Here is a 144,179-nt window from a genome sequence, read left to right on the forward strand (position 1 = left end):
TGGTCCATCTGTTTTATTTTGCCCCCTAAACCTATCTGAACTACTGCAAGGACTGGTTCTGAGACTAGGAGCTGCTTTTGTGTTGAAATGGGTTTGTAGTGATGGTGACAGTCATGTGCATGAAGGGTGAGGCCACCCTGAGCAGGGGGAAAGCCTGGGACCCTGATTGTGCACCTATGTTCCATGTTATCATGTAAAAAAAAGCAGTTTACAGAGCATTACAATACAGTCTGATCTCTTCTTAAAAAGAAAAAAAAAATTAGGAAAAAGATCAAAATGCTAAGCACCAACTCCTTATGTCTAAGGAGTGTGATGATGGGTATTTTTCATTTTCTTTCTTTTGTTAACTATAATTTCTAATTTCTAAAAACAATGTCCATGTGGTAAAAAACACATGAGAAAAATTTCCAGTAACAGTGAAGAAAGACTGAGCAAGCAAAATAATATGAGGAACAAACGAAAGGGTCACCACAACAAACTTTCCTGTGATGCAAAAATGTGAGCAACACCAGGCGTTTATTTAGAGAAAGCTAGTGTGATTTGGAAGGTAGTAAACGTGGTTTGTGAAGTCATTATCTCTGGGGCCTCATTAGGCTCTTTCTGGTTTTAAGAGACAAATAGAATTAAGACAGGATCATTTAGCCTAACAGAAACTATGGCTTAATTGTCTATAAGTAAAGAGATTTTAGATTGATGACACTGACCATTTTCACAGAGCAGAGAATAAGTAGATTTGGGCCTAAATTGATTGAGAGAGCTTGAAGAAGAGATCCGTGCCAGGGAGACTGAGACCCTGGCATGGGCGGGAAGTGGGCTCTCTCAGTCCTGGGAAGACTAAATATAAGAAACACCATCTGTCACAGAAGAGTGAGGGGAGACTTTCTTGAGGCAGGCTGCTCAGAAGATTCCTTGAAGTCCAATCCTATGGTGTCTTGATGAAAGCTTAAACTCACCTCATCTATTCGTGAACAACTGTCCTGGAACTCAAGAAGTGTTTGTATTCTTCGCCAGGACTGGTTTGGGGAGAGCTGGTGGCCATCTGTGTGATTGGAAGGTTGCCAGAATACCATTCCTACTGCTGAGCCATGCTGTCTGATATCCTACCAGGTACCAATCATCTTTTGGTCCTCAGGAGCCCAATGGGGTGTGAGTGATACATTTACGATTTTCTTTTTTTCTCTTTTCAAGTTCAAGAAGCAATAAGTTTGGGGATTCTGAGATAACTAGTTTAGAATTTTCTCTGTTGAGAGATTAAGAAAAATTATCCGAAACTCAGAAATAAGGCAAATGGGCATGTTCTTTCAATGTCATACTGGGGCATTGTCTGACAGGCTCACCCCAGGATTATTTCCTTCTTGAGGAGAATATACCTGTGTTTGACTTTACTATTCACTAATTGATAAGCCCAGACATAGTAAAGTTCATGTTAACTTGTCTATTTCTGTCCCTTAGAAAAGATAACCACAAATGTTATGGTCTTACTCCTGTGTAGGGCATTGACCAGTTTTGCATCTAACCTAGCAGTCTTTCTAACCTTGTTTTGTTCTTAAATGCCTAAGTTTCACAAATGCTCTTTGAGCCATCTTTACTATCCTACTGGTTTGCTCATTAATGAGTTAAAAGTTCATTGTATATTTGCATGAAAGTGATGTGTTTAACTTTTGAAACAATGCTTTGACAGGAGGAGAGGAGACATTTTAAGAACATGACATTGATTCTGTATAAGATGATTATATATATGGTCATTCCTAGAAGAGGGGGGATGTGTCCATTCTCAGGTAATCTGTGATTAGCCAGCCCCTTGGTGAGCAAGAGGTAATTGGATTTTTCCCAACTTAACAGCAAGCTGAGAGCAAGGTCTGCATGGGGCTGTGGGTTTGGCCAATGCTTCCAGAATAGAAAGACGGAACTCTGAGATAATGATTAGGATTCTGAAATGAGAATCCTGGTGGATCGCAATGTCAAACTGGGGAGTAAGATCTCAGAAGCAGAGGAATTCAGGGGAAGACAGGTGGTGGTGCTGTTGTGGGAGAAGGTGGCTGAAGTGGGCACGAAGCTCACTGGAGCAGAGGGTTTAAGGCAGGGAGCGGCAGGGAGCTGAAAGAACCACCTGTGGGGTTGAACTCCTCCCTGACAGTGACAGGCCCTGGGCTGGTAACAGGAGCACCTGTCCCTGGGATGCCTGGAGAGAAGTGGTGTGCTTGGAGGAGAGCCAGGTCTCAGCCGTGGCCAGAAGGTGGAGGGACTCTGGAGGGCAGAGGATGACAGGAACTATCTTGTTTAAAAGGCGATGGGGCCAAGGGGTGAGAGGGGAGATGTGGCAGAACTGTAAGGGGCACTGAGGATCCAGGTGAGAATTGGTGATGGGAGGGCCAATATTTTGGATCACGCCCAGAGATTTCTAGGATGAGAGGCACGAATGGAGGAAGTTGGCCATGAGAGGTCCAACCACCATAAAAATTATTTGGGTGATACAGCCAGAGGGTCTGTGTGTCAATGGGTCACTGCCTACCCTGCCCCAAGGCACAGAGGCACAGGTGCACCTCAGACACCAATTCGTATGGTGTAACAGCTCATTCTAAGGCTTTCCCAGGAAATGGCATCCTGTGTCTCATGGGAGTCCACAGATGGGGAAAGCTGAGGAGGAATCAACCTTCTCAAGCCATAGAAAGCAACACACAGTGCATGAAGCCTGTGGTCCTGTGGGGCGATGTTGTATGGATGGCAATCTGCAGATTGGTCAACTCCACTCCTCTCGCCTACCTGGGTTGCTAACCTGGCCCCTGTCCAAAGCTCAGGGGCCACACAGCGCTGCAGAGTCCTGACTGCTGGTCCCACTGTGGAGTGTTTGGGTCTCTGGCTCAAGGGACCTGAGCTTCTCATAGGCATCTCCTGAGTAAAACGAATCACCACGCTACTCTGCACTCTGTTTGGGGGCTGCTTCAGCCCATGTGTCTTTCGGCCACAGCTGCAAATTCCAGTTTTATCTCATGTTTTTGAGCCTGTTTGCCTTTGATTATGGTTTGGTTTTGGAAGGGAAGAGGCATACACTATCCAGCTCCCTTTTTTTCTTTCTCAGATGAAGTAATAAAAGCTTATTTATAGTGGAATTGTTTTTTTCCATTATGGCACATTTAATTTTATTATTCTTCCACCCTGCATTTTGAATTGCATAGGGGAAGAAACACATAAAAGAATACTTCCCACTCCCCCTTGTAGTTGATTGTGGGAAAAAAAAAATGTAGCATACTATTAGTCATTCTGCACCATGATGATTTTTTTGACTGTGACCAACAGAATTACATTTTGCATTCAAATGAACTTTCTGTATGAACCCTGTCAGCTCAAGTGGACATAAGATTCCAGGTATGGCCAACTGCAGGCATCACACCCAAAGTCCACTTCTTCCATTGTTGATTGTTCTCCCCTGGGCTTCAGAATGCTGCCAAGCGTAATTGTTTGGGTTTCTGAAAAGAATTTTGCTTTTATGCCTTCCTATTCAAACCAGCTGCAAACATTGTTTAACTCCAGGTATTTTGGTCCAGCTTTTGGCTACAGCCATTTTGGCTTCCCAGGTTCCTTCTTCATCACCTTGTATGATGCATAATTGTGTTCATTAAGTCAATCAACATACATCTCCAATGTGTGTCAGGTGCTGAATTAGGGTGCAGAGATATAAAGGTAAACAGAATAGATGAGGTTGCTGTCCAGTTGGAAATTACACATTCTAGACAGTGAGATGGAGCAATAAGTTAAAAGCAAATAAAGCAATAAAGCAACACAGTTTGCAGCACATGCTATGAAGAAAGCAAGCAGGGGCAGTAATGAGATATGGCTAGGGAACCTCCTAGGAATGGGGGGGAGTGCTTTGCTCTCTTAGGCCTGGAAAGAGGACAAGGAAACCCTCTCTCTTTGGAATCAAGGAGGGACCTTAATTGCTCAATCAGGCTTGCAAAAGATCTGGTTGCATTTCATAGGAAGCTTTGTTACATGTTCTAAATCCTTAGGTTTAAATTCACATGCCTTACCATTTTCCACTGTTTATTCTTACAGTGTTTTCTACAGGTTGGGCTTAATAGGTATTTAAATAAATGGTTTATGCCTCTATCTTCATTTCTAGGGGAGAAAATGGACTCACAGGTAGGGCGTTGCCTGAAATCCCTACAAGTTAGGGGAAGGGCTTTGATTAGCCCCCATTGCTTCTGTTTCCATTTGTAGAAATAAAAGGGAAGAAGGTATTTACCAAGCTTTAATGCTCTCCAGGAAAAAGGTGGAGATGCTGAATACCCCATTTTTCTGTAGTTCAATTGCTCACCAGTTGCTTTAAAAAGCATCCTACGAATGTGGAGAAATCAGAACCCTCGTACACTGTTAATGGGAATATAAAATGGTACAGCTGCTCTGGAGAACACTCTGGCATTTCTTCAAAAAAGTTAAATAGTGTTACCATATAACTCAGCAGTTTCACTCCTAGGTTTATATTGCAGGAGAATTGAAAAACATGTCCACACAAAGTTCTGTACACAAATGTCCAACCAGCATTATTCATAATAGCCTAAAGGTAGAAACAACCCAAATGTCTCCCAACTGACAAGTAGGTAAATGATCTGTTCATACAATGGAATATTATTTGGTAATAAATAGGAGTGCAGTACTGATACATGCTACAACATGGATAAACCTTGAAAACATCATGCTAGGTGAAAGAAGACAGTCCCCAAAGCCCACACACATATTGTATGATTCTATTTGTATGAAATCTGTCAAAGAGGCCAATCCATAGACAGAAAGTAGATTAGTGCAGGGAAATTGGGGAAGGAATGAAGAGTGAGAGCTAATGGCTATGGGTTTCCTTTCTGGGGTGATAAAATGTTCTAAAATTGACTGTGGTGATGGTTGCACATGTCTGTAACTATATTAAAGCCATTCAATTATACACTGTAAATGGATGAACTGTATGGCCTGTGAATTATATCTCAATAGAGCTGTTATTAAAAAAGAAAGGGTCCTGAAGCTTATGATGCCAACTTGGGAGGTGACAGAGGAAGTGGATGCTGTCCCAGCTTGTCGTCAGGACTTTGGAATTTAGCTTTACCAGGGGATGCAGCCTATGGGGGCTGAGTCAAGTTGGGGCATCTGTGTGCAGAGGGGATCATGGGAAGAGGACACGGACACGTCAGGTTTCCACGCAGGCTGCACCCTGGCTGTCTCTATGTGTTTATAGACACAGGCGTGGTGGAGTAGGCCTATGTGTTGCCTCATAGAATCCCCCACTCAAGTAGCCACAAGGCTGTAGCATTAAAGGCCACCGGAGACACTTCCCTCATTCAGGCAGGCATCATCAGCTACTTTTTAAATTCCAAGGTACTGATCTTTTGTCTACAAATCATAGATCTTTTCAGGAACTCTAGAAAGATATTTAAACCAAAAATAAAAAATAAACCACTGGGGCATTTTTTTCTTCAAATCAAGGAACCAATTTAAATCTAAACATGTAATAAATAATAATACTCATTTGTTTGTTATAGTTACTTTTCTATAAAGTGCATGATAACCTCCCAAAATAGTTGTTACTCCCATTTTCAGATGAAGAAAATGACATTCATAGAATTGCAGTGCTTTTTGAAAAATCCTCCAGCTCTCCTTTCTCTAAAGCCTGGCCTTCTTACAGTTTTCGAAATGTGCAAGGCCTGTCACATAGCTGGTGCCACAGTGGCATTTTCAGAAGTGTGCCATTGCCCGCAGGATGCACTTGACCTTGGGCCAGCAGAGCAGGGTGGGGAAATGGTGAAAAGAGTCAGCTGCAGTGTAGTTTCGTGAGCAGGGTGTGCAGACACATGCCGTTGTCTGCAGTTCTTACTGATACGGTTCTGCTTGGTAATTATGTAAAAGATTCGGGCAGAAGTGGTTTTGTACCTGCACCTCAGTGATGAATGTGGGGGCAGTTCTGAATTTGTAGTATATTCATAAATTCTGATTGCTCATGGGTAATTCTTTTTCCATCCACAGCTCAGTCTGGGTCTGAGGCAACCTGGGTCCATGGGTAGAGTTCTTCTAGTTCGGTTTCAGGAGCCACGTCGTTCTTGGTAACTCCTGTTTTCATGCTCTTCTCAGTTCCCAGCCTGGGCTGCTCTTCCTGTGTGGACCCAGAACCCCAGCCCAGATGTCTAGACCTATATTTGACCTTGCTGGGCCTTGGATTGTTTCTGAGACATTAGTTGCTCACTGCTTTGTGTTGCCCCTTTGCTTCTGGGCTCTCTGTTTGGTTTTGAACTCAGCTATTTAAGAAAATTCTTATTGTATTTTGTTTTTATTTTCTGGTAGTGAAGTTTGAAGTTCATAATCTGAATTTCATCAGATTATGTCTAAGTGAGATTCTCTTCCTACTTTTCAAAATATTGTTATTAATCTTGTTTGTTAGTTACATTCTGGTCCAAAAATTGGTCTTTCTTCAGTTAAAAAGCATTTTCTTCTATTTGTTTTTCAAGTTTGCTTCCCCCTTTTCCCTTTTTCTCAGGAACTCCTAATATTCAATATTCAATAGCCAGTTTCTCCTAGTATCCGATATTCTTGAATCTGTATTCCCTGGCTCTAATAGTTTTATTCATGATTTTTATTTCACTGAATTTTTGCTCCATGTTCTGAGATAATTTCTTTTTTTGATCATTGGGATCTTGAGAAAGTTCAAGGCTGAGGGATGGATATAAACTGTTGGTGTTAGTTGTTTCGAGATGGTTTACACCCGGAAGGCAACAGACTCCCAAACCTCTTGATGGAGAAACTACCTTGGTACGAGGGCACCTTTAGACTACAAGGCTGACCCCAGATGGCGTTTTCAGTCTGACCAATCCCAAGATGAATCTGGCTTCTAGGGGAAGTAGCAGTGTTGATGGTTTTGAAGTTGATTTTATCCTTTGACCCTCTTGTTTATTTCCCAGAATCACTTCTCTTTTTTCTTTGTGCTCTGCTTATAGGCCCCAAGCTTGCTTATCATCCTGCCACCTGTTCTGGTAATGTTACCATTTGTCCCAAGCCTATGGGCTCTGTCCACCTTTGCACCTATTTTAGTCTGCTCGGGCTGCCATAACAAGATACCACAGACTAGGTGGCTTAAACAATAGAAATTCAGACTTGGCTTCTTTTAAATCAAAGTATTTCTCTTGTGCAGATGAATGCAAATCAAAGACTTGAACAGGCATTCTAAATTTGAGGATTTTTAGTTTCTAATGCTGTCTTTTTTGCTTAATATTAAATATTTGTTGCCTAAATGTCTCCCAGATTGTGTGGCAGAGTCTCTCTACATGTTTCCTCTTTTAAAGTTTCATTATTAAAAAATGGTTAAGCATACAAAGCTATTTTGTTTGCTATCTTGAGTTTTGTGACTGAGTTTAAATGAAATCTGTTAAATGTTTTGGAGTTAACATACTTTTTTTGGTAATTGGAATAAAGTTGTTTTTTAAGCCTTAAAAAAAACAAAACAAAACAAAAAAAAACAATAGAAATTTATTTTCTAACAGTCCTGGGGGCTGGAAGTCCAAGATCGAGGTGTAGTCAGGTTTGTTTTCTTCTGAGGCCTCTCTCCTTGGCTTGCAGAAAGCCACCTTATTGCTGTGTCCTCATGTGGTCTTTCTACCCCTCGTGTCCTTCAGTGTCTCGGTTTCCTCTTCTTTTGATACCAGTCAGATTGGATTAGGGCCCACTCTGATGACCTCGTTTAACCTTAATTACCTCTGTAAAGGCCCTGTCTCTGCATATGGTCACATTCTGAAGTACTGGGAGTTAGGGCTTCAACACTTGAACTTTGGAGGGACACAATTTAGTCTGTAACACACCCCTAGAGCTTAGTGCAGGTGTGGCTTATGGTTGATGCTCAGTAAAGGTTAGTTGAGTGCCTGAATGAAGCTTTTCCCATTTATTCTCTTTCCCCATTTTGATTTTCAAGCAAAATGTGTTGCCTGGGATGGCACCAAGTTCTTTTTTCAGATAAACTGAAGAACTTTTTCTTTATTGTCTGTTTTTATTTCATCCTTAGCCAGTCATATTTTTTGTAAACAACTCTATAGCAGGGTGAATACATGGCCTCCCCCATCCCTCCGGCCAAAATATCCTTTTATTGCATGGTGAGGAAATAAGTTCCATGCCCGAGGTCAGACTCTGCTCATAGTCTCTGTGGCAAAGCCACTGGATTTTCACAACAGGGTTTTGAGTTTTTGTCTATGGGGATTTGAATCATATTATTGCACGCTGGATTTACCTTCCTTGGGAATTTAGTTCCTTTTTTATTTCTAAACACATTTTGTCTGTTTCATCATATTTATTTCTGTGTTTTGCCTCAAGCTCTGAAAAATCTGAATTTCTCAAAAAGCACAAAGAAGTGCATCATACCAATTATATCAGTAATATGCAGTGGTTCTTCTAGTTTATAATAATGAAAAGATGGAATTAAAAATATTTTCCTTTGCCAATTTTTTCTTTTGCATTCTTCATTTTTATATTTTGCTTTTAGTTTCCTCATTGAATTTTTGATCTCTGAAACAGCAATTTAAAATAGCTGTCCAATGTCAAGCACAGAAAATGAATGGATTCCTTATTTAAATGTTAAATGCCTATATAGCAAAGTCTATGTATAGAACTGAGACAGAGATCTGGAGTTGGATTCTACGATGAATCTCATGAAGATGACACTTCCAGTAGATTTAGAATGTTACTGAATTTGAATTCACCAATGCTATTTAATAAAAAATGTGCTTCTCTTCTCTGCATGGTCTGAAGAGCTCATAGAAGTTCACATCCTGGCTATTCTGAACTACTTGCTATGACCCACACTTTCCATGCTCAGGTTCTTTTCCGGCTCATGAGCATGCCTTTCTGTCTGCCAACAACACTTTTCTCCTCTGCTCACTGGGAAGCTTTCCTGAGCCCAGACTAGCCTAGGTGCTCTCCAAGATCCTAACTGCTCTTCTTGAGCATGTACAATACTGGTTTGCAAATGATTGTTGATGTGTCTGTCTTTCCCTTTTGTTTAAGTGTCCTTTCTGTGCCACGGATCTGTGGGCAACTGATGAGGCCTATGGGTCTTATGTCAGAATCTGTTTTTTTAATGAATAGAAATAAAACACAATGGGTTCTGATTGTGGGCAAGATGGAGTAGATACACTCCACCCTTTCTCCAATGAATGCTGCGACAAAACTCATACAGAAAGAATGGACTAGCTACTTGAAGACTCTGAGAAGCAGATGATAATCAGCAGATTGGTAAAGGAAACAGAATCGCAAGTTCTATAGAACTGATGGTGGGCTACCATTTTTCTTCTTCTGGAAATCACCTAGCCTGGATTCAGCACAGCCTGGAAACCAGAAGTGGGCAGTGGTGCAGAAGGCGAGCCCCAGAGGAAGCCCACTAATCTGGCTTGAGGGAGCAGGAAGGAGGTCTCCTAATACTTAGAAGGACTGAAGAAATCCCTGTTTTGTTTTTCTGTCTTCTCCATTCTCTTATGCCCCAGCCACCAAGCAATCCTGTGGTGGCAGGGGCACAAGAGCCTAAATCTCTGAGGCAGGAGAATCTTCCCTGTGATCAGAGGAGCTGTAGTCCCAAGAGAGTGGGGGGATCCCCAATGCTTTGTTTTCTCTCTGTCCTCCCACCACTTGTCCCTGGATACAGATACAGTTGTGGGACGTGCATAGCAGAACAGGCTAAGTAAAGCCCCAGCTTTCTGGCCAGAGGACCAAAAGGTTGAGCTCCTGGGAACTGGAAAGTACCAGAGAGAGGGAACAGCTAAGGAGAGCAACTCTGTAAAGTTGTTTATGAATTTCTGGGCACACCCACGAGATGCACAAGAATAGACCTGACCCTAAATAACATACCATAGACTTTGAGAACCAAACTACAAAATAAACCATTGCTCAGGTCCTAGACTGGCCACTGGATAGTGTACATGTACACAGGAACAGATCTGAAATCTTGGAAAACAGAACTGATATTGGAAGCACAACCTCGTAAACAGAAAATGAGCAAAAGTATAATATAGAAAACTGAACGGCACTATAAACAACTGGTTCTAATTGACATTTATAGAACACTCCACTCAACAACCGCAGATACACATTCTTCTTAAGTCCATATGGAATTTTCATCAAAATAGACCATATCTTGGGTCATAAAACAAATTTTTAACAAATTTAAAGAATTGAAATTAAGGGTCGGTCCATGGCTCACTCGGGAGAGTGTGGTGTTGATAACACCAAGGCCACGGGTTTGGATCCCTATATAGGGATGGCTGGTTAGCTCACTTGGGAGAGCGTGGTGCTGACAACACCAAGTCAAGGGTTAAGATCCCCTTACTGGTCATCTTTAAAAAATAAAATAAAATAAAATAAAGAATTGAAATTATACAAAGTATGTTCTCTGACAATAATGGAATTAGACTAGAAATCAAAACCAAAATGATAAGGGCTGGCTGGTTAGCTCAGTTGGTTAGAGTAGTTTGATAACACCAAGGTCAAGATTCAGATCCCCTTACCAGCCAGCTGCCAAAAAAACCCAAACAAACGAAAAAAACAAAAAATCCAGAATGATAAGAAAATTTTCAAACCCTTGGAAATTAAACAATATACTTTTTAAGTAATCCACAGGTTAAAGAGGAAGTCTTAGGGAAATTAGAAAATATTTTGAACTGAATGAATATGAAAATATATCAAATTAGTAAGATGCAGCTAAAGCAGTGCTTAGAGGGAAATTTATATCATTAAAATTCTCATAAAAGAGAAAGGTATCAAACCAAAAATCTAAGCTACTACATTAAGAAATTAGAAAAAGAAGAGAAAAATAAACCCAAAAGAAGCAAAGGAAAAGGAATAGTAAAAATAAGAGCATAAATCAGTGAAATTGAAAACAATTTCAAAAACAACAGAGAAAAAAGAATGAAACCAAAACTTGGTTCTTTGAGGAGTTCAATAAAATTGATAAAACTCTAGTGAGATAGGTAGAAAGATGGAGAGAATACAAATTACCACTATTAGGAATGAAAGAGGGGTTATTACTACAGATTCTGCTCATAAATTTGTCAGTTTAGAGAAAATGGACAAATTCTGCAGTAAACACAAGTTGCCGAAACTTACCCAAGATTACATGTAGATAACTTGAATAGCCCTATGAAGATTTTAAAAATTAAATTTGTAGTTAAAAACGTGTAAAAGGAATCTCCAGGCCCAGATCCTAGCACAGAGCATATGGCTAAAGCTATGAAATATTTAAAAAATTAGAACAATGAGGGGTAGTGCTGAGGGCCTCAGCCATGCCCCTCTGACCTCTACATCCAGCCCAGCAACAACCCAGCTGCCACCAGACAACTCTGGGGCACCTGAGCCAGGGTGTTGGGTCCAAGGGCCTCAGCCACACCCCACGATATCCATGTCCAGCCGAGTGTGGACCCAGCCACAGCCAGAAGCCCTCCAGGCTCCCAAGCCTGAATGGGGGGGTGGGGTGCCATGGGCCTTGGCCACGCTCCCCTTCCCTCTACATACAGGCCAGCAAAGGAGCCACCCTTGGCCAGCCCCTCCCTGCCTTCCCTCTCTCCTCCCCACTTCTTTCCCCCTCCCTCTCCCCTCAACTGCTCCACGACATCTTAGAATGTAAAATAATAATAATAATAATAAATAAAACAAACAAAAAAATACAATGAACTCACTAGCAGATTCTACCAAATATTTGAAAAAAGAGTACAATGAATTCTACACAATCACTTCCACAAAATAGAGGGACCACTTCTCAGTTCATTTTATAAGGCCAGCATTACCCTGATACTAAATCCAGACAAAGATGGTATCGTAGAAGAAAAGTACGGAACAGTATCTCTTGTGAACACATATGCAAGAATCCTCAATAAAATATTAGCAAAATATTAGCAAATATCCAGCAATACATAAGCTTACAAAGAGATGCTCAACACCATTGACCATTAGGGAAATGCAAATTAAAACCCTGATGAGATAAAACTACACTCCTATTAGGATGGCGAAAATAAAAAATACTGACAATACTAAGGACTCATGATAATGCAAAGCAATTAGAACTCTCATGCACTGTCAATGGGAATGCAAAATTGCACAGCCACTCTGGAAAAACACTTGGCAGGTCTTATAAAGCTAAACACACACTTAACATATGACCTAGCAATCCCAAGTGAACTGAAAACTTATGTTCACACAAAAACCTGTGCATGTATGTTTATAGCAGCTCTCTTCATTATCACTGATATCAGGAAACAACCTAAATGTCCCCCAGTGGGTGAATGGGTAAATAAACTGTGGCACATTCCTGCAATGGAATACTGCTCAATTTAGCAATAAAAAGAAATAAACTATTGGCACATAACAACTTGGGTGGATCTCAAAGGTACTATGTTGAATGAAAGAAGCCAATCTGCAAAGTTTTACATGCTGTATGATTCCGTTTATATGAAATTCTCGAAAAGATAATAGAGGCAGAGAACAAATCAGTGATTTCCAAGGGTGAGAGGTTAGGGAAGACAATGTTGTAAATTTTTTTCCATCCCAATTCGTGGACCCCTGAGTTCTAATTATGAACAGCTTGGGGGGAGGGTCTGTGGGCTCCAGGTTAAAAACCCTGCTGTATGCTTTATGCTATGTAGGAATTGTATCTTTTTTGTTTATCCTTCTCTGCCCCATGTCAAGTAGAGTGGACTGGCATATAGTAGGAGCTCAATTATTTGGCAAATAAAAGAATAAGTGAATGAACAAACTATGAAATGGTTTGAACATATAACAACTCATTGAGAGATTCCAAAGACTTGGAGAAAAATTCAACACATTATATTTAAGTCCACATGTGATTACTGTTGATAATTATGAGCTGGACTCTGTCTAATTACTCTCCTAACTGTACTTTTCTTTGGGGGCCACTGACCAAGCCTTGTCTCTTGTGTGGTACCTGTGCTGTTTCTGGGCATTTCTCCTGCTTCCTTCTTGTAGAGGGAATGCAATTACATGCACAAATCCTTTCTCAGAATTATGCAATTATTGTCACCACAGATGGTAGATTATTGTCAATGAAGTACACAATAGAAAGAGATTTATCAGGCTTTGTATGACAGGACTTGGTATGGGTGGTGCTGAGATAATAATGACATCCTGAAGATGGGCTCATTCAGGCTCAGCAGGGGGTCTGGGGCCAGGGGCAGAATTGGGCGAGCTCAGCAAGGTACTTTGGATGAGAGGGCACCAATGGGAAATGTAGAGGGACCTGATAACTAAAGAAGGCCTTGCTCATCCCCAGCCAGGAATAGGGGCCAGTAGAGAACTCAATCACCAGAAGGTTCTGGAAAAGTTGTACAGACTGAATGAGTTGCTGCCACACGTTACTTAGGTCCTGTCATGGACCAGATCTCTCTCTGATAGTCTCTAGGAAGGCTGTTTCATAGACCTGCATGATTGAAAAAGGATAATACTTTATTTCATCCAGTCAAGTCTAGGATGCCCTTAATGGTAAGACCAGCCATTATTTTATACACCAATAAGAAAGGAAAATCACTGCCAACACACTGTGATGGATTCCTTTAATGATGGCCCTGAATGACATATGAATCAATCACATCAGATTACTTTTAAATTAATCTTCCTCTCTTCTGAGGGATTTGGTAATGAAACAAATATCTCTGCAATAGGAAGTAACACAGCTTGCTCAACTTGTGGGTATCTTCTTTTCTGAAGTTTCCGATGCACTTGGTTGTTCCTTCGCAAGAAGATGTGGACTGATGATCATTCCTTCTGTGACAAATATTGTTCACTAATATCGCAGTTACATCCTATTGCTTGGCTTCCGTTCTTTTCTGAGTACAAAATAACTTGTTATTTCAATGCTGAATCATAGTGAAATCTTTTTGAGGACATTTCTAAATGGCAGTTAAACTCTTACCTTAAACTAACAAATGCAAGTACATCAATGGAAGCGATGACACTGTGAGCAGCCATGACTGAGTGGAAGTACATGCCAAAGCAACGGCAGTGATGTCATGACTGCCACTTGGCTGATGGCTTTTGTAAGGCACATTGATTAAGAAGCATCCGGATTTCAGAGATGCTACACCATGAAAAACTGCATCCTAGGATCAGTGGAATTCAGTAATTCTGTCAGATTCTGTAATTTGGGAGCAAGCTCTGCACTTAAGACATGTTTCTCGAACATTGTTTGCTGGGGAATGTTCTAGGATTACAGTGGGAAACAAGCTAGATGACTCCTCGGCCCACATAGAGCTCAACTTAGTAGGGAGAACAGGCAATAAATGAATAATCAGAAAAACGATCATGTTATTTTAAGTGCAATGAAGGAAATAAACAGGAGGCCGAGATGGCGCCTCACAGTGGGGTGGGTACAGGGTGTATGTGCACATTTGTCTTGAGCCTCTCGAATCTTGCTGATTTCCTACTAAGTCAGCATTTGGATTTTGGTCTCTGAGAGTCATGGACAGCCTACAAGGTGATAACTATCCCAAGGTCCTTGTAGTTTAATAGTTTTACTACTAGTTCCACGTCTAATGAGGTTTGATACTAAGCCTACAACTATGACTTTTCTTTCACTTCGGTCTCTCTTATTTCTATAAAAAGGTTAATTTGATAGATATGACTAAAATTTTATAATTCCTAAATACATTCAATCATTCAACAACACCGATTAAGCTCCTACTTCAAGTCCTTCAGGGGTGACAATGGGAGGTCAAGATCGCTACTACGGGTGCCAAGACCTGTCCACATACAGCTGGAAGATTATGGTGGCAGTGTATGGGAGTGGACACCAACGGCCTATTGAGAGAAGGTGGGCAGCTAACAAAACAGAGACGAGGGCGGAGAAAGCTGCCTTTTTTTTTTTGTAGTTTTATTTTACTGTGGATGAACAATGCAAACCAAAGGCTGCGAAGAAGAGTAATTTTCTTTGCCTTTGAAATGACTTAAGAGCAAAAACAACTCTATCCTTTCATGTTAGGAATCATTTTGGCAAAATAATGTGGCTTTCTGTTTTTTTAACTAAAAAACAAGCTGAACTCTGGATTGCAAATGTTTTTGTCGCTATTAGAAATGTAGGGATTTTTTCTCTTTAAGATAATGAAATGCTTTTTTTTTTTTTTTTTTTGGTGGCTGGTGGGTATGGAGATCTGAACCCTTGACCTTGGAAATGCACAATCTTGACTTCCCTTTCAAGCAAGGAGCCGCCATGTGAAGTCATTTTCGAGAGTGTATGTAAATGTGGTGATTAGTTGCCAGTGATATTACAATACTTATTAGTTTTCACAGGGCCTCAGCAAACTTCATGTTTGACCCCTGCCTTCAGTCTCAGGGTTGTGTGTTACGACTCACACACACACCATATTTTCCACAACTACTGTGATTCCTTTCCTTTCCCTCACCCATTTGCTTTTTGTTTTTCTCTCACGACTCATGAACACAAATTCCTTCTTCAGTGATTAATTGTATTGAATGTCATGGCCAGTCTTAGAAATGCTGTAATCTGAATGAAGTGATCAAACTTTCCACTTGATCACTCCTATTTGTTTTTTTTAAAGATGGAAGTTGTCATTTGGAAATGGGGGCACTAATTCCTTAACCTGTTCCAAAACTTTAGCTCATATGCACCAAGGAAATAGAAAGTGAGCCTATGTGTGTGCTTGGAGCAGTAGAATAGAAGGGGACCAAAACTCTTAAAGTTAAGTAAAATCTGGAATCAACATTTAAATTAGATATGCTTTATGGGCTGATGTTATTTGAAACTGAATAGCTGACGTCAAAAATAGATTTTCCTTTCTTTCCAAGGTGTGGACAGGGTCCAGAAAGCGGCAAAAATAACCACATGCCTTTCTTGGACTCCTGACTCTCACCCCAAAGGGTTTTCTTGTGTAGGAACCAACAATTCCTTGGATGGAAACACTGGATAGGCCAGTCATTATTTTCAGATTTAGGGGACTGCAGATTCTTGGCAGACCTCCGTTGTTTTTCTAGAGTAGTAGGCAAGCAGCTGGACAAAAAGCAAGAAGCTGATCCATGCTGCTGGCTTTGGGTTTTTTGTGCACAAATGGGCACGGTGAGTGGTTGCTCTGCTCACCTCCCTGTTTTGTGGGAAAACGTTCTGGTGACTGCCATCCTGGTGTCAATCTTGGTCTCTTGGAAAACAACAGGCTCTTTTCCCTTTGCCTCTGGGCTTGCCCGTCCCTGTAGGAAGACCTCAGCAATGTCTGCGTGTTGCCAGCACAGCCCATTGAGGGGTTAGAAATGGTAGGATTGCTTGTAGAGAGAGAACAATCACTCGATTGTCCGGTTTTTTTTTTTTTTTTTTTTTCACTTTTCATCCAAACATGCGGTGGCTTTGTCGCACAGCTGGAGATACTGTGTTGAGGAGCCTTTGCTCATGGCAACGATTCCTCCGTTCACTTTCTGCCGATTCTTGCACTGGAAAATTCCATCCTTTAACACCGGGATTATATGTCACCGTCGCTGAAATCATAGACAGAGCCCACTTAATTTGCTGCAAGCATGAGAAACAGCCAGAGAGAATGATAGAAGCATAGCATTCCCTTGTATAAAAAGAGGATTGAACAAGGTCAGTGAACCAAAGAACCAGCAGGTCACACCCTCCGGGGGTCATGAAACTCTTCCTGGGTTTCCTGTCTTTAGGAGCAAAAATGATGCCTGTTTAAAAAGGAAATTAAAAAGTATTTAAGATTGGCCATGATAATTGTTTGAGCTGAGTGAGGTATTTGAGGGCTCATTATCCCAGTTTCTGTACTTTTGCATATTTTTGAAAGTTTCAATAATAAAACATTTTTAGGAAATATTTGAATATATACCTTGCCGTTTCATCTCAGACCAATCCCAGAGCCCCAGAGTGGGTTTCATGCACGCATGCGTGGCAGGGAGGGCTGCTGCACCGAGCATGCTCGTGACTTGGCCTCTGTCAATCGACTGTGAGCAGAGCCCCCCGAAGAGTCTAACCGTTGTACAGTTTCAAATGGCCTTTATTCTTAGCCATATGTTCTTCAGTCCATATCCTGAATGGATTATTTGTTAAACACAAGAAGCATTAGCAACATAGATGTTGAAATTCACATTAATGACTCAGTAAATTGCCTCATGATAATCCTCATTTTATCTGAAGATGGCATTTCTTTCATCAGTCTGTCCCTTTGAAGATGCACCTGGACCTCAGAAACCCAGTGTTACAGAAAGAAAAGATACTGACAATTCTGTCTAATTTTGGTTTTCATTTATAGAGAACAAATGGTTGTACAGAAGTGATTACCAATGGCAGCTAGTTGATTTTTAAGCAACAAAATGTAAGAATTTCAGACATGAGGCCATGAAAGTAATTTTTGGTGCTCCAACTCCTGGTTAACTTCGTCCTATATTTTAATCCAAGCACCAAACATCTGACACAAAATAACATTTTTATTGACTTCTTCCTTGTATCTGGTGGCCTTGAAATGGTTTTCATTTTGTCACTGTTTCCTAGATCTTGTGGACACAGAAATGGTAGAAGTTTCTAGAAATGGGGCATGTAGGTACATTGTAAAGTTTATGGATTTTAGACACACACTTGTGAAACTCAATGTTAATCCTCACATTTGATTACATTTTAAAGTATATTAACTTCTAAAAATTGTAGCTAACATGAAATTTATAGTATATATATGCTGATAAAATGTTTACTCCTGGTTTCTTCTTTTTATAATTCGCCATACTGGATATCTTGTGTGTGTCTCCCATCTTCTGGCCCACCTTTGACACCAGCCATTGCCGGGACAACCCTTTTATGCAGGTGTAACCAGACAGTCCTTATTGCGGCTGCACCATGTGTCTCCCTTTCTGCTCTGGGCTTCTCTGAGTATCCTGGCATTCATGTATGTGCAACCTGGAAGCAAGAGGGAGGAAACAGTCCATGGGGCAACCCTTGACCAAAAGGGGATGAGAGTCTATAGGTTAATGCTCTTCTTTTCCTTTCCTTTGGCTGAGAATTCTGAGGTACATTCCATACAGCTTCTTAGACAGTCCTCACAAGAGAGCACCTTCTCTCCCTCCTTCCCTGCTTCTCTCTCTCCAGTCCCTGACTACCGTCTGCTGAGATCACTCTCCAAGAAAACCTTCCTTTACAAAAGCTCTTGTTGCAGGCTCTGCCTTCTGAGGGGAACCCAGGCTGAGACACTCAAATGATACACTATCATGAAGACATGAATACAAATTGCTGAAAGATTGGTTGGATTGTATACCTCTGTGAATGAGATTCAAAGAGAAGTTTGGGAAATGCTGGACCAGATGACCATTGGAATCACAGTGTTTGGAATTAGAATCATCAGGTCCCCATCCAGCTCTAACTGGCTTATGAGTATATGAGTTTTCCATGAAGAGAAAATCCCCAAGCCTTGTCAAGCCCATGGAACATATTCGAGTGTGTGTGACATCCACAAGAAACAGAAAACAAACAAAACAAAACATTTTCACAAACATTCAGAAATCTCCAAATCTTAGGAGTTATCTGCACTATTTCTAGATCTAATTGTAATACTGCAAGTGATGCCGGTCTACTCCAAGGAGATTGTTAATCTCACTGTAGGGCATGGTCTATGCCTATAGGTAGAGGGAGGCCTGCTTTGCTTCTGTCGTGATACATCCCAGGGAAGGGTGGGCCAGGTCATTAGGCTGGATGCTCAGGATTCTGAAAATCTAGTTGCCTTCTTGTATCTCTTTGTATCAGACGATCTAGGCCAGTGGTTCTCCCCTGGACAGGACTATCTTCTTCTGAAGGCAAATTTTTCACAAGGAGGGAGGTTAGAAATGCTAATTCTTGGGTCCCACCCCAGATATTCAGCAATCTTTTTTGATAGGCCTTCCAGGTGACTCTGATACTGGCCTGAGTTTGATAACCACTGCCTTTGGTCTTTCCTTCTCACCCTGGCTTGCAGGTTTTGGGGCTTGATATGGATTGAATTGTGTCCCCCAAATTTAAAGTCATTGACGCTTAATCCCCATTGTAACTATTGATGGTGGGAAATGCTATTATGGTAATTGAAAGGTGGGGCCTTGAAGAGGTGATTAGATTCTGAGGACCATGCCTAGTGAATGGATTAATAATGATGGTATGGGCGTGATTCTGAGGGCTTTAAAAGGAGAGCACATGAGTCTCTCCCTCTCTGCTTCTGCCATCTCACAAGTGATATCCTGTGTCACTGAAGCCACCACCAAGGAACACCCTCACCAGATGTGTTCCTTGGACTTTGGACTTCCCAGCCTTTGAAACTGTAAGCAGTAAATATTGTTTGTTTGTAAATTACCCAGTTCCAGGTATTTTGTTGTAAGCAACAGAAATGGACTAATACAGGGCCCTTCACTACTGATTCATGCTCCCATCCAGAGAATGGTCCCAGGAAACAAAAGGTTACTTGATTATCTGGGAGGTGAGAAAAAAGAGGCTGGAACTGTGTTGGCTGCCACTAGCTTACAAGCAGATTATGTTCTGGGCTTTGGAAGTCAGCTGTTTGGAATGTGAGCTGTTTTCCTGGGAATGGTAGATAAATTCCCACGCCAGCACACGAGGACATACTTAATTCTGAATCTAGCTGAAATACTGCTGTCACAATGAAAAAGAGCAGATCACAATACTCCTGAAGTATTAGTAGCTAATCAAAGAAGAATAAAACAGTAAGTGAAACACAGATAGTGTTTTACTTATGCTAATGTTGGTGGTCAAAAGAAAGGTGGATTTGGAGGCAGATGAAGAGGTAAATGGGGATTTGTGGAGATATTGAAGGAGTTTCTGGCCTTTCTCTTTAGAATGTCATGATACTAATTCCTTTAGGCAGGCTTTTCTTACCCGTAGTTCTGGACTGTTACCTACCTTTTTTCTGAAGGCAAATTTCCCACTAAGAGGGAAGTAAAGAATTCTGAGACAAGTTGGCAAGAGTTAAAAAGGAGAGCACAAAGAATAAGAGAATCAAAGAGAATGTGAGTGTATTTATTAGCATGAGCATCGACGGAGACAATTAATTTGAGTTATAAGCAGTAGAGACGGATGGGCACAGACAAGGTCAGGATTCTCCACTGACGTTGCCAAAAGAGAAGAAAGAACGCAGACAGATGCTGACCACTGACAGACATGCTGTCCTGGGAACACTTCCTCTCATTGTATGTGCCCATTTATGGTCCTTTGTCCCATTTCATGTCACCTGACTCCATACCCTCTCCCTGGCCTTAGATGGGCAGCTGACCAGAGGACTTGCCAATGACCACTGGTGGGTTGTAAGAAGACGAGCTGGAGCAACCTCCTTTTTCTTCCTGGAGATCTGAACTGAGGAATACCCAGAGCTTTTCCGTGATGGGAAGAGGTACGCGGCTCGCCATGAGCTTCACACGTTCACAAATCAAATGCTTCTAGCCGGGTTTCCTGTGGTGGCTAAAATGCTTTCTTTTTGGTTTTCTTTTTGGTTTCACGATTCTATTTTTGTATCATACAAATTATCAGAGCTGATAGTTGAATGGCTGGATTTGGGAAAGTGAGGTAGCCTTAATGGAATTAATTAATTGAATAAGATTGCCTGGCAAATGGCTGCATTATACCAAAGAAGGCCTGAGACTTAATTACTGATGGCATTTGTCTTTCTTTTCACACCCCAACAATAAGCAACTCATTTCTCATTAATGTTGGGGCATCTTCCAAAGGGAAGAAAAGAGGCCAAAATATCAGGAAGGGAAAAAAAAGCTGATGTCTTTGTTCCCCAACTCATTATTCTGATAAATCATAACTGCCTCTGTTAATTAGATGGGCAGCCTTAACTGGCTGACTCCTGTCTAACAATTACCTCGGAAAGCACCACCATTGGGAACATTTCCTTCCCTTGGGAGCAGATGAAAGGAAGCCTGTAATGAAAAAGGGGATCATTTCCTCAGCCATGCTGGGGAGATCACAGTTGTCAAGACAAATTTCTAGACAGAAAGGCTGGAGCTGTCTCAGGAACACTGCCTGTGCATTGTGGTGATGGACGAGGGTCTAACACAGCCTCCTAATCTAAGGCTGAGGTAATGGTCCTCGGTGCCTCAAGTTCCCTCCAGGGAGATTAGGACCTAATTAAGTAGGGGAACAAGTGTAAAGTGGACCAGATTTGATCTGGCCAATTTAATTGCTGAGATTGGGCTTGCATTTGGCAATGGAAACAGTGAATTAACTACAGCCGGAATACAGCTAATCCCTCAGTCTTGCTGAGACTGTGTATAAAACAGACTGGACTTGCTGGGGAACACAAACAAAGAGGGATTTGCAGTGAAGGTAGAAACATACCCTTGCATGGGAAAGGTTGGGGAATGAAACTGGCCACAGAGGAAGGCCAGATGTTCTGGATTGCCTGCCTTGGGTCCCTGCAACATTATTTTAGTAATCCCTTGCATTCTCGAAAAAGTCGCAGTTTGGACAATAAATTAGATGGTTACTGTATTTCAATGTCAATTTTAAGCTGCCTTTTTTTTTCTTTACCAGAAGAGTAGTATTACAGGTTGAATTGTGCTCCCCAAAAGATGTTGATGTCATAACCCCTAGTACCTGTGAATGTGACCTTAATTGGACATAGGGTCTTTGCAGATGATAAAGTTAAGAGGTCATTAGAGTGAGCTTCTAATCCAATGTGACCGGTAGGTAGCCTTATAAAAAGGGGACATTTGGACACAGAGAAGCACACAGGGAGAATGCCATGTGAAGTTGAAGACAGAGATGGGGATGATGCGTCTACAAGCCAAGGAAGACCAAAGATTGCCAGCAACCACCAGAAGCTGGGGGAGAGGCCTGGAACAGACTCTTCCCTCACAGCCTCAGAAGGAACCAGTCCTGCCAACACCTTGATCTTGGACTTTTGGCCTTCAGAACCGAGACAATAAATTTCTGTTGTTTAAGCCACCCAGTCTGTGGTACAGTCAGCCCTTCCAATCTGCAGTTCCTACAGCCACGGATTCAACTAACTGCAGATTGAAACTATTCAGAAAACAAAACAAAACAACGATAAAAAGATAATACAAATAAAAAACAATATAGTATAACAACTATTTACATAACATTTGCATTGTATTAAGTATTATAAGTAATGTAGAGATGATTTAAAGTATATGGGAGGATATGCATAGGTTATATGCAAATACTACATCATTTTTATATCAGGGACTTGAGCATGCACCAATTTTGGTATCCACAGGGTGCGGGGTGGTGGTGGGGTGTCCTGGAACAATCCCCTCTGGATACCAAGGGATGACTGCACTTTGTTCAGGCAGCGGGCAGCGCTAGGAAACTTACTCAAGTGGGTACTGGTTTCAAAGTGTCTGATAATGCCCTGAGGACTTTCAGTCATACAGTACAGAGAACTGAGCCATGTGGTGGCAAAGGCTGGCTGCAGGGCAAGGGCGAGAAGCTGGACAGTGAACCAATATGAGTTTCTTACCTCTGTGCCAGCCTCTGGGAAGAGGGTGCTGGAGACACCTGGTTCTTGCCCTGAAGGAGTCAGCAGTCAGGTGGGAAAGCAGGCTGTGCAGGTGACCTTGTACTTAATTAGTTAAATGTGAATATGTATTGGTGTACCCTGGAGGAAGGGAAACACACCCGGAGGGGAGCCCAAGCTGGGCTGAAAAGAAACAGCCTCCCCAGGAAGGGACATCCCAACTGAGACCTGATACACAAGGGCCACATGGATTTTAAAAGGCAGGAAGGGGAAGTGGGACAGAGAGACAAATGTGAAGGTTTGAGGGGAGCAGGAGGTGTGCAGCTTATCTGCAGAAATGCAACAGCGAGGGCGGCTGGGGGAAGCCGCTGTGTTCTCCAGTTCTTTTTCTCACTCATCAAACGTCTGAAGCAGACTCACCGTGCTCCAGAGCCCAAGCTGGGCTGGTGGAGACCAACATGTAAACTGCCAGTCACGCAGTGATGGCCTGGAGCTGCGAAAAGAGGAGGGAGCAACCTCTGAGAATAAAGTCACCTCTTCTGTGGGGAGACTGAGAGCAGGAGGAGGGACCTTGAAGTGAGTCACCAGGAAGAGCCATATGCAGAGCCTAAGGTGTGGAGAGGGATGGGAGAAACCAAAAAGGTTAACCCCTAGTTCAGAAAAGAGGGACCCTTTGGTCCCCCATCTCTCTGGCCAATAATTTCATGTGGCTGGGCTTGGAGAGGCCATGTCACTTCCAAAAGTGCTCATGATTTCCAAGTGTATAATGTGATTCTATTTCCCTGAAGCACAATTTGGGTTGCCGCTTGTGTAAATTTCATTCAGAGACATGGCAGGACATTTCAGAACATTCTACAGAAAACCTTTGTGATGGTCTCTTGCCCTTGAGGATCCGGGCCCCATATCCTTGGACCTTGGACCTCATCCAGGACTTAACACTCTCTTGGATTAGGTCCCCCGCACCCCGCTTGGCCAGAGTCTGAGGAAATAATGAAATCTGTAGACCCAATCAATATAGTGTTTCCGTTTTTGAATGCTAGCTTTGGCATCTCTTAGGTGCAGCTCAATCAAAAGGCATTATGAACAGTGCTGTTTTCAAGATGGATTTCTAGGTTGGATGTTAAAGTCAGTGTTTCTCCCCTCTAGTTGACTTCTATGATTTGTCTCTGGTGGGCCCAGGACAAAAAGTCTTGGTAAGGCAAACCTGGCTTCTTGTTTTGTAGGCATGGCATGTATTTTGTAAGTTTACAGGTCTGCATTTCAACGTGAACAATAACAATAATTAAAGTTTCTTTAGGCTCCTCGTGTCCAAACCACTCTTGCAAAACCACCTTTGGATGAGCTTTAAGTGTCAGCAAATCAGAAACATGTGGATTTAATTTCCTTTGAAATGCACCAGGGGGAGAGGGACCAGTGGGATTTGGCAGCCAGCTTCTTAGGGTTTGCCAAGCCCCAAATATCGCACACTCTGTGAGAGCCATTCTGCTGGCCCCCAGCAGTTCATCTGGCCAGTCCACCACTGTGTCTCTTGCTGTGCCATTTAGGATTTTTTCTAGCCATCATGCTGTTTTTAGGGTCCATTTAGCTGCCAGAAGGACACTGTTAACACCACCCATATGCTGTAACAGGACTTTGGAAGAGGGACCAATACTGCAAGGAGGTGTCAGGTTGGCTCACATCTTATCTGGACCAACGGGCCATCTTTTCAGCCATGACTGTGCCTTTAAAACCCAAAACAGCTATGAGAGAAGTTTTTCAATTTGATTTCTAGATGGGAAAATATTTTGCTTTTTTGGCTGATGTTGGTGTCAGGTCCCAAATGTATTAGGTTTTATTATCATCCAACATTCATGCATATAATGTGAAACATACCCATACTCTGCAAAGACCACAGCCACCCACCATTAGGCTCCAAGGTAAATATGGGGCCACAAGTACCCTGGGAAAATAAAGTAATTTCACTCAGAGGGGCTGAGACACTCAGTTTAGTAGTTCTGATGTCTCTCCGAGACCCACAGATCCCAGCCAACTAAATTAAGAGTAAGGTTGTGTTAACAAAGTCTTCATCACTCTCTGGTCCATTATTTTTCTTTGTTCATAGTAATGCCTCTCTTTTTCCTCCTATATTTTCTATATCCAAGAGCCCCTTTGCCTAAAATAATAATGCGCATTAAATGCAAAAGGAAAATCGAACCTTTAAAGTACTTTTTGTATCCAAAACAACTAGCACTTTGGTGCCCAGTATGTGTCATATGCTGCCTCTTTTGCTATCCTCATCTTACAAAAGAGGCAACTGAGACAGCTGCAGAGAGACTGAGTAACCTACAAGTCACACAGCTTGTAAGTAAAAGAGCTAGAACTTGACCTTGGGCTGTCAGGCTCTAGAAATGGTGTTCTTTCCAGTATCACTGCTGCTTCCTACCTCATTGTGATTGTTAAATTTTAATGCATCAACTGGATTGTACCCACGGATGCCCAGATATTTGATCTAACATTATTCTGGGTGTTTCTGTGAGAGTGTTTTAGGATGAGATTAACATTTAAATCAGTAGACTGAGTAAAGCATATTGCCCTCCCTCATGTGGCTGGGCTTCATCCAATCCACCGAAGGCCTGAATAGAACAGAAAAGCTGACCCCCTGCTACCACCACCACTGTCCCCGAGTAGGAAGGAAGTTCTGCTTGCCTGCCTTCAGACTGGGAAATCAGCTTTTTTCTGCCTTTGGACTCAAACTGAAACATCAACTCTTCTTGGGTCCGAGCCTACCGGCCTTCAAACTGAAACTTACACTGTCAACTCGTTTGGTTCTCAGGCTTTCAGACTCAGACTGGAACTAAACTCTGAGCTCTCCTGGGTCTCCAGCTTTCCAGCTCACCCTGCAGATCCTAGGACTTAGCTTCCATTATTGCATGCACCAATTCCTTATAATAAATCTCTTTATATAAATACACAAAGCTTGTTGACTCTGTTTCTCAGAGGAACCCTGATTAATACAGCCATTTCTTATTTGATCTACCAGGCAATCTTGTGAAGTAAATAGGTCAGGTGATATATTGCTATTTGACAGATGAGGGAAAACAAGAACTGGAAAGTGAACATGCATGTGTGCCCATGCACATATACCCACACATGTGCACGCACGCACACACACACACACACACACACACATGTACACACACTTCAGGACTAAGATCAGAATCCAGGTCCACTCATTCCTTTTTCAGTACTCTTCCCCAGGGCACCTGTGGTGCAGCCACAGATGGCAATTCTAGGTCACATTTAAAGTGTCTTTTATGTCCACCCATAACAGCAAGTCCTCATTCATGAAGAATCTGCCTCTGAGTATCCGGGCATACAGAGGAGCCACTACTGTTTGTTTTTCAAATTCCAGACTAAGTTTCAGCTACAGAAAACAGTGCAGCAAGAAAGGAATCAAACCTAGCAAGTTCTCACTTGGAGACGGTGAATACAGGGAAAGGATCATTGAGGGGAAAATTACCCTCCAAACAATTGGATGCTGAGCAGACAAGGATATCTGGCTAGCAGAATTTCTGTGTAAGCAAGGGCAGACATCTCATTATGTTTGTTGGCTGATGTAGAATCCAAGGCCATGCGATGTGCTAAGATTATTGTCACTTATTCTTGTGATTACTCAGTCGTTTAGTTCCAAGGCTTTCTGTTTTGCAAAGCCACCCCCACCTTAGGATTCAGAGAAAATATGGTATTCTTCCCCAGCCCCTCTTGCCTTCGCAGTGTCCACTCTGGCAGGCCAGGGATGAAGTTGAGCTGTTAAACGTTAAAGATGTGTCTTGACTGTATTTAAATAGTTTTGTTCAATCCCAATAATCCGTTGAACTTTCAAAAGGAGAGAACAGAACTGAGGTTACCAGAAGCAGGAAAGGGGAAGGGTCAGGGAGGAATTGGTAAAGGACCATGAAAAACATTACATTCTATAATGTTGAACTTTAAAATAAAAAGTATTTATAAAAAAATAGTTTTTTTCATTGGAAGTGAGTGGAAGATTGGCAGCAATGTTTATACCTCCTCAACTGCTCTTATCGAGCAGCCAGGAGTTCAGGAGGAGGAGCTATGGCCTCTACTGCCATTTATCAGCATGTGGCCTTCTGCTGCTATTTATCAGCAGCAGGGTGGGGCAATACGAGGGTACTTCAGAAAGTTCACGGAAAGATTCATGTTATCTTTTAATTTTATTTTTTCCACGAATTTTTTGAAGTACCCTTGATACTGGGTTTCAGCAGCCGCAATATGCTTGTGTAATCCTCTGATCCTCCCCCATTCTCCAGCCTCTGATTCCAAGCATTTTGGTGTTGAGATGTCTGCGGTAAATGGATGCAGGAATGATGCATTTGCCTTCGGGTAGTTTTCTCCACTTGAGGCACCACCACCTCACTCACACACCTGCCTCTGGTTCTGCAGAAGCCATGAGCTAGTGGTGGAAGAGGACGGGCTGGGCTGATACTGCCAAGATGGGGCAGTGGCTGGAAACCTTGGTTTTAATGGATGAGGTCTATCAAATTTCCATCTGGAGACAGTGAATTCAGGAAGACAATCTTGGATTGGACAAGTGGATGGAAAAAAGTTCTCATCCTTTGAATAGAAACCTCTGTCGCGGCCAACCTCCTAGTCCTAGAACAATGTCGTTTTCAAAAGATCTAGTTTTGTGGCTTCAGACCATGAACTAGCCACTGTGAGCAGCAAAGAAAAGAGCGTTTTCCATTTAAAAAGTGAGACTCAAACTCACTAGATCTGCCTGAAGCCAGAAGCTTCTGACCTCCACCGGCACCTCTCTAATAGATAACGAATGGGTAGTTTTTCATACTTTGAAAAGCACTGGTTTTTGTCTCTGCTGGCTGAGTAAGCTTTTGCAAGCAGGGTTGAACAGGAAATGCCATTTCTCATGGAAATGATTTTATTTCCATTGTATCCACATTCGGGCCTGTTCTCACAGAGTGGCTCAACATGCTGCACAATGTACTCTGAATTAAGGAGGAAAATGGAGATTATGGAAACATTTGCTTTGGGGGAAGAAATCGAGCAAAGAGACCTATTCATTCGCATTGACCTTGGAGCTAGATATCAAGTAATGTGGCAGTTCATGCTTAATTATTTGCTCAGGGGCAAGCAAGGCTCATGTTCGCTGTTCTGTAGCTGTGGTCCTCTCCCTCCCAGGGTCTAAGGATCAGCAGCGTTAGATGCCGTTCCCAAGCAGGCAGGTGCCTTTGATGGGTCCTGATACTGCCTGGTCACATTCCATCTCATCAGAGTTATCCTTTGCAGCCAGCCAGCCCCAGTGTCATTAGTCATCCCACAGAATAACACAGTCCTGACTGTGTAAAACAGGTGGCTTTCTACTCGGTTCCCTGCTGGGATATTTCCATCCTACAAAGGGGTCTGATTGTACATTCAGCAGGCAGTCTTTAAAAATATTGATTCAAATTGAAATCACCGTTAAAATATGAATATCTAATCCCCCAGCCCCTGCCCCCAGATCAAGAAAATAGAATTATCTGGGGATAGGGCCTCGGCATTAGCATTTTAAAATCTTCCCAGGGAGGTGCTTCTAAGGTACAGCCAGGTTGAAAATTACTAAACTGGAGAAATGAAAGCTATTTTCTTGGCTATGTTTGCAGGGATTTCTGAGTCTCTGTCTCTCAATGTAGGTGGTGCTGTGACATTTGTAGGTATGAAGTAAGGGCCACAGGAATGTTCCTGTACCTGGGAGTGGGCTTCATTGTTGTTGGCTCTGCTGTTAGGGAAACAGGCATTTCACAGGCCAAGTCCACCTGGCAGGTGAACACACACATGTGCACACGTGCATTGTTAAACCTTCTTCCTGGGTTGACATCTGGTCATCTGGCTGAGCATGCAGAGTATCCAGTAGCCACAGGAGTTGAGATCCCCATGACCTCAACTTCTAATCTGAAAGAAAGTGAGCTGAAATGCCGGGTACCGGTCAAGCTTTATTAAAGGAAAAGAATCTGCTGGGCTGCACTCAAAATGGAGAGCAGCAACCATTGTTGGGGTTGGAGAGCTTATATGAGCTGTAAGGCGGATGTAATCAGGGAGAGGTTTGGTGCTGGTGTGGAAGATAAGGCTGGCTGATGCAATCAGGTGGAAGGTTGCACCCATGCAGAAATAGAGGAGTTTCTATTTCTCAGAAATCATGAGGTTTCTTGTAAGGGAAAGGCTGGTGGCCATTTTGTGCTCAGTATGTGTAAAATGGTGCCGGTCACATACAAGATCCATCATTCCCACCTTTTAAGCATGGGGAGAAGGGAAAAGGGGCGAAGGTCTCACTCTTCTGAAGCTACTTCCTGCTGGAGATGGGCAAAGATACGAAAAAAAATAAAAGATATATGTTGGCAGGTAAAACAATTAGGTAGCAGGGTATTGGTTTCATGTGGGGAGGCTGTATTCTTCTGGGGAAGGGTTGACAGTTCTCAGGGGTGGGTATCCTCCTCCCAGGAACAATTCAGTGACCTTTTGGTTGGTGAAAGCCTGCATATGTTCCTGTAAGAAATTAGAGAAACACTGAAAGACGCAGGGACCAAGAAGAAGGATAAGTCCCATCACGGTCAGGGGTCTGACATGTTTTGTCCTGAAGTCCTCCCCTGTTACTATAGCCTAGGTGAGCGGTTTGGGTGAAGCAGAAATGTTTTTGTCGGGGGTGGGGGTGGGGGCACTGGACTCCAGCAGAATCCCCTTTGGAAAGAGCTATCCAGTAGTTTTTACCCTCATACAAACATGATGGAGCAATTGTCTGGTCATAGAATGTTGTGGGAACGTATGTCAGGGATGTGAATGTGTCCTGTAAGGTTCCCCTGAAGATTCTAGGTGGCAGACCTGGGGGCTGGAAAGTGTCCTTCCACCCACCAAGACCTTGGTTATACATTGTGAACAGGGTGTGCATATGTCTGTGTTAGGAAAAGAAGCAAGAGGAAGAGAAAAGGCAAGCATTCAGGGGCTGAGAGGTTGAGAGGGTGCATAGTAGGAGAAAGGAGTAGAGGGTAACCTCATCAGGGGTGTAATCACAGAGGGCGCCCTGCCAGGCTAATTCAGTTACCTACTCAAGGATGTCTTCAACACTGGAGGTGGCAGGTCGGGACCAGTCTTGGAGAAGCTCCTTTGTGAAGGACGTGAAGCAGGCCTGCAGGAATGAAAGGATAATCACCAGGGGAAAGATCATTCTTCTTCTGGGATTGGGGGAAGAGTGGAGGTCCTGGAGATTTTCAGTTTTATGAGTCCTAAAATGGACAAAGTGTAAGGTGATGTTGGGTTGGGGGTTGAGCAGAGGGACCCCTCTGGCATGGTGTTAACAGATTCTTTGGGAAGTCTCAGGAGCTAGTTTTACCAAGGATAAGTGATACCAAGGGGCCTTTCCTAGTAACTTTACTGCCGTGGGGGTGGTGAAAAGTACTGTATAAGGCCCTTCTCAATATGGTGAGAGGGGCTTTGGGATTCAGGTTTTAATATACACTTGCTGTCCTGGGCTCAGTTTAAAATTTGAGGGGATGGTGGGGAAAGGATGAGGTAATAGAAGGTTGACCTGTTCCCAAAGAAGATCCCTAATGAGTGAAAGAGTAGGGAGATACTGGCCTAAAGGCAATGAGCTGGAAAGGAGAGGTGTGGGAGTGAAGGATCTACCATACATAAGTCGAAGGGGCTGAGGCCAGTGGGTTTGCGGGGGACAGAGGGAGAATTTGGGTCCAAGGGAGGTGAAGTTCCATGGACAGCTTGGTGAGGTGTATTTTTATGAGGTGATTGGCCTTTTCTACTTTGCCTGATGATTGAGGCCAATATGGTATATGTAAGTCCCATTTGATATGTAATGCCTGTGCTGTGAGTTGTGTAATCTGGGAAATGAATGCCGGGCTGTAATCAGACTGGAGGCTAGTGGGCAAGCCAAAATGAGGGATGATTTCTGATGTGAGGGCATGCATTACTGCTGTAGCATCCTCTGAAGTGCAGGAAAAAGACTCAACCCAACCCAAAAAGGTATCTACTAAGGTTAGAAGATAGTGTGTCCTTTTGTGGGGAGGCATATGAGTAAAGTCAATTTGCCAATCCTGGCCAGGAGTGTATCCTCTGGCCTGGTGGGTGGCAAAGGACCGAACTTGGAGGCCACCTTGATTGGAGCAACGAGTACACAAAAGACAATTTTGAGTGATTTGTTTAAGTAACTTGGCCATGTGGGGAGAGTAATATAAGGGCTGAAGGGGTTCATAGCCTATATGAACTGAATTATGGAAATCTAAAAGGATTTGCTCAGCTTGTGTGGCAGGGAGGACATAGTGACCGGAGAGAGTATATCAGTTGTCCTTCCTCTGTGCTCCCAACAGTTGGAGGTGTTGTATTTCTTGAGGTATGTATTGGGATGAGGGCATGGGGGCCATGAGAAGGACCTGAGCAGGAGAGGAAGAGTGGAGGCCTGGTGATTGAGCAGCCTGTTTTGTGGTTAGATCCGCCAGTTTGTTTCTCTGGGCTGTGGGGTCATTAGAGGTTTGGTGTCCTCTGCAGTGTATAACCCCAACCTCCTTTGGGAGTTGTGCAGCCTCAAGAAGTATCTTGATAAGATGTCCATTTTTTCTGGGCCCTCCCTGAGTGGTCGTGTATCCTCTCTCCTTCCATATGGCTGTGCAGGAGTGTAGGATGTGGTGAGCATACTTAGGGTCAGTGTATATATTGACTCATTTGTTACTTGCCAGAGTGAGAGCGTGGATGAGGGCAATGAGTTCTGCCTGTTGGGAAGTGGTGTTAGGGGGAGGTGGGCAGCCTCAATAGTTTGTGTTAGAATTACTATGGCATAACCCTCCTGGGGGGCAGGCGTGGAGGTGGCACTTCCATCTATGAACCATGTATGTTGGAACTGCATAATGGGATGCAGGGAGATGTGTGGAAAGGAATTGAGAAAGAGGTCTAAAGCCTCGATGCAATTATGTTCTAAGGGTCGTGAGTGTTTTGGGATGAGAGTGGCTGGATTTAAGGGATGGCAAGGTTTAATGGAGAACTGGGAATTTTCAATGAAGGTAAGGTGGATAAGTTGCAGGTGGGAAGGGGAGAGAATTGACATGGCCTTATGGCTGAGAAGGTCTTGAAGATGATGGGGGGAACAAATGCCTGTTTGTTGTCCAAAAGTTAGTTTAGAGCTTTCTTGTGCTAAAAGGGCAGCTGCCACCAAGGCCCATAAACAGGGAGCCCATCCTTGAGCTGTGGTGTCTAGTTGTTCAGAGAGGTATGCAACCAGGGAGCAAATATCTCCTGCCTCTTGTCCCCAAACCCCGACTGCCAATCCTTGGGTTTTGGTGATGTATAGGATAAAAGGATGAGATAGTTTTGGGAGGGGTAGAGCTGGGGCTGTGAGGAGAGCAGCTTTTAATCACTGGAAGGGAGAATGAATGGGCTTTGTGGGATCTAAGGGAATGGCAGGATCCCCTTTGGCGGCCCCATAAAGTGGCTTTGCTAGCACGCCAAAGTTAGGAGTCTATAGGTGAAGATACCCTGCAAGCCCCAAGAAAGAAAGGATTTCACCCATTGTGGTAAGAGTAAGGAGTTCAGAAATTAGACTCTTGTGATCCACCATTATTTCTCTGGTGTTGGGGGTGAGGTGGACTCCCAAATAGGTGACTGAAGGAGAAGAAATTTGGGTCTTGCTGGGGGACATTTGATATCCCCTGGATGCCAGGAAATTAAGGAGAGCAACAGTGTGGGCCTGTGAATTCTCACAGGAGGAGCTACAAAGGAGGAGGTCATCCACATATTGTATTAAAGTGCTAGAGGTTGGGGGAAGTTCAGATAAGTCTTGAGCTAAGGCCTGGCTGAAGAAGAGGGGGTTATCCTGAAACCCCTGAGGTAGTGCTGTCCAGGTGAGTTCTTGGGAATGATGCATATCAGGATCAGTCCAAGTGAAGGTGAACAGATTTTGACAGGAAGGGTGTAAGGGGATAGAAAAAAAGGCATCTTTGAGGTCAAGTACAGAGAAGAAATGGGTTGTTGTTGGGATAGAAGAGTATAGGGGTTAGAAACAATTGGGGTTATGGGTAAAATGGCCACATTAATGACCCTGAGGTCTTGAACTAAATGGTATGAGCCATTAGGCTTTATAACTGGAAGGATGGGTGTATTAAAAGGCGAGTGGGTAGGCCGTGAGAGATGAGAAGAAAGGAGTTTGTGTATGATGGGTTTTAAGCCTATTAGGTGTTTGTTAGCAATGGGGTACTGTCGGACATTAGGGAACAAAGAGGGGTTCCACAACTTAACAAGGATAGGAGAATGGTGCGTAGGAATGGAGGAGAGGAAGTGTCCCATACTATGGGATTAACCTTGTCCAAGGGGAAGGGGAAGGTGGAAGCTTCAGGGGCCAGGTCTGCGGCTGCCTGTAACAGGAGTATTGTAGCTGGAGTTAAAGTGTTTTGGATAAGGGTAGCTTTGAATTTGGAAAGGATGTCCTGTCCCAGTAAGGGGGCTGGGCACTGAGACATTATTAAAAATTTGTGTATGAATTAGGTGTGATGTAGAATGCAGGAAAGGGGTTGAGTGATCCATTGGTGGTATTCTGATCCTGTGACCCCTACTATTGTGATAGAGGATGTGGTTGTTGGTTCTGCATATTCAGGAAGGGTAGAGTAAGTGGCTCCTGTATTGATGACAAAAGAGATCAGCTTACCTGCTACGAGACAGTTACCCTGGGTTCACACGTGGTGATCTCCGTGGGGGCCTTGGGCCCTGGGCATCAGTCCGCCTCTTGGGCAAATCCAAGAAGTTCTGGTAAGGATGGCCATGAAGCCAAAGGCTGTGGGTTGGGGACTGGGCCACTCCCTCTCTGGCAAGTGGAACCCCCCAATGATCTGGCTGTTTGTAGTGAGGACAGGACCCAGGAGGGAGCCTGGGGTTAGGACAGGCCTGTATCCAGTGTCCTGGTTGACCACATTTGAAGCAGTTCCCAGGTGGCTTGCCCCTAGAGGCAGCTGGCTTTGGAGTGTGTGATCCCCAGATAGCATTAGCCAGGAGCTGATATTTGGCCTGATCTCTTTTAAAAAGAGCCTTCTTTTCTCCTCCTCCTCCCTATTGTTAAAAACCTTGAAAGCTGCATTGAAGAGGTCTCGTTGGGTCATATTTGGGCCATCCTTAAGTTTTTTTAGTTTTTTTCAAATGTCAGAGGCTGATTGGGTAATGAAATGAGAGTGTAAGAGAGCCATGCCTGCAGGGTAGTTTGGGTCTATATGTGTGTATTTATGTAAAGTCTCAGAGAGGTGGGTTAGGAACTCACTGGGATTTTGGGTGGATCTTTGTGTGATTTCTCTAAGCTTGTCATAATTGACCAACTTGTGAGTAGCCTTTTGGAGGTCATGAAGTAGGTGTGTGATCATATTATCCCGGAGATCCCAGTCCACATGGCTGGCCTGGTAGTCCCAATTTGGGTCCATGTGAGGGATGGCGATGGCTCTCATGGGCCATCTGTTATTTTGAGCATGTACCTTGTCTGCCTGTTGTTGGGCAGTTACCAGACCTGCTTCCTGTCCTTGGGGGACAAAGTAGTAGTGAGTATTATGAAAATATCATGCCAGGTGAGATCATAAGACTGGATGAGATATCTGAATTCCTTGAGGTATGTATGTGGGTCAGACTAGAAGGACCCTAGTCATTTTTCTATTTGGGAAAAGTCCGAAAGAGAAAAGGGGATATGGACCTGGACAATTCCTTCCATCCCTGCCACTTTATGGAGGGAGATATAAAGGAGCCAAAACTGAGGCAGGGTTGTCACCTGACGAAGGGGAAGAAGGAGAGGGGTTGGGAGGCTGAGGACAAAGAGAGGGAAAAGGTGAAGGGGCTGGTGGAGGATCTGGAGCATAAGAAGTTGGTTGGGGAGCAGAGTGGTCTGACAGATCAAAAGATTGATCTGAGTCCAGAAGGGGAGGTTGGGCATGAGCTAGGAGAATTTGAGACATAGGACAGTTTTGACAGAGAGAAGGATGTGATAGGAGATAGAAGAAGGCTTGAACATAAGGAATCTTTCTGGCTTTGCCACTTCAGTGACAAAAATTGTCTAGTTCTCTGAGAATGCCCAAATCGAAAGTGCAATTTTCTGGTCACTGGGATCCATTTTCTAGTTTGTATTTAGGCCAAATACTCTTCCTGGGTTTCGGCACCAAAATGAAAGATAGTGAGCCAAAATGCCAGTATCGACTAAGCTTTACTAAAGGAAGAGAATCTGCCGGGCTGCACTCAAAATGGAGAGCAGCAGCTAGGGCTGCCCTCAAAGTGGAGAGCAGCAACTGTCATTGGGGTGGGAGAGCTTATATGGGCTGTAAGGAAGACTAACGTAATTAGGGAGGGGTTTGGTGCTGGTGTGGAAGATAAGGCTGGCTGATGCAATCAGGTGGAAGGTTGCACCCATGCAGAAGTAGAGGAGTTTCTGTTTCTCAGAAACCATGAGGTTTCTTGTAAGGGAAAGCCTGGTGGCCATTTTGTGCTCAGTGTGTGTAAAATGGTGCTGTCACATACAAGATCCATCATAATCTGTTCTCTAATCTTTTCTCACCTGTATTCTGGTTTCCCATTGATTAAAAAGGTACTTAATTTATGTCCGTGATGTTAAAAACTCTTTCATCTTATGACCTTTGGTGACCTTCTAAGCACTGTAAATATCACATGTCTCTTCCACCAGACAAAGTCCTAATTTATTTGTAACCCAGTCCAATTATGACAAAAAATGTACAGGAAACACAGACAGGCTAAAAGGAAAAGGATGGAAAAAGATATACTCTGCAAACTCTAAGCATAGAAAAGTGGTGTGGCTATGTTAGAATCAGATAAAGTAGGCTTAAGGTAAGAAATATAAATGCAGGAGATCCCTCAGATGCCCCTTACCGTTCCCCACTCCTGCAGAGCCTCAGCACTCGCTCCTTCAGTCCCTGCGGTTGGGCTGTATCCATGGGGACAGGAAACTCAGGACAGGATACCTGGGTTGGGGTGCCCAGGTCCCCCCTCCGTGGGAGCTCCATAGACCCTCTAAGGTCCCCACAGCTCCTTCTTACACTGCCCTGCTCTGGATCCTCCTTTCCCCCCTCTTTTCCCCTTCTCCTTTTCTCATCTTCCAGGACTTTGGCGTAATCTCATCCAGGGATTTAGATTTTACAAAAGCCAGGAAGAATCTTTTCTTTGTTAAACTTAATTAATTAAAAAAATTTTTTTTGAAGTATAATTGATTGTACATATCTGTGTGGTACAGTACTGAATATCAATACCTGTGTGCAATATATGATGCTCAAATCATGATAATTAGTATATTCAACATTACACAATGGAATCATTTTTTGTAGACCTTTACCAATTCCTCCCTTACCCACTCAAGCCCCCTTTCCCACCTCTTGTGGCCTTAGTTCTCTCCTTTTGAAAGTTCGATAAATTATTGTGATTGTTGTATCTCTCTCTCTCTCACACACACACACACACACACACACACACTTATGAGTGAGGACATGCAGTATTTCTCTTTCTGTGCCTGGCTTATTTCACTTAACATAATCTCTAAGTCCGTCCATGTTGCTGCAAATGGCAGAATTTCTTCCATTGGCCCAAATCCCTGAGGCAAGGAAATGTAAAGCTTGACTACCAGCCAGAAACTGGTCTAGGTGGGGGATAAAGGGAACCAAGCCCAACTTAGTATTTGAACAGTTGATCCCGCCATTGCACCTGGATGCTTTCCCAAGTGCCCACGATGGTGCTCCTTGCACTCCTCCTGTCTCTTGTCTCTGTTTGGATCATGGCTTAGGAGGTGTTTGACTTTCTTAACCTCCACCCCTCCTAACTTTAACCTGTTTAAGGCTGTCCTCACATTTTGCAGGGCCTCCCAGCTCACTCAGAGATCTTGTTGAATAGAGTAGAACTAAGTTACTCCCTCTGTAGCAGCATATGGGTGGAGGTTGGGCTTACAGGACCGCATCACCACCAGGGATGTTTGCTAACCTGACCCTCTGCTAGGTGCAGGTCAGGCCTAGTCAGGAAAGCAAGCAGTTCTCACTCAACAATCCAGGCGTACCCTGTCTTATAGTGAAATTGCTCTGGTGGGGTGCCAAGAATTTACTACCAAAATGTGGTCTGGGGACCAATAGCACCTGCATCATCTAGGAGCTTGTGAGACATGCAGATTCTCAGCCGACCCCAGAGCTGGTGCATCAGAACCTACATTTTAATAAGAACCCAGTTTACTCGTGTACCCTTTAAAATTTAAAAAGCTCTGCTCTAGGGTGTATGCATCCCACTAACATGAATCAAAACAAGGCTAATCTGCATTTAAAAATATTTTTTAAACAAGAAAAAAAATCATGAAAAATTTATTAAATTAGCAAAGCTTAAAAATAAAAAGATTATACCAGTATTTTTGTTAAATAGATACTTTTTTATTAGACACTGCAGGTGCAAATGTAAATTAGTGCAATGTTTCTAAAGGGCAAATTGTTTGAGAATTCTTAGAATAACCCACAGCTGTTTAAAGCAACAATTTTATTTCTATGACTTGATCTTAAGGAAAAGTTTAAGATGTGAAGTCACTTCAAGGATATGGTGAAAAGGATTTTCATGACAATGGTTTAGTTGTTTTTCTAATCCTTTCTTCTTCACAATCAGAACTCTAGTTCTGTAGAGGGGAGGGGGTTAAAAACATGTTCTGGACTCTTTTAAGGTAGCCCATGGGATGTAAGGAGAAGTCATGGGGAGCCGTCTCCAGGACAATGCTTTATGAGGGGAATGGTCTCAGTCACTAGCACCCTCCAACCTATGACTCTGCCCCTTCTCCTTATCCTGCCTGGAACGCTGATGGGCTGTTGGAGATCACCATTACCCACTAAACCAACATCAGTGCAGCCTCCTTCCAGACTTTTGATTATGTGAGTAAAATAAAATCCCAGTTTGTGTAAGTCACTGTCTTTCAGGAGTTTGATATTTGCAGCAGACACAACTCCTAACTTACACACAACCTAAATGGCCAACAATAGGGGCTTGATTAATAAATTATAACATCCCCACAATGAAACTCTATACAGCATTAAAAAATCATGTAGAAGTATGGTTTCAAATTATTTCTAGTGGAGGACACCTCCCCTTTTCTATATTCAGTCTTTCATAGAATCCCAGTGTATAGAACTGTTAAACGTTCTATTTAAAGACTGCTGTTCTAGGGAGGCTGGAGGGTGGGGACTCATAACCTTCTCCTTCCACCCGCAGTATCTACTCTCCCCTCTGTGGGGCTCCTGAAACCTCTTCATAGGTCTCCAGAGTTTGGTAGAAATATAGAACATAGTCTGAACACCACTGTTGTAGTTATCTCTCTGTCTACATGAAGAAAAGCTCATGAAATCTTGTTAAACAAAGAAAACAGCTCACTAATTGAATTATGGTATGATCCAATTTTATATTTAAAAAAATGTATAATTACTCATCTTCTCAGGCTTCACCAATCTCTGGAAAAAGTGAAGTCACTTAAATTCCCCTGGCTGGTGGCCTTCATTTGTGGAACACCAGCATCTCCCTCCTCGGTCTCCCTAGTTATCTCTGCAGGACCTAGGGGTGTTTCCCACCTGTCCGGAGCACAAACTATCCCATTCTCTCTCTGGCCTCACAATTTTCATCATTTGCAGAAGTGTCTGAGGACAATCCCAGCCCCTGCTCCTGGTGCCAGTGCCCTTGAATGGGAAACCATCTGTTCAGCATGCCCACCTTGTGCTCACTGGGCTGCAAAGACCTGTCCTGCATGCTGGGTGGAGCCGTGCTGCTCTCCAGAAAGAACCAGGAGGATGAAGAGCCTTCCATGGCGCTGAGCTGTGGCTCACGGCAGGTTGGGGACCAGAGGCCATGCCCACAGTCCTGTTGCCTCTCCACTTTCTAGTCTTACCTGGCCCCATGCATACATGCATCTAGCATCAACCTCCCTGGCTCCCTACACCCCTAAGTGACCTTGGGAGCAGGGAGCAGGGTTTCAAGTTCATCAGTCTCAGTTACTCTCCCCCCATTCTGTGTGTGTGTGTGTGTGTGTATGTGTGTGTTTATTAAAGCCATGTAAATTGGAATTTAATTTCTGAATGGCAAGATTGGGGTGCTTAAAATGTTTTAATTATTTTTCTTGTTTAATTGTATTTTTTAAAGATTTCTACAATAAACATGTATTATTTGTATTAAAAAAAAAAATTAGGATGCACCCGACATCAGTTCTGACCCTGATCACTGAATACACTTAACTTAATTGCTCAGTACATTTAACTGTGAGTTTCCTGCCACCCAAGGTAAAGTATTTTACTTGTGTCAATGTTGGATTGGTGGAGGTGGGACTGGGGAGGGGACAGTCAGTGTAGGGGGCAGGGAAATACCATAGACATAAACAAATCATGTAGAACTGTTTCAAATGATTTCCAGTAGAGGACACCTCTCCTTTCGTATATCCAGTCTTTCATAAAGTCCCAGTATCTATATACTGTTACCAGTTAACAGTATGTGTACAGGGAAGATTGAAGACAGTCTGAAGACAATACATTCCAACAAAGCCCAGCCCTCCTTTCCTCCTGGGACTTGGTGACATGTTCTATCTGGAGTGCTAGTTCACTGTGTTCCTTGCTCTGAGGCTGGTGGCAACTGGACTTTGGGGACACAGGCTGACCATGCAGGGAGCTGTATCACAGACCCTCCCTTTGGGGCACCCCCTCGGTTCTCATACTGGCACATCACAAACAGGCAAAGGTCACTGGGGAGCGGGGTGGGGGCTTCAGTTACGGTGAGGGTAGTGTGATGGTGAGGACAATGGTTGATATGACAAAGGACGAGTATGGTTTTCACCACAGAAAACCATAAAAATGTCCTAATTCCCATTGAATCCCACCCCCTGCAGCCCTGGCTTTTGCTGCTAGAGGCTGTCGACCTCAGGCTGATTTGCAGAAAGGTTCACTTACGTGATGGGACTCTCAACTCAGGTGGGAACTAGACAGCGGCTCGGGGACGACTGTACGGAGGGTCTCTATTGAGTTTCATTCATTAACAATGTTCCTCTGAGGGAGCCATTTGGCCATGTGGATTCTGCTTTCAGAGTGGACTTTCTAGGTGCCCTGTGGTAGGGGACACCATTTCAAAGCCCCCTTCTCACTGTTACAACAAAGGGTGGCCCTTCCTGTGCCTTGTGGGGACTCCCGAATGTCTCTGTCATCCCACATCTGAGCCTCTCCTGATATCTGACAGCTACTGCTTGCTTTATTCTCAGAACATCCCTTTTGACCTTCTCTCTTCCTTCTTGTCATTGACCTCTGACCCAGAATTTTCCTTATCCCCATCCCACCCTGTAGTGCACGACATTGCTTTAAATGACATCAAAGTACCCCCTTTTTTGCTTTAAATGCTCTAAGTGGCCCCCATCTTCCTCACCCCTCCACTCCTCAACAGAGTGCCAGCCACCCAGTGTTTCTTTCCCTTGTCTACCTTTTCCTTAGGAATACCAGCTAACGTTGGTAGAGCACATGCATTAGTTAGCTTAGTCCTGACGGCAGCCCTGTGGCATAGGGACTACAGAACCCCCCTGTTTGGTAGATAAGAAAATGGACTCTTGGCAAGAGCCTTGGCCCGAGGTCCCCCAAGTGGAAGGTGGCAGAACTGGGACAGATTCCAGCCTGGGCAGCCTAGCTCCCGCCTGAGCTGCCCACCACAGCCCTGGTTTAGTGGTTCTTTCCTCTGAGGAGCCTGCATTGAAATTTTTAAACACCCAATTCTGCCATTCAGAGTTTTCAGTGGTTTTCATGGTGCCATAAGGCCCGTCAGCCTGCAGGACAGACCCTTCCAGAGCCTCTGGCCCGGGTGTTTAGATCAGCAGAATGAAGCCTCCTGTTCTCACAGATCCACATGACTGCAGCCTCCTGGCCAAGGAACCTCAGGACTATATGACGGTCCTGCTCCTGGTGCATGTGACAGTTGGCGCTTGCCTGTATTTGAGCTGAAAGTTTTAAAAAGAGATATGTAATTATCCACTCTAGGGAATAAGGTAGGTAGAATCAGAAAATAGGGTTTATAACTTGCTCAAACATCTCTACCTAGATGATCACATTTAATCCTCATACAGGTATTTTTATTATTAGCCCCATTAAACATTTTTTTCAGGGCCGACCCCGTGGCTCACTCGGGCGAGTGCGGCGCTGGGAGCGCAGCGGTGCTGGGAGCGCCGAGGCCGCAGGTTCAGATCCTATATAGGGATGGCCAGTACGCTCACTAGCTGAGCGTGGTGCGGGCAACACCAAGCCAAGGGTTACTATCCCCTTACCGGTCACAAAAAAAACAAAAAACCCCCCATTTTTTTCATTGAAGAGAAATTTATATAACATAAAATTAACGATTTTAAAGGTTACAATCCAGTGGCACTTAATACATTCACAATGTTGTGCACACACCAGCTCTATCTAGTTCCGAAACATTTTCATCCCCGCAAAAGAAAACTCACTCAAGAGCCATTCCCTATTTCTCCCCCTGTACCCCCCTCCCCCCAGCTACTGGCAACCACTGACAGTGTCTGTCTCTAAGGATTTACCTATTCTGGTTATGTCATATAAATAAATCATGCACTATATGACTATGTGGCCTTTTGTGTCTGGCCTTTTCCACTTAACATGTTTTTGAGGTTCATCCCTTTGTAGCATGTGTCACAATTTCCTTTTTATGACTAATATCCCATTGCATAAATAGACCACATTTTGTTTATGCATCCATTTGTTGATGGACACTTGAGTTGTTTCCACTTTTTGATTATTGTGGATAGTGCTGCCTTGAACATTTGTGTACAAGTATCTGTTTGGGGTACTTATTTTCAATTATTTTGGGTATATACCTTAGGAGTGCAATTGCTGGGTTACAGGATAATTCTCCATTTAACTTTTTGAGGAAACTATTAAGCTCATTTAAAAGGAGGGCTTAAAGAAATTATGTGTTGTCCAAAGTCACATGACAAGTAAATGACAGAACCAGCATCAGAAGCCAGAGCTTATACTGCTGTCATTCTGAGGACCCTGATCACAGCGAACATCATTCATTCACTCACCCAACATCTAGTGAGGGCTGGAGCTAGCTAGCCTTTGTGACAGATTTAATGATAACTCTCAGAAAGGAGCTTTCTAATTGCAGAAACTTCAGGAGAATACAAAACAAGGGGTCTATTTTTAATCATAAATCAACATGACTGGTTCACAGATACATTCCATTAATTCAACACTCTGTTTGAACACCCCGTTGGACACCCTGTCTCCTGTCTTACTGCAGATTTTAATGTCAGTGTGGGGATTTCACACTGATTCTCCAAAGGACAAAAAGGTCCACTCTCCCTAGTTCTAATTGTCTTTCACTGTCAGCATTTCTTGATTGACCCTGGGAGATGAGGGGTTGAGGGAACCTATTTGGTTCTGAAGTTGTGATTGGATTCTGTGAAAGTCACTGACTACAGGGAATCTGTCGATGGCAGTGCATGCTTAAAGGGTTAAATGCCACGGCCAGGGAGAAACAGTGTGGGCCTGGATTCAGCTAAGGTCTACTTGGCGGGTGGGGGAGAGTTACAGGAGATGGGGGACGGGCAGCACTGGGAATCCTATTTTTCAGTGGTTTCTGGGGAATTTTACTATGAAGAGGTAAATTCTTAGGTCTGCCTTCTACTTCTCCCTGCTTACTGGAGCATTTTCGGCACCGAGAGGTGACATCAGAGGTTTAGCCAAGGCTAGAAAACAGACGTGGGCTCCACCCGGCTCCCACCCGCCCTCCACTCCCCTGCCTGGCCCCGCTGACCTGCTTAATCAGAACCCCGCGAAGCCCACGGAGGAGGGCGCCCTGGCGAGCGTCATCTACGCAGCCGCGCGGGGACAGACGCCCCGGCTCGGCCAATGAGATGCGATCCTGCGAGCTCGCCCGGGCGCTGGAAAATTCCGTGCGGCGCCCCTGGCGGGACCGTGCGCTCAGAATTCCGCAGCCCCGGTCCGCCAAGCCGGGGCCAGCTCGCTGAAGAGTGGCAGTCAAAACAGCCCTGGGGTCTGGGTGCTTTTCCACGAGTCACCGAGTCACCGTGCGACAAGCTGTTTCCCTTGTTCTCCCCACCTCTCTGTGAGAGAAGCTCTTAGAAGCAGATCAAGGAGAAGCAGGCGATGCCTGTATCATTGCGAGGGTGGGGTGGGGGGACAAATGGTGGCATTATTTTTCCCCCTTGGTGGGGGGAGGGGGTGGGAGAGAGAGAGAGACTGATTGGGAATGAGAATGAAACAGGATCAACGCCGTGATTCAGAGACACGCCGAAAATTCCAGGGCCACCGAGCGGGGACACGTTGCTCAGCCCGCCCGTGCGTGGGAGGAGGGGAGCGGAGATGCAGAAAAGAGGTTAGGCCGCCGTCCTGGGGGAGGGGCGGGAGCCTGCGTGCCAGTCCCCGGAGTGAGGGCCACCGGCAGGTCGCTGCGTTTCCACCTGATCCCTATCTTCCTTAACTCCACGTGAATTATGGTGATAAATCCCTGCTATTTCAGGAGACCCAGGCCTGTTTCTGCTTCTTGCAATGTTTAGGAACTTAGTGAACACCGTGCAAAATTTACAATGCAACCTTGTCCAACAGCGCTTCTGCCCAAAGAGAATTGCAATGGCTTCTTCTGGGATTGGAAGGGGACAAGGGCGGGGACAGCGGACCCAAGCTATCTGGAAGTGGGGAGAGAGAAGGAAAGAGAAAAACAGAGGTGTTTCTTCTTAAAGTAGGAAGCTTCGGGAAGAATCCATGGAGCGGAATGGGAAGGAGGGACCATCAGTAGTCCCAAAGCCCTGAGGTAGGTGATGGAAGCCCGGCCTGGGGCCGGGAAGCCTGGATGCTCCAGTTCTGCTAGTGGCCAGTGGAAGGTCCTGCGAGGATCTCCTCACTCCTGTAAGCCTCAGTTTTCACCTCTGTAAAATCAGCTACACAACAATTCCTGCTCTATTTACCCAATAAGGTCATCTGTGGGACTAAAATAAAATGAAACTATGTCTATGAAACTCTGAAGAAATATATGGAAGGGCATTTTATCCCATCCATTTACAATATATAATCTATGTTGTTTTAGATGCATTGACTTGTGACAAAGATCCACAGCTAAATCAATCAATACATTTATTGATATATTTAGTAAATCTTTATTGAGCACCTACTATGTGCCAGGCAGTGTTCAATGCCTGAGATTCAGCACTGAACAAACCGGGAAAAGCCCTGCTCTTGGGAAGCTCACACTGAGGGAGATGGGATAGAATAAGAAAACTACAGAGTTTTTAGGTAGTAAAAAGTGATGTGGAGAAAAGAGCAGGAAAGAGGGGCTGGAGGGTGGGGGAGCGATTTTGAATCGGGTGATGAGGAGGCCCCATGGAGAAGGTGGACTTGGAGCAGAAGCCTGAACAGGAGGTGCGGGGTGAGCCCCATAGATTTTGCGGAGAACATTTCAGGTGGGGGGTGCTGGCCAGTGGAATGGGTCTGAGGGGACCGTGGCCCCTCCTATTGGAGGAACAGGAAGGCAGCCACTGTTTCTGGAGAGCCGTGAGTGATGGGATCAGGGGTTGTTGGGTTGGAGGTGGGGTACAGGGCTGGGTACAGCATGTAGGGCCTTGAAGGTGACCTTCAGGACTAGCTTTTACGGTCAGTGTTCTTCACAGTTGGAGGGCACACACAGCTGTGGCTCCGCCTTGGGTCTTACCTGACAGAAATGCAATTCATATTTAGCTTGGATACTGGCAAGCACCCAGTAAGCATTTATGCCAAGGCCTGCTATGTGCTCTTTGCTGTGCCGGGGGCTCTGAGAGCATCAGGAGGTATAACACAGATCCATGGCTCCGAGGAGGCGGCAAGCTTTTCAGTATAATGTAGCTGCCCAAATACTAGGCAGTTTCTATCACTTGCTGTGCTGGGTGGAGGGGCCCTAAAGGCAGGAGGAATTTGGAGTTTTGGGAACCAGGGGTACCCGGGGATTGGGCTGGGATCACAGTAGGTGCTCAGTGGTTGTTTGTGGACAGACGAGTGACTCAAGTTGGATAAGCAGGGAGCAGTTTGCAGCTAATGTCCTCCTGCCCGGGCCCAGGGTGGCCGGCATTCCTGGGCAGCAGCCACTCACATGCCGTCAGTGTTGCCAGCACACAGCAGTGCTGCTGTGGCCGCTCCTCCAGCCACAGGGTGGTCAAAGGCCTCATGAGGAAGTAAATGGCCATGCCAGTCGCTGTGTGGAATGTTTCCCCTGGGGAAATTTAAAAATGGAATCTGGCGTCCAGGCCTCAGCCTCACGTCTTTAATAGGCCAGTCACGATCCTGGGGCCAGGGCCTCAGGGCAGCTGCTTCCTGCCCGAGGCCAGTTTCCTTTCCAGGCCTCTGACTCTCCTGTGTTTGGTAATCCTGCGAGACCTCTCCACTCTCACCAGGCGAGGAGGGTGATCTGGGCTAGAGAAATCATATGAGGTCAGTTCAGAAAGTCCCGCACCACCTTGCCATTGTCCTTTGCAGAGCTGACCACTGGGCCGGGCTCCCTATCAGCAGCTCGGGAATGCAGCAGTGGAGGTCCCTGCCCCTGGCACCTGCGTCCTCAGCTGGGGGATCCGAGGCTCCCTCCCAGCCCTGGACTCCCAGCTATAGAATTGCTCTTGACCTCCCTGGACAGGCCTGAGCTAGTCCTATAACCTTCAGGGACTCAGCTACACCCACCCCAGGCTCTGTGAAACCAAGACAACCTCACGTGCTCATTCCTCAGTGCAGTGGCAACCAGGCGGCTCAGGGCAAGAGAGGGAGGGGAGGGGACAGTGTCCTATACTTCCTTCACGTAGCTGAATGTCTTATTTAACTTTTTGAATAAATAATGTACCATATGGTTCAAGAAATCAACAAGTATAAAATGTTACACAGTGAAAAATATCCTTTCGCATCTGCCCAATTCTTATCCCCCACCCCAGAGAATTAGCCACTGTTTTGTTGTGTATCCTGGAGATTTTTTTTTTCTTGGCACATGCAAGCAAATAGAATAATGTATTCTTCCCCCACTCCCATCTCCTTTTCTTCTTGATTGGTATTTGATTGGTCGTACACAATACAGTGTTCTGTACCTTGCTGTTTTCAGTTAACAGCGTATCTTAGAGATCTTTTCATCATGGTACGTAAAGTATTTCCTCATTCTTCTTTACTGATGTTTACTATCCAAAATGTGCCCAAACAATTCCTTATACATGGACATTTCAATTGTTGGCAGTCTTTTGCTTTCAAACAATGCCGTCATGGATCAGTTCTCAGTTTAGCACATGATTATGTTTATGCATAAGGTAAATTCCTAGAAGTGGAACTGCTGAGTCAGAGGATAAATGCATCTCTAATGGGGACAGATGTTGCCAAATTACCCTCTGCAGAGGGTATGCCAGTTTATGCTCGCAGTAGCAGTGTGAGAGGGTGCCTGTTTCAGAGCTTACCAACAAAAGTTGATTTCCATACTTTAAATATTTGCCATTTCTGATAAATTTTTAAAAAATCAGTATGGTTTTAATTTGTATATTTCTTATTATGATGGAGATTGGTTATATTTTCATATGTTTAAGAATCATGTATATTTCCTATAAACTGTCCATATCTTTGCCCATTTTTCTATTGTTTTGTTAGTCCTTAGTCTCATCAATTGGCAGGAGCTCTTTATATATGTATAGTACTTCAGAAAATTTGTGGAAAAATAGAATTAAAAGATAAAATGAATATTTCCATGAACTTTTGAAGTAACTTCATACTAGGAAAATTAACCCTTTGTTTGTGATATGACTTACACATATTTCTCATTTTGTCATTTACTTACTGATTTTTCTTAGAATGCTTTTTTCAAAAAAAATGTTTTTGGCCATGCAGAACTTGTTGATTTTAATGTAGTTGAAATTGTCAACCATTTATTTTGTTGCTTTTAGATTTTGAGAGAACAAATGGGACAAATAAAAAATAAATACCAACATGGTGGAATTTATTACACTTATATTAGTAATTACTTGAAGTGTGAATATAGAATACTCCAATTAAAAGGTTTTCAGACTAAAAAAAAAAAATAATGGTGACCCAAGTGTGTACTGTTTACTGTCAACACATTAAATATAAGGACAAAGTTAAGATGAAAGTAAAAGGATGAAAAAAGTTATGTTGTGCTGTACTAACCAAAAGAAATTTGGTGTGGCTATATTAATGCCAAAGAACTACACTTTAAGGGAGGAAATTACTTGAGAGAAAAGAAGGTGTTTTACTATGAAAAAAGGATTAATTCAATAAGAAAACCCAAGAATCTGAAATCTGACAATATCATTTCAAAACATAAATCATCTTAAGTAAAGGAAGAAAGAAGAAATCATCAATCATGTTTGAGAATTAATCATGTATTTTCTTATATTCTATTTTCTCATTTATTAGCTTTTTAATTATATTTTTTGTGTGATTACCCCAAAGATTTTATTATGTATCCCTGACTTAACTTTTATCTCTTAATTGATTATGCAATAACTTTCTGACAGTTTTAAGTCCATTTCCTTCCACACTTTGGGGTATTGCTATAGTATAATTTTATTTCTATGTGTGTCATAAAGCTCACATTATTATTTTTTCTGCTTCAAACAGAAAATATTCTTTTCTCTTTTCCCACATATTTATTCTTTCCAGTGCTCTTTGTTCCTTCCTGAAGTTCTGTGCTTCTATCTGGAAACATTTTTCTTTAGCTTGAAAAAATGTCCCATAGTATTTCATGTAGTGCTTCTCCATTGGGGATGAATGACCTCAGCTTTTTTTTTTTTTGATTGTTTGAATATATGCTAATTTGCCTTCATATTTAAAGGAAATTTTGCTGGATATAGCATTCTGGTTTGATAGTTTTTGTTTGTTTGTTCGTTCTCTTTCATTGCTTTATATATAACATTTCATTGTCTTCTGGCTTTCATGGTTTCTTTTGAAAAGGTCAACAATCAGTCCTACTATTGCTCCCTTGAAGCTTAAGTGCATTTTTTCCCCCTTGCTGTCTTTAAGATTTTCTCTTTGTCTTTGATCTTCAACAGTTCTACTCAGATGAGCCTTGTTGTGGTTTTTTTTTTTTTTTTTTATTTGCCTTCCTCAGGGTTCACTGAGATTCTGAATCATTGAGTTGATATCTTTCATCAGTGTTAGGAAATTCTTGGCCATTATCTCTTCAAATATTGCTTCTTTCCTTATCTCTCTGTCCTTGCTTTCTTGACTCCAATTATACATAAGTCAGATCTTTTGACTGTGTCCCATATATTACTTATGTTCTGTTCTGTCCTTTCCATTCATATTTCTCTCTGTGCTTTATATTATTTTTCAATTGATCTGTTTTTGAGTTTACTAATCCTTTGATTTTTAAGTTTATGGTTTTCTGCTGTATACAGTCTTCTTTCAAAACCGACAAGTTCTTAATTTCAGCTATTGTATTTTCAGTTGTAGAATGTCCACTTGATGACCTTCGTGGATTCCAATTATTTTCTTTAACACGTTTATGACACTTTTTCAGAATAATAGTCTCCAGATGATATCTTCCACCAGTGAGGGTTGTCCTTTCCTTCTATTAGGTGAAGAGAGAATTGTTTCAATCTAATTAGGAACTGAGTGGAGTTGAGGCTGGATCCTACTTTAGTACAATGCATTCCACTTCTGGTTTGTCCTGAATGTCCTGCCTTGTGGAGGTTTTGAGCTAAGCAACCATTCCAAGCAGGTTAAAATTTGGTAAATGTCTTGAGGGGAAGACTGATCATGTGTTTTGTAGGTTTTCCCACTAATGAGATATTACCTCCTAAGCGCCTACAAGGCTAGAAATTTCTCTCTGTCTTTCTGACCCTGCCCCCTTCTGGGTGACCCAGAACTTAGATTTGCTCTCCTGGGGAAAATTAGCCTTGTGTTTTGAGCTCTTCTAATTTCCAATTCATTGTACTAACCCAAAGCTTCGCTGGTTTCTCTTCCCATGTACAGTCCTTCTGTTTGAGAAAAGCGAGTTATAGCCCACATCCAGCTGGTGATTGTCAGCTCATTTAGGACAAGCTCTTCGCCTCTGGAATTTTTATCTAGTTCTTGTTATTTCCATGGTTCTCCACTGTCTTTAAAATGTGACCTTGTCTCATTTATCTGGTTATAGCTGTTGTTACAGAGAGAGTGTTGATTTTTCTGACCTACCATATTCTACCCGGAAGCCCAAGTACCCTGTTTATCAATCTTTTATTTAGTTTTTGTTGTTGTTGTTTGTTTATTTTCTCAATATGCATAAGTTAAGTTAATTTATGAGATTTTTGTGTACAGTCCTTGCCAGGTTTTGGTATTATGCTTATTTCATGAAGAGGGTTTGAACAGTTTTCTCTTAAAAATGCTCTGGCACAGTTTAAATACCAGTGGAATAACTGCTCTTTAATGGGAAGTAAACTTGGTTTGGAGTTTTTATTGGCAGAGGATGACATGGAGAAACTTTTGGGCAAATTTCTTTGTTTCTCTACAGGTAATAGTTTATTAGATCTTCTCTCTCTTTTGGAGTCAGTTTTAACAAATTATATTTTCATCTACAGTACTGTCCAGTATAAATATAATACAAGTTACATGTATAATTTAAAATTTTTCTAGTAGCTATATTTAAAAAGTAAAAAAAGCAGATAAAATTCTTTTTAATAATATTTTATTTAACCAAATATATTTATCATTTCAACATGCAAACAATTAAAAATTATTAATGAAATATTCTCTTTTTGCTTTATAGGTGTTTAAAATCCAGTGTGCATTTTACAGTTATAACACATTTCAGTTTAGACTAGTTGCATTTTAAGTGCTCAATTCACTGTGCTGGGCAGCTCTGCCCTTATGACTTAATCATCTCTTATTAAGCCTCTACCTCCCAACACTGTTACATTGGGGATTAAGTTTCCAATTCATGAAATTTGGGGGACATATTCAAACCATAGCAAAGATATTCTCTGTTTTTCTTATTTATCATGTAACTTAGTTCTCCTTATCCTTGTTAATTTTTTTCCCACTCACCTTGTAAAGTTTTGAAGATTTATTTTTCTCTTGTCTTTGGTATTCTGCAGTTTCCCTATGATGTATCTAGTTATGCATTTATTTTAATCATCCTTCTTAGGTTTTGGTATACTTCTTTTACTGAGGGTTTACATTTTACTTCAACATTGCAGAATTCTTGCCATTATCTCTTTGAATGTTGTCCAATTCTTTTCTTTTTTTATTGGGACTCCACTTAGATTTATGTTGGTTCTTTTCATTCAACTGTACATGTTTCTTAACTTCTTTCTTATATTTTCCATCTCTTTATTTTTTTAAGGTATGTTGGGTAATTTTCTCAAATCTTCCAGTTCTCTTGTCTAATATTCTCCTTGTCTATGGCAAATGTACTATTCAATACATGAATTGCATTATTCTGTAGAACACTTACATGTTTTCTTTCTCAAAGTTCTGTTTGGCTTTTTGATAATATCCCTATTCTATTTTTATTCAGTTCTTACAATTTATGTTTCTTCCTTTATATTTTTAAAAATATTAAATATCTCTTTTTATATCATCCTGTTATCTTTAGCTCTTGATACGCAGTTTTTCCCATTTACTGCATCTGTGGATTTTTCCTCATGGTGATCCATTTCCTTATGTAGTTTGTTATTTCTGCTTGTCTTTAGTGTGGCTTGTATTTTTATGGTAAGTCCCAATTTCCAGGGTTTGGGGACCACCTCTGCTGAATAGATTTGTGTTTTCCTCTACCATGGCCCTTGTGGATTTCTGGAGTCCTGAACTACTTTTTATGTTGATTTGTGGCTTAAGGCCGCTGGGCTAGGCAGGTAGTGTGAATTCACACTCCCTGATTCTGCTGCCCTGGGTTCTGATTTTTAGTATTTTTTCTCCTTTTCTTCTTTAAAGTTCAAGTGGATGGCATGCTTCCTTGTAATTTCTCAGACTGGTAGGGAGAATTTTTCTAATCCATGTTTCTTATTTCAAGTCAGGAGCAGCATTTCATGACTCCCAACCCTATATTTTATCTTATCTGTTACTGTGAGGGAACTAGATTCTGGCCCAAACTCTTTTTTCCAGAATTTTTATCTAGAATTTTAATCTGTTTGAAGTTGGAGTGAGATAGGGTGACCCCCACTTTCATAACGTATGAAATTCGCTTCTGTGAAACTGCTTGCTGTGTGACAAGGTAGATTAATGAGGTTTAAATAGTGTTTGAATTGCTTAGAAAATGTTGTTGTTTGAAAATCTCCCTCAACTCTTTAGCCCCCTTGGATAGAAGTTAAAAGCTAAATATGAGCCTGCACTTAGAGAAGTTTGGATTATGTTTGCTGTTCCCCACCCAAGCTGCCCCTGAGCGATTAACTGGCTTGTTTCAGCTTCTGTTATCAGCTTGTGCTAGGCCTCCCCAAACCCCCTCCTCACGCCAGGAGGTTGTGTGTGTATGTGTGTGACTATATGATAACTGTAAGTGTGTGACTATTTGATAATTTTAACTGTATAACTAATGTAAAAATGTGCCTTTTTAAAAATTCTCTAAACTTCAAGTCAGAGCTGTTCTCTTCTGAGACTTTTTTGGAGGGACAGTCACTGCCTGGCCAATAAAGACCCCCTTTTAAATTCTCAATTGGGTGTTCTGGTTCCTTTTCCATGTGGCAGTCTCTCAACAGGAGTAAGGGATTTACCAATATAATGACCAAAAGTCCATAAATAAGGTTTGAAGAAAAAATTATTTTTTTATAATAAATTAAATACAACTCTATTATGGAGTAGAATTCAAAATTTGCCTGAATTTTTAAGATAGTCTGGACACTAAAGAAATTTTGATTGAGTTAGAGATTTGGGCCAATTTCCTTCATCCCCTGAGGTTACATGTTTGTTTTGTTTTGTTTTGTCATCGGGGGTACTTCTGTGGAAAAGATTGAGAGGCACTGCCCTGAGGTGACCTTGACTGCTAAGATGGAAATCACTCCGTGGGCAAGTCCCCTGACACATAAATTATCCACTCAAAGCTGGAGAGCACTTGCCTGGCTCAGTGGTCTGTGGCTGTTGTTTTGCCTAGGCCTGGCCTAAAATGTCAGGAATCAGCTCTTTAAAAATTATTGTTACTCATGACTAAAGTTAAAACACTACAAAACGTTGTAAAATGGAAAGAAAAGTATCCCCAACCAGTCACCCCTTCACTTCCCCTCCTACTCCCTTAAGTCCCCACTGCTAACAGCTTCTTGTGGACCTTTCCAGAAGTGTTGTATGTGTAGATAAAGATTTAAAACAAAACAAAATAAACAAATAGGTCATGCTATACGTGTTTCTTAAGATTTTTGTTTTTTTATTTATCAGTCATTTTGGATATCTTTTTTATATCAGCACATGTAGCTTTACCTCATGTTTTTGGCAGCCAGAGTGGATTTCCCATACATTAATTGTTCTTTATTAATAGACATTGGGTTTATTTTTCTTATTTTTGCTATTTACAAGAACACTTTAAGGAATGTACTTGTGCAGACATCTTTTTGTAAATGTGTGAGCAGGGCCAGTGATTTGTGCATTTAAACTTTTGATAGACAGGGTTGAACTTCTCTCCAAAATGCGGCAGCAATTTATACTCTCAGCAACAATGAAGAACCACCCAGTAAGCAGTACTTTAAGAAGCTTCTGAATTTGTCCCTTCTGCCTGCATCACATCCCCAGAGCATCCAAGGAAATTGCTGTCTAACACCCTTCCTCCTGACGTGGCACTAGGTGTCAGGGACTAAAATCTGGTCATTGATATCAAGATCAGATGTTGCTTTGCTTTTGAAAAATGTGGTTGCTTGAGTGGCTTTCGGGATTCCAGATGGAGACCAGGCATGGGTCAGAGGCCGGGGAGGGGGAGAATAAAGGACAGTGGGTGAAAAAAATACCTGTACCATGAAACGCTTTCTTAATTTAGTGTGTATTGTTTTTTTGATAAGTAAGTAATACGTTCTTACTGTAAAAAAAAAGAGGAAAATATGAAACACACCTATCAGTTAATAAGGCTACTAATGTGTGGGTAAGTAAATAATGCTAGCCAAAATAAAACGACTTTGTGTGGGGGCAATTGACACACCAAGTAGTGAATAAAAATAATTTCAATACTGAGACAAGCACTGTATTTGCAGACATGACCTTTCATTCCTCTTGTTCTGGGTGCATGTGCAGGTGTGTATACACTACACACAGGAGTGATATTCAAAGCATTTAATAACTGGTTTGGCATGGACACTGCCCAGTCAGAATGGATAGCAGTCTGGATGGCTGGTTTCTGCTGTACTGGCCTTAACTCTTTAGTTTCTGGATCATGGGAAGGTCTGGGAAGTCGTGGGGAGGGGTTGGGTGGCTGGGGCAGTAGGAGGGCTGGGGAGTGGCTCAGGGGAGTGACTATTTACCATTCAGTATGAAATGTTTTAAATATTTTAAAATCCTCTCTGACCATACTGGTGTATACTGGCTGAAAAATCAGCTTTAAGTATGCATTCCAGTTGTGTATTTTTTTAATAATTAAAACCGTATATTGCACCATTTGCTGCTTCTAAGAGATATTCTTTAAAGATAAGGACACAGAGAGTTTGAAAGTAATGAGAACAAAAATATATGCCATGCAAATAGTTACCAAAATGTGCTCTAACTATAATGATTCGTAAATTTCTCTTTGAACTTAACATTGTCCCTACGAGGAAAAGTTCTTTTGCATTATCTTTTGATGACTGTATATTATGTTATGGATTGGATGTACCATCATCCATTTAGCTAATCAAAATATTGTTAGACATTTTGGTAATTACCAACATTTTAATGTCAAAAGCAATGCTAGGTTGGATATTCTTGAGTATATGGTACTGCTTTGAGCACTTCTCCAGTTCTTTCCTCAGGATACGTTTTTGAATGTAGAAGCACTGCTTTAAAGTTTATGTACATTTTTAAGTCTTTTCACTCTATTTTGCTAAATTGACCTATAGAAAAGTTGCATGAATTTATATTGCCATTAGCAGTGCATAGTCGTCCCAATGCCACATCCCTGTTGCGATGTGGTATTTCTTCACCATTTTTTAAAGAAACAAACAAAATGGAAAAAGAAAAAAGAAGAAAAATGCATCTAGTTTATAAATTTTACTTTTTTATTTTTCCTCTGTGGTAGCATTTTTATGTTTTTATATGTTATATGTTTTAATATGCTTTATATGTATGTTCATCTTTTAAAAATTGATCTGTAAGAGTTCATGATAAAATAAAGATATCAAACCTCTGTCGTATATGTAGCAAATATTTTTCTCAGTTTTCCTGGTAATTTCTTGATATTTTTTTGAAAAGGAGTTTTGTCATGTGGTCTATCTTATTCTTTTCCACATATGAGCCAGCTACTGGTTAGCAGTTGCCTTTCATCTGGGGGAGGGTGCCCTCGAGTCCTAAGCCTAGAGGCTGAGAAATGCTGGTGATGTCTCCTTGATAGAGGCAACCTCAGCTGAGTATGTAAGGACTCCAGCAAGGCTTTCTTCACTGCTGCCTGGTTTGCTTCTAAAGCTTCTTGCTGTAGAATCCCCCTCTGGTGTGGCCAGTTGCCTAGTGATTTGAGATAGAAGCTGTCTTGAAACTCCTTGGGGTGTTTCCAAATCGCAAGGAGGCCACTAAGATATGGGGCCTTCCTCTTTGCTGCTGGTGACTTCTGAGCAAGCAGCCTGTATTTTCATAGTCTATAAAATGTCTCTTCAGAACTTGATGTGACTTTGGGTAGTGGGACCTTGGATTTTGTTCTCATTCGAAGCCCATGCATCCTTTAGTCAGCAGTACTTGAGTGGCACAGAATGCAAAGCCAGCTGTTTTCTTGGTGGGGATCATTATTAAAATACTTAGAATTCCTGCAGCGGTCTTGATACCAGACAGACAACGAAGCCCACACCAGAAGCAGAGATGGAAAAAGCCAGGTCCTTGTTTACATCCTTGAACCATTTAATCAACCATTCCCAAAGCTTCCCTAGGGAATTTGTATTACATAAAATAATACACTCCCTTATTGATTATGCTGGTTCTGTTACTTTTGGCCAAACCTCCCAGTGGATAGAAGAGTTATATTGCCAAAGCCCTATAAAGCCCCATAGCTGCTTAGTAGGCCCAGGTACAACATCTTAAAATGCACAGAACCACTGAGCTTTTGCACCTCTCTGAGTTGAAATTTCCTTTTTGCTCTCTTCTAGAGAGACTGTCCTCCCTCCTCTGCTGAGGTTTTCATTCCTGTTGGCTCCCACTCTTCTGGGAAAGACCAGAAATACCTCCCCCCTGTACATGTCTCCCCTTCAGCCTCCTGTGTGAGGGAAGGACGGCTCACTGCGGGGGGTGGAAGGGAAAGCTCACTAGTTAGGAGGGGGAGCACTAATGGAGAGGGCATCTCAGGAGCAGGGAGGATGGCTCACTAGTCGGGGAAGGGCTCATTACTGGGGAAGCAAAGAAGATTTCCAGCCAGGGAGGATTTGGAGAAGACAGGTCATGCTGAGTATGTTTGGTTTGCAGTATCTTTCTGTCTGGGAACTTTAAGCAGCCTGGTGTACTGCTCTTGGGGGAGACCGAGAAGCTCAGAGATTGTGGGCTTTGGGGTTGGCTGAATGGTTATTTAACCCAGTGGCGTTGTCTCTTTCCTTCTCTTTGCTCTATTATCCTTGGGATTGGCCTCATCCTCTGGCTGGTTTCAAGATGGCAGCATCAACTTGAGTAATGACATCCCAAGGAATGAGGGGGGCTCTTCCTGTGGCTTTCTCTCAGGAGAGAAGACGTTCCTGTCCCTCACTGTACCCCCATCTGCACATTCTATTCACGTCTTATTGGCCATCATTGTGTGTCAAGCTCATTTTGAGGAAACCATTGGCCACCGGGAATGGTGGACTCTTGGACCCTTTCAGTTCCCTCTCCAAGGCCCTGCCTGGGCACACAGCTGCGTGGGAGTAGAGCAGATATCTGAACAAAACGGCATTTCACCATGTTCCAGAACTTGATCTACGATGTTTTCAACAACCTCCTCAACCCCAACAATGAGGTTGTATTATCTCACTTTTACCGAGGAGTAGACTGTGCTTAGAGATTAAGATATTTTGATATTGTAAAATGAACCTTTTAAGAAAAATACCGTGGTAATAGACTTTGCAAGTGGGCAGCTCAGGGATATGATTTCCGGTTGGTGGGTGGAGTTCAGCCAAGTGCAATGTGATACCCTCCCACCTTTGATTGGGGCCAGCAGCTCCTCAGACACAGGCTCTCCTGGGATGCTCCTTTCCTCTCACCATAGAAAAACCACTGTCAGCAAAACCAGCCCTGCTCTTAATAATGGGAAAGCTTGCCGGGCATCAGACAAAGTTACACTGGAGGCCAAGGTCAGGCACAAACCTTTATAGATTCACATGTCTTCCCACCCCCGCCGCAGCCTACTTGGGGCCACCCAACAAATGATGCCCTGGAGCCTTGGCATGCAATTAAAAGTGAAGAAATGCTTAATCAAATCATGCCTCTTGCAGTGAGCTGGGCTGGAATGAGAAAGTTGTGCAGGACTGCCCACAATGGAAATTTACCAGGCCAAAGTGGACACCAAATACTCCCAGGTTGTTTTGAAATAGATACTGTCGTGTTCTGTAAAGTTCTGAGATCCCTTTCCAAATATTTAAAAATGTTTCCTTTAACTAGGATTGCTTTAGAAGCACACACACACACACACACACACACACACACACACACACACACACACACACACACACACACACACACACACTCCCCCTGCCCCAGAGGCTTATACTATGTGCATGGGAGAAACAGAAACCCACAGCAGACCTTCCATGCACACAAGTCTCTCTTCAAACTGGCCCAGACCTGTGTATCCCCTGTGTCATTTGTTGAGACAGTTCTCATTTAAAAAGTTTATTTACATTTTCCCTTCTCAAAAATGCCATGACTAACTTTCCATTCATTATCAAAATATTCTTTTGCCACTAATTTCCTTTCTTGGTTAAAATAAACAAAGCAGAGCAAATGCTGTTGGCATTGCATCTAGGATGCACTCTGCTGTAAACAAGAGAACATTTTCTGAACGGATCTTGAAGAGTCCTCCCCTGAGAATTTCCTGTGCAGCTCCTCTCTGTTTATTAACAACATTTGGCATGGAGGGCAGAGACTGAGAAGCCCAGGGCAAGGGGAAGCTCCTTGAGCATGCCAGGACCAAGGCCAGGCTTGTTTCTCAGGCCAGGCCCCTGCAGGTACAACCTAGACCCTCTGGTGGGCTACTGTGTGGCCTTGGGTGGCCATTTGACCTCTCTGGGCCTCAGTTTCCTCAGGTATAGCATGAAGCCCTTGGATCTTATGATCTCTAAGCCCCCTCCTGCACTGAAATTCTAGAATTCAAATCCAGCAATGTCTAAATGGAAAACAAAAAGGGCGGGAGGAGGATTCTTGAAAAAAAAAATCTTAGATTTTAGGATTCAGGAATATGTAGTGAAGGGCTCTATGTGTGAGCGAAACACTTCATTTTCAAAAGACAGAACACAGGAAAAGTAGGTCAGAAAACCAGTTCATCAAAGGCTTCCATTCTGACAACACAGCTGAGAGCTTGCCTTGATCCCCCAGAATATACCCTGCAAGTGGAGGGGAAGAAAGGGGGTGCATAACACCCCTCCTCCACTGCCCCGAGCCAGGTGAGAGTTCCCAGCCCTTTAGCTTCTCTTCTGGCCCACAGCCTAATTTGTATGACTGCCAGAGGGACTATGGGGCATTGGAGCAGACCAGCAGTCTTTTTTGCATTAGGCCCCCAGGCCTCCTAGAGAAATGGGGTGTGGCTGGGGTGGGGGATGGCTGTTCTGAGCAAAGAGAGGACCAAAGGTGTTAGGAGGGACTCACCTTAAAGTAAACCAGAGACAAAATGCTGCATCCTCCCGTGATCGATGTGGCCATTGATAGGGCACTGCCCATGTTTCTCCAGGCTCCTGAGGACCTGTTCTCCACAGCAGGGCTGAGGGCAGAAAGAGGGACTGCTGTTGACAAAGGTGTGATGAGCTTTCAAGGTTGGCCAAAAGGAGCCATCATCGTCTCTGCTGGGGACACTGCCCTGTCTGGAGCACCCTCAGGATGTGGCTATGTGGCTGAACTTTCTGCAGAGTCCTGATACACGTAAGGGCTTGCAATGCGATGGGATGGCAGCCCCGGCAGTGAGCCTCAGCTGCACAGGACCTAGGTCCTCCTGGGCATCTGGAAATGGGAAGGAAGTTGAGAGGCTGGAGGCTTGGATTTCCATGTTAGTACTAGGTGGAGGCTGGGTATGGAATGACACTGGGAGCCAGTATAGTGGCCACCTAAATCAGAGTGGCTTAGGGAAGTCAAGATGACCCTGACCACACTCTAACAGCCACCCTGCAGTTGTGGCTCCCAATTCAGGTCAGGAGACTTTGCTGCTGTGCCAGTTTCAAGATGAGGCTGATACAGGGCTTTCTTACATAAATTTAAATTGATTTAATTTAGAAGACTGTTCTCTATTTTGAGAGTATGTCCTCTCCAGTTTTGGAATTTAAAATGTCCTTTCTTTTATGAAATGATGGCAACAGGTGATAGGGCTAAAAAAATTTTTAACAAAATAAAAAGTTGACACATCTTACTGATCCCTGTGGCTGACTCTGCTAGTTTTCTCTCCAGTTTGGTTTCCCCTTCTCTCATACTAAGAGAAGTTTAAAGGGGCATGTGACACCCAGAATAAAGCTTCCAGTTCCCAGTCTTTCTTGGAGCTCAATGTGCCCATTTGTCCAAGTTCTGGTCGGTGGGAAGAAGAGAGACACGCAACTTCTGGGTTGTGTCCTCCAAGGAATGGGGCTGTCTGCTCCCTGCCACTTTATATCTTCCCAAAGGCTGGAATATAGACATGGTGGCAAGTTATCTTCGACTGTGCAGATAAAGCAACATCGTAGGGTTGGCAGTGCAGCGAGACAGAGGAGCCTGGGGTCCCAAACCACTGGGTCAGCCTGCGATGCTATGTCATATGAGAGAAATAACCATTGATATTTCACAGCTGGAGATCCAATGAGTCTGCATTTACATGTTATGTACAGAGTGGAAATAGAGGAGATGATCCAGGAACAGAGAGAGGGAGGAAAGAAGAGGGCCTAGGATATCTGTAGAGAACTCCAACATGTAATAGTTATGCAGAGGAGGGAGAGCCCAGGAGGGGCCTGAGGAAGGGAAGCCAGAGAAACAGGAAAGGAAACAGCATGAAGGAGCCACTGGGAGAGAGAATTTGAGGACAGAGGGAGTGTCAGCCGCTTCCACTGATGCCGAGGGTCCAGTAAGAGGAGGCCCCATGTGGCCATTCTCTTTAAAATGCAGGTGAGTGGTGACCTTATCAAGAATTGTTTCATTGATGTGGTGGAGTGAAAGCCAGTGGCGGTGGCGTGAGGAGTGAATGGGAGGAGAGAGAAAGATGGCTTTTTCTAGAAGTACGGCCATGAGGGAAAGAGTTAAGAGAGGGCAGGAGCTGGAGAGAGGTAGGGAGACTTCCTGTCCTGTCCTGTCCTGTCTTGTCCCACTCTGTCCTGTCTTGTCTTGTCCTGTCCCATCCTGTCCTGTCCTGTCTTGTCCTGTCCTGTCTTGTCCCACCCCATCCTGTCCTGTCCCATATTCTCTTCTCTCCCTTTTCCTTTCCTTTTTCTTTTTTCCTTTTCTAACTTTCAAAAAGATTGCAGAGTCTAGGGCACTTAAACACTGATTGGAAGAGTCGGAAGGGACAGGCTAGAGAGAGGCTAACTGATAGCGCCAGGCCCTGAGAAGGTGGGAGGCGTGAGGCGCAGAGGCCGTGTGTGGAGGACCTGGCCCTCGTCAGGAGGGTGGAGGGTTGGTGCAACTCAGGGATGTGTGTTGATAGATGTGGAGGTGGACGGTTGGTTCCCTTTTCTTAGGACAGGAGAAGGCAAGGTCATTCACAGAGCATGAACAAGGAGAGGCTGCAGACACGATGACCTTGGAGAAGGCTTGAAGTATAATCTGTGTGAAGTAGGAGCCTGCACTGACCAGAGGAACCCTCCATGGCTCTGATCGCAGGGCAGTCCTGGGGGCGTAGCCAAGGTGGGTGGCCATGCAGCTGTGTGATGTCCCTCCAGCAATGCCTTGCAGGCTGGTGGCCCACGTGGAGATAGATGCTGACATCCATCCAGGGCTGCAATTTTGCTACATGGGTGGGAGGTAAGGACAGAAGAGGAAGGGAATGTGTAGTATTTGGAAGAAAGTAATTAAAAGAGTGGACCATGGAATCTAAGCAGGATAAGATGGAAGGTGAAGAGCATGTAAGTGCTGGATGAGGAGTATCTGGAGGGGTTGCTGGACAGAAGGCCTCAGTGCGGATGGGACAGGTGCAGTGAGATTACGGGATTGAGAGTGAGGTTAGGACAGGAGGCTGTGGTCAGAGAATGGGGCACTTGGGTTTGAGATTTAGAAGTGGAGGAGCCCTGAGTCTTGGCCAGGTCCAGGCGGTGAGCATGGGAGTGGGGTGCCACAGTGGAGGGAGAGAGATGGCCACCGACGATAGGAGGGCAGGGACTGAGGGGCCAGCATCTTGGCTGGGCTATGCATGAGGATTCTGAGGCAGCAGCATGAGTGCGATGGACAGAGTCATGAGCCATTTGCTATATATTTGTTGGCTGAGCAAAGGTGCCCAAGAAAGTCCAGAAATGTCCTAGATGATGGCAAGGAAAAGACCTGAATGACCTCAGCTCTGTTTGAGTAGGTAATCTGCAGAGAAGTGGTCTGGAAGTGACACTATGGAGCCAAAAGACAGGAGTCCAACTTCTGGCCCCAAGGTCAAGAGCATAATAATGAATGGTTTCCACCTGAGAGGCCAGCAATGGAAGCAGCATCTTTGGGTCAGCCTGGGGGCAGTGTGGTCACTTCAACTTCTCTTGGTGAGCTTTTAAAATGCAGGTTCCACAGCCTAAGTGTCCACTGATGGACGGATGACTGGATAAGGAAAATGTGGTATATGTACACAATGGAATGCTACTTGGCCATAAAGAAGAATGAAATTCTGCCATTTGCAGCAACATGGATGAGCTTGGAGAAAATTATAAGTGAAATAAGCCAGGCACAGAAAGAGAAATACCTCATGTCTTCACTCATAAGTGGGTGCTAAGAAAGAAGGAAAGAAAGAAAGGAAGAAAGAAAGAAATACCACGTTCAATAATACATTGAACTTTCAGAAGGAGAGGACAGACCTATAGTTACTAGAGATGGGAAAGGGAAGGGGAGGGGAGTTAGGGAGAAATTGGGTAAGGGACATAAAGAATAATTACATCTGTAATAATGAATATGCTAATAATATTGATTTGATCATCACATATTGTACACAAATAATGATAGTCAACACTGTACCCCCAAAATATGTAAAATCAATGATGCTTCAATACTAAAAACAATTTTTTTCAGAGGGAAAAACTACTTAAACACTAAAAAAAAAAAAAAAAAAGAGGGTTCCAGGACCCCACCCAGTCTAATTAGATCTGAACAGTTTGGGAAAGTATCTGGGCACAGGACTGGCTCCACGGGCATTGGATCTGGGTGGGTGCACAGGGCCCCTCACTCAGAAGGGCCGCCATCGTGAAATTCTGATTGTTGACTAAGGAGCCCGGCATATCCATTCTGCACTGGGTCTCACAAATTAGGTAGTGGGCCTGTCTGAATAGCAGTATCTTTAAAAAAGAATCTCCTCAGGGGATTCTGATGTGTAGGCAGGGTTGAGAATCACAAAGGTAAGCCAAGACCTTGGAGGGAACGCTCAAAGAAATGGCTGAGGGTGGAGGGAGTTAGCTAGTCATGGAGCAGGAATTGAGAGAGCAGCGTAGGGGCTGACAGAATCAGGAGGACGAAGGCAGAAGGGCATGAGAGGGACGATAGACAGGCACAGAATTTCCACCCTAGGTTTACTCTTGGTTCTTTGGGGAAAGGTGAGTGCTTGAGCCTATCGAAATTCTGCCATGGCCTGAAAGGGAGACCAGAGGTGGGGTGTCAAGCTGGAGATCTTTTGCCTTGAGGTCTTCTGGGGAGTGCATGGATACAAAGGTGGGCTGGGCCGGTGGATAGGAGGGCGGGGCCTGCGTGGGTGGGGACAAGTGTGAACAACCTGAGCACATGGCTTTGGGCTGGTGTGCTGTGTGGCTGTGCTAGGTGCCGGGGCTGGGGTGGTTGGACGGGTCTCCAGGGCTCCTCTGAACTGAGAGACTCATGCTGTTTTGCCTGGAGGGCTAGAACTAGAGCTGCCATCACAAAGATGAAACATGGAGTGATGCCAGTCTCCAGTTTGGAGAGTTTGGAATGCTTGGGGAACCTTAGCAGGGACACGGCTATTCATGAGAATCTTGTCTTCTCCCGGGAGTTCAAGAGGAAAGTGCAGCACAAAGTAAACCGAGACAGGGCTCTGGGAAGTGAAGGCTCCCCAGAGAAATGAGCCACAAACACAGGCGCCACGGGGTCACTTGTCCATGAAATGTTGGTTGTTTTTCTAAACTACAAGAGATAAGAGGTGGTGAAATCTTCCCTCTACTTAAGCCCGTTAGTATAAATATTTCTTTCAAAATCAACCCAGACAAGGCTGGGCCTGAAGGAGAAGTCAGGTACACAGTCCTGTTGCTCCAACTCTGCAAGTGCAAGGCTGGACCAGGTGCCTTCCAGGTTCCCGAGGTGCCTCCAGGAAGGATGACTCCATAAGGGCAGAAGAGAAGGTGCTGGAGGGGAGTGTCATCGCTTGAGTTTGTAGCGATGATCAGGGGAGCAGCAAACACCGTAATCACTCCCTCATACTCAAGCGTGGCTAAGCAGCAGGAGGGATTGGAGAAGGTAGTCTGTCTTAGGACACTGAGCCAAATCGAAGCTCTCGCTATTTTAGGAGCAGAAGGGGCATCAGGGCAGCCACTCATCAGGGTACATTTTCATCCACCTTGACCTTGGAGGAGTCTAACCTGCTTCCTTCTGGCCTCTAGCCTCTCGTGGTCCAGGCTACTCTGTTCCAAAGGCATCTGTGGTTCCACCCCTACATTAAGCCCGAGTTAGCCCTGAATGTCCCTGGCAGGTGGCCACTGTCCACAAGGTGGAAGTTCCTCATCTGGGCTTCCATGTCTGACAGCAAGATTGGGCAGCCTCACAGGGGACACCCAGAGCATGCTGGAGCAGTAGACGTGATTTCCAGGCCACTTTGGATATTCTGCTCTCCACAGAAATGTACTAAAATTTTAGGTTCTTGACATACAAATGGCCACTAAACACATGAAAAGATGCTCAGCAACACTAATCATTAGGGAAATGAAAATAAAAAACACAATGAGATACCACCTCACACCCATCAGGACGGCACTGTCAACAACCCGGAAAATAACGAGTATTGACGAGCATGTGGAGGGAATCCTGTGAATTGTTGGTAGAAGGTAAAATTGTTCAGCCATTGTGGAAAACAGTTAAAAATAGAAAAAACTAAAAGTAGAATTACCATATGATCTAGCAATTCCGCTTCTGGGTATATGCCCCAAAGAATTGGGAACAGGGTCTCAAAGAGCTATTTGTACACCCATGTTCCCAGCAGCATATTCACGATAGCCAAGAGATGGAAGCAACTCAGGTGCTCATTGACAGATGAATGGATAAGCAAAATGTGGTCTGTGCACACAGTGGAGTGCTATTCAGCCTTAAAAGGAAGGATTCTCACATGTGCTACAACATGGATGGACCTTGAGCACATTAGGTGAAATAAGCCGGTCATTAAGACAAATACTGTACGATTCTACTTCTGTGAGGTGCCTGAGTAGTCAAAATCATAGAGACAGACAGTGGAATGGTGTTTGCCAGGGGAGAGGGGCGGGGAGTGGGGAGTTGGAATTTAATGGGTGTAGAGTTTCAGTTTTACAAGAGGAGAAGAGTTCTGCAGATGATGCCATTGATGGTTGCACAATGATGTGGATGTGCTTAACACTGCAAAACCGTACACTTAAAAACGGTTAAGGGTGAATTTTATTTATGTGCATTATAACACACACACAAAAATTGAAGAAAACATTTTTTAGATTCTCCTGGACCGTCAGAGCCTGACTGCTTTGAAGTCTGACTTTGAGTTTTCACTCGGCCAGGGATAAATGATCAGGAAATTCTGTCTTACTAGTTGTTTGGCCGGCAATTGGCAAGTGCGGTTCCCTTTGGTTCCCCATCTTATTACTGAAGTTTCTTTAAACCACCACTGGAGAGGATGGCTCACCCTCCCTGTGCTGGAGAAGCCTACACAGAGCGCCATGAAGGAGGTTCTGTCCACTCTCAACCTTGAGTTTGCAGTGTCACACACCTAAGTGTACGGTGTCAAAATGACTTGGGGGTCATGCTTCTCATCCAGCTGATTCATTCCTGTGCACGTGATTGATGGGTGTGAGGGGGTGGGGCTTACTGCTCACACCTCTGAGCACCCCACGGGGACAGCATTTGTGTCCCGAACTTCTCTATCCTCCCTGAAGTCCTTTCTTCATTCCTTGCCTGAGAACCTTCCCATAACCTCCTTCCTTTGGAACTCTTTGCGATTCTTGCTTTGCTTTCTCTTTCCTATCCGTTTCTGCTTTAGGGTCAGAGGACGATAGGGGGGCTTCAGATTAGGAAGATGGAGAGGGAAAGGGAGATAATCCAAAGGTCTAGACTCTGGAAGACAGTTGACTATTCCACTCCCCTCTCCCTAACCCTGGATTCTTTTATTCTTGCACTTCAAGGTTAATCTGCTAAGATTTGCAGAGCCTATGAGGCTGTACTTGCTAAAAGAATGTCCATCTCCTTGCCAACCTTCAAATACATGAAAAAGTCACCTTTGCTTGCACCTTTCCAGTATCTGAGTTTTTTTCCTTTCACTGCAATAGGTGGAGGAATCCACCCTGCCAAGTCCTTTCCTGGTGGAAATCTTTGTGACCTTGCAAAGTTGAGAGCCGTCTCCTTCCTCCTCCCCCGAGTGCATAGGTCAGTACTGTTGTGTGGTGTGCCTGTTCACGTGGGGAATTCCTCTCCAGCTCTGGGCCACCATAAGTCACCTGGCATGTCGGGCAACCCTTCCCGTTCCCCCTGTAGGCACCAGTGTTGGTCCCTCTGCCTCAGGAGTCCTTCCTCTAACTTGGTGACCTGCCCACTTCATCCCTAGGGCATCTCCTTGTCCAGAATGTCTCTGATGTCTCAACAGCATCTGCCTCTGGCTGAAGATCGTATATAGGGGCTCCGGTGCCTCCTGTTTTGGGGTGGCTGGTGTCCCACATGATCATAATGTTTTCAACATGTTGTGGCAAGTGTCAGTACTTCGTTTCTTGTTATGGCTGAATGATATTCCACTGTATGGATATACCACATTTTGTTTATCCATCCATTGATGGATATGTGGATTGTTTCACCTTTTGGCCATTGTGAATAGTGCTGTTATGAATATTCATGAACAAGCTTGTGTTTGAATATAAACCTTTCTGATTACGTACCCCACTTAGTAAAAGGTTAGAGGGAGCATATTCCCCATATGTTTGTTTATAAACTGTACATTATGTTAAGTATAAAACATATGTAAAATTGAAGCTAAAAGGAGAAACAGGATAAAATAAATAATGATTTGTGTCGTTAATTGTGACAGCTTTGTATCACCATTATTTAATAGTTGAGTTTGAATTTAAGGCTTATTGTTAACAGTAATGTTTCTAAATACACATTCGAAGTAGTCTTTTGGTGAATTTTGATTGCTTTTGGCCAGCTTCTTGTCGGATCTCATCGGCTCCCTGGCGTTTTTAAGGTGTAGTGTGGCTGGGAAGAAGCTCACTTGTCCCTTGTCCTAGTGCTCGGAGACAAGTCAGCTCAGCCTTTTCTTTTCATTCCTGAGCTGGCAGAGTCAGAATAATCTCCAGTCAGGACTTGTAGTGGTAATCCTAAATCTGCCCATTCTTTGTGTGAGAACTGATTAAATTACGGTGAGATGATCTAATCTATAAACCCACTTACCTGCTCCTAGTCACGCTGGCCAGGAGGGGCTTGCTCCTCCCTCTGAGGTGGGAGCTCCAGCACTCCCTCAAGCGGCTTCACATTCTGCATGTGAGGGACTAAGCGAGGGGACCCACCAGCAACTTTATATTAAATATTAGTGTATTAGCTTGCTAGGGCTGCCCTAACAAAGTGCCACAGACTGAGTGACTTAAACAACAGAAATTGTTTATGTCACATTTCTGGAGACCAGAATTCTGAGATCATGGTGTCATCAGGGCGGGCTCCTTCTGTGGGCTGTGAGGGACTTGTTCCAGGCCTCTTGCTAGCTTCCGGTGGTTGCTGGCAGTCTTTCATCTTCCTTGGCTTGTGGATGCATCACCCCAGTCTCTGTCTTCGTCTTCACATGACATTCTCCCTGTGTGTGTGAGTGTGCGTGTATGTGTGGTCCAAATTTTCCCATTTATAAGGATATCAGTCATACTGGATCAAGCCCCCCTAATGACCTCATTTTTAACTTGATCACCTCTGTAAAGACCCTATTTCCAAATAAGGTCACATTCTGAGGTACTGGGGGTTGGGATTCTGACATATCTTTTTTGAGGGGGACACCATTCAACCCATAATAATCAGTAAAGCTCATTTTTCTTACTTTTCAGACAAATAGAAATAGATAAATAAATAGAAATAGAAGTTCTAGTGGCTTCTTCCAGCATCCCAGTGGATAAGGATCTAGCATACGGTGGGGTGAGACCACTGCTTCTGGTTCTGTCCCTCTTTTTTCTGTCATGACCATTCACACCCAGTTCTTGCTGGGGGCAGGGCGGGTGTGGGGTCTGGAGAAGATAGGGCCTCCAGGAGCTCCAGCTGGTGGACTTCTGCTCTCAGGATGGCTGAGTGGGCCACTGGCCAGCCCCTCCCCTTTGTTCCAAACTCAGAAATAATAGTAGATGCATAGTTTTAAGTAAAGACATAACTGTACTCAAAAGCAAGAAGGGGGAAAAGTCTGGAGGTTCTTCAAAAAGTTAAACACAGAAATACCATATGACTCAGCTCTTTCATTCTTAGGTATATCCTCAAATAACTGAAAATGTATTCATACAAAAACTTATACATGGATATTCAAAATAGCACTATTCACAATAACCAAAAAGTGATACAGTCCAAATGTCCATCAATCGATGGGTAAACATAATGTGGTATATCCATACAGTGGAATATCATTCAGCCGTAACAAGAAATGAAGTACTGACACATGCCACAACATAGATGAACCTTGAAAACATTATGCTAAGTGAAAGAAGCCAGACACAAATCATGCATTATATGATTTCATTATATGAAATGTTCAGAACAGGTCAGTCCCGAGACAGAAAGCCAATTGGTGGTTGCCAGGAGCTGGAGGGAGGGAAAATGGGAATTGACTGCTTACTGGGATAGGGTTTTTCTTTTTGGGAGATGAAGATGTTTTGGAACTAGATATAGGTGGGGTTGCACGACATTGTGAGTGTACTAAATGCATGCCACTGAATTGTATACTTTAAAATTATTAATTTTACATTACATGGATTTTACCTCAATTAAAAAATAGAGCAAGAAGGGGAAGTCTTGGGGAATCAGAGAGAGTGAGGACTCGTAACAATTAATGGTTCGATACAGCACTCTGGACACTGCTGTAATGGGGACCCTGGCTCCGAGTTGGTGCCATCCAGTGTAACAAAGGCCCTGCAACCAGCCTGGGCAGCCTCCACCAAGTTGACCACGTGGAAATCCTAGCAACAACATGATTTTTTTTTTTTCAATCAAATGGCTTGGCGCTGTCTATTGTTTAGAACTCTAAGGCAATGTCAATATATTAGTAACCACAGTTTACAAGACCCCTTCACGTCTTCCCTCTCTCACCCCCAAACTTTCAAATCTTGTATTTTACATTCCTCCTGTTTTCTTTGGAATGCAGTCAATTGACTTGGAATGAGTATAATCTCTGGTGGAGAATAACATGCTTACTGGGTAAATAGTTCCTTCTCAAAAGAGCTGCAAAAAGCAGATTATGTGCAAATTCAGAGAATGCTTTTCAGTGCCAAGCTCTGTTGGATTTGAAAGGTCCTGTCAAGTTTCAGATTCACAGCTTGACATTTATATGGTTATTTATGTGACTTATTAACTGTGGTGTGTTTGTGGCAATCTAATTATGTCTGCCCTTCTGGCTTGTCTTGTGAACGGCAAGAAGAGATTGCTTTGTGACAAGAGCTCACCCTGGGATGTTCTTACACACATCTGGGGAAGGATGGGGGTCGCAAGGGCTAATTTGTCATGTATTCATTTTGCTCTGTGATGTTCTTGAAGCTTTCACCCCAAGGACACTGGTTGCTGGGCATTTCTGCTGTTCTGGGTCCAGGAAGAGGAGGAAGATCTTCCCTTGGAAGCCCAGAAAGCTGCTCCAAGTGCAGGCTTGAATAGCCTTTGTTTCTAGGAGATTCTGAGGCACATCCTGGATTACTTTAAGGTGGTTTGGAGAGCTGGCCTGAGTGGAGAATTGTGAAGAGCCAGTCTCCTGTTTTTGGAGAAATTTGCTCTAATTTTTGACTTTCTGACATTAGAAAAAGATCTTGAGCTATGCTTTTGAGCTTTGTGCCTGCAGTGCAAAGGAATGCTCTGTTCTGAGGAGACTGTCTCTCTATGGGACCTGGAATGAAAATGAACTCGCATTCCGAGGCTTCTGGTTACAACGTTCACCTCCCTCCACCTTCCCCATCTTCCCTACCCTGGGGAGCTGTAGAGTAAAATGGGTCATGAATGGTGGGCTTGGTAGGACAGCAGAGAGGCCAGGGCAACAGAAGAGAAGCAAAGAGTTTTGGGTTCCTGGCTCAGAACCAAACCTACTGAGCTCCTCTAGCTCCAGGTGAAGTTCTTACGAGGGGACTGAATCTTGACACATCCTAGGAGAACCAGAAATAATAAGAAAAGCATGTCAGAAAATAAATACTGCACTGAGCTGCAAGTCACTCCACAGAAGATGCCCTTTGCCCTTATTGGTGGTTGGGAATGGCTTGTCTTATACGCATGTGGTCACCCCATGTGACACTACCTCCATCGTGCCCCTCCATGGCCTTCATAACAGCTCAGTGCTTCAGGGATGGGAAATTTACTAATATTTTGGAATTTGGTCACATTTTGCCACCTTCATGGAAAGTGACCGGTCCTGCAAGTTTATAAAATCTAATGAGGGGCTTACTAACACTCTCTCTTCCCCAAACCATCTTCAGTTCTTGCTTTCCTTAAGTTACAGTGCCATTTGCCACAGATCTGTTGCTTTGCAGCTGGATGAGAGTTTTAGCCCAGGCTGCTTGAATCAGTGACTGCCTGTCTATCTGGGGTCTCTGAGACTTCAGACGCTCATGGCCCTTGGCATTCTGTCAGGCAAAGAGTTTCTGAAAAGGACAAAGGTGAAACCAAAGTCAAGCAAATGCCCACACGGATATGTCCAACTGATTTCTTACAAAAGTGCAAAAGCGATTCAGTTGAGGAAAGATGGCCTTTCAACAAATGGTGCTGGAGCAATTGATACCCATCAGCAAATGAATGAATCTCGACCTCAACCTCACACACCGTGCAAAAATTAACCCAAAATGGATCATGAACTTAAATTTAAAATGTAAAAATTGAAATATAAAACTTTCAGAAAAAAATAGGAGAAAATCATAGGGACCAAGGGTTCAATGATGAGTTCCTGGACTTTTTACCAAAGCATGATTTAAAAAAGGAAAAATTAATAAATTTTACCTTCTTAAAATTAAAACTTTTGCTTTGAGAAAGACCCTAGGAAGAAAATTAAAAGACAAGTTACCACCTGGAAGAAACTATTTGTGAATCACATATTCAACAAAGGGTTTGTACCTAGAATATATAAAGAATTCTCAAAATTTAATAGTAAAAAAAAAAATCCCAAACAATCCAATTAGAAAATTGGGCAAAGATATGAACAGCCATTTCACTGAAGAAAATATGCAGAAGGCACATGAAAAGATGTTCAACACCATTAGCCATTAGGGAAATACAAACTAAAACCAGGATGAGATGTCACTAGACACCTATCAGAATGGCTAAAATAAAGACTAGTGATAATAGCAGGTGCGGGCAGTGCTGCGGAGAAGCTGGCTCGCTCACACACTGTGGATGAGAATGGAAAACGGTAGAGCTCCTCTGGAAGACAGTATGACAGTTTCTTCCAAAACTAAGCATGTGCTTATCATACAACCCAGCATTTACACTCCTGAACATTGACCCCAGAGCAGTGAGTAGGCACAGCATAGAGGAGTAAAACTACTCTATGTATTACTATAATAGTGGACATGTGTCATTATACATTTGTGCGAACCCACAGAGTGTGCAACACCAAGCCTGAACCCTGATGTTAACTACGGGCTGCGGGTGATAATGATGTGACACTGTAGGTTCACCGATTGTAGCAAATGCACCACTCCGGTGGGGCTGTTGATAGTGGGGGAAGTTATGCGTGTGCAGGGCCAGTGGGTATATAGGATTTATTGTATTTTCCACTCAATTTTGCTTTGAAACTAAAACTGCCCTAAAAAAGACAGTCTATTTAAAAAATAATGTTAGCACACATTCATTACTATGTTCACACAATTCAAGGTGCTTTTAAGAACATTTTCTCTTTTAAGCCTCACGACCATCCTCTGGGGTGGGTGGAAGGTGGGGTGTAAAATGACAGTAAGTGCTGTGTGCAGAGTACACATTGCAAAGGCCTGGTGGTAAGAAGTGAGCTCCACGTCTTCTCCCACACTTGCCACAGCCTGCGGGAAGCGACCATGTGATCAGGGACACACCCTTCCTCCAAGGGTAGGGATGGGGTGAGGGTAGGGATTGGGCTCACCAGTAGAATGAGTGAAGGTGTTGAGGCTCTTAGACGAGCCAGATGGAAGCAGGGAAGAGAGGTGTGTGGTCCAGGAGAGCGAGGACAAGCGTGGAGAAGTGACCGGGACCGGCTGGCATTCTCTTCTGGTCATTAGATGCCACAGCTTAGCATATCAGCAGGACTCTACTGTGTGGACAGAGGAAAGCAGAAAAGGAGGGCAGAAACGAAGTCCAATAAAGCACATTTTGAATCTCAAAGGAACAGGTAGGAGTCTGAAACCTGAAAGGGATCCAGTAATTAATCCAAAGGGTTGATTTACTTTGGGAGTTTATATATAGACAGAGAACAAGAGAGAACATGGTGAGAAGGATTTTTCTTGGCATCATGACTTCTAGGGACAGAAGCCTGCTGACTTCCTTTATTTATGCCTTCTTGAATTACTTATCTCTTTTCCCAGCACTTGTTTTGGGCACAGCGTTGGGTACACAGGTGTTCCTGCCGCCAGCCTTGCAGAGAAAGCTGTCTCCCTCTTGTGGTCTTCTTCAGGAATCACTTGGCCCCCCTGGCCTAGGAGAGAGAGCCTGGGACCTTCAGGGCCTTTGGCAGGCCAGCTCAGTGCTTCCAGATATGAGGCTGCCTTTGGGAAAGAAGCACATCTTGGGTATTTTAGACCAAAAGGAATTCACAGGACATCTGAAAACTGGAGGAAGTAAAGGAGAAGAAAATGAAACAATTGTACACGGGGCAGAAGATTCCAGAACCTCCCAGGGACTTACTACGTGCCACCACCTTGGTAAAAGGAGGAGCAAAATGTTTGGAAACAACCATGGAAGAAGTGCTTTGTCCTCTGGGACCTCTCTTTGTGAGTAGCCCATGAATCCCGACACCTGAGATGACCAGGGACACATTCTCTTCATGCAGTGCAGCAGCAGATTCCTACTCTTTTGCAGACTGTGATGATGTTTCTTTATGGAGACAATCACAATGATTTGAGAGAAAGCAATGGCATTAAAAATATCTGTGGTTATGTAATTCCTCCTATCAGGACTGAAGTCTTGGAGTTCCGTGACATCCATTGAGGTGGTTTGGTTAGCAGAGGCATTGACTTGGGGCCATGTGGCACAGGCAGCCAAGGGCCCAGCACTCCTGCCTCCTTGGGGAGCCTGGTCTATGGCCGACCTCACTCTTACCAGTGACCAAATCAGAGGTTAAAGAAGGAAAGAAAATGCTGGTGCTTGGCAGGGGGAGAGGAAGGTTGTTTGCCCTAGGAGCAGCCCTGTTTAAAGCTTGAGGAAGTTGTATTAGCTGGCCCTAGGGAGCAAGCCCCCTGACCTCCAGGGCTGAGGGGCTGCCCCTTTTGGTGACCCACTGCTTTTGGGTGGCCTTCAATTTCTGTGATATAATGTCCTGTGGCCTGTCTTTCTTCCCTGCTGATAGTGAACTCCTGGAGAGCAGGTCAGGTCTCCTTCACTGGGTTCTCATCAGTGAAATACAGCTGTGCAAGATCAGCTCAGCTCTGTGGCCCTTGTTGTCATGGTTGAAACCCAAGAGGGTTGGTGAACTTCATTAAAATCAGAGACTCTCATCTGTCTTTGTACCCACTGCCTTTAATCCCAAACTAAGATGTTTTCAAAGTCCTGACACTATTTTTTAAATATCTGATTTCATTTTATTTTGGACATTTTCAAGCCTACAGAAAAGTTGCAAGAATAGTGCAATGGACATCTGGCTGCCCTTGATCTCCATTTACCAGTGGTTAACATTGCCACGTGTGCTTCTAGCTCTCCCTATATGAATACTTATTGTTGTCATTATTTACTGAGTTCTTTGAGAATAAGTTGCAGACACGATGACCCTTCATCCCGTAAATCTTAAGAGTAAGGACACTCGCTTTTATAATCACGACTAGTAAATTCACAAAATTTAGCACTGCCACAATACTAATATGTAATATGCGGTCCATATTCAAATTTCACCAATGCCCCCAAAATGTCTTTTATACTGACTTTCTTTTCTGATCCCAAGTAAAAACCTTTTATCCATTGTTAAAAAGGTGAGTCTGGCTACTGGCTACACACACACACACACACACACACACACACACACACACACAGATTTAAGTTTCATTGCCTGGCATGCTTCCTGTTACACACACACACACACACACACACACACACACACACAGATTTAAGTTTCATTGCCTGGCATGCTTCCTGTAAGAGGATTTTTTGTTTTGGGGTGGCAAACTGCCTCCTCTGCTGCTGGGGTCTTCTAACCACTCTCCAGGACTCATTCTTCCACGTACTGGGGAAGTGGCTAGGGGGTCTGCCCAATCTCGTGGGGTGGGGGGAAGGGAGGATGGATTCAAATGGGCTATGAAGCCCGGCCAGTCTTCCTGCAGGGCTCTCCTGCTCTTGGATTCCCAGGGGGCAGCAGGAGCTTTTGCTTTTGACTTACCACCTCCCACTGATAGGATCAGAAAATGCAGAGCTCACAGAGACCACAGAGGTCACTGCTGCTGCACCTGCCTCCTCAGTTGACAGAGGAGAAAGCTGGAGTTCAGGGAGCTGAAGTGACCGTGCCAAGCTCACTTGGCCAGCGCATGGAATGGGGCTCAGACTGCCATTTTTTCAGGCTGTCCAGCTGTTTCACAGACACCCGAGTCTGGGGTGCAGGAAACAAAGGGACGAAAGCAACAATGTATACCCTGGAGACAATGAGAACCAGTGCTAGTGACTGCTTCTCAAAAGATGAAGAAAAGATGAAAAGCAAGGCTTTAGGTGCAACATAGACCCCGTGACGTATGGCTGCTTGGGAGTTGCATCAGGCAAGGAGGTGAGGGCCACGCGAGGTGGTTTCCAAGGTCGTGGTGTCTTCACGGCGGGCCAAGTGCCGAGAGGCTGCCTGTGCTCCTGTCTGCCCAGCTCTTGACTGCGCTGGGTCTGGGTGTTCTATTCTGCTTGGCTTTCTCCCTGGGACTGGAGTCTGCGGGAGAGATTTGCCATAATCTGCTCTTCTTGCTTTCGAAGTCACCAAGGGACGCAGACAGGAGACACATGCTCAGCATGAATGAGAAATAACATTTAAAACCATCCTTTCGTTGTAATCACTGTTACTTCCTACAGTGTGGATTTTACAGGACTAAATAATGGGACAAAAGTCATAAGCTAACCAAATAGGAACTTCCTGCCCAGAATCCCTCTGCAGCAGGTTTTGGGGTTGGAGTCAGTTGCCTGATTTATGAGGATCCCGTCCCCTGGGAATGCAGAGCCATGAGCCAGAGTGAGGGGGCTTCGTTCCTCCTGAAGACGGCCTGGAGTGGAGACCGTCCAAGCTGCAGCTGTTTTGCAGATGAAGAGACATACACACAAAGCAAACTATTGTGTTCCTGCTGCTTCTGTGGCCTAGGATGGCCTGAGCAAAGCTGTGGTGGCTGAGCATTAACATGCTGTGGACGAAACTTGGCCGTCTTTGGAAAAATCGTTTTCTTTCTGAAAAACGCTTGAACACCATATTCAGAAGTCCATGACTACTGAGAAGAAACTGACTCTCCAAGGCTTGTATAACTCATTTTATGGTTTACATGTTCTTTTACAGTTACAGTTTCACCCAAGACATCACGTTTGGGCTCAGAGGGATTGAAAGACCTGCTGGAGCCAGGACCTAAATTCAGGCAAAAAAAAGAATCCCAAGATTACTCCCTTCTGCATCCCATCTTGTTTCTAAGCCTCTGTGTACCTCTGAGCCTCTCCTGTCTCTTGGGTACCACAGAAGGACCACTTCTCAGGAGAGACTGTGTGAAGATGGAGAGCTGAAGAGCATCCCCTCAAGGGGAGTTCTTTAAAGATGTTGAAACGATGTTAGAGAAAAAAATGCAAACAAACAAAGACAAAACCCTCTCAAAACCACATTTTTTCTCTAGCTATAAATTGGGGACAATAATATTATGCTTCATTTTGAGACATAATGAAGACTAATTTTTATGAAGATTAATTACTTAGTTAATTAACTAACAATATATATATGGCAGAATGACTTCCATGTGTCCAGTATTATTCTAGGTACTAATGGTAGAGAGCAACACCCAGAAAATTGCTACCCACATGGGGCTTATCTCTAATTAAAAAGATCTGCTTAAGGTCTATATGCTTATAATTAGTGTGCAGGGGTGGGTTACTTTTTTCACTGAATTTTATGTCATATATACTGTTCCATGGATTTTTGTAATTTAGATATTAAATATTTTCATTGCCATAGTTTGCTTAACATTACCTGACTGTTGGGCATTTTGATTTTTCCAATTTTTGGCCATTATGAATAGGGCTGATGTAAACAATTCTCTATAATTAATTGTCAACAATTCTTTTGAATTATTTCCATAAAACAAATTCCTAGAAGGGAATTGTTGCGTTAAAGGGTGTGAATATTTTTGACTCTTCTTAGGTAATACCAGATCATGCTCCAGAAATGTTGTATCAAATTATACGCAAGTATAGCTATCAAGAATGTGCTTTTTAAATCCCTAGCACTCTTAGAATTGGATTTTTATCATTTGATTCCTTTTTGCTAATTTGATAGGTACAAAATGCTATTTCATAGCTGACTTGAATTTTATAAAGCTGAACATTTTTCTTTCATGTCATATATATAAATCTAGTTAGGCTGGGTTAAGATGTGGAAACAGCATCTCAAAAATCTTAGTGACTTATAGCAACAGAGGTTTATTTCTTTCTCATGCTAGATTTCCACTGTGGGTTGACCTGTTACCTTCCTTCTCCTATCTTCCTTCTAGGAGCCAGGCTGGTGGAATAGCCACCATCTGAAATGCTGTTGGTCTCTGAGACAGTAGACAAGAGAGAACAGCAAATCATGTGCAGGTTATTAAATCCCCTGGCTGGAAGTTACCCATGTTACTTTTCTGCCATTCCACTGGCCAAAGCAAGTCGCATGGCCATACCCTACTACAAGTGCAAGGGACCTGCACTTCTGTCATGGGTCCAAGAGAAGATCCAGGAAAATCCAGAAGGTAGAACTAATGGCTATTACATCATGGCTGATTATTTGTGATTTTTCTTTTATAAATGGACTACTTATTCTTTGATTATCTATTGGTATGCACTGATTCTGAGAGAAGAGAAAAAGGAGTCTCATGTTCTTTACTTGATGGTCCTCTCTGGGAATGTCAAACTCTCATGTCATGACCCCACAGAACTCTGCTGTGGTCTTCCCTCTCCTTCTTCCAACTCAAAATCAGCATCAACTGAGAGTGTTTTTTACTTTGTCTTCACTTTTCTTTTTCACTAAGTCAGAACGACAGCCTTGAAAAGTATCCAGTCATCTTCTCCTGATTCTCAATGGGGCATTGTCCTCTCAGCTTTTGCCTGCAGCTTCCAGACTAATTGGTGTGAAGCCGGAGGAGTCATTTTGAGTCAAAGTGTCAATGAATCCAAGTAGTGATTATAGGATAGTGAGTTACTTGTTCCCTTTCAAAGGCGAGCCAGTTTGGCTTCATTTCTGGTTAACTGGTGCTTCCTTCAGTGCCACCCGTGTAAAGGAGAGTGTTATTAAAAACAGTTGAAACGCACTTGTGCTCCATTTTAACAACCATCTGGTACAATTTTCATTATCTGCCTGAGAGTGTGTATTTGTTTTAGGTAAATGCAGATCTAATTTACCTTTCAATATAAATCTGATAACTCTAATGAGCTGACTCCTCTCTTTCTCATCTGATCTAGCTCTGTATGTATAAACTAATTAGGAAAAAAATAGTTTGATTAGGTAAAGATGTGATTTTCATCTGGAAGAGCACCTTCAGGAAGCTGTCCTTAATAGAGATCACCCATATTGGTTGGAATAGCCCTCACATACAGGAAGGGGGTGAGTCGGTTCTAGAGAACAATGTGTGTGTGTGAGTGCACCTGTGTCTGGGAGACTGCACAGACACTGGCCACAAAGAAGCTGAGAAATCTACTCCACTCCTGCTCTGGAGGGGCAGGTCCCTTGGGCACACCTCTTGCAATCAAATGCTGGAAAATGCCTGCTTGGGCCAGTGGGCTTGAGGGGGGACAAAGCTCTCTTCCACTCGCTCCCAGGGTGAGCTGGGAGATCATAACAAACGAACAAACCAACCCTTTCTGTCTCACCTCACCCAGTGTTTCTTAGTCCTGGCTACACATTGTAATCACGAGGGAAGCTTTGAAAAACACAGACATCGAGGCCCTATCTCCTAGAGATTCTCATTCAATTGGTCTGAGATGAAGCCTGGGCTTCTGCATTTTTTTCGTGTGTGCAAAGTTGAAATCCAATGAGGTGCAAGTGCTTCATGCCCCTGCTTGTGCCCAGTGGATAAAAATACCTGTTCACCATCAAATATCAAACATGCTTAGGCTATTTGTTTTCTCATGCTTAAGGGAGTCAGTTATTTTAAGACTTTCTTCTAAGATCTATGTAGTGGTTTGAATGGTGGTCCCTGAAAAGATATGTCTATGTCCTGGATCCTTTGAATGGGACCATATTTGGAAAAAGGTCTTCGTGAATATAATTAAGTAAAGGCAAGCAACTTGAGATGAGATTACCTGGATGGGACTTAAATCCGATGACAAGTGCTCTTATAAGAGATAGAAAAAGAAGACACAGACACAGGGAAGAGGGAATGGCCCTTTGGAGACTGAGGCAGAGACTGGAGTGATGGGGCCACAAGCCAAGGAATGCCCGCAGCCACCAGAAGCTGGAAGAGGCAGGGAGTTTCCTCTCCTAGAACCCCTGGAGGCAGCATAGCCCTGCTGCCACCTTGATTGCTGACTTCTGCCCTCCAGAATCATGGGAAAATAAATTTCTGTTGTTTTTAAACCACCCAGCTTTCGGTAATTCATTATGACAGCCACAGGAAACTAAATACATCCTATTAAACTCCCTCTCCTTTCTTCACCCTTTCTTTGGCTCTTTTCCAGGTGTCTTGGCTATTTTTCCAGAATAAAGTTTATGTTTTTTTCTGATTTCTGCACACCCTCTCTTGCCTGATGCAAGCTGGCACCAAAATCTGTTCTGTATATACCAGCAGCTGATGCAAACCCATGGCTGTGGGCCCTATTTTAGACCCTATCTAAGACTCTGGCTGTTTTCTTGCTCATTTTGCCATTCTTCTTGGAGCGGTGTACTTTTTTACCTTTTATTTTTATTTTTTTGGCAGCTGGCTGGTACAGGGATCTGAAACCTCAGCCCTGGTGCTTAGTGTTATCAGCAGTGTTAACCAAGTGAACTAACCAGCCAGTCCTGAGTGATTTACTTTCCCCACTTCATACTTTCCCTTCTGCCCATGATCTTGGATAATGTACCCTTTCTCTGTTTTTTCTGGGGTCATTGTAGCACTAAGTTGATTCTTTGGAGTGTAGATAGAGGTGAAAACACTGGAGTTAGGAAAGTGGGGGAGGGAAAACCCTAGGATGTGAGGCTAGGGCCAGGACAAATTTTATGGGACAAACACGTGAATTGCAACTATTTGCAAGTTATTTGCAGGAAAGGATCTTGTGCATTGCCTTAGGGGAAAGGCAGGGACATGTTGGAATTTCAGAGTCTGAGAATACTTTAGGTTTTCTTTCTTGGTAAATCCCTCTCAGTGTCTCATGTGGAAAGATACATCCTACTAAAATGAGCAGAAGCAGAGGGAAGCAGAGGCAGCTGAATTACAACGCAGCATTAACAAGTGTTTACTGGCGTCGTCAAGTGAGGGCTCATGTTAACTGTAAATATCACACCTAAGATACCTGGAGGAAATGATGTGACAGAGAAGGAGACTCTTGGATGGGTCCTGTGCTAAAGAGTGTTGGAAGAAGGGTAACCCAGTGGATTCAAAGAATAGAGCTGGGGACCCAGGGCAGGAAGCAGGAAGTCTGTAGAAACTGTGGAGGCCAAGAAGACTAGGGACTAGATGGATCAGTCATGGCCAGCTGCAGATGACTCAGACCTCTCCTCTGCCTCCCTGAACCAGGAGGAGCTGGAGAGAGAGATGCCTGCTGATGCTGTTTTTTTTTTTTTTTTTTAATAAACATTCTATTTTAGAACAGTTAGAGATTTGTAGAGTTGTTGTGAAGATAGCAGAGTTCCTAAATACCCCAAACCCAGGGTCCTCTCTTATTGACGTCTTACATTAGTACACTTGTCTCAATTAATGAACCTATATTAATGCATTATTTTTAACTAAAGTCCATACTTTATTCAGATTTCCTCAGTTTTCCCCTAATGTCTCTTTTCTATTCCAGGATCCTGTCCTGGACACCACATTACATTTAGTCGTCATGTTTCCTTAGGCTCCTCTTGGTTGTGACAGTTTCTCAGATTTCCCTTATTTTTGATGAGCTTGATGTTTTAAGGAGTACTGGTCAGGTATTTGGTAGACTGTCCCTCAACTGGGATTTGTCTGATGTTTTCTTATGATTACACTAGGGTTATAGGTTGGGGGAGGAAGACCACAGAGGTAAAATACCATTTTCATCACGTCACATCGGAGGGACAGACTATCAACATGACTCTTCACTGTTGATTTTAACCTTCATCACTTGGCTGAGGTAGTGTTTTGCAGGTTTCTGCATTATAAAGTTACTCTTCCCCCACTTTCCATATTGTGCTCTTTGGAAGGAAGTCACTACGCACAGCCCACGCCTGAGAAACAGGGAGTTATGCTCCTGCTCCTGGAGGTGCACCCCCTGCATAAATTACTTGGAATTCTTCTGCACAAGAGATTTGTCTATTGTTTCCCATTTATTTATTTGACCATTTATTTATATGAGTATGGTCTTGTTAATGTTTATTTTATACATTGGGTTATAATCCGATACTACCTTTAAAGGTTTGTTGCTCAAGTTGTTTCAGCTTTGGCCCTTGAGAACTCTTTCAGTTAGGTTCTGTGTCCCTTTGACATGCCCCCATTGATGTGGATTTTTTGTTTTTGTTTTGAGCATTTCCTTACTTTTTGGCACTACGATATGATCCAGGATCATCTTGTATATTTCTTGCCCCAGTCCTAGAATCAGGCCATTTCTCCAAGGAGGGAGCCCTGATTCCTTTCATTGGAGAATGCTACTAGAAATCGAGATCTGGGTGGTAGCTGTGCTTGTTGCTACTGGGTGGTCATTGCTTCTAGACCCTCTCAACTAACAGAGTAAAGATATATATGCGTATACTAACTTGTGTATATACACATATTTATAATTATTTCTATATGTAACCATCTGTATCTATATTCATCTAAATATAAGTTCATATTGATGTCTCTAACTCTAATCCATTACTAGATAGATCATTCTAGCTTCCTCCCCGTTCTTATCTATAACCTCCCACTCCAACAGTCCGAAACCTGGCTCTCACCATCTGCCATCCATTTACTTAGTTGTTTAATTCCAGTGTACATCTCTAATGGCTTCAAAGTTGTTCCCCTGTGCACTCATGGGAAACAACCTTAGCAGCTAGAGTGCAGAGCTGTGCTTATGTGCAGTTCCTTTAGCCTTTAGTCTCACAGGCTCCACTCATTTCCAAAGTTACTTAGGTCAGCACCTTATTCTCTTACATTCTGCATTTCATTCTGGGAACTGCTGACCTCCTAAATGATTTATTCCAGCTTAAATGGAAAAATAGCAGAGAAGGACTCACACTCGGACCAGCCCTTGTTAGAATAATCGAGTACTTTGATCATCAGGGACTATGTCCGCTGTGCTGTTCTGCGCTGAGAGGTGCTGTCAGGTTGCTGGGATTGTCCATCTCTCCATAATCACATAACTGATATGGAAGAAGAGAAGTTCCCCAAAGGCAATAGGGGTGTTGGACAGACAGAAACAACAGATGCCCACAGTATTCCACTCCCTAGTCCCACGGTAAACACACACATCCTTCTTCTCCTATGTACAGCTAAAATTGTACCATCTCCCAACAAACTTTATATATCTTCTCTCCCCAAAGAGAGCCAAGTTAAAGTTCACAGAGTCACTATATGCAGCTACAAGTCCAGGACGTCTGACTGATATGTTTTGCTGCCTTTCAGATTTAAATGTGTCTCCTTATGGCCAGGCAGATTCTTATCCAGCAGTATTTGGATTCTGTAAAAAGAAGAAAATGGTAACATTTAACCAAAGTTATTAATCTTTAATGGAAGAATAGTGAGGGAGATTTTCCTCATCAGGAAACATTTGTACCTTCCTTCCTTCCTTCACGCAGTGCTGTGTAGATACTGAACTACTCTGCTCACGTGTTAGCCTGCTGCTGTGGAGAAGGCAGACAGCGAAGGGTATGAACTCATGTGTTCCAGGGACATCAGTTCCTACCCTCAGCGTTGCTTAATGTGTGTTCTTATTTTGTCTGCATGTAGGGTTCGTTTCTCAGTGCTAGTTGAAATTCAAGTAAGTATCTTTTATATTCTCATGATAATTTCATTAGGTAATAACTTTGTGTCTGTCAAGAATTTTATGTGTTCTTTAACTCCATTAAACTTAGCTGAATTTCAAAGCATTGTAATTAAATTGTATCAAACTGTTTACTTTGAAAACCTTTTAAAAATGTCAATGGACTGGAATTAAATTCTAGTAATTGGTGCAGAATGACTGGAAAGGCAGAATGAGATACAATACGTGACCACTGCTAATACGGTAAGACCAGAGCTGACAGAAGAACTGTGATAAGTTACCATCTGTTTGATCAGCTGATGCGTCTTAGCATATCGTAAAAGTCTGCAGAAAGAAAAAAGCAATTATTACCTTTACTGATTATTATGTCAGTTCATGAAAGGTAATCATGCCGTGCTTCTAAGCAGAGCATCCTGTAGTCTTTATCCCTTCCACTTTTTTAAGGATTGAATCTTTATCACTTCGATTCTTTTAAGGATTCCAGTATAAATATCACACACACAATTTCCAAGTTCCCCAAATGGTAGAATATTTTAAATATTTCCATTTAACAAATCAATGTTTGAAACATAAAAATCCAAATTTAATATAATTGGCTCATTCACAAAGATAATGACAGAATTTATAAAAAGCACAATTTCATAGATACTATAGGTACTCTATAGGATACTATAGATTGTGTGGAACAATATTAGGACATAAGTTTAAAACCAGCTGGATAAACATCATCTTCTCTCAATTTTATCAATGTATTACTATCACTGGATATATAAGTTCATTTGGAGATAATGTCAAAAGTTTCCATTTAAGACTCTCTGTGTATGTGAGACCCTGCCCTCTGCCTTCTGGCTTCCTGGTCTCCCAGTGGTAGATAAACTCTGATGAGTATCTATTTTAAAGCTCAATTTTTTTTATACCTCTGCTAGAAAATCTTCAGTAACTCCTTAGGCTTCTACCTATGGTCTTCCATAATTTGACTGTCACCTGCCCATTTTCCCTTATTTCTCATCAGTTGTTTTCCTCCTACTCCTATTTTTTCATCTGCCTGGAAAACCTCTTCCCAGTTTTGACTAGCAGCTCCTGCAGGCAGTGACCCTTGCTTACTCATTGCACAGCTCAGGTAATAATCTCTTCATAGGTACTCATATTTGCTGATAAATGTCTGTCTACTTATTCAAATTCTACCCATATTTCAAAACCCAGCTCAAATGATACCACTTCAGAGGAGACTTCACTGATTCCTTCATGTGGAACTAACCTCTTACTCCAAATGCTATAATCTATAACTCCTTTTGTTATGGCACCTTCTACACACACATTCAATGCTGATGATCTCTACTTGTTTATCTTTGAGAACATGGGCGACTAGAGAGAAACTCCCTTCTCTTTCCATCAAAAAAATCACCAGCCAATCTTATGTCTACCCCACGTATTTGCTTCACCTCCTTTTGCAAATGACAATATGATCCTTTTTCTCCCAAAGCTTATTCTCTCTGCTTGTGTCCTGGAACCTACCCTCTCTCCTTTTCATAAGGTCTTTGATTTCTCTGTCTCCTTAAACACCAGTCTATCAATCTCTTTCTCTTACAGGATCATTTTCATCAGCACTCCAATATGTTCCAATATTCCCCTTCTTAAAAAATAATCCCTGTTGATGCTACATACTTTTACAATCACTATCACAATCTCTCTTCTCCTTCTTACAGAAAAACTTCTTGAGTTGTCCATTATACCTATCTTTACTTCCTTATCTTTTATTCTTCCCTCATCCCATTTAGATTATATTTATAACCCCACCACTTCACTGAGATTGTTTTATCAAGGTCACCAGATTGGCCTCCACGTTGCTAAATCCTATGGTCATTTCTATATTTATATTTGTCCAAACTCTCAGAGGCATTTAACATAGTTGATAACTTCATTCTTTTTGAAATATTCTCGTATGTTGGCTTCCGTGACAGCACACACACCTGATTTTACTTCTGCCTTTTTAGCTGCTCACCAGTAATGGAAGTAAGATGAATCACAAAAATTCTCAATTAATCCAAAAGAAGGAAGTAAAAGAGAGGAAAAGTGAATAAGGAACAGGAAGGACAAATAAAAAACAAACAACAAGATGGCAAACTGAAATTCTAGCACATGGATCATTCAATTAAATATAAATGGTTTAAACTCTCACATTAAAAGTCTGAGATTGTCAGACTGGATGAAAATGTAAGACCCCATTATATGCTTCCTCCAAAATCTCTCTTTATACATACATAAAGACACAGATAGCCTCAAAGTAAAAGGAGGAAGAATATATACTCTGTTAACACTAATCCAAAAATAGCCGGAAAGGCTATATTAATATCAGACAAAGTAGACTTTCGAACAAAGACTATTATGAGGGATAAAGAGGGAGTGTTTATCATGATAAAATAATCAATTTATAAAGAAGACAAAACAATTCTAAATGTATATTCATCAGTAACAGAACTTCAAAATATATGAAGCAAAAACTAACAGAACTGAAAAACTTTTATAGCTTAATAAACTTTGGTTGAATGGAAAAAAAACCTAACAGAACTGAAAGGAGAATGGACAAATCCACAACTACAGCTGAAGACAGCAATACTCCTTTCTGTAATTGATATGATAGGAGAAGAAAATCATAAGTACATAGAAGACTTGAACAATATTTCAACAATGTGATGTAATTGACATTTATAGAAAAGTCCACATGGCAACAACAAAATACTCCTTTTTTATTTGCATATGGGACATTCGTTAAGATAGATCATATGCTGAGACATAAAACAAGTCTCAATAAACTAAAATAAGTGCAATCATGTGAAATGTGTTCTCAGATGATAATGGAATTAAATTAGAATTAAATGACAGAGATTGCCCATGGGGAGCATGCTGAGGGAGAGATGTGGTCCAAGGCTAAAACCTTGGGGAATACCAGTGTGGGTGGCAAAGAAAAAGCTCCTCATAGAAGGCCAATGAAAAATGATCAAAGAAGAAGAAGGAGAACCAGGAAAGAGGAGTCATGGAGGCCAAGGGAACAGAGAGTTCCTAGGAAGAGCAATGTTACATGCAGGAGTGTCCATAAGATGAGTACTGAAACACATCCATTGGGTTTGGAGACATGGAGATTACTGGTGACCTCAGCAAGAAAGCAATCAATGGGAAAGGAGGAAACAAAGACAGTGAGTATCTATTTCTCTTCCAGGCAAACTTCTTTTCTTCTTGGGAAAGCCAAGAACATGAAAACAAGGCAGTAATTAGAAGGAGAGTCAGGATCAGAGAAGGGGATTTTTTTCTTTTTCTTTTTAGTTAATTAATTTGTTGTTTCAAAGATAAGGGAGATTTGGACATGTTTGTAGGCTAAAGGTTGAAAGCTGGTAGTAGAGGACAGTTGAAGACACAGGAAATGGGTTACTTGTTGGAACAAGCTTCCTAAGAAGATGGGAAGGAATGGAATTATGACTATAGGTGAAGGATTCATCTTGAATAGAGATGGGAGGTAACAATGTAAGAATGAATGTAAATGCAGATACATTTGTAGGTGAGGATGGAAATCCAGACCCACATTCTAAGTGCCCTCTGCTTGTCTCCACTTAGACATACCACCACTTTGCAGTTATCAAGTATAAAAACAAACTTATATTCTTCCCAAGTTCCCTTCCTCACTCCCCTCTCTTCCCTTTGTCCCCTTTTGGCTCAGGCAACTGGAACCTTGAGTCAGCCTGGTCTTATCATGTTCTATCTAGCCTTAGGTCAGATGAAAAGTTGGATTTACAAAAGCTGCAGAGCATTGAGTAGTAGGGGTGGAGGGTGGATCATAGCAATTGGGTTTTGAGATGATGACAAATCAGACAGCAAGGCTACCCCAGAGTGTCACCAATTCAGTGGTGAGACAGGTGGGAGATTCTAGGCAGAAAAACAGCAAAATGAAATTTTGAGAGATTAGAGAATACTGAAAGGTTTGGGGGGTGGGAAGCAGGTCCTGGAGAAAGCTTTGAGCTGGTGAAATCCTGGATACAAACTGTTTCCATGCTGTTCCTTTGCACTTGAACACGAGCGTGGAGGGAGTCATTAAAAGCACCAACCTGGTATAGACTTCCCGAATCCATTGAAGGTTCTAGCATTCTTCCAGACTACAGCCTTGAAACGTGGACTTTCCTCCAATGGTTCCTCCTCCTTTCCTCATTCCCATTCCATTGCAATCCATTTTGAGAGCTAGATAGTCCTCCTCTGCCATGTCTCTCTACTCTGGCCCCCAAAGCTCGCATCTCCATTTTTTTCTTTTCCTCTTGCCAACCACCATCTAGATTCCTTGTACCTTCTGTTTCTAGTCAGTTTAGAGATGTTAAAAAAAAAAAAGCTTTTCCCATAGCTTTTCTGCTCTTGGCAGAGTAGACCTGGCCAAAGGCCAGTAGTAGCAATGTGCATGAAAAGGAAAAAAATATATATATAATAAGGAAGAAAAACACTGATCCAATCTTGGAAAATAACTTCCCTAAAAGTTTAGGTTCATATTCTGGGCCAAGATGTCGATGGCTGTTAGTTTTCTCTGAGCCAGACATAGTGGCTACAAGCCACGTGGCTTTGCAAAATTTCTCCCAAGGTGTTACAGCCGTGCCCCAGTTCCCTTTGGGGTAGATTTAATTAGGGTACATGATACTAATGTTTTGGCCTGGAGACCGTTTGCTGTGGTCCATTTGCCCATCTGTGAGGCTGGGAATCACCCATGCTGGGCCACGACTCCACTCCCGTGCCCCTGTCAGTTAAATGCGGGGTTGTGCCAGCCCTCCAAGAAGTGTCCTTTTTCTTCATTCATCACGACCACCTGGGATCACCTGTGGGTTTGAGATGGTTGTATTTATACCACTGTAAATATAGCTCGCAAGCTGGCCGTCATTTTCCTTTTTGACATCACCTGGTTTTTTCAAGGACAAACTCTCTGTTTTATGGTAGATAGAGCTGCTTTTAACATAGAAGACTCTGGAAACAGGGTCTCGTCAAAATCCAGTTCAGATGTGGGACATCATTTACTGCAGCCTTGGTCCAGAGGCAGCGGCGGGGCTGCTGCGGATATCCAGTCCACCTGGCCTCTCACCCCACAGAATCAGAGTTCATTCACCCTCACCACCTCGCACCCAGTGAACGTAAAACCCACCAGAGCATGTGTTGATAACAGCTTTTCCTGGGTCTCACTAAAAAAGGACAGGTGTCCCCAACCTTTGCATGAGGAGTGGAAGAGCTGCGACGTGGGGGGTGAGTGGCAAGTGCTGTTATGGGCACTCGTGAGAGATGGGGAAGGCGGCAACACATCTGGCCACCTTCAGGCCATGCCAGCCTGCCCTAGGGACAGAGCTGGGTAGGGAGAGCGGCATGGAAGGCAGCTTAAGGCCTGCAGGGGAAAGCCCTGGATTTCACCAAAGACCCAGATGACCCCTGGAGGGACAAATCCTGGATTAATTTGGGGGAATCGCTTCCAGGCTGGTAATGCAGAGGTGCATTGCTCCCTGTTGATTGTCCAGGACCTGGTGTGACTGACATAGAAGGAAAACGTGATCCTGGGCCCCTGGCTCCTTCTGTCCTGGGGTTTCCCCTGACAGTGGCTGTCACCAGATACCACCCCCACTAGGGGAGTGTTTGGAAGTGTGAAGGGGCATGTTAGTTAGTCACCACGCTGTGGGCACTGGCATGAGGGGCTGAGCAGGGTGGTTAAAACTCAGCAAGGTCCAGGACAGCAGGACCAACCAGGAATCATCCTGCCAGGTGTCTCTGAGAAACATGCAGAACTCAAGGTCTCTGAAGGGGGACCTCACCACGTTTGGTCAGACTCAGAGGCAGGTCTTAGTTTAGAGTTAAATGCAGGTGCCCAGCCCCTGCCTTTGCTTGACTGAAGGCCACTGGCTGTCGGAGCACAGAGCTCTCTGCAGCTGAGCAGGAGGCCCAGCCGCTCGGCTCCCAGGGGCTGGCACTGGCCCAGCCTTAGCTAGGAAGACCAAGTGCCTGTGGAAGTTGGAAAAGCACTGTGGGTACAGGAAGGACAAGCCCCACAGGTGACAAGGAGACCCCCCCTTCACTGTCACCACAGCGAAGAACGTTGGTAGTAGAGTTGCCGTCCCTGAGAGCAGCATCAAAACGAGGCTGGTTTTAGAAGGATGAATGGGAAACAATTTTAGTTTGCTCCACCAGCTGTAGCCCCCAGAGAACAAAGGCATCCCCAGAGATATGAGTTCATTCAGATTCTAGAAGGTTCTAGATGTTTGTACAACTAGATTCTTTTTTCCCAGGCCCTAACCCTCTACTCTTGCCTAGCTGTTGGTCTGTCAGTCTCTTTCCTTGAACCAAAGCAACAACATTTTGACAAAGTTTGGAGACAAACTTGGAAATGGAGGTGGACAAGGTTCTGGCTTCACTTTGCGAAGTTTTTTTCTCTTTCCCATTCTAAAGGTAAGAGCATAGCCTGTCAACAGTTTGCTAATTGTCTCCGAGAAAAAAGATTATTTAATTCAGAAGAGATTTTTGACTCCCAGGGGCACGACATCCATCATTTCATAATGGAGAATTATTTTTGTGGTATTTATTTTATGATTCTTGACCCTTGTTCTAAATCTTGCTGGTGTGTTTTCATTTAAAATGTATTAACTGAAACTTGGCATAGTGACTTGGCTCCATTAAGCTCTAGGACAGCTTAATCCAGACTTTATTATACTGGGACTTGAGTATAGGAACTTTAATATGGGAGGAGGCTTGAGGATACAAAGAGATACTTGCCATGCATTTAACTCTTCTGGTTCTCTCCTGGCAATTAACTGGAGTGTTTGTGGTTGGATTTTAATGTTTTCAAAATGCTGTGACAGTGACTGTTAGGGTTTGTTGGGGCCTCTGGCTACACGGCAGACTCAGTTTAGCATTCGGGGCCCACTGATTGTTTTCAGTCCCCAGCCATGTGATAGGCCTGTCTAGCAGATGTAGAGCCCTGCTAGGCCTCATGAAGAAAGCAGCCTCCACACTCCTCGGAGCTCAAGGACACTCATATCTAACCACTTCCTTGCCAGCTCCACTTGGAGCTCTCATAGGCTCCTCAGCACTTCCAGAGTGGATCTCATGACCTTCCCCCTTTTGCAAATGGTGCCCAGTTGCCCCCACAATACTCTCTCCCCTGTCACAACCAGAGTCTTTGGCCCTACCTTCTCAGCATGTCTGCAGTCCATTCTCTTCTCTCCATCTTGGCTGCCCCATCCCAGGCTAGCAGCAACAGTTCTTACCTGGAGCATGCATTAGCCCCCTAGCCATCTCCCCACACCTCTTTTCATTGTGTCCGTCTGCGGCCTCCTCTCCTGCAGCCAGAGAGATCTCATTTAAGTGAAACCAAATCAGCCTACGATGTTGCCCCAAACCCTTCAATGTCTTTCAGCTGCACCCAGCTTAGAACTGAAGTCTTTCGCACCCCAACCTTGTCTCACTCCCCCGTCCCCACCTCTCACTGGGCTCAGTCAGGCCCCATCACATCAGCCCCTGGCCAGCACCCCCTCATCTTTCAGGATACTTCTTCAATGAGGCCTTTCCTGACCTCCCGAATCTAAATGAGCCCCCATTATGCTCTTCCATAGCACTTTGGGCTGCTTTTCCAGCCTCTGTGGTTCTTTCCCAGACGCTAACCCTCTCCCCCTGCCCAGTTGGTGCTCTGTCAGCCTCTTCTACGACACCAACCACGGTGCCTGCTTTTACATTTATTGTTGTGATTGTGAATTTAACAGCTGTCCCTCTCACCAGAGTCTAAGTTCCATGAAGGTTGAGGCCACCACGTCTGTTTTGCTCAGTACTAGAAATTCAGCAACCAAACTAGTGCCTGTTATTCATTCAGTAAATATTGGTTGATCCATAAATTAGAGTACAGTGGTTCCTGCCTTCAAGGAGCTGATGTTCACTTTCAGCAGAAAAACCTACAGAACCTCTGCTGGGTTCACTCTAGACAGGGAGAGACATAAATACTGTACCTGAAAAAACTTAAGAACTGCTCAAAGTATTGTTAGATAAAGTAAAAATCTATGTTTTGGAAAATCTAAAGGATGTATGGAGCAGGATCTGGTGAGTCACCATGTTAAGGTCATAAACTGGGGCAGGTGCCTTCCCCAGCTTGATCTTTGCACCCAAATTCTCAAGTCTCAGAGAGCTGAGCAGAGGGCCAAGTGAAGACGGAATCTGGAGAAATCTGTGTGGTGGCCCCCTGGCTAGGTCCTCTCACTGGGTCCTGTTGGAAGTCCTCTTGTTGATCCATCAAGATCTACGTGTCTGTGGTTCCAGGCGTCCTACTGGGGAACCCCCTACCGCATCCTCCAAGGAGATGCACGTCTTTTCCTATGTCCTGTCTTCTCTGGATTTCTAGAGATCCCAGATTGAGTGTAATGGGTTCTCCCCTGGACCTTCAGCAGCAGTGGCTATGAAGTCCTTCTTTGTCGCCAGCTGACTGTTGGAGCTGAGATTCTTTAGGCTTGGGTCTTTTTCCAGGAGAAACAATAATGTGCTATCATGTGTTCAATTTAGTTGTTTTCAACTTTTCATGTGGGCCTAGAGAGTTTGTATGTGAAGGAATCATTTAGTAATAAGTTTGAAAACAATGATTTATAGAAAATTGGGGAAAAAAGGTCAATATTGGTGAGGACTCTTTGCTCCAATGTTTCTGGCTTATACTAAAGGGAGTCCAGCAGGTCACATTTTAGGGCTATATTCCTCTGTTTTTCACAAGAACAAACATAATGCCATGGATTTAGGATGGTGGGTTTGTGCTGTAGACTGAATGTTTGTGTCCCCCCCAGATTTACATGTAGCAGCCCTAATCACCAATGTGATGGTATGAGGAAGTGGGGCCTTTGGGAATGCCCTTATCAGAGAGACTTTGGAGAGCTCCCTTACCCCTTCCTGCCCAGAAGAGGGCCCTTACCAGAACCTGGCCCGGCTGCCACACCAATCTGATTTCCAGCCCCCAGAACTGAGAGACATAAATATCTGCTGTTTATAAGCCACCCAGTCTATAGCACTTTGTTATAGAAACCTGAAAGGGCTAAGATAGTTTGTAAGCCACTAAGGAGAGAGAAGCAGGTATTCCAAAAAGATGCACAAAATCTTTTCTCATTAACCTTTTTAGTTATGGGCTATTCAGGGCAAAGCCTTGACAAGCTCATGGAGCATCTAGGGAAGCACCTGGAGGTCAGGCCCTGGGATTAATCCCCCCAGGGCCCGCTTAGGATAAGGAAGCAAACTTTTCCCAGTCCTCCCCCCAGCAGGGCAGTGCTGAGCATGTCTTTGTTACATTATGCTACTGAAAATTGAAAGGGAATATTCTTGAGAGCTCTTTCCCTGTGACTCCCTGACTTCAAAAAGGGAGCTAAGAACAATAAACTCCTTGTACAGTTGGATCCAAAGAGGTTAAGTGTGTGACCTTGGGGAAGGTCACAAAGCTAGTAAATAGCAGAGCTGGTGCTAGAACCCAGGCTACTCTGAGGCCAAACCCATGCTCTTAGTTCTACATCGTGCCCTGCCGCCAACCCGCCATCTATGTATATCATGATTCTCAACATTTGGAGTCACGGTAGTCAATGTTTCGTTGCTGGGAAATCCCGTATCATTTTTCTTCTTTTCTAACTACTCCCCACCTCCCACATCCCCCTAACAGTCTAGTATGAAATAAAACTGGAGTAGTTTTATTTTAGACAATGTTCCAACCTGTTGGTCTCCTGTCCCTCCTCCCTTGCCCATCACAACGATGACTGGAGGCCTTCTGGACAGCACATGTGCGTGAGTTGGGAGGTCTTGACACCAAGGTTGAGAAACTAAAGCATTTAGAACTTCACAACGGCTCACCACACAGAAAGTGATTCTCTTTCATTTGTCATGCAAAAATGTGCCTGGAACATGGAACATTATCTTCCCTATTGCCAGAGATACTACTCTGGGCTTCTGTTAGCACCATTATTTTCTTTGGAGCATTAAGCACTTACACATAAGGATTTAATTACGTTTTAGCAAAACTCAGTGAGACAGATCTAATCCAAAAAGTCAACCTCATTTCAACTAAAGGCTACATGCAAAAATTTTATCCCATTTTTAAGTCATACAATCTTGTTATATTTTGAGTGATTCTATAAATTGTGTAAAATCTTTTCAGTAACATGATATTCTGCATAAATAATAAAGTATGTATGTGTGCACACACACAAACCTGAATTAACTGCGGGCAAACGTATAAAAGATAAGGTACTGGCATTATGACCACAGAACTAGGACCTGAAATAATATTTCCTTTTGCACTTCCTCTACTTGTATTAGGGATAAAAGAATATGTGCTATTTCCCTCCCCCAAAAGTAACATTAATTAAGGAGCCACAAATAATGTGAGATGGGACGGGGCCTGTAATCTGATGAAGTTACTACTCTGCTTTCAAGGTGGAAGGATGAAAATTCTCAATGCCTTTCCCTCTCCGTCTGCCGTTTTATTCTGTGGGTGTGTGAGGAAGGCATTTGATTTATCATGATCGGTTGTGTTTCTCCCTTCGGTGTTACTCTGTGCATTTCCCAAAATGGAAGCCTCCTGATTACTGTCTTCTCTAACTGCAGGGTTCAACTGGCTGCCGCCCTTTCCTGAGAATTCAAATGGGTAGATTCATGAATGGCACAGATGGGGGAACAAATTAACTTCAGTACAGATGCTGGCATCGGTATTCCTGGGACTGAACTGCTTTCAAACCAGAAATAATCCTTGAGCTTTCAAAATTGGGGAATCTGATGCAATTTTACTCTCCTTATAAATGTGGTACAATGCTCACTGGAAAATTAGGGGGAAAAGTGTGAGCCACTCACGTCACTTGATACGAGTAGCTCCAAAATTAGGCACACTGTTGCGTCACCAGGGTTTTCTACCAAGCTATCAGATTTTTTTTTTTTTTAATTCTGGGCCCAAAACAAATGATTTACAAAAGCCCATTTTATTTATTTAAAACTTACTGCATATATGCTAGGTGATAAGGGACAGAGAAAGATGAGACATGATCCCTATACTCACTGCACACTGACTAATGGGGAAGATGAATGTGAACACAGATACCCATTCTAGTGCTTGTTATTGGCACCCCCTGGGGAGGGCAAGGAGGTTCCCTGGCTGTGACAAGTTGAATTACGTTGTCCCAAAATCCATATGTTGAAGTCCTAACCTCTAGTACCTCAGAAGGTGACCTTATTTGGTGATAGGACCTTTAAAGTGATAATTAAGGTAGAATGAGGCTCTTAGGGTAGGCCCTAATCCAATATGACTGGTGTCCTTATAAGAAGAGAAAATTTAGTCACATAAAGAGACAGCAGAGATGCCAGCGCACAGAGAAAAAAGACCACGTGAGGGCACCGTGAGAAAGTGGCTGTCTGCAAGCCAAGGAGAGAGTCTTCAGAAGAAACCAAACCTGCTGACACCTTGATCTTGAACTTCCAGCTTCCAGAACTGTGAGACAATGAAATTCTGCTGTTTAAGCCACCCAGTCTGTGTATTTTGTTATGGTAACCTTTGAAAACTAATACATTGACCACATCTGGAGCCCTTCCCCCACCTCATTACCCATTGTTTTATTTTATTATTTATTTCATCTCATTGTTTTATTTTATTTTTGTTCCAGCATGCATTGCTATTTGAAATTACTCAAGTGTTCATGTTCCATTTCTTCCCACTAAAATAGCAACCCCGTGAGGGCAGGGGCTCAGCTTCAGTCATCGCTTACCCCAGTCTCTGGAATAGTGCCAGGGCATAGCAGGTGCTCAACAAAAATGTGTTGTGAGTGAAGGGCTGTGGGAGTGCTGAGAAGGGAAGGCTTTCCTGGGGCCGAAGAGGTGGTGAGAGCAGAGGCAGGAAGCCTTCCCTAAGAGGAGATGTTGGAAGAGAACTGTGGTGTCTCATGTCCCGGGGACAAAGGGGAAGAAGGGTTCAAACATGTGGAAACAACTTTGCATGGAAAGTGGGCAGCGAGGTGGGGTCTCAGTGTGGTTGGGGAGGACAGGAGAGGGAACTTCAATGAGAAGGGTTGAGCCAGACTGTCTAGTTCCCATGCAGAGTGAAAAATAATGCAAATTCATCATGTTGCTGGAAGGATAATGAAATTCTTTCTGTGACTATATGAAATTTAAAAGTAAATAAACGTGTGTGTGTATGTATGTGTGTGTATGTTCACCAAGCATCAAGCATCTCACACATGGTACAAAAATAGCAAAATTAGTTTCCTTGTACAGTGTGCCAAGGAATTTATCTTAAGTTATTAAAGTCCCCCACAAAGTATTTAACAAGGAGAGGGCATGATTTTGGAAAGCTCCAGAGAAAATGTGGAGGAAGGATCAGGCAAGACCCTGTAACAGAAAGCCCAGCTCAGAGGCTGAGCCTTACGTTGGTCAAGAGCATCAGCGACTTTCCCTGTGCTGTCCGTGTGTGGTATAAACACTACACAATGGCAGGCTTCTGTGCATCTTTTCTCTTCTCTGTATTCAGCAGTGTCGTGTTGGTAGCTTGAAATCAGCCCTGGTGGAGTGTTCATACCATGGCAATTGGCATAGGCTATAAATCAGGGCTCTTCTTCCCAGAGACCTGGTTATTAAACACTGACTGACACGCCACTGTCCAAAGGGAAAGGGAAGGATCCATTGTAAACTTCATTTAGACTGGGGCCAATGGAGTAAGAAGCCACTGGAGATGACAGTGGTGGTGCTGGAGACGGATGGAGCCCTAGTGGAGCAGGACTCTGAGGAGGTGGTGGGCTGGGTTCCAGAGCCTGGGGATAGGGAGGTCCTGCTGTACACAGATACGGCAGAAGTGCTGTTTAAATATATAACAAAATAATGAGACTTTTTAGTCACACAATCAAAGAGACTCTTTGGTCTTCCATTTAGTTCACTTTCCTTAACGCAGTTTTTAAATTCCCTTTAAAAACTTGCCTTTAAATGTAGAGTTATACTGCCATCTCAGACAGACCATCAATCTGCTGATCTCATACAAACTGTCTTCGTCGGCAAATTGCTGGACAGACAATTATTTTGTGTGATACTTGCTCCTCAAGATAGTTGTGGGAGACCAGACTGCTTCAATAGGGACGATTTCAATGGAATATCTGGCGATCCAATTTAAGTGCCATTAAATAGGTTAAACAAATTCCTAGGACAAATTAAAAGAGGAAACTCAGTATTTCTCAAACACTAAGCCCTGCTTTTGGTAAACATACAAAGCTCACATTCTTTAAAAATGTTATTCGAGTTTCAAATTAAATTAAACATAATTCCACACATGAAGCAGCAGGGTAAAACACTGCATTGTTATTAAACTATGAGCACCTCCCCCTTTCCTCGTCCATCTTCTGGTGTTGCCCCCTCTTCCCAGGGGAGTGCACTGCCTACCAGCTGAGACAGGATTTAGTAAACTGAACAGTAAAAGTCAAACCGGCTCATCTGAAAGGCACGGTGAAATAAAAACTGAGGCAATGCAGTAACTAAACCACATCACCAGTTGTTCACATCATATACCCTCCTTTAGAAGCATGACATTTTACCTCTTACTCTGTGCATTCTATTCTCTGTCCTTTCCACTCAGAATGCTTTTGCATGATACTTCCCAGATTTCATAATCATCTCTGTACTTGTCATCCTAGGGACCACTCAATACTCCATTATATTAATAGAGCACAGTCTGCTTCAACCATTTCCTCAGAGCTGGATACTTGGGCTGTTTCCAATTATTCATTTTAATACATGGCAGGGCTCAAAACATCTTTTCACAAATATGTTTGTTTCCTTGGAATTATTCCTTGGGACACGTTCTTCCAAGAGGCCCTACTGGGTCAAAGAGTAGAATAATTTTTATGACTTGTCACATATTGCAAAATTGCTCTTAAGAAGATTTTTTCCTTCAGTTTATGATGCCACCAGCAAAGTTTAGTGTGTCTGCTTCCCCAAAGCCCTGCCAACAAACAATTTTGTCATTTTTATTAATTTCTTGTTGTTCTCCTGATTGTGGCACAATCCATGTAGCTAAGGAGATGAAATCAGAAAAAATCTTTTCCTAATGAAAGCCTGGTGCAGTAATACATGGGTGGTTTTAATATATATCATAAAGAGTTAAGAAATATTTTATCATTCAAGCACAAAAATGAAAAAGAATAGAGGGAAATGGGTTGTCTTTCTAAAGGGCTGGAGACAAAAGAAAGAACAAATATGCAAGACTACGTGCAAAGGAAAACGATGAGACGCATTGTGAAATAAGACAAGAATGTAAATACTCTTGCCATTATTTTCAGTACTTTATGAAGCAAAAGAATTTCTGGAATTACTAAATTTTGGAAATAAAGCTGTAGAATAAGCTTTGTTTTTGTTATTTCTATTAAATACATTAAATTAAACACAATAGGTGGGATATTATCTTTCTCCTTACTTGGCTTGAGATCTGTTTTCTTAATAGACATAGTCCAGAATAAGAGCAATGAAAATGCTATTGAATTGGTTTGTGCATTTTAAGAGGACTCATTATTTACATAGTAGTCCTTAAAGACTGCACGTGGGTGTCTCTGGGGTTTGTACCAGACAATGAACATATATACAGCACACGCCTTTAAGAAGACTGCTGTATTTACACCTTATTATTTTTGGACATTTAAAAAAGGTTTCCTCTAAAGAACAAGACTTCTGTTTCTAGGTTTCATGGAGAATCTTCCCAAAGGAAGCAACTGGAATCAGATTATTTCACAAATTGCAATTTCGTATTCTGGGGGTAGAAAAATGTCTCTAAGGCTGCATGTGCTGTGCTCGATTTCTACTTGCTCGTTAGTTTTGACTTTTATCATGTCAGGTTTTGTGATGGCTGTTGGCTATTGAGAAGTTAACCATTGTTTCTGGATCTTGTTTAGCATGGGGAGATTTCCTGATACACATTTATACTGACTGACTGGGCACCTCTCTTGGAAACGAAGAGCCCATGTCTACAAAAGCAAAGTGAGGTTCAATACTGAGGCAAATTCCAGGTAACCCTGGCCAAGAGAACAGCTTCTGCATGAAAGGGGGGAATTTATCTCTCTTCGTGGGGTGGAATTAAATTCCATTACTCTTTCCCTTTCTTTCTGACAAAGGAGAACTTATTTCTGTTTTAGCCTGTTCAACCTCTCTAATGCATTTGATATACTCTTTCCTTTTGGAAACTGCCCCATGTTGATATCTGTGACCTTTTTCTCTTGTTCTGCTACCCTCTGGTGATTCTTATCTCGAGTCTTCAGTGGATCGTCTTCCTCCTCCCACCTTCCAAATGACAGTGTGTGCCAAAGCTTAAGGCTTCTTTTCTATGTGTATTTCTCCTGAGAGCTCGTTTATCTCAAGGCTGCTTCTGCCAGCTCTGGACGGAAATGCCTAAATCGACATTTTCTATCCCATTCCTCTTTCCAGTCCAGTCCTATATCTCCTTACAGTTGTCCACATTTCCACTGTGGTAGGCATTTCCATGGCTACATCTCCCTGGCTGCTGCCTCCGTTCTGGCATCTTGATGAAAACCTTCCTTCCCAGTACACAGTATTTCCTTCCCAGTACACAGTCCTTCCTTCTCAGTGCACAGTCCTTCCTTCCCAGGACACAGTCTTTCCTTCCCAGGACACAGTATTTCTTTCCCAGTGCGCAGTCCTTCCTTCCCAGTACACAGTCTTTCCTTCCCAGTGTGCAGTCCTTCCTTCCCAGTACACAGTATTTCCTTCCCAGTGCGCAGTCCTTCCTTCCCAGTACACAGTCCTTCCTTCCCAGGACACAGTCCTTCCTCCCCAGTACACAATCCTTTCTTCCCAGGACACAGTCTTTCCTTCCCAGGACACAGTCCTTCCTTCCCAGGACACAGTCTTTCCTTCCCAGGACACAGTCCTTCCTTCCCAGGACACAGTATTTCCTTCCCAGGACACAGTCTTTCCTTCCCAGGACACAGTCTTTCCTTCCCAGTGCACAGTCCTTCCTTCCCAGTACACAGTATTTCCTTCCCAGTGCACAGTCCTTCCTTCCCAGTACACAGTCCTTCCTTCCCAGTACACAGTCCTTTCTTCCCAGGACACAGTCTTTCCTTCCCAGTGCACAGTCCTTCCTTCCCAGTACACAGTCTTTCCTTCCCAGTGCACAGTCCTTCCTTCCCAGTACACAGTCCTTCCTTCCTGGTCCACAGTCCTTCTTTTCCGGTACACAGTCCTTCCTTCCCTGTGCACAGTCCATCCTTCCCAGTACACAGTCCTTCACTCCTAGCATGTTTAGGTCAGCTCATTCTCTCAGCTCCAATAATTCTCTCAGGTACCGAGACTCACCTCATGCATCTGTGACTGGCCCTTCTCCTTTTCCCCACATCTGGGCACCCACTTGTGCTGGGTTTGTTTCAGAATGTCTCTCACATTAGTCTCCCATCTCCAGTTGATTTGCCACCCGTACTTCAAGCTCCCTCATCCACAGCCTTTGCACCAACACTTCCTCCTCCCTCACTCAGTCCTGTGCATCCTCTCAGACTTCCCCAAGCATCATGGCAGCTTGAGTAATCTCAGCACCTACCATGTTCTCCTACATTCCATCTAGACCAGGTTCCTTGTCTTTCTCTGTCTTTATACTCTGGCTCCATGAGGTGAATTTATTTTCCTCTGACCTCTAGTGTGAGCCATTCCTGTGGGCCTGGTTTATCCTGTTTTCACGACATGTGATAGTAGTGTGCTGGAGCACTCTCACATGGCTTGCAGGAGCCCCCGCTAAATTTTCAGGAAGTTTGTGAGTCAGTTGTTAAACACAGCCACTATTAAAAAGTGAGTCATATAAACTGACAATTAAATTAATTATATTTAAGAAGTCAATGAACACTTAAAACTCCTAGCTTCCTACTTATTTTACTGTGGTGTGTGCTCCTGAGATTGCCTATGTCTGTTGCATATCTAACAAATGGCAAATGGTGGACCCAGCACGTCAGGGTTTGACCTTAACTGTCCAACACTAAAGAACTAAAGTTCTTTCCTTAAACCTCCTTCTTTTACTTGAAAATAAAATATGTGCATCTGAAAATTCTAAATATGCCAGCTCCATTCAGACCATTCTGCCTTTAGGAAGATAAGGTTTTGAGGTTTTGCTTCCCTGTATCTTACTTCTTTTCAACAAAGTGGAAGAATACCTTTTGGAGAAAGGTCAGTTGGAAAAAAGAATATTAATTTAGGGCTAACAGATGTAAAACTTAAAAGAAGAAAATTAGCCCCATTATAAACTGAGCCCCATTTACAAGTAGCTTATTGGTTCTGGGGTCTCTGCTCTATGGTGGGATGCTAATGCCCATCTCTTCTCATCTCCCTACTCAGTGATGTCCTGCTGGTAGCTTGAAATTGGCCACATTGGGAATATTTATACCATGGAAACTGGAAAATGTTACAAATCAGGGCTGTTTTTCCCCCTGGAGAGAGCGTTGCGAACATCTACCAACATGCCGTTGTTCCGTACACACCTAGCATATTCCTCTTTCTGGGGCTTTGCTCTTTTTCCTTCTTACCAAGCACATCTTCACCTCCTCTGTCGATGTAAATCTTTACTGATCTACTAACTGGTGAATGCTCTCCCTCTCCATGACACTTCCTCTCACAATATTCACTTTCATTGATTTATTTTCCAACCAAATGCCTATATCCTTTGTATCTGGAACTGTATAAACTAGCACTTAATAGCACGCTTTCCACGAGTTAGTTGTAACCAATTGATTCGACCACTCATTATTTTGTCATGTTCCTTTGGAGCCTCGTGTGTGCCATGCCTTGTGCTAGTTTTGGTTCTGGCCTGAATCATTAATTGCTGTTTCCTATATTTGTTTGTTTTTTGCTGATAGACTCACAGACTGTGGAAACCATCAATTGCTTTAATATCCCTTTTGGGTCCTAGAGTGATGCTGAGCCCCTAACAGGAGATCAACTTATATTTGTAAATTGATAGAACACTTCATAAGTACTAGGCTCCCAAGGAATAGTGATGGCAGCTATTGCTGAATTTCAGAAAAATGCCTTTGTTCAAGTCGCTGGAATTTTTTGTTTCAAGTGCTGAAAGTTTCAACCCCAAATCTAGCACAAGGGCATGGAGAAGAGTCTAGGAAATGCTCAGGAGACTTGGGTTCAATACCAAGTGACTATTCCAGTGAGTTCAATGCCATGTAGCTCCATCTTTCAGTCTCTGTGTTTCTGTGGTGCCATTTGTTCTGCTCACCGACTTGGTTGTGGTAAAGATAAAAAGAAAAAGTATGTAACAGTGCCTCGTAAAACGTTCTTCTAATGTACACACCAAGCACAGCAAGAGCCCCCCCCCCCCCCACCACGTTGATGCCATGGTCTTTCCTGCATTCATCTGTAAGCACGAATAAAAGGACTGATTTATATCTTCCTAATCGCATACACGTTTTTCCCGTTCTTTCCTGAGAGGAGGAGGCTGCCAGGACTGATACCTAAAATGAGACTAGAAAAAGCAGGAGCCTGGGCGTGTTGTCATTATTGGTGTTGAGTAGCGTTGCTATTGAGCATCACCTCTGAAGGCTGTGTCCAAAAATTCCTCACCCATAGACGCTTATTAATGATGTTCTCAATCATCCTACAAGGGGAGTAGAGTGGATATTATTATTATTCCTACTTTGTGGGCAAAGAAACTAAGACCGAGAGGTTTGATGACTTCCTCAAACCCACCCGGCCACTCAGTGGTGAGCCAGGACTGAGAACCAGGTTTTCTGTTTCAGTCATGGGGTTCGTTTGAAACAGATCACCTTGCACAGCTCAGACAACCTCTTTGTGCCCTAAAGGCTGATGTGTCTGTCAACAGAGATGAATGCACTTATTATCCACCTCATGAGGATTTGAATGGACAAGGGAGATGGTAGATGTGACAGTCCTTTGAAAATTAAGTTGTCACGTGAATGCAGGGCCTCATCACAAATAACAGTAGTTCTGTCACTGCAGTGGCTCCTAGAGAAGCTGGTGAATGAAACAATCCATGGGCATCACCCTTGTGCTGTTTCTCTTAGGTTTTCCCTGATTTTCCTGACTGCATCCTCCGTACAAAGGGCATCGAGGGGTCCACATGGTTGTTTTCTCTCCTCTACAGGGTCTCTATGACAGTTGTGGCAGTTAGTCTGGAAATCTGTCCATTATGTGGCAAAACAGATCAGCCATAAGTTGGTAACTTTGTAAAACTATTGAGTGGAGCCCCATCTGTCCATCTCCGACAGTGAAGACACCAGCTTGTCCCTCAAGCTCCTGTCACAGTACAAGTACCTGGTTCTCCTCATTGTGGGGTCATATGACTGTTGCGGTGTCTTACTAGACAGTTCCAGGAGTAGGAAAGACAGGGATGAGAAAACGTCCAGCAGAGACATGAGGTCAAACAGGATTTGGGCCTCTGCTGGGCCCGTTCTTACCATGGAAGCGTTTGTGTGACTCTCCTGAGAGCGGGAGCAGCTCGGGCTGAGGCCCAGCATTCGACTGGGGCTCAGTGATAGGTTTAGAAAATGGGGATAGGTTTTTTTGTTGTTTATTTCTGCAAACTGCTAATGTTCTTTCACCCTTGGCCTTCTTGTGGGCAGAACTTCCTCCTAGTTCTTCTTACGCAGTTTGAGCTGTCTGTTACCCTCAGGGGGAGGTTGGGAAAGAATCAAAATTGTTATGTCAGGATGCGAAGAGAAGGAAAGTTTCTGACATCCAAAACAGGATTTTGCAGCAAGACAACAGTCTTGAAATTCAGACTTTGTAGAAAGGAAGAGGACTTTCGAAATCCTTTATTATATTAAAAACCAAGGCTGGAGGACTCATATCCTAAACATTTCCCATAATTATGGAACAGACACCAGTCAGTGACAAGTGGGCCTTGTGGCTTGCTGCTCCAGTGTAGGGGAAAGATGTGATATAGAGGAAGAGCTTGAAGGCCATCTTGCCTGGACCTGGCACTGTGAGTGCAGAGAAGAAATGAGAAAACAAAACAAAAAAATGAAACAAACCCCCCCTGACTAGGCCAGGCATCAGGGATCTTGCTCACACACTTCTGTCCCATGGGCCACCAGAAGCATCCGGATAGGCATATAGACCCCAAAACATCAAGACGTGTGGCATGTTTCCTTGGGTGGGTTAAAGGGAGGCTTCAGGCCTCTGAGGATCTCTGCTCCTGGCCACTTCCAACATGGCATAGAAGGACTGGCAGAGGGTGTCAGTAATAGGGGAAGCAGGAGACCAAATCCCAGTCCTAATATCCCATCCCCTCTCATAATCGCAATCCCCAAGTTGATGGTGGTGGGAGGATCATTGGATAAACTGAGTGAAACACAATTTAGGACTCCAGCGGAGACTGTGTCACAGGCTGTCTCTGCACCAGCCTAGGTAAGACACATCAATTCAGTGGGTCAGGCAGAGAAAAAAAAAGAGATTAGCCCTCCCCAGTTGTCTTCAGCTCCGGTGTGGAGTGGATCAACAGAAGTGCCTGGATGCCCCAGAAGGGGCCCGTGGAAGTTGAACAAAAATCTGGCTGAAAGAGCTTTCCAGCAGGAGGGCTCAGAGATGCCTTTCCATGCCTCTTCACAATCATGAAAATCCCACTTCTCCAAATGTGTGGCTGTCACATTGGGACAAGGTAAGGTAAGCGAGGGAAGAAATCTGAGCTGCCATGAAGAGACTATTAAAATCTCAGCTGTCCTAAAGGGAGCTGGACTTTGAATACACTGACTGGATGTTTAAATTGAAAGGAGATGCCTTAAATTGGAAAAGTCTGAACTATTGTTAATTGGCCGGTTTTAGTTTCTCCTACTGCCCTACAAGCTGGGGTCTCATGAGGAATGTTAGATTAAGTTACAGCGAAAATAAGGAATAATTTTTTGAGCCCCCTGAATTGTAATGTGAGTAAACTTGTGGCCTCAATATATTTGCATTCTCTGTCCTTTCTCTTTCAGCAAACACTTGGGGTGGGGGATGCCCCCCTCCTGCAAGCTTCTCTGAAAACTGGCAACTGCCTGACCTGTGTTGCTATGATGGTTAGTACTGTCCCAGGTTAAGGTGAGGAAATTGATTGGTTACTGGGCTCTGTGAGAGGCTTCCATTTTTCCTTGGCTGGCAGAGTTTAGCCAGGGTGACTGAAAAATCTCACCACTAGAGTTACATATTCCCTCAGGGGTGGAAGAGAGGGGGAACTTTCAATACCCCTTCACCTAGGCTTCTTCTTAGTCTATAGAGGAGGAAATCCCCATGAGTATGCCCTTCTGCCCACCCCTTTTACCAGCTTCTCCCTGATATGTTTGGTCAGAACTCAGGAGATTTGAGAGCCAAGCTTTTACTAGCTAAAGACATTCCTTTGCCTTAAGAATCCATGAGGCATACGGTTCCCTTACTTCCTGTCCTTGCACTTCCTCTTCCCCCAGGCACTTCCTGTTTCCCCTCAGCACTTCCTCTGAGCAGATCCGCCCTTTTCTGTCCCACTACACACAGCTGGGTGGATGGTTGGACTCGGGCCTCTCTTGGGCATGGGCATCTCTTTTCAGGGGTTGGGAGTGGAAGTAATCTTGGTTACGAGCTCTAGCTATCAGAAGCGTATCAGGAGTTTGATGGTGTCTGGGTTTGGGGCAGGGACCTGTACAACCCTGAAATGATATGAGGAAAGTCAGTTATTCTCCATCCCAGCACTGGTTTATCTCCTTCACTGCAGTCATCATAATATGTAATTTTATTTTTTGCTTATTTGTTTACTTGTTTCCAATGTAAACTCCGGGAATGAGGGGACTTGCGTGTCTATTCATTGTTATATCCCTAGTGTCTAGAACAGTGTCAGGAACACAGCTGACACTCAGTATATATTGTTGAGTTAATGTGTTTAGAAACAGAGAGACCAACAGAGGGTACTGATAAGTGGAGATGGGGAGGGTGGTGATGGGAAAGACAAGACCGAGGAAGGGAAAAATGGGAGGCAACACCCTGATTTGTAGTTTGTTCTGTCTTTATATGTTCTCTGATCTAGGGCACATTACCCTCCAAACCCCAGTAAAAAGAGGAGAAAACTTCTATTATAGTATATGTTTTATAACACATAATACTTTTATAACATATGTAATTCACCAGTCAAGGGCAAATGTTAAGGGCATTCATCCCTCCATGGTGATATTTCTTCTACACCCCTGCTGCCTGTGTGTCTCCACCCCCACAAAGTTCCTCATAGGGTACAAGAAAAGGAAAGATCAAGGTTTTTATTGCAGTATTTGCATTAACAAGGTTTAGGCATGTGAGTTTCGAGTCCAGCTGCCTGGTACCACTGTGAGACTCCCTCCTTAAGGGACCTTTGGCGTTTTTCACCAATGGAACAATCATGTTAGAAGGCATGTGACTCCTACCTGCTCCTGATGCTGCCACTTCAGTGACAGCTGGGAGGCAGGCCCTGGGGACAGGTGAAAGTGATGGTAGAGAGGAGATGGCAGTCCAGCTTGGCTCACTACGCCAAGAGGTGTCTGGGGGGGAAGTAGGGGCAAATGGGCCCCTACTCGTCTGCTTTATGTATTGGGTTCCCATGTAAGATTCTGTTTGAAGAAGGTTTCCATAGTAAAAACAACCGATAAGCTTTAAAATCACAGATTTGCATAGCTTCTAAAATTCCTTTCTGTCTTTGACATGGTATGACTTCATAGTCTTACACGTTTCCACTGTACCAGCAGTAGGGGACAGAGTAGACTTTCTGAAAAGCATTCCAATGCCATTTAGAATGTGTGGCAACTATTTTGCCCTCTGATCTCCTAAGGTGTTTTCGGATTAAATTACTTTTCTATTTCCCCCAAAGCTGCATGCTTGGTGCTGGGGAGGTTTTGACCTCAGGGCTGGTTAAACTAGAGTGGAAGCAAAGTGACCTGCCTACCCTCTCTTCCTCCTGGGTCCTGGCTAGGCTTCCAGAAAGGTCCTGGCTAATTTCTTGGCATGGCTGTTCACCAAGGGTTCCACGAGCAGCTGGGAATGCTCTACAATATACAAGGGTACTTCAAAAGGTTAGTGGAAAAATTGAATTAAAAGAGAATACAAATCTTTCCATGAACTTTTTGAAGATTCCTTGTATAGGTGAGGAAAAACTAAGTCCTAAATTAATTGACAACTTGCACAGGCCTCCCAGGGTCACTGGTGGAGAACATTTTGGGTTTAGTCCTTAGACCTGGGATTAAAGGTACAGTGTGTTATCACTCTAGCATTCATGGTGGAGCAATATTACCATGGTGTGCCACCAAGGAGGCTATGTTAAAGAATCACAGGTAGTTTTAATGTAGGACTTTGAAATTTTTTTCTGATGAAATGGAAATCTATCTCAAATTATATACATTAATGCATACAAAACTTTAAGAACAATGCCTGTGCCATAGCTTGCCAAAGTTAATAACACGTTCTCCAGCCTTAAGATATTTTTGCCCAGGGTTGATGAAGTGTAGTTGTGGGCTGGTAAAACTCAGTGTTTATTTGCAAGGCTGGGTTAAAATGATTTCACGGTATAGGCATCAACAAGCCTGAAGCATTTTCTCTGTAGGCAATGTATATGCCCCTTGGCCTAATACGTGAAAATTTGAATAAATATTCACTATATTGATTAATTTATGTGGGGCAGGAGACACTGAACAGTGAAATAAGTTTAAAATATGGTCCTCAAACAAATATTTTAGAAAGGGCCCCTTGCCCTTAATTCATGTCAAAACATACCCAGAAACAATCCTACCCTGTCTCCTGCCAGAATGCAGGGGCTGCCTTGGAGATATTTATGCCCCATTGGGAGTGTCTGCCAACACGTGGTTGTCTTTACTGGGCAGTGAGAATACCACAGCCTCTCTGTGTCGCCAGTTCTGGTTGAGACAGACAGGCCTGTCTTCTGTTTCTGACTCCTGGGTCTCCTCCAGATCCTGGAGTGAGTTGGGGAGTGAGGGTGGGGTGGGGCGAGACTGCTTGGGGCTGGGAGACAAATGGTTTCATCAGCTTGACAGAGGAGGAGGGAGATGGGCTGCGGGGCTTGCAAAATATCACATCTTGGCAAAAATACTTTGAAAAACAGGAGATTCCTGGAAAGCAATAATGCTGACAGCAGAGAGCGAGTTTTTGGGTCAGAAGCAGAAGAGGTGCTGAGGCCGAGAACAGGCCGGCTTCTCCCGCTGTCTACAGGCGCTGTTCTGGCTCCTGCTCTCTCTGGGGGTGTCTTGCTCAGGCAGCACCCCCACATCTGCACTTGGAACAAGGCTCGGGACTCAAGCTCTTAGCCCTGGGCATACCTGGCTCCTACCAGAGTCTGGGTTTTGTCCAGGCTGGGCCCCCCACTTCTGGCCCCCTGCCTCCTGCCCTCAGCCTGACCACCTTCTCCCTCCAGGCTCAGCTCAAGCCCCACCTTCTCCCCAAGCCCTTCTCCTCCAGGCCCCGGCCTGCTCTCCTCTAAACTGGTCCACGTGTTCCCCCCTCCCAGCACTTGCTCACAGGTGGCAATGCTCCTGTTCCAGGTAGGTGGAGGTGTCTTTTTCCCTTTGGAGTAGAGCTCCTGAAATGTTTTGGCTCCTTCATTGTGGGGATCAAACCAATTCACTTCAAACAGCTGCATGGAGCCTCCAGCAGGCTCTGGCTGGCCATGTGAGTCCCTCCACAGGGCCTCCCCTATCTGATGAGATCACAAGTGCCCAGAGTGGGCCTGGAGGAGTAACCTGAGCACCTGAGCACCGCAGGCACTGAGAGGTGTCTGTCTTTTGCCCAGGTGTGTGACTCTCCTGTGACAGATTCTCCCCCAAAGGCTCCGGGAGGGGGTCAGGGCATGGCTATAAGCCAGAGGAGCTGATATGTGCTCTCAGTGGATGACGCTTAGTGACCTCATGAACAAGGGAGATGGGTGCCCAGTCAGGTGAGGACAGGGGCCCATCAGTTACTAATTTCAAACACTTCCTTCTAATGAACTTTCTACCAGAACTGTGAGCTAGAAACAACTGCCTTTATTAGACCTTCTCTCCAACACGCTCCAGCTTGTGAGGAACCCAGTGTGGGTAGAGGGGTGATGGGCAGGGACTTTGGGTGTGTGCTGTGTGACTGTTAATGGGCTGAACTATGTTCCCCCCCAAGTCAGGTGGTGAAGTCCTGACTTCCTGCCCCTCAGAATGGGAGGGTATTCAGAAGTAGCATCTTTAAAGAGATAATTAAGGTTAAATGAGGCTGTTAGGGTGGGATCTGACTTGTGTCCTTATAAGAAGAGCATATTAGGACACAGACACTCAGAGGGATGACCATGTGAGGACACAGGGAGACAACAGCCATCCACAAGGCAAGTAGAGAGGCCTCAGAATAAAAACAACCCTGTTGACACCTCGATCTTGGATTTTTGGCCTCTAGAATAGTAAAACAAAATAAATGTCTGTTCTTTAAGCCACCTGGTCTGTGGGACTTTGTTCTGACAGCCTATAGACTAAGACAGTGGCGTATGCATGCATCAACATGAACAGTCCTGAGTTGTCTTAAATCATCGCATCCCGAAAAGTCTGCAGGCAATACAAGTGCCAGTCACCTAAACTCTGCGCTCTTCCTCACCCTCTTGGAGGCCATGGAGCTAGGAGAGGAATTCCAAAAAAGGAGACAAACAACCCACAAGTTTCTGGGAATCTCGTTCTGTGTTCCTAGGAGACTGTGCATAGGGACCAAGACCACATGCCAGCTCGGCCTGGACCTGAGAGGTGCTGTTGGAGTCTAGCTTCTTGTCCTTGAGATGAATTGGACCTGGTGGATGATGGAGAAAGGATGTGTGAGATCACCGACCCCTGTGCCAGCTCCAGGAGTTCCCCGAGACACTCAGGAAGACCTCGGGAAGCCCAAGACAAGCAGGCCTGGGAACTGATCACCAGGTGGATTTTCAACAGCTTTTGCGGACAGCTTCCTGGGGCGTAGGAGGACCAGGCATTGCAGCTCCATTCAGAAGGTCACAGCATTAAAGGGATTTCTTTCCTCATCTCTGGCCTCTGAAGGATTCCAGCCCTGAGCTTGCTTGAGAATGAGTAGTTAGTGGCCCTGGTATGATACCAATAGTTCTTGTATAATTTGCAAAGATTGAGGCAATTTATTTTAATGGAAAACCTCTAGATGCGTTTCCGGCAGTGATATTCCCCAGATGAGCCCCCTCAGCAGACTGGAGACTAAACAAGAAAATGTGTGTGTTTTAGAAAATCTGATGATTCCAGTTTCAGTCAAACTCCCCCCGAGTCCTGCATCTGTTAACGTGCAGATGAAAGGCTTGTGCCACTTGGATCTACAGAAACTGTCAATTCTAAAAGGCTGCCTTTTGGGCTTAAAAGGTGTCCTTGAAATTACTCCCAGGTTTTGGCCCCGACTGACTTTCCAGTCGACTCTAATTGGCTGGGTTTACAACACAGCTGTGAGGATTTTGAAGCTGACTCTGAAAGTTAACTGCTGGTGAGCCATCTCGACAACGACAGGCGTAGAGACACCAGCCAGAGCACAGGAGTAGTAAGAATGCGATGCATTCCGGAAAATGCTGTTGTCAGGCAGCCCTGGTGGAATGGCAGCCTGGAGCTGGTTTTCAGGTAGCGAGGCTGGATCCATTTGTCCACCGCTGCCCACGTTTGTGTGACAAATGGCCTAATCTGCAGCTGGCTGTTGGGCAGTGTGTGTCGTCTCTGGCCACAGCAGAGAAAGTTAATAGACTCCCGGAAGACCTAACCCCTGGCCCAAGCCTAATTAGTGTCTGGCGGTTTCCAAATGTGCAAGTCGGCTATAGACATACCACGCCACGTAGAGATCTGCTAATGACATCGTTCCACATGCCCTCTAGGTTGTCCTTCAGCACCTCAGTTTCAAAGAGGCCAAATGCAAACGTATATTATCTTCCCCCAAATTGCTTTTCTTCCTGCCTTCCTTGTTTCTGTCAATGGCCCCACCATCCTTCGGTCACCCTGGTTAGAGACCCTGGCTGCTCTGCCATCCTTTCCTTTATATGTAATCACTTGATCTATTCTTGATCCAACCTCTCTCATCTCTTTCAGCCCTTGAGTTTTCTTTCCTTTTGCTCTAGCTCATTTCCCCACTGCCTCTCTCCTGGAGAATCTCCACAGCCATCTAACTTTAGGTTTCCGTATCTCCAATTTCTCCTCCTTCAGATCTGCTGATTCTCAAATTTCAGTGTTCATTAAAATCTGGGAGGTTGTTAACATGTAGATTCCTGGGTCTCATCCCCAGAGATTCTGATTGTAGGTCAGGGGTGTGGCCTGGGAATCTTTGATTAACATGCTCCTGGGTGATTCTGATCCAGTTGGTAGGAGTCCACATTTTGAAAAGTTCTGCTCTTATCTTTTCTGGCCCCTGTGGTCAAAGAAGCCTTCCTGTGGCATAGCTGTAAACTGAGTTTCTCCTCAGCCCAAAAGCCATAGGGCTCCCCATGGCTTAGAGTACAACTACTGGGTCAGACTTTCGGGGCCTTGTGTGTATCAACCCAAACAACATTTCTAGCTTCATTTGCCACTTTTCTCACTAACTATGTAGTTTGGCCCAGTAGATTTCAAATTTATTTAGGAGACAGAGTCAATTAAAATCACTGTATAATTAGTGCAGTGTCAGTATCTTCTACTAAATTCCAGTTTAGACAAGTGGTTGTAGGGTAGGGGCCAAAGATTTAAAAAAAAAATTATAGAGGGCGTGTATGTAAAATTAAGAAAATTTGATTATTTACTATGGCTTGGGAAAAGAGTAGTACTGACATTTTTCTATCTTATGTGAGCAATATTTTGGCTCAGTTCTTGGAATACTGGGATTCAGGGAGTATATAGTTTGGGGAACATGGTCTAAGGAATCCAGACTATTTGGTTACTTTTATGTGTCAACTTGACTGGCCACACAGCGCCCAGATTAAACATCATTTCTGGGTGAGTATGTGAGAGTATTTCCAAATAAGATTAGCATTTGAATCCATGGATCCAGTGAAGTAGACTGCCCCCCACCCCAGTGTGGGTGGGTATCATCTAATCCTTTGAAGGCTTGAATAGGATGACAGGCAGAGGAAGAAGGAATTCACCCCTTTTTGCTTTCTGATGTCTGCTCATCTCATCTTCTCTGGCCCTTGGACTGGGACTTACACCACTGGTTCCCACTGGTCTCAGGCCTTTGGACTCAGATTGAATTACACCACAGGCTTTCCTGGGTCTTTAGATTGTAGATAGCAGACTGTCGGACTTTTCAGCCTCCATAATCACATAAGTCCATTCTTCCTTATATCTCTATATCTATCTATCTATCTATCTATCTATCTATCTATCTATCTATCTATCTATCTATCTATCTATCACCTATCTATCTATCCCTCCATCCATCTCTCCTACTGGTTTTGTTTCTCTAGAGAGCCTTAATACATTAGTTTAGAGTTGACATGCCTGAATGGAAAGGGTATGGGCTTTGGAGTCAGACAGACCTGAATTCAAAGTGTGATTCCACAATTTACTAGCCCATGACCTTTGGCCTGTGACGTGTGACTTGACCTCTTTGAGGATGTAAAGTAAGGACAATAATGTTTACTTTGGGGTGGAGTGCTGAGCAAAGAGTTGGTGTTAATGATTAAAGAGAGGGAGGCTAGTGGTAGGGAAGAGAGCACTATGGCTTGACCCTGTAGGACATGGGTAGCTCTCTGAGCTGGGGAGAGTAATCAGCTGTGAGTCCCAGGAAACATAACCAGCTGGCACTGTGGAAGAGGGCTGAAAGGGGCAGCCTATAGCCGGAGAGACCAGTGAAGAGGCCATGGCAACAAGCCACACCAAGATGGCAGCAACAAGAGAGGTAGGAGTGGAGGACTTCGGAGAGACAATTCAAGCTATTCCTTCACCCGTGAATACTAAATTATAGTAGGACTCAGGCCTATGGTGGATCATTTAGTAGATGGCAACTGTTAACACAAAGGCCGTTCATGCCTCCTAATTGTTCTCTTAGCTTCCATTCTCTCCCAGGTCAAATCTCTTCATGAAACCTAGAATAAACTTTCTGAAGCACAAATATTATTGTAACACTTCTCTGTGATTGTCTTCCTTTAACTCTGCACTGTCCACAGCATAATATCCTGCCCCTTTATCATGACCCTTATGAAGCCCTTTTGACCTGGCCCTCTAGATTTCTCTCTTACTTCCTTACTGAGCATTTCCCTCGCAAATATCCTTCCCTAAGTGGTACAGCCCCAGAACTGTTTGTTCTGACCCTTTGAGGCCTTCATGACTCTGCACATGGTTTTTTCCCTCTGCTTGGAATGTCTTTCCACCTTTTTCTTCTTTGCAAACTTCTTTTTATCCTTTAGGACTCAACTGAAATGTCACCTACTATGAGTTGCCTTTTTCATTCCCTCTAGAGAAATAAAAGTACTTTTTTGGGCTCCCATGACATCCCCTGTGTACTTCTATTTAAGCCCCCATCACAGAGTTCCGTAAGTATTGCTTTCTTCCATGAGTTCATGCCTACTTAGTATTCAGGATTCAAAACAAGCATCATTTTTCAGGAACACAAGTCTAGGATCCATCCTTTGCTTTGTTCTTTTATACACCCAAATCTTTCCTTTAGAGATCTTATCTCAGTTTTTAATTGCATGTTCATGAGTCAGATTACCTGACTAATGCTCCTTCTCCCCCCACCCCCAAGGCTGTAAGCATCAGGAGGGCACAGACCAGATTAATGATCGAATACTTAATATTTAGTACAGTATGCCTGGAACATAGTCAGAGCTCAATAAATATTCTTTGGATGAATGAATGAATGAATGATTGAAGAGCCCTTCCCTTGAGTACCGAGATCAGCAAATCCCTTCTTCTGGAACTGCCTTCTTAATTAGAGTTGTTTTGGATGCAAATTTTTAAAAAACCTAAAAAGCTTAAGCATAAACAAGAATTTATTGGAAGATTACTTGGCAAATCATGCAATTTAGGGAAGAGTTGAACAAGTCAACTCATAAAAGATAGTGATTGGGCTGCTCTAGTGATGTCAACCCCAGGAGTTAATAACTATTTCCTCTGGAACTTTGCTATTAATGTGGTTAGTTCTGATTTCCTGGTCTCTGCTGCTCTTATTCAAATTCCAAATTTCCAGAAGAGAGGAGGTGATTGGCCCATTTAGGTCAGGGATTTGCCCTCGCTCCAGTCAGCCTGCAGGAATCAAATTCATGTAGTTGCTTATGCATGACTGCCAGTAGCTCGTTCCTGTGGTTCCCAGAGAAAAGGGAATCACCATGAGCAAAAGAGGTAGAGTTACTGAGTCAGGTGTGCATCTCAGTCTCTTGAGTCATGTCTAATATGGTCTCTTCTCTCCTTCCCCTCACTTCTTTATATAATATATAGTGGTAATGGTGGACACCCACAGTGTATCAAGTTGAGAGAAATGACTGATAGAAGGAAGGGGAGGAGGGAACACCAGGAGTTTGGGAACATACTGACAAGTGTGTCTTTAGCATCACCTCTGCATTGGTCAAGGTATCACCAGCTGCTGTAAAACCAAAACCTAGAATGTATTAGGGCCCAAACACCATAGAAGTTTATTTCTTGCTTTCCTGAAATCCCAAATGTGTTCCTGATCTGCTGGTGCCTCTCCTCCAAGAAGTGATTCAAGGACCCAGCCTTCTCCCATGTTGTGGTTTTCCCGTGTTCATTATACAGAACCTACCAAGGTTACCACGCTCATCTGCATCAAGTCTGTGAAGGGGGAAGAGCAAAGGGGATCAGACCTATAAGTGATGCCCAGCACTTCCGCTCACATTCCACTGGTTAGAACTCGATCATATTCCAAGGGTGGCTGGAAAATGGAGTTAATCTGTGAGCCCAGAAAGAACAGGAATCAAGTTTAATGAACTGCTAGTCCATCTATGGACTGTAGCTGACCATTGCTTCTGTTGTTTCTCCTGGGGAGTGAGTGAGTGTGCTAATGCATGTATATTCCGCACCGGGTTGCCCTGGGACACAGTGTTGTGTTGCTCATCACTGTGTTGGGCAGTGAAGGGGTGGATCTTCTGGAGCCTCGTTCAGCTACACGATGACTTTTCTCCTTCTAGAAACTGTCCCCCTAATGCATAAGATCAGGCCCCCACATGTCTTGCTGATACTATATGACCTCACTGCACTGACCACAATTGGTTGGCACAGAATTAGACACCTGACTGACCAATCAGATTCTCTCATCTGAGAATATGGAGTTTGGTCAGGGACTCAGATCTTGGAAGTTGGCTGTGGAGACATCTTCATGGCACCTCGTGGATGAAGACCCTCAACCCCGTTGCAGGGGCAGGCCCTGGAGGGGATGTGGCTCTGGTTTCCCGAGGCCAGCTGCTGTGTGTGTCTTCCTTGGCTGGGGGGTCTGTACCATCAAATTATCTTATGTCTAAGTTACTCACATTGGTGGCTATTTCTTGCAACCAAAGTAATTTTAGTTAATAAAGAAAAATTTAATGTTTATTTGACTTTGGACAGATCACCGTTACAGCCGCAGATTTATCATTTATAAAGAGAGGATAATTTTATCTGCCCTGCCTACTTCTTGGGATTGTTGTAACAGTTAGATGGAACAAAGTACATGAAGTGCTTCAAAAAAACAGTGAAAAGTCACAAAAACATAAGTGGGATTGTTTGTCTACAGCAGGAGGAATTTTAAGAGTTTTCTCCAAGTATGAAATAGGCTCCTTTTTTTTCTTTCTTAACTTTATTCTAATTGCTTTGTGGTCAGTTCCTCTCAAGTTCAGGAAATTTCCATAGTTAGAGGTTTGCTTTTCTTTTCTTTTGCTAGATATTTAATACTTTGATGATTTCTGACACTAAAATTACCCATTAGAGTGTTGCCCTTTGCCAAACCAAGCCTGATTTTTGTATTATTATTGCTGTTTGGGGCATTTTCAGCAGCTGTTTGAGAGTCTGAATAGAACAGCTGTTCCCCACCACATCACACCTAGTGGCCTTTTTTTATGACATACTTCACACTTCCTATTTTTTCTGGAATGAAATCATATTAGTTTGCTAGGGCTGCCATAACAAAATACTGGGCAGCTTAAACAACAGAAATTTATTGTCTTACAGTTCTGGAGTTGGAAGTTCAAAATCAAGGTGTCAGCAGGGATGGTTCCTTCTAAGGACTATGAGGGAGAATCGGTCCCAGACCCCCCTTCTTGGCTTGTAGATGACCATCTTCTCCCTGTGTCTTTTTGTATCATCTTCCCTTTATGTGTGTCTCTGTGCCTACATTTTCCGTTTTAATAAGGACATCTTGCATTGGGGCCTATCGTAATGACTGTGTTTTAACTTGATTATCTGCACAGACTCTATGTCCAAATAAATACATTCTGAGGTACTTGGGGTTAGAACTTCAACATAATTCTTTTAGGAGAGTGCAATTCAGCACATAACAGAAATTAATCATATAATCTCCCTACATACATTATTTTTTTTAAACGTCAACATAGTGCTCTGACTTTAAAATAAATAGAAAGCAATTTATGATAAAATAATGTGTGTTTCCATAGGTAAATGCTCAGGCAGGAGGACAGTAGAAAATATTACCCCGAGTTAGATACTTGGGCCACCGCAGCCTCTCCGTGAAAGCAATAGATAATGAATGCAGCCTGCGGCAGGTGAGATGTATTGGCAGCTCAAACCCTATGGGGCACTGGAGCCGGTGACACATTGTCCCAGATGACGGTTGGCGCTTGGTAAACAAAATGCAATCTTCCCCTCAATTTACATGTTAATCTCATTCCTGGAAAATTCAGTGTATTTTAGAATCTTCTAAGAAAGGCTTTGTGTTTGTATGTGGAGCAGAACAGTTTTAGCCTACGTGAAGCTCTGGTAGAACATTTGGAAATTAGGCAGGATGTAGGACGACTCTTCACTGTGGGGGACTGTTGCAGGCACTGCAAGATGTCAAGCATTCTTCCCCTCCACCAAATAAGTACAGTTTTAGTAGGACACCCCCGGTCATTGTGACAAAAATACCGTACAAATAGTATGGTATAAATAGTTCTGACCCATTGAGAACCGTGGGAGGAGAGAGGGCTTCAAATAGCCCAAGGGAGCAACACAAAGCTGCGATGGGGCGGGGGCCTATGGGCTGTGCCATGTGGAGGGACCATGTCCGCCTTCCAGCTAGACACCCAGCACCTCCCGGGTCAAGAAGGGCAGGAGAGGATACAGCAACTGGTGCTCTTCTGTCTGTCATGTCCTATGCCTGCGTGCGGCTTGGAAATCCCAACTCTTCTCTTCGTAGTGGCATCTCCTGGGCCCAGCACAGTGCTTGGTGCATAGCAGGCACGGGATAAATGTTTGCCGGGTGTTGTGAATGGCAGCCTCAGCTGGGGTTGGCTGAGCGGAAGTGAAGAAGTTTGTTTGTTCGTTCATATATTCATCTGGCCGGCAGACAGTTATTGAACTATGAGTCGGACACTGTGCTAAGCCCTGGAAACACCCACCAGCAAAAGACAATCCCTGATTTCAAAGAGTGTACAGTGTACTGATGGAGAGAGACACGTAAGCAGGTACATGACCACTGAGTGTGAGTTAGGTATTGGGTGCTGTGGGAGCAGAAAAGAGAGCCACTCCACCCAGGCGGGGATGTGGGGTGTGATAAGGGAATTCTGGGCAAATGTCAGGGGGTGGCAGGGACTGCTTTCTCTCTCAAGGGGGACAGAAGATGAAGCCCAGTTTCACAGACAGAAGGTAGGGTTCGGGGCAGGGAGGTGGGTGTCACTTGCTCTCCATTCTTGATCCTGGTGCCACCCTAACTTCAGCCAATACCTGGAGCTCCCAAAGTTCCCTTACCCGAGTTACATATCATTCTCCTTTTCCCTCTTTTGTCACCCTCTGAACTCCATCTTCTAGATGTAAACTGCACCCTGAGAAGCAGAGGACAGACATCCAAGGGTGGCAGATCCCAGGGGTTCAATCTGGCTTAAGCTTTGGAGAAGGTGATCCTCTTGGGAGTCACAGTAGGCCAGTGACTCTCTAGGCAGCCCCCACCCCTTCTCCCCGGAGCCTGCACCTATAAAGATGCTGGTCCTATGTGCAGTACTCATCTGGCATCTCCTCCAAGGCCCTCCTTGGGTGCACCCCGCCTCCGCCTGTCTGTCCTCTCTGCATGTCCCCAGCTGTGTTCACCATCACGGACGTTTCATCCATGTTCAACTTTCTAACAAGGAGCCCTGGATTCCTGCTAGAATATGGGAATGGAGACATGCTTAAATTCACTCCTCATGTCAGCAAGAAGAATCAAATTAAACAAAAAAGCTTCTGAGTGGGGTTCAGGGCCTTAATCAAACATCTTTGTACTAAGGCTTGCAAGAAGACTTTGATGAAGGGAACGAATGGGGAAAATATGGTCCTCGCTTACCCTCTGCAAAGCCAAAGGAAGCATAAACACTTCCAGGCATTATTTGTAACGAGGGAAGGAGGCTAAGCATTTGTCTGGAGCCAAAGACTGCCAGGAGTAATAAGAAAACCCTGTAAGTATGTTTTTTCCATCTGTTTAATTTCTTATGCTGAAAAAGGAGAAAAATATAAATAAATGATTCAGAGAAATGTCACATACAATTACCTCCACCAGGGAAAAATAAATAAGGCCTCACTTCATTAGGAAGTTTCTCATGTGACTGGTGCCTCTTGGTGGGGTGCCTGTCCTGGCTGGAAGTCTTCACCTTAGGAGCTTCCAAGCTGAATTGCTCAAGCTCAACTTTGGCTGAAACTTTGCTCCAGCAGCCAGGCAGGGCCATCTCTTGGGGTATCTATTCCACAAGCATCTCCCTCTCTCCTCAATCACGTTGTCCAAAGATGAAATCAGGATAAAGGGAGCATCTGAAAAGCCTGGAGAGTGATAACCAATAAAGGCTCTGGCCTAAGGGGCATGTTGGTACAGAGAGTGGAGGGTTACTCTATGGGTGTCCATACTAGTCTTCCATATATGTATATATTTTCAGTACCAATTGTGCTAACCAGCATTGAGTGTTAGGAAGGAGAAGAAATAGGTTTGAGGAACACTTACTAGTCTATATTTGTGGAATGAATAATTAATATATTGCTATTTATTTATCAGGGAAGTGGGTTGAGTTAGGAATGGTGGTCTCCAAAGCAGAGTACACACACCTTACGCTGCACAAGATGATCCATTGGTATGAAGAATGGTATACTAAAGGGTAAGAAAGAACTTCAGGGTTGCAGACATTCAGTATGTAGAATGACACTGGTGCCTACCTTTGGTCATCCAGTTGGACTGTCTCATGTCTCATCCAACATGTGAGTTATCTAGAGGCAAGAGTGGGTCCCCAGTGTGCAGGGTTGCTGGCAGCCCCAGCAAGCACTTTAAACATTCAGGGCCTTATGACAAACTGCAAATGATGTGAGCTTAGCTAAGTGGGTTTATGGCCACATTATGAGACAAAACAATGACAATCTAGTCCATTCTGGGAACACGCCACAAAAAAAAAAAAAAAAGAAAAAAAAAAAGAAATTGATGTGAACAAAAAAATTTCTTGAATTGTGAATTTACATTCTCTAGCATTAACAATGAAACTCGAGCTAAATGCATATTGCAGCTTGTGTTATCAACTAAAGCTGGTGTGAAGCCAACCCTATTTGCAAAACATTTGAAAATTTGTTATCTAGAATATGAAGGTAAATTTCTACAATTCCTTGACTGTTTAGAGCCATTCACTAATCATTCTCAATCCAGTGCTTTACAAAAATCACAATGAATTTGATGATAAACGTTTGGAAGCCTCTGCTGAATTTTCTTATTTAATAGTACATGGAAAAAGCTGTATACCATGGAGGAACCACTTGTTATTCCTGTTGTGCTGGCAACAGTTGGAAAATAATGCATAGAACACAAATTGGCGAGTAAACTAAGATGTGCTCCTTTGTCAGCAAATACTGTGGGAAGATGCCTTGAAAATATCACTGAAGAGTTGAAGAAATAAGTAGTAGGAGAAATTAGACAGTGTGGGAGGTTTACTACACAGCTGGACTGAAGTACAGATGTTTGTAACACGTCTCAGCTCGTGGAATTTGCTAATTCCACTCAGTAATGAAATACATCCAGGACTGATTTCTTTGTGAACCTCTACAAGAAAGATGGACTGGAGAAAATATCTGTAATGCTAAATGACTTCTGTAACAAGAACAATGTTTTATGAGAAAATGGTATTAATGTAACCCTTGATGTGGCAGCCAATTTGACCAGAATATAAAAGGAATCTCAGGATATCCCTACAGAGATAGACCCAAAGGTAACTTTCATTTATGACTGCCTTCATAAAGAAGTTGTCACCAGAGAGTACACAGTTTTTCAGGATGACAGTGATGATGCTAACTTGCAAAACAAAACGAAGCATTAAAACAAACACAAACTTTCATATATGCAAAAAAATCTTTAAAGTGTTCTGTAAGAGAAGGGGAAGTAATTGTGAAGGTATTTTGTGTCACTCAGAGGTTTGCTGGTTATCTGTTGTAAAAGACTTAAAAGGGTCATCCAACTTAGAGATCAGGTATCCAGTTTATTCACAGACACCTTCTGTGGCATGTGGCTGTCAGTGGTTTGCTAGCTGGCATATATTTTTGGAGTGATGAATAAACATAACCTGTAAAGGTAAAGGTGATATTTTAATTTGCAGTAAGAAAGTTACTGATTTTCGGGAGTAAATCATGCTATGGAGAAAGCATTTTGAAAACAAAAGCTTGGAAATATTTCCACTGCTATGTAGTATTGTTGAAAATGATGGGTTACCTATAAAAATTCATCAATGGCACTTAAAAAATTGTAAACAATTTTTAAGCTGTTTAAAAAGCTTCTGAAAGAAGTATTTTAGAGAGTTTTTAGTTTATTTGTTAAAAATATTAAAAAGTTGATGTCTGACTTGATTGCAAGAAAATTTTATTGAATCAGGGAAAAAGAAACTCACTAGTCCAATTTCATGAAAAATTTCATCATAATTGGTGTAACAGGTCCAATAAAGAGTGTCCTGACCCAGTAAGTACTGACAGACTCACACGGATCTCTTGTATTTGGACAGTAGCTTTTTAAAGTCATGACAGCCAGTAAAATCACATCTCTAAAGCCAGTATTTTGTTGTTTCACAATGTATAAAACTAAGACTTGCAAATATGGTGAAGTATATTCAATCATCTCACTTTCATTAAGGATTTTTAAAAGTATCTTTTAATTATCAGTGCATATTCTATGGGAGATGAGTGATGATGCTTAATTTACTTTATAATACTCTTCTAAGCATGTGATCATGTGTCTTCTTGGCGTCTCCACACCAGGTGACTGTAGAGTTAAGAACAACCACAAAGTTTTTGAGCTATTTGAGGAATTTGATAGTTGGGCTTCAAAGTGGGGACAAGAAGTTGTCATTTTAAAAAAGCCATCCAAGGAAACAACAGAGTGAAGAGACTACCTATAGAGTTGGAGAAAATATTTGCAAACCATACATCTGATAAAGGGATAATGCCCCCAAAATATAAGGAACTCAAACAACTTAACAGCAAGAAAAAAAAATAGCTCAATTAAAAAATGGGCAAAGAACCTGAACAGACATTTCTCAAAAGAGGACATACAAATGGCCAACGTGTTTTTTAAAAAATGCTCAACACCACTAATCGAAGGGAAATGCCAGTTAAACCACAATGAGATATCACTTTACACCTGTTAGAATGGTATTTATCAAAAAGATAAATGATCCTGGGTTTTTATTTGTTGGGAGACTGCTGATTATTGTTTCAATCTCATTGCTCATTATTGGTCTGTTCAGATTTTCTGTGTCTTCTTGGTTCAGTCTTGGTAGTTTATTTTTTTCCAGAAATTTATCCATTTCCTCCAGGTTGTTAAATTTGTTGCCATATAGTTGTTCATAATAGTCTCTAATGATTCTTTGTATTTTTATGGTATCAGTTGTGATGTCTCCTTTTTCATTTTGGATTATTGATATTTGGGTCTTCTCTCTTCTTTTTTTCATTAGTCTGGCTAATGGTTTGTCTATTTTGTTCACAGATGAACTCTACCAAACCATTAAAGAGGAATTAATATGAATTCTTTTTAAACTATTCAAAAATATTGAAGCAGAGACCATTCTCCCAAACTCATTCTATGAGGCCAGCATCACCCTGATACCAAAATCAGACAAAGATACAGTAAATAAGAAAACCACAGGCCTATATCCTTGATGAACATAGATGCAAAAATCCTCAACAAAATACCAGCAAACAGAATACAGCAGCACATCAAAAAGATAAAACATCATGATCAAGTGGATATATCCCAGGGATGCAATGATGGCTCAACGTATGCAAATCAATAAATGTGATGTATCACATCAACAAAATCACAGACAAAAACCATAGGATCATCTCAATAGATGCAGAAAAATCATTTGACAAAATTCAACATCCCTTCATGATAAAGACTCTCAAACAATACAAATTAGTTATAGAAGGAAAGTATCTCAACACAATAAGAGCCATATACAGCAAACCCACTGCCAATATTATCCTGAATGGGGAAAAGCTGAAAGCTTTTCCTTTAAGAACAGGGACAAGATAAGAATGTCCTCTCTCACCATTCCTATTTAACATAGTGTTGGAAGTACTAGCCAGAGCAATCAGGCAAGAGAAAGAAAAAGAGCATCCAAATTTGAAAAGATGAAATCAAATTGTCCCTGTTTGCAGATGACATGATCCTATATGTCTAAAAACCTAAAGACTCTACCAAAAAACTCTTAGAGCTGATAAACAAATTCAGTAAAGTTTCAGGATGCAAAGTCAATATACAAAAATCAGTAGTGTTTTTATACTCCAACAATAGACTAGCAGAAGAAGACATCAAGAAAGTAAGCCCATTTATAAAAACTACCAAAAAAAAAAAAAAAAAAAGAAACCTAAGAATAAATTTAACCAAGAAGGTAAAAGATCTCTGTAATGAGAACTACAAATCACTGCTGAAAGAAATTAAAGAGGACACCAAAAGAAGGAAAGTCATTCTATGTTCCTAGATTGGAAGAATTAATGTTGTGAAAATGTCCATACTACCCAAAGCAATCTTCAGATACAATGTGATCCCCATCAAAATATCAATGACTTCCTTCACACAAATAGAAAAAAACAATCCTAACATTCATATGGGACAACAAAAGACCTTGAATAGCCAAAGCAATACTAAGCAAATAAAATAAAATAAAGTAAAGCCAGAAGCATTATACTACCTGACTACAAATGATACTACAAAGCTATAGTAACCCAAACAGCATCATACTGGCATAAAAACAGACACATGGACTAATGGAACAGAATAGAGAACCCAGAAATCAACCCATGTACTGTACTTATAGCCAACTGATCTTTGACAAAGGCACCAATAACATACATTGGGGAAAGGACAGCCTCTTCAATAAGTGGTGCTGGGAAAACTGGATATCCATATGCAGAAGAATGAACATAGAACCACACCTCTCACTATATACCAAAATCAACTCAAAATGGATTAGACTGAAATATAAGACCTGAAATTATAAAACTCCTAGAAGAAAACATAGGGGAAACACTTCAGGATGTAGGACTGGGCAAAGACTTTATGAATAAGAACCCAAAGGCACAGGCAACAAAAGAAAATGTAAACAAATGGGATTGTATCAAACTTAAAAGCTTCTGCACAGCAAAGGAAACAATCAACAGAATGGAAAGACAACCTACAGAATGGGAGAAAATATTTGCAAACTATACAGATGACAAGGGATTAATATCCAGGATACATAAGGAATTCAAAGAACTTAACAGTAAAAACAAACAAACAAACAAACAATCTGATTAAAATATGGGCAAAGGAGCTGAACAGAAATTTCTCAAAGGAAGACAAAAGGTCAACAGGTACATGAAAAATATGCTCAACACGACTAATCATCAGGGAAATGAAAATCAAAACCACATTGAGATTATCATCTCACCCCAGCTGTACTGGCTGTTATCAAAAAGACAGAGAATAAAAAATGCTGATGAGCATGTGGAGAAAGGGGAACCCTTCTACACTGTAGGTGGGACTGTAAATTAGCACAACCCACTATAGAAAACAGTATGGAGTTTTCTCAAACAACTACAGATAGATCTACTGTACAATCCAGTAATCCTACTGCTGGGTATATACCCATAGGAATGGAAATCATCATGTCAAAGAGATACCTGTGCTCCCATGTTTATTGAAGCTCTATTTACAATAGCCAAGTTATGGAACCAACCTAAATGTCCATCAATGATGACTGGATAAGAAAAATGTGGTATATATATGCACAATGGAATACTACTCAGCCATAAAAAGAATGAAATTCTGCCATTCACAGCAACGTGGAAAAAGCTTGAAGAAAATTATGTTAAGTGAAATAAGCCAGGCACAGACAGTGAAATACTACATGCCCTTCCTCTTAAGTTGGAGCTAAGAAAGAAAGAAAGAAAAAGAAAGACACAACAATCACACTAATATGTTGAAGTTTACAAGGAGAGAACAGAACTGTGATTACTAGAGGTGGGAAAGGGGGAGGGGGAGGAGGGATAGTGAGAAATTGGTTAAGGACACAAGGAAAGATTACCAATTATAATGATAAATATGCTAATTATCCTGATTTGATCATCACGTCTGGTACACAATTTTGATAGCCAACTCTGTACCCCACAAATATGTATAATCAATTCTGTTTCAATAAAAAATATTAAAAAATAAAATTCAGAGGAAAGACTAGATTGAAGTCGGGAAAAAAAGATGAACGATAGCAAGCATCAGCAAGGATGCAGAGGGAACCCTGTACACTGCTGATGTGGAATGTAAGCTAGTACAGCAGTTATGGGAAACTGGAGATTCTTCAAAAAATAAAAAGAGAACTGCTGTATGGTTCAGCAATCCCATTTGGGGGTATACATCCAAAGGAATTGAAATCAGTGTGCCAAAGAGATGTCTGTATTCCCATATTCATTACAGCATTATTCACAATAGCCAAGATATGGAATCAGTGTCCATCAATGAAAGAATGGATAAAGAAAATGTGGTATATATAAACAGTGAAATACTATTCAGCCTTAAAAAAGGAGGAAATTCTGTCATTTGCAACAGCAGGAATAAACCTGGAGGGCATCATGCTAAGTGAAATAAGCCAGACACAGACCAATACCACATGGTCTCACTTACATGTGGAGTGCAATAAAGTAGAACTCGCAGAAGTAGTGAGTAGAGAGACTAGAGGCTGGGGAAGGGGAATAGGGAAAGAGGGAGTTGGGAGATGTTGTCAAAATTTCAGTTGGACAGGGGGATTAAATTTCTGAGATCCACTGCACAGTAGACAGCTATAGTCAGTAACAGTGTAGTATATATTTCAAAACAGCCAAGAGAGTAAATTTCAAGTGTCTCACCACAAAAATATAAGTAAGATAATGGAAATGTTAATTAGCTTGATTTAATCATTCCACATTGTACACATATATTGAAACATCACATTGTATCCCATAAATATATACAATTATGATTTATCAATGAAATTATACTAATTAATAATCAATTTAAATTAATAACAGTTAAAATTTAAAGTTACTAAAATTATTACTAATTAAATTATTAAATGCTGTTTTAAAATAATATTAATTTTAAAAAATGTTAAAGCCATTCTCTGGCTTACCCATGTTAAATTAAAATTTTAATAATGCCTGAATTGATAAAGTTAAGAAGAAATACCCAGTAATGATTCCTCCACTCATTCAACGTTTATTGGTTCTCTACTACGTGGCATACACTGTGTATGTACAAAGATACTTAAGACACTGTCCCTGCCCTCGAAGAACTTATAGCCCAGATTCAACCGATGACCAAACATGAAAACGTCATACCAAAATGCTGACTTAAAATATTTCCCCCTGTTATTCCCTTATTTTTCTCAGGTGTTAAACTTCTCAGAAAGTGACTTAACTCCATCTCTTCTCCAAATTTCTGTCATTGTGCTCCTGGTTTCCCAGACAGAGACAGCTCTGTCATTCGGAATCTTGATCCTTTCCCCTAATTCAGCAATGTTCTTCTAACAGTTCATGTGCTTTCAACTTGAATCTTCTTATGATCTAGAAATTTGTGTTTCCTGGCTCTTTTGTCATTTTCCTCACAGCTTCATATTAAAATCCTGTCTCGAAGCTGTTGACAGTTTCCTCTTATCTTCCTCTGATAGGGAAATAGGGTGGCATGTTGAACTGACATGAAGAGGCATAATCACAAACAGCTATGATTTGTGAACATTTATTCTGTTCTAGGTTGGGCTGAGCATTTTACATACATTATTTAGTTTCCGCGGTTTTACCAAACAGCTCAGTCCCCAGGGGAACATCCACCTTCCACAGAGGAGTGACATCACCGATGCGGGTGGGACCAGCACGGCACGTTCCCCACGACTGAGGGCAGGTGAGAATGCATGCAGGCCCCTGAGTGGGCTCTGAACATTTCTGCTCCCTGCTCCTGTCATCTCCTGTCATTCTGTGCCTCTCTCCTGGAGAACAGCACTTTGTATATAATAAGTGATTAGTCATTGTTTGATAAGTAAAAGAGTATCTTAAAAAAATAGTGTTTGAAAGTAATTTAGTGGAAAAGTAACAAATAAACCCAAGGGATATTGTTCTTTAAAGAGATCATAGGAATAAAAACTCAAAGACTGTCAACATTGGATCTTCATAGGATGGCCTCGCCATAAAAAGGGCAGGAAAAAGAGGGGTGACAAGTGTAGAAAAGGCCTCCTAGTCTGCCTCCTCATGTTCCTCTAGCCCGGCCTTGGTTGGGCTTAGAATCTTCCAGAGGCTGAAAGTGCCAGGGACCCTCTCCACACCAACTAAGTCAGAATCTCTGGGCTTGGGGCCAGGGCATTGCAATTTTTAAAAAACTCCTCTGAATTTCCTAATGTGCAGCCAAGGTGTGAACACCGAGCCTTGTCATCTTGGATCCCACCTCTCAGGGAAAGAGCTTCTGGAACTGAACTCCACGATGCCACTGGTATGGTCTAACCCACTGAGAGAGACCCCCATATACACCTGTCTGCCTCCCCTTAGGTCTCCATCAAATGGCTCGAGGGCGTAGCAGTGCTTGAGAGATGGTCAAGGGAACTCCAGATCCACGACCATGATGGTCTGGTCTTCTTTAAGTCCAGAAAGAGTGGACTCCTGGTGGAGCTGCCAAGCGAGGAGCCTAGCTCCCAGAACAGGCCATGGGTTATGTGGCAGCTGGCTTCCTGTCATCAGTGACACTGGGGGCCAGTCCCAGCTGCTGCCTGACCAGCCTTCAACTCTCTTCTCATGCTGCTCCCACACTGGTCATTTTTCCAACCCTAACCCTGTGACTCGTCACCTGCATGACCCCTACAACCCCTACAGCTATCTCAAACTCTGCCTTAGACTGAAAGTCTGTTTCAGATCAACTTTTTGGACTCAGCTTCCCTGGTCTTCTGGTCCGCAGTCCCCATGAAAAGACCCCTGGCTTCCCCTAACCCTGTGGTCTTCCTACTTTCCGGTTCTGGTTTTCTTCAGCCCCCTCATTCCCCTGCTGCCCAAGCTTTGCTCATGACAATCATTCTTCTCAGCTGCTTCATCCAAGGTTTCCATGGGGAAACCAAATCTGGTCTTCATAAATGTGTGGTGAGCTTTAAACAAATACTCACAATGGCATTACAATAATGTCTACCAGATACCGCTCCGAGGAACTGGGTGAAAACTCAGAGTAGATGACAGTGTGGTTTCCAGCGTCAGTGTTTAAGTGCATAAGTATCTTGGTGAGTGGCAAAAGAACCCAGCTGTTTATTATACTTTTCCGTCAAGTCAAGCCGAAGACTTCTTGCCCATAAACCATGAAGATGCAAATTACTGTGGCCATTTCGTGGGCTTTCCTATTATAAAAACCATTTGCTTTCATGGTGGTTCAACATTGGGTTATTTTGAAATTCTATGTGAAAAACTTGATGAACTCGCTGCGTTCCTTTTTTCATGCCAGTGGAATTTTACCAAGCTTGGAAACGGCAATCGACTCACACAGTTGAGGAAACTACAGAGAACCCTCCTTGAGCGCATCTTGTCCGCTGCTGCTCGTTCTTGTTGCCAGTAGCTAGAGACTGGGGGACGTGTGTGGAGAGGACTTTCCGGGGGGGGGGGGGTCCTGGCCCTGGGAGCATACATTAGATTCTTGCTACTCAAAGTGTGGTCTGAAGACCAGCAGCATCAGCTTCCCCTGGGAATGTGCTAGAAATGCAGAATCTCAGGCTTCAGCCAGATTTACTGAACCGGAATCAGCAGATTAACAGGATCCCCAGGTAACTCATATACACGTTTGCTGTTTGAGAAGCAGTCTGTTTTCAGTTCTTTCCTGGACTCTTTCTTACTATTCTCTGTCAAGGAAGTACTTGGTCCAGTAGCCCCTTTTACCCAAACCCAAGAGGATTACCCAAGATTTTACCCCAAACTTGTCACCTGCTTTTCAGGTTGGGGTCTTCCCTGCCAGGAGGGCTACTCTTGCGATGATGCTGTAAATGAGGGTGGGTGGGGACAGGGCAGGCCTTCAGTAGACATGGTGCCCAAGAGGTGTGCCCTTCAACAGAGGCCAAGGTCATCAGGGGTGAATATAGAGGAGGATGTCTGCCTTCCTCTTCTAGCCCCCTACACCTCTGAGGACTTTATCATGAATACTCTGTCCTCCACTTGCCTCCATTCCGTGTTCCTACACCGCAGAAGACTCTTTGGGCTGAGGTTTCTTAACCCATCAAATCTCTGCTCCTTCTCAGTTCCTTTATTCCTTGTTAGTGTAGTTGGGCCAAACTTTACCCAAACCCTTCATTATCCCAGAATTGTTTATAACAAAATTGATGGGTGCTTTGCTGTACATTCAAACGGCTTGACATTTGATTTTTTCACTGCTTGATTGTTCCTCTCTGGGTGGGAGAGGAAGGAGATGAAAGGAAAGAAGGGTAAGACTTAACAGTGGTTTATTTAAGTGGTTCAAATAAGTCCTCCCCACTCTCAGATGCCCCTTGTTCATATCTGGTCTGCATAATCAAGAGTACCATGAACAACAAAGGCAAAGCTGTGGAAATTCGTCAGATTTTCTCCATGTCCATTTCACCAGCAATAAAACAAGGGAGGCAGCAACCTGAAGGCACGGGTTCTCACCGAATGAAGACTGGCTTGCTTGGGGAGCTTCTACAAAACACCAGTGTCCATTCCAGATCCACTAGGTGGGAAGTTTGGGGGCTGAGGCCAGGCAGTGGTAGTTTTAAAAGCTCACCGGGTGATTCTAATGGGGACGATGAGAACCCTTAGAAGGCTGGGAATCTCTGGTCTGGTAAATTAGTCAAGAGCAGTGGTTCTCAAACTTTAGCACCCATCTGGATCTTTCAGAAGGCACATGGGGCTCTTGAAGTTGCATTTTTAACAAGTTCCCAGGCAATGCTGGTGCTGCTGATTCTTATTCTGGGAACAACTTTGAGAACCATTGGTGAAGAGATCCGAAATAAAATCCTGGCTGTGCTGCTAATTCACCATATGTTTGAATAATCGCTTAATATCTTCTCTGCTTTGATGTTCTACAACAAGGGGTAGGCAAACATTTTCAGGAAAAGACCATATGATAAATATTTTCAGCTTTGCAGGCGATATGATGTCTGTTGCAACTACTTAACTATGCCATCGCACCCTGAAAGCAATCATAAACAAGGTGTAAACAAATGGTGGGACTGTGTTCCCGTGAAACTTTATTTAGGTAGCAGGCAGGATTTGGCCTATGGACTATAATTTGCTGTTCTACAGTTTCACTACCCATGTATCCAAGTGAGGATTTCTTTTTACTTATCTAATTTGGTCTTTTCGGGCTTTCTGAATCTGAGGATTGGTATCTTTCATCAATTCTGTAAAATTTGTGATTATTATCTATTTAAATATTGCCTTTTCCACATTGTTTCTTGAGACTCTGATTTGGTAGTATGTTAGACTGTCTTTATCCTGTAGGCCTCATAACTGCTTTTATATTTTCTACCTCTATCTCTCCATGCTGCATTCATGTCTGTTTTTCATTTCTGGTAGTACTTTTTGGCTCCTTATCAAATCTGCCTGATGTATTTTGATAATCTCTCATATCTTCATCATATATTCAATTACCTCATTCATTTCTTTAAGTATTTTCACATAAATTCATTTCATATTCTGTGTTGATTTTTCCAATGTCTGTGGTCTTTGCAGGTCTGATTCTGCAGTTTGTCCTTTCTCTTGATTTTCACTCATGGTGAATGAAAACTCATGAATTCTTTGTGAGTTTGGGTCCTGAGCTCTTTTTCCCTGGAATTTTATCTGTGATACTTCTTTGAGGCCTATTTTCACTCCTAACTGGTCATCACTTTATAGAAATTGTTGGCTTTGGAGCTGCCCAAGTAGTGTGAATTTTGGCTTGCCATTAGAAATTCTCAGGGGACAGTTTTCTTTCCTGCTCCCATGGTGGAGACAGGAAAGTCTCCTGGTCCCTCTGAAGGGCAGGTTCTTTTTCTCTGGTTCAGTTCTTTATGGTGTTGCCCTTTAGTGGTTTTGGCTTTATGTGAGGGGTCTCCCAGTCTCTTCCTCATCCTGCCTTTCCCTGGTGCCTGCGTGACCCATTAAAACCTGGGCTGGGCCGCCAAGACATGGCCCATCTCCCTCTTTGGAAGTTGCTGCCCCAGTGTTTGCTCTTCTTTCTGGATTAAAGCTTTCTTAAAGTTTCAGACTTCCTACATATCTCTTGTTCTGATGCCAGGTCAGTTGTGCTTTAAAAAAAGTCATTTTTATTAAATACCATCTCTAGCATTTTTAGTGGTCTGTTTGGGAGTGTTTTTACTGCATTGCCAGGGACATCAGTAGGTAACCACTTCCCATGTCTGCTTACTCATGTCTGAATGTGGAAGCCAACAGAACCAGATTCAATACGTTTAAAAAAAAAATGAATAGATCAGTGATTTTTATTTTGTTCTTAGCATTCTTATTGTTATGCTGTCATTATGTGACTGTGCAGTTTGGGGGACAGACTAATGACATGTTTCTTGGATTAGACCAGGTTAATATTATATGAATGTATTTCATAGGATCTTTTTTTAAAAGGCACTGTATAGAATTTGTGGACCTATCATTTGAAGTTTTGAATTTCCCTGTGTGATTCAGAAGACCCTCATTTTATTGAGGTGCTGATATGAACTAACCATACCATGAACTTGTAGTGAGAACAAATCCTTTGCCTTCCTGAGTGTGCCTAGCCTGCCCCAGTGCAGTGTGTTGACTGCCTTTCCTTGGCCGTTACAAAGTAAGTCTTTTGAAATGATAAAACAAGTAATTTTCATGTGCATGACAAATGATTACCAAGTAAAAGTTGGAAGTTTTGTGAAAGCTAAAGAGGCAGTTAGATTGTGGTAAGGGAGATGCACAGGAAACACTTAACTCCCGATGGAAATGTGATTCGGGAAGATGCCAGGAGCTGGTAAAAATTTTCCACATTCCTGACTTGGGGAATTCTGGAAGAATCAAGAGTGCCATCCCATGAGGATTTTAACAGCCTCCTGCATATTCCTGCATATTAATAAATAGCTTTGTAAAAAAAATAAGCTAGGCAGAAATGCTAAATTTAAAAAGAGTCTGCACAGTTTGGCAGTTTCTTACAAAACTAAACATACTCTTACAATCCAGCAATTGTATTCCTTGGTATTTACCAAATGGAGTTGACAACTTAGGTCCACACAAAAACCTGCACACCGATGTTTATAGCAGCTCTATTTATAATTGCCAAAACTTGGAAGCAACTCAAATGTTCTTCAGTAGGTGAATTAATATATAAACTATGGTACATCCAGACCATGAAATATTATTCAGGGACAAAGAGAAATGAGCTATCAAGCCAGGAAAAGACATGGAGGAAGCTTAAATGCATATTACTAAGTAAAAGAAGCTTATCTGTAAAGGTACTGTATGATTCTAACTATATAGCATCCAGGAAAATGCAAAACTATAGTGACAGTAAAAAGATCAGTGGTCACCAGGAGCTGTGGAGGAGGGAGGGATGCACAGCGGAGCACAGAGGATTTTTAGGGTGGTGGAGCTGCTCTGTATGGTGCTGTAATGGTGGGTACATGTCGCTGTACATTTGTCCAGATCCAGAGGATGCACAACACCAAGAGAAAACCCTGATGTGAACTGTACACTCTGGGTGATCATGACGTGTCCCTGTAGGTTCTTTCACTGTAACAAATGGGCCACTCTGGAGGGGGGTGTTGATCGTGGGGGAGTCTGTGCATGTGTGGGGGCAAAGAGTATATGGGAACTCTCTGTACCTTCTGCTCAATATTGCTGTGAACCTAAAACTGCTCTAAAATATGAAGTTTATTAACTAAAAAAAAAGAGTTTGCGGAATATAATGAGGTTGTACCTAGGCTGCCTCTTTGAAGAAGCTGTAACTGGCTGAGAAAACAAGTCACAAGCATGGCCTAGGCTGAGCACTTGCCCTTCTGTGTCTGCCTGGCTGGGGAAGTGATCTTAGGCCCTCTGAGGTAGAGGCAGTGGCAATGTCATGTAGGGGCTTGGGGAGTGTGGAACGAAGTGAGGAGGACCTTCTCTCTAGAGAGCCTGGACATCCTCCCTGCAGAGGGGTGAGAGGAGAGGGAGAGAAGTGTTCACACCATGTGGCATTTCCTGCATTCCCAAGCATTGTGGGGTTGGCCTGCTGGGAGGCTGGTGTTGGGCAGAAACCTGCACCTCTGGGAGTCATCAAAGAGCGTGGGGAGAGGCGGGAAGGGCAGCTGGAAGATTCCGCCTCTGGCATCTCTTGAATCTTTCCAAAGAGCAGGACCTACCCATAGACACACACTAGCATATACATGAGCGAATGCACAGATGTAGACGGACTGACAGGCGTACACTAGTGCACACGTGGCCAGCACACGTGTGCACAATTACATGTGTGCCCACATTCAGAGTTCATATCTGTTGTAGACACATGCACAGGTGGTCAAGGCAGCTTGCCCTTCTGGAAGCAGAGTACTGGAGTAGTAGCTGCTGATAAACGTACTCTCCAGATAGCCTGAGGGAGTTAACTATTCTAACAATTAACCCCTGGGAATGCAGCCACCTTCCAGAACAATCAGCCCTCCCTCCTCCATCACTCCACTGCACTTGGTGGAGTTGGCTCTGTATCTGAAACTCCCAGTATGGTTTCTGGCAAATGCACACGCCTGTTTGTCTAAGTCTGCCTGCAGGAAGCTTTCCCACTGAGTGTACTCAACGTCCAAGGCAGGTTGCAAGTTAGTGCTGTCAGCTTATGAAACTCACTGCCCCTGCTTGATGCCAGGGGTCTTTGGTGGTGACAATGTGCTGCCCGTGGCTGTCTGAGAGGTCAACACAGAAGCAGTGTAGGAACTGAATCATGCCGGGTGCTAGGAGTGTCCCCAACACTTTGCCCTTCTGACTTGGAGCTTGTCTCTCAGTGTTGCATAAGCTGCTGGAGAAATAGGGGGTAAGAAGGTGTTTTCAGTAGTTTGGGACATTTGTGCCTCGAGGCTGCACTAAGGGGAGGCTCTCCTAAGTGGATACAGGCCTGTTTGCGCATTGGCAGATGGAATCCAACCGAATGTGGAAAAAAACCTCAAACCAAACAAAATTAACCAAAACAACACCTTTTAAGTGTAACAAGAATTTAAAAACTGTTTTGAAAATTTTTTGGCATTAATAGCTTTTTAAAAATTAATTTTAAAGCTCTTCTGTTGAGTTAAAAAGCAAGGAGGCTTTCAATGTTTCCTTTCTTTTCAAATTCTCTGCTTTTGAACCTAATAGAATTATTTTCTTTTAAAATTATTTTACTGAATGGTTTTGCAACTGTGGTAGACAGATTAATGGTTACCCAAACAAGTCCATATCCTAATCTCTGGAACGTCTGAATATGTTATCTAATGTGGCAAAAGGGATTTTGCATCTGGGATTAAGTTAAGGATCTGGAGATGGGGAGATGATCCAGGATTAACCAGGTAAGTCCTTGAAAGAGGGAAGGGGAGGCAGAGGAGTCAGAGAAGGAGACGAGGCCATGGAAACAGGTCAGAGTGATACACTTAGAAGACAGAGGAGCAGGCCACAAGCCAAGGGATCTGGTCATCCTCTAGAAGCTGGAAAAGCAGGGAAACAGATCCTCTTGTGGAACCTCCAGAAGGAACACAGCCCCATCAACACCTGGATTTCAGCATTTCTGACCTCCAGAACTGTAAGATAATACATTTGTATTGTCTTTTTTGTTTTTTCTTGTTCAGAATTTTGTTTAATTTACAAAATGAAGCAGTTGAAAGTGCATCTCTCATCTGCCTTGGTGAAATTCTGATTTTAAAAGAATATATGGAACTCCATTGCAAATAACCAGTAAACAAAAAGTCCAGAAATGTCAGTATAAAACTTGTGTAAAAGACAATGATACATCATTCTTAGTTCTGAATTTAGTTTAATTAGCTGAAATGAGGTAGCTGAAAATGCAACTCTCATCTACCCCGCTGAAGTAAATTCTGACTTTAAATGTACATTTGTATTGTCTTAAGCCACTAAGTTTGTGGTAACGTATTACAATAGCAATAGGAACTTAATACAACCTAATGGTATTGGTCAGATCCTGCCTGCTAGCTTGAAAAAAAAAAAGGCTGACTTATTGAGAAGTAGATTAACTGCCCCATATAGACTGTCATACAGTTTCTCTGGCTGCCTTTCTCTGTTCAGGTGAGCTTAAAGTATGTCTTACCACATATTTTTCACTATGCCAAGTGAATAAACTATGTTGAAAGGCTTAAATCTAACCGAATCTGATTACAACCATCTTTATCTGTCTTTGTTGGGGATTATCCCATTGTATTAGTTTGCTAGGACTGCCATAGACTGGTATCTTGTTATGGCTTAAACGACAGAAACTTATTCCCTCACAGTTCTGGAGGCTAGAAGTCAGAGATCAAGGTGTGGGCAGGATTAGTTTCTTCTGAGGTCTCTCTCCTTGGCTGCCCTCTTGCTGTGTCCTCACATGGTCTTTCCTTTGTGCTCGCATTCCTGGTGACTCTGTGTGTCCAAATTTCCTCTTCTTGTAAGGACACCAGTCAGACTGGATTCGGGCCCACACTAACAGTCTCAGTTTAACTTAATTACCCTCTTAAAGGCCCCATCGGTAGTCCCATCCTGAGGTACTAAGGGTCAGGGCTTCCACATATGAACTTTGGAGGGATGCATTTCAGCCTGTCACACCTACACTGAGTGTGGGAGAGGGTCTGTGCCAGCCAAGCACACAGGACTCTACTACTTAAGGGTGTCAGAACCATTCTTTACAATTCCATATTCACACTCAAGTGTAGTACAATGTGAACCACCTAGAGCCGTAGCACTTGTCACCTTCTGGCCTAAAGGAAATGTCCAGAGACTGTTAACTTAAGATGAGGACAGGTCAGCTCTGGGGTAGCAGAAACTACCTCAGAAAAGTCATATAGGGTTGGAGGTGAAAGAATAGGGAAGAGGAGAGGCAATTAGATCCCTACCTCACACCATATACCTTACACATGCACCAGTAGACCTAAATGTGAGAAATATACTTCAAAAGCTACTGAAGAAAATAAAGAACAATATCCCCATGATCTGAGAGAAAAGCTTTTTTAATAAAAGAGCTTATAAGGCCCAAACAATAAAGAAAAGATATATTCAACTACTTCAAATTCTAAAATTCTGTATGGAAACCGTAAAATTTCTGTGAGCAAAAGATTAAAAAACAGACTGGTAGCACACTAAATAGACTAGCAATTAGTATGCAAAACACATAATAAGAAATGTAAAAGAAAAAAATGAATTCATTGCCAGAAGAGGAAATGTGAATGGCCAATAAACAAACAAAAAGATGCTCAAACTCAGGGGAGGTGAATAAAAAGAGAGATCGTTTCCCATCCACTGCACTGATAAAATTGAGCAGTCAAACTATCTCAGCTGTTGGCATGGTTGTAGCAGAATGGTACCCTTGTAAATTGTTGTCAGAAATGTAAATTGGTAAAGACATCTAAGAGACAATTTGGCAGTGTCTAGGAAAATGGAAAATGCAACTACCCTGTGTCCCAGGAACTGTGCTTTGGGATATATACACACTGGACCATCTCCTGCATGGTTCCATAAGGGTCGTATACACCGTGGTATATGTTACAGCATTGTTTGCAATAGCAGGAAAAAGAAAATAATGGAAACATTCCTCGATATAGGAATAAATACTCGTAAATAAAATGTGTTTTTTCCCTATGATGAAATACCATATGACAAAAAATATAAAGTTGACATATATCAGACCTAATATATCTTATAAACAGAGTGTAAAAAGCAAGATGCAGATTGATAACATATATACAGATAATGTACTTGTATATTTTAAAAACAAAAACATACTATGTGTGCATGTGTGTGTTTGAGTAAGTGCATATGTTTCTAGAAAATATACATATTTTAAGGAATGGAATGATACATGATTTTAGTCTCTGGGAAGATGTGGAGCGGAATCGATGGAAGGTTGATGGGTTAGGGGAGTATCTCTCCTGGCCTCTCCCTTCCCTCCCTGCTTCCTCCCTCCTCCCTTCCTTCCTTCCTTCTTGTTTTCTTCCTAAACATTGACAAGAAGCAGATATAAGGTAAAGTTAACACTTGTTAATTCTATCTACATTGTGAGCATATGGAGGTTTAAGTTATTCATTTTATTCTACTGTAACTTTTAAATGTCAGAAAGCAGAAACCAAACAAAAGAAAAACCTAGTGTTTACACAAATAAAATGATAAGCTTTAAAACTCTACTAAAGGAAGTAAAGGTAGACTTGAACACACAAAGGAAATATTTTGAACACACTGTGGTCCAGAGAGTGGGTCAACTTCCGAAGCATAAACTGACTCTCAGAGTTGGGAGCTCCCATGGGCTGTCAGAAGGAGCCACTGCGGTCATTCAGTATCGATCCCCACTTTTACTCCCCTCGTGAAAGGTCTCCAGTCTCCTGAAATACTCTGATGGGGTATTTTCTTTCAGTGCCAGTAACTGGCCCCACTGTTCTGAAGCAAGTGGTTTCAATTTTTTGTTAACTCAAACTATTCAGGAAAGTTCTTCCTTATTTTTGAGAAGAAGAAATCTGTTCCTATAGACTTCACCCCTTGATTCCATTTCTTCTTTCTGGAGTAACAGAAATTAAATCCAGTGCTCCTTTAAGAGGAATGTCTTTCAGAATGTGAAGACAGCTCTTCGGTATTTGTAAGTTTTTATATCTAAACAGGTAGAGGGCTTTTTACACAAATGCAGACATGTGAACATCACATGGGGACATCACAATAAAATATCAAAACAACTGTGGAATTCAACTTTTAAAATTCTCTTTGATAATATAGAAGAAACTAATCTGGGCACACAGAGAGCCAGGCCTTTCTGGGGTAGTGAATTTTTCTCTGGCATTGGAGGTGAAAGAGTTCTCCCCAGGAGGGAGAAGTACATAATTGATGAGCAATGCATATCAGACTTGCAAAGGCAAAGACACGAAGGGGAACCAGATGCCTGGTTAAAACTGACACCTCAACAGACAGAAGAGGGAGCTACATTATCTCCTTACTAATGGCATTATATATTTTATAAGGGAGTAGCAATACCTTGCCAGTTTCAGTGCCAAGGTAGGCTAATAAACAGAACCAAATGCTGACACAGATAAGTTTGACTTAAAGATAGGCATCATTCCCTATTGGATTGCTGTTTTTTGGTTGGTTTTCTTTTCACTTGCTTGAGAAGTGACCAATGGACAGGAAAGGCTGTTGGCACTCAGTTCTGGAGAAGTTATTGGTTGATGTAGCAGTTTGAGTTATCTGAGATGTTATGGATCAATGTGGATAAAAGGAAACAGGAAGGGAGAAAACTGACACTCAGGTTCCCACTGTTCGTGGTGGGATGAGGATGCGAACTCAGCTTCCTAGGACTCAGATGTCCTTAGTTTCATTTTGTTTTCAACCTCACCACTCTCAGAGACTGTAAGGCATCAGAAGCAATAGTAAAAATATTTAATGACTGGTATTGTATTTGTCTGTTTTTTGTTGCTTATAACAGAATACCTGAAACAGGATAATGTATAAAGAAAAGAGGCTTATTTCTCAGTTTGGGAGGCTGGGAAGTCCAAGGTACAGGGAGTGCATCTGGCGAGGGCCTTCTTCTGGGCGGGAACTCTCTACAGAGTCCCATGGTAATGCAGGGTATTACATGGTGAGAATGGGTTGAGCAAGAGAGCTAACCTTCTCACTTTCTCTCTTTATAAAGCCATCAGAACCATGCCCATGACAACCCCTTAAACCATCAACCCATTATTCCATGAATGGATCAATCTATTCATGAGGGCACAGTCCTTGCGATCCAATCACCTCTTAAAGGATCCACTTTCCCCCACCATATTGGGGGTTAAGTTCCAACACAAGCTTGGGGTGACATTGAAACCACAGCAGGTATCAATCAGTCAAAATGATCTCTAGCTGCTTTATGAATATATTTTGGTGGGATGTCAGTCCCACCCACAGCTGTGGCCAACCAGGCTCCGAGAGATACTTCTGAAGGTGAAACAGAAGGAGTGTTGTTGGAGTGAAGCTAATTGTGTTGTCTTTGTCTTCTTTGATGAGATAGTTTTGTTTTCTAGTAGATCTGTCTGAAATTATATTCTGTGCATTAAACTGCTTCTTTCCAAAGCTCTCGTTGGAGATCACTTCAATCTGACTTTGAATGAAGGAAAAAGGAGAAAGAATATGGGGGAAGGGATGGTTTAATTTTTTATATTTTGAGGTGACCGACAGAGCTTGCCCCTTCTCATAGGCCCTCAGGTACCATGAGTCAAGAGAGAAGGTGTAAGCATCGTTTTATCCTTTCCCCAAAGCCCCCACCCGCATGATTCTATCTTTGGAGAATGTTCTCTTCTTAAAACTCTACTTCCATCTGTACCTGTTGCTGTCTTACTCCAAAACCATTTCTAATATGGCTTCCACCACACAGTCTTTCTTCTTCTTAAGGAGTTAACAGGTTCCATCTGCTCTTCCTTTTGATTGTGAATCCATTTCCTAATCTCGACATCTTTAGTGGGTAAACACATCTTCAGATGGTAGTTCCCAGACAGCATCCCTAAATCAGAGGGTGTCTGACCACCTATGATGGAAAACAATTATTTCACAACCTTTTCCTCACTGCCCACCCTCCAAGTACTGTATGTTTATTTGTTTTTGACTAGAGCGAATTAAAATCAGTCTTGTTTGGGAGGATTTCACAACACTCCTTGACATTTTTGGAGATCTGATGGAGAAAGATTGAAGACAGAATGCAACCTAAGGGCCTCAGCATTGCACATGTTTTTGGGGCTTTTCTGCTTAATTGTGCAAACTTCGTCCAGTGGGATATAGGCATGAGAGCTGCAGGAAAGCATTTTCCTGTTTGCCAATAAGCAGTGGTGTGGAATGGTTTGAGAGACCACAAAATTACATTTCTGTACTCAGCACTGTGAAAAATTGTAATGGGAAAGTATATTACCAACTCTCATCACCTGGATCCCTTACAGCCAGAGAGCAAAAGAGATTTCAACCCAGTCACTAACGAGTAATGGTTTAACTTGCTGCAAGTCCTGTTCTATGTCTTTCTGCTGGCTTTTGAATCAACCACATAATCACCTAAATCAAGCAGTGGAGATTGCCTGGCTCCTTAGTTCCTGGGCTTCTGCCCTTTGAACTTGCATCATTCTGATTAAGGGAAAAATGAAAACAGGCAAGAAGATTCCAAATTGGGATTGCTGAAGATGTAATCTGGAGTGTCAGCCCCAACTCTGTCCCCAGCATTTCAGGTGAACGTGGACTGGCTGGTTTCTCCAGAACTTCCCTGGTCTGGTGTCCACTTGAGAACTTTGCTCTCCAAAACTAAATCCTCAATAATTATAAAAACTTACTGGAAATGTTTTTAATATTTTTGAAGCTGAAAATATGCCCATATATTTTAAACAACCCCAATGGGATCAAAATGGGAAATGGCAAGACTGGATGACAGGCAGCCTAGCACTGAAGGCCCAGGTGGGAGTGTGCCAATGTGAAATTATTGGATGGGATTTCTGAGCAAGAATCAAATATTTTAGGCCTCCAGCATTTGTGAAAATTATTTTAGCAGAGAGTAGTGGTGGCATTAAGACAATGATTTGTTCTCTCAAAGTCCAAATTAAGAAATTGTGTGGCTCAATTTTTACCTTCTGATTAAGAATTTAACCTTTTCTTTAAAACGTTTTACCTGAACTATGGGAGCCCAGAAGACAGAGCTCTGTATCTTCAAATGGTAGGGAGTCTTGAAGACCTCCAAAATTGCTTAGTAATTGATTAGTGATATCCAGCCTCAAATGACTTCCACATATATAAATTGTAAGCCAGAAGGAGACACTAAGGAGAATGAAGGGTTTGTTTGGGGAGTACCACAAATAATTATAAGTTATGGGAACAGAGAAGAAAATAAGACATGTTGATTAGAAACATCAGGATGAATTGGCATCAATTTTGCTGTACAATAGAAAATTTGTTTCAATTTTTCCTCCAACAGATGCATAGCATGGTGTGTGAGGAACTGAATTTTATTCCAGGTTCAAATTTAAGTTTGGAAATGAAATTTGGGAAGGTATGCCTCATTTCACAGAAACTAAATAACTTTCTGAATAATCTTACATAAGGCATCCAACAGAGATGGACCTGACCTGATTATCCAGCATCTGTAGGCTTGGAAAACATTTTTCCTGGATTTGGTTTTTAGTGTACATTTAGCCCTCTTTTGCTCATTTAGTGTCACATCGTAATATTTTTCCCTGTGGATCCTTGCATGTCCCGTTACGGTCTAGTTCTAACTGCTCGTCTCTTTTTTAAAAAAGCATTTTCAATAAAGCCCTTGAGAAAAAAAATTGCTTTTTACATGGCTACGGAATATTAAAGAACACATTCTGCTCAGTTAAGTGGAAGCTGTTAATTTCCCTTCAGGTCCTTAGTAATTGGACCAAATATAAAAGTCACATGAATATTTTATTTCTCCTTTTAAATGAAGTGTTGGTTAGCATCATCAGTTTTCTGCCACCTTCCTAAAGTGTGATTTGACTACTTGTGGAGCTAACATTTTTCTTAGGGGTACAGGCCCATGTTATCTCATGACTAGGTTGACCTGTCCCTCGGCTAGCCAGGGGTGCAGGTGCAGTGGGGCTCTTGCTGCAACTGGCAGATGGACATGGCCTCTGGGCTCAGTCACAGCAGTTTCCCCAGGCCTCCTACAAGAAGCCTGTGTCCCAGAGGGTCTATCCCCACCCTGGGTTCCACCGGCCCTCCCCTGGCGCCCTACCATTTAAAGTCCACACACCTCACCCCATTGTCCTTCCTCTGCTCTAACCCTCAACTCAGGAGCATCTTAAACGTTACCATGTCCCTGCTCCCAAGCCTCACTGGAAGCCTGCTCATGGTATCTGTTTGCAAGACCATGTTCTGGAAGTTCTGTAGGGCAGATGATCAGCTTGAGAGCTCCCAGCCTACTGCCCATGGCAGTGACTCCTGCCTTCGGACCTCCCCGGGCCCTCAGTGCCCTCACCACCTCCCATCTCAATCTCAGAAGATACCTGGGCCCCACTAAAAGTAGGCAACCCTCTAGAAGGTAAACACCATGAAGGATCATGATTGGGCTTACAGGACTGGTTGTCCAGTGCCTGGAAGAGTGCTGGGAACAATGCCTGGCTCATATCTGTACTCAACAAAGTGTTATTACACATTGGACAAAACCTCCTCCCTTCTTTCTCTCCAGAAAAGAAGATATGGCCTCTCTCCTAGTCTGGAGTGACTGCCTCCTGCCCTGACCCTTGATCCCTGGTCGTTCCCTGGTTTCTTTCCCATAACCATCAGCTTTACCTTCCTCTCACCCTCAGCACTCTCTCTAAGTGCCATCCTATTTCTCACCTTTTTTTCCCCATTTCATACTAAAAGTTGAAAACTTGTTTTGATCAGAGTAAAGAAAAGTGCCACCACTTAAAGAAGGGACAGGCACTCTAATAAGGAAGCAAGGAGGACCTTTATGGAAGACATCACTTAGGATGATGGCTTTGAAGTGTTCCTAAAATGTTTGGAGTTAGTTGCCAACATTAAAAGAAAAAAAGAGACTTTAGATAAAAATCAAGATTTTTGTAGGCTTCTCCTGAAAAATGAGAAGATCTGGTAATGTCGTGTCGACATAAGCACATCTCAGCAGCCACAAGGAGCTCAGGAGCAGCTGTTGCTGTCCAGAAGGCCTTGTGCCAAAGACATGTGCAAAATGTCTTGCATCCTGCCTCTCTTCTGCAATATGACCTTGTCACTCTGCCATCAAGAGATGGGGTTTAATTCCTCTCCCCTTGAATCTGGACTGGACTTGGTGATTAGCTTATAGCCTGTAGAAAGCAGTAGAAGAGATGTTGCATGACTTCTGAGGCCAGGAAAGGAGAGGCCATGTGGCTTCCACTGGGTCTCAGAGAGCTCACTTTCTGGACACTTCATCTCAGATGCTCCCTCTTGGAACCCAGCTGCCATGCTGTGAGGAAGCCCAAGCCACGTACAGGGCCCAAGCCATGTAGAGAGGTGATGTAGGTGCTCTGGTCGCCAGTCCCAGCTGAGCTGAGGCTTTGAATCAACCCAGGCCAGGTGCAAAGACACTTCTGGGGGATTCCAGCCCCTCTACAGCTCAAGACCATCATGGATCAGGGACAAATCACCACTGCTGAGCCCTGCCTGAATTTTTGATCTACAGAATTCAGAGCATAATAAAATCATTGTTGTTGTAGTCCAGTGAGTTGAGCAATTTTTTGTTACATAGCAAGAGATAACTGGAACATCATGTCTTTATGTTCCCTAGAACATTTGATACCAGGTCACTGTCAGAGCAGTTACTCATTATTCTTAATCCATTGGATCTTAGAGGGTAGAAGGTACTTACTCACCTCTTTTAATTTTCCTTTTTCTAGAACAATCACATTTTAAAATCCTGGGGTGCAAAGAGCTGACAATCCACTAGAGAGGAGAACTATTTTCATGGCTGGCATGTAGAAATAATGCTTTTTTATTTTGTTTGCAAAGACATCACCAGCCACATAATCCTCATGGACAGATATAGACACTGGTCCTTCATGTGACTGAAAGTTTTTATGCTGAACTTGGTTGAAGGCTGTTTGCTTGACAGGTGGAGAGAAGAAGAGAATGAACTACCACTGGACTCTTCATTTTGTGCTTCAGTCAAGTACAACTACCTCCAGCGACTCTCACCGTTCCCCACCAGAAACATCCCAGCCTCTGGACAAAACCCACCCGAATTACCCGACATCCATTAAAACCATACTCCACAAGATTCAGAGCCAGGCAGAGACAAAAGACCTGTCGATGAGGTGTTTACCGACATATTTCTGGGAGATTAACTGGCATCACACTATGAAGAGGGCCGTGTGTATGCCCTCTATTAAAAATACATGTAAAACCCTGATTACACACATGGTTCACACTCATTGCAGAAAACTGAGAAGCACAAAGAAGAAAATTAAAGTGACCTCTAACCTCAACACCTAGAGAATAGCATTGTTAACGTTTAGGCCACATCCTTTTCCTTTATTTTTATTCATATAAATGGAGCAAATGATTTTCCAAACATCAGATTTCATTATAACCCCTGAACTGTATCATCATATTGCACACATTCTCCCATGTCATTAAATTTTCCTCTGCAGTATAATTTGATGCATACTCTTCTGTTGTATGAATGTGTCATAATTTATGTAATCATCTCTTATTGTTTGACATTTAGGCTGTTTCCAGTTTTCTCTTGTTGTCCATAACATAGCAATGAACATCCATTCTTGCCTTATCTTTTTATATGTCCATGATTATTTTCTGGGTAAACATCTAAATTTGGGATTGCTGGGTCAAAGGTGTGATATTTTAAGGCTTTTGATACTTATTGCCAAATTGTCCTCCAGAATCACATTCCCACCAGCAATGGATAGGGGTGCTCATTTCACCAAAGCCACACCACCTGGAAAACATTTCCTTATAACTTGGCAATATATGGTTGTATACTTTAGACTCCACAATAATACACCAGTAGACAACTCCAAGGCACTGATGATGATTGGGAGAGCAGGAGAAATCTCCAAGAACGCAGAACAGCTCCTTTACAAAGGAGGAGACGCAGAGGAGTAAGTGATTTCCCCAGCGTCACACACATAGTCAGTGGGTGTCTGTTTGACCTCGGACCTGAGTGTAGTTATTGGCCTAGTCAACACAATGACCAATTCTGGTCACAGGGAAGGATGTAGCTAATGACTGTCCTAGGCCTACCTGACCTCCCCTTGCACCTTCCCTTTTAAAGTGTTGTGTTCATGGATCATGAGGATTAGACGTGCTCTAGGACCATAAAACTGGGCCAAGTCCTTTTCACATTTGCTTTTAAATATTTATTCTGAGTCTGGTCAAACTTGCTGACAATGAGCCCTGTATCAGGCCCAACAAAGGACTGAATGAGCAAGAGGAGGCCTTCCTAGAAGAATGCAAGGGCCAGCATCACCTCAAGTGTGGGACGCACACGACACGTTGCAAAGGCAGCTAGCCAAATCCAAAGAAGTGTCGGCTGTCCTGGGAAGGCTCACTGCCCCACTTCTCACTGCACACTCATAGACGTGTGGCTCATCCTGGCTCTTCACGTGTTTAGTCCTCACACCACTCCTGTGCTTCCTGGATTTCTTTTCTCCCTTAACTGACATCCATCTTTCTCCTGGCTTTTGTCCTACTTTCTTGTGTTTATGTCAATGTCTTTACTTTTTGCTTGCAGTCTTAAGTATGTGGCACAAATCTCAGGTCATGAATTCAGGGATGTTCATGACTTTAATTTTAAAAATAACTGATTTTCATCCAGTCTCAGGCTCTTATTGGCCCAGTGGTGGAAACGGAAATGTCCGTGACGCAGGATTATCTCGGGTCCCTCCTCACTGGCCTGCTCGCCTGTCCCCCAGGGTTCCTGCACCTTCTGAGGTGGGCAGGAGCTGGCATTTGATTACTGCTCATCATCTTCCCCGCATGCTGCTGCACCCTGAGGCTTCTGTCATTCCCATCAGGTTCCTGTCCTCAGCAGTGTATGTCACTGAGGTCCCTGAGCTCTTGTCAGAGCTGGCATTCTGTGCGACTCTGGGGCACTTGGGAAACATCAGGCTGCTCTCAGCACTGATGTGGGTGCAGGGAAGTTTGACATGTTGATGGACCACCTGCCTGGACATGCCACCAGCTTTTGCATCTCCAAGACTCAAGCCTGGTAAGGAGACACCCTCCGCGGCTCACCCACCTTTCAGGAACCCTCATGAGGAGTGATCCTTCCTAAGGAAGAGCAAGCCACACTGATGGATTCCCCATGTCCTTTTGGCTTTTCTGTCATTCCTACTTCTGTTCCACAACCACCCCCCATGTCACCTATCTCCACAGCCCCCCAACCTTGGCTGTGTCAGATTTTAAAATCCTAACTTTGGAATGTCCCAATTTGTAGAATAGGGAAGTAGCTGGTGAGCAGAAAGGAATGTCTGGAACGGAAAACATTACTTTTGTACAACAATCACAATAATACGTTGAACCTTCCAAAAGACAGAACAGAATGGAGGTTACCAGGGGTGGGAAAGGGGGAAGCAGAGCGGGGTTTAGTGGGAAATTGGTTCAGGGCCACAAAAAGTGATTACATTTTGTAATGTAGAATGTATTAATTATCCTGAGTTGAGCATCACATATTGCACACAAGTATTGATATTCAGTATGGTATCCCACAGATATGTACAATCAATTGTGTTTCAATGAAAAAATAATTTTTAATAAAAATAAATAAAATAAAGCACCCCCCCAGAAAGAAAAACCTGCTACTTTAATACATCACATTATTATTGTGCTACTCACGGATCTATCCTTTATCTGTAACACTGAAATTCTTTCTGAGATCGTCCTTACTCAGCTCCAGTCTACCCACATCACCTCTGCAGAGCTCTGTTCTCAGTAGTTACCCCCTAGAGACACCTAGAGGATGTCTCACATGTCGGGTGGCTGGAACAGAAATCAACGCCTTCCTCTCTTTTTGCATCCCCCGCCTCCACTCCCCCTGACTCTCCAAGATCTACTCTGCCACCTGTTACTTCTTTCATGAAACTGTCCCTGGGCACTTTGTCTCTCAGTGATGGCTTCCTCCTCAAGTCCTAGAGCACAGTTGTCATTTCTCCCATCTCCCTGAGCACGTGCTGGTTGGTATTGGTGTTTTATGAGATATTGATTAGATGACCTTCTGAGGTGCAAGGACTCTGTCTCTTTCACCACTGTGTCCCCAGGACCTGTTACAGTGCAGGGCACACAGTAGATACTCATCGGACATTTTTTAATTGATGAATTCTGTTAACTTAACAAGGTTTGAGTCTCCTCAAAAAATGAGGTTGTGTCTTAAAGCTTTGGAGAACCCCAGAGCCTAAAAAGCCCATGGTGCTGAGAAGTCCATTTGTGCATGCTGGTGAGAGAGAAGTGAGGCAGAAGTTATAGCAGTCCCGATAAAACATTCCTATGACTAAATACTCAAGTGAGCTATACTTGGGACCTCTGTGTTAACTCCTTTCTTGACAAAAACTTTGACTTAACTTACTAGAATATCTATAGTATAGCAGAGTCATTCTACAAGTGTCTAAATCCAACCAACCAAATAATGAGCATGTATTGAGCACTTAATATGTATCTAGCACTGGGTTGGAGAAATGGAAATGGAAAAGAGATGAGGACGACTATTTAAGGAGAATTCACCCAAAGACTTGACAATCTAGTTGACGAACCAAGGCATACATACCCCAAAAAGCAAGAGGATGAGAACTAGGTTATGCATAAGAGACCCCCGCAAAAAAGGGTCTAGCAGCTAAAGAACTGAGAGATGACTAATCTCTGGAGGAGTCGAAATCTTCACCAACATGATGTGGCTTGGGTTGGACCTTATGTTACTAGGTCCACAGTAACATCAGCACACCCTCGTGAAAGCCCAAGGGCTTTGGGCAGAAAGAGCAGGTCAATGCTATGTGCACTTAATTTGATACACAACTTTTAATCTCATTAACCTGATAAATGTTGTTCTTCTAAAAATTCAAACTCAAGGCTTCCAGTCAAATTGGCAGCATAGATGATCCCCAGCATCACTCTCTCCCACAAATCAACCAATTTACAACTATTAAAAAGCAATGACAGCCAAGCTGGGGCTGCTAGAGCTCAGGGGAAGAGGAGACGAGACCTACGGA

General features: G+C 43.1%; 1 long non-coding RNA gene across 2 annotated transcripts; it reads left to right on the top strand.

The window, feature by feature from the left end:
* The first annotated feature begins 1,018 nt into the window (after nt 1-1,018).
* Nucleotides 1,019-119,649, top strand: LOC134361898 (uncharacterized). 2 transcript variants are annotated; one of them, XR_010021502.1, is made up of 3 exons: nt 1,019-1,107; nt 20,252-20,381; nt 118,820-119,649. It is a non-coding gene; the product is annotated as an uncharacterized LOC134361898 (long non-coding RNA). The 2 variants fall into 2 exon arrangements; XR_010021501.1 differs by lacking the exon at nt 118,820-119,649 and adding an exon at nt 21,683-22,027.
* Nucleotides 119,650-144,179: the final 24,530 nt, after the last annotated feature.

The sequence above is a fragment of the Cynocephalus volans genome, chromosome 1 (assembly GCF_027409185.1).
Source record: "Cynocephalus volans isolate mCynVol1 chromosome 1, mCynVol1.pri, whole genome shotgun sequence".
Lineage (NCBI taxonomy): Eukaryota > Metazoa > Chordata > Mammalia > Dermoptera > Cynocephalidae > Cynocephalus > Cynocephalus volans.